The sequence below is a fragment of the Cyrtonyx montezumae genome, unplaced genomic scaffold, assembly GCF_038088225.1.
Source record: "Cyrtonyx montezumae isolate F1298 unplaced genomic scaffold, pur_monq_1.0 scaffold_2, whole genome shotgun sequence".
In the NCBI taxonomy this organism is placed as follows: Eukaryota; Metazoa; Chordata; class Aves; order Galliformes; family Odontophoridae; genus Cyrtonyx; species Cyrtonyx montezumae.
Window position 1 is genome coordinate 18962023 of NW_027071936.1, and position 138895 is coordinate 19100917.

General features: G+C 40.6%; 4 protein-coding genes and 2 long non-coding RNA genes across 9 annotated transcripts; 3 read left to right on the plus strand and 3 right to left on the minus strand.

Moving 5' to 3' along the window:
• Positions 1 to 25693: 25693 nt before the first annotated feature.
• LOC136048393 (storkhead-box protein 1-like) lies at positions 25694 to 26172 on the minus strand. Its single transcript, XM_065736044.1, has one exon. It carries the CDS (start codon positions 26165 to 26167, stop codon positions 25694 to 25696), a length of 474 nt encoding a protein of 157 aa, XP_065592116.1. The 5' UTR covers positions 26168 to 26172.
• Positions 26173 to 37823: 11651 nt separating this feature from the next.
• On the minus strand, positions 37824 to 60498 carry TRAPPC11 (trafficking protein particle complex subunit 11). Its single transcript, XM_065736537.1, has 29 exons — positions 60208 to 60498; positions 59383 to 59552; positions 58931 to 59001; positions 57620 to 57734; positions 55756 to 55855; positions 55152 to 55225; positions 54833 to 54929; positions 53966 to 54099; positions 53483 to 53630; positions 52940 to 53033; positions 51523 to 51602; positions 51363 to 51441; positions 51211 to 51265; positions 49697 to 49842; positions 48177 to 48238; positions 47942 to 48074; positions 47162 to 47292; positions 46499 to 46654; positions 45575 to 45762; positions 44853 to 45001; positions 43295 to 43416; positions 42543 to 42662; positions 42104 to 42169; positions 41852 to 42008; positions 41416 to 41524; positions 40676 to 40767; positions 39707 to 39840; positions 39168 to 39335; positions 37824 to 38145 (listed from the first exon to the last, which is right to left on the minus strand). The coding sequence occupies exons 1-29, from the start codon at positions 60409 to 60411 to the stop codon at positions 38110 to 38112; spliced, it is 3390 nt and encodes a 1129-aa protein (XP_065592609.1). The 5' UTR covers positions 60412 to 60498; the 3' UTR covers positions 37824 to 38109.
• A 210-nt stretch (positions 60499 to 60708) lies between these two features.
• RWDD4 (RWD domain containing 4) lies at positions 60709 to 65407 on the plus strand. Of its 2 annotated transcripts, none has more exons than XM_065736529.1 (7): positions 60709 to 60795; positions 60953 to 61033; positions 61546 to 61655; positions 61770 to 61914; positions 62704 to 62818; positions 63334 to 63386; positions 64131 to 64261. In XM_065736529.1, the coding sequence occupies exons 1-7, from the start codon at positions 60760 to 60762 to the stop codon at positions 64206 to 64208; spliced, it is 618 nt and encodes a 205-aa protein (XP_065592601.1). In that variant the 5' UTR covers positions 60709 to 60759; the 3' UTR covers positions 64209 to 64261. The 2 variants fall into 2 exon arrangements, with proteins under 2 accessions (XP_065592601.1, XP_065592603.1); XM_065736531.1 differs by lacking the exon at positions 64131 to 64261 and adding an exon at positions 64405 to 65407 and having other exon boundaries at positions 60710 to 60795.
• A 6756-nt stretch (positions 65408 to 72163) lies between these two features.
• Positions 72164 to 74108, plus strand: LOC136048420 (uncharacterized). The gene is made up of 3 exons (XR_010622171.1): positions 72164 to 72359; positions 72880 to 73132; positions 73735 to 74108. It is a non-coding gene; the product is annotated as an uncharacterized LOC136048420 (long non-coding RNA).
• A 9109-nt stretch (positions 74109 to 83217) lies between these two features.
• Positions 83218 to 90023, plus strand: LOC136048745 (uncharacterized). Its single transcript, XR_010622216.1, has 3 exons — positions 83218 to 83497; positions 84384 to 84489; positions 89958 to 90023. It is a non-coding gene; the product is annotated as an uncharacterized LOC136048745 (long non-coding RNA).
• A 5374-nt stretch (positions 90024 to 95397) lies between these two features.
• LOC136048746 (inhibitor of growth protein 2-like) lies at positions 95398 to 107681 on the minus strand. Of its 3 annotated transcripts, XM_065736534.1 has the most exons (4): positions 107410 to 107681; positions 107136 to 107266; positions 105629 to 106324; positions 95398 to 96515 (listed from the first exon to the last, which is right to left on the minus strand). In XM_065736534.1, exons 1-4 carry the CDS (start codon positions 107628 to 107630, stop codon positions 95848 to 95850), a joined length of 1716 nt encoding a protein of 571 aa, XP_065592606.1. In that variant the 5' UTR covers positions 107631 to 107681; the 3' UTR covers positions 95398 to 95847. The 3 variants fall into 3 exon arrangements, with proteins under 3 accessions (XP_065592606.1, XP_065592605.1, XP_065592604.1); XM_065736532.1 differs by lacking the exon at positions 95398 to 96515 and having other exon boundaries at positions 104718 to 106324; positions 107410 to 107666; XM_065736533.1 differs by lacking the exons at positions 105629 to 106324; positions 107136 to 107266; positions 107410 to 107681 and adding an exon at positions 99475 to 99807 and having other exon boundaries at positions 95398 to 96518.
• Positions 107682 to 138895: the final 31214 nt, after the last annotated feature.

A 138895-nucleotide genomic window follows, 5' to 3' on the forward strand; every position in this document is an offset into this window, starting at 1 on the left:
TAATACTAGCCTTAAATAAACTAATAAATAAAATAGCATCCTTAATTTAGTTCCATCCTGTCAATCCTAATTTTCTCTCTTGCTTTGATTTTACTGACTCATCAGACCATGCTTCCATGTCACACACCTCACTGCACAGAACTTCCAGTGTTCACGTATATAATAAAGGTGATGAATACAAAAAAACATCAGCTCTGCCAGCTTTGTGACAAAATCTGCTGAGTTGCTACATGGCAGCATACCATACCCTTGAATCTTGTACAATACCCACAGATATTGGCTTATCAAAAATAGGAGACTTTGCTGAGCAGCCAAAAGAAAGTCAGAGGTGAAGGGCAGTAGTGGATAATTGAGAGATTTAAAACAAATATGTAATAGTCCTATCTCCTTCCTGTTTCCAGAGTTAAAGGAATTTCCTGTTCCCAGAATCAACTATTTAAAGAAAATACTGACAACACAGAGCATTTTGTTTTGGTTTTTTTTCCCCCTTAATATTGCCAAATAAAACAAATTAATAGGCCCCTGTTCCTGAGCACATTTTTTGGAGAGGAGTGGCTGCTCGTTTGCACACTGCACAGATCACAGCACCACTGGTGCGTGAGCCACTGCCACACTGCCTGGCCACTGCACATGCTGACCACTTGGAGGAGAAGAGAAGGGCTCAATAAGGACAGCATTCCGCCATTCAGCCTCTTCTTTCTGCTTGTGACACCCTCATCTATAATAAATACTAGAGCAAATCCAGAATGAGCACTGCTAGTGGGAAATACTTCCAACAGCAAGGTGTGATGCCGGGTTGGAGGGACAAGGTCTACATAAGGGCCCCACCAAGTGAAAACATGAAAGCTTCAGTGATAGATGCATAGAAAACCAGGCTGTGTAAACACAACATGAAGGGACACAACATATTTAGTCTCAGGGGAGCGACTTTTTATGAGGGCATGTAGTGACAAGATGAAGGGAAATGGCTTTCAACTGGAGGAGGGTAAATTTAAACTAGATACCAGGAAGAAATTCTTTACTGTGAAGATGGTGAGACATTGGAACAGGTTGCCCAGTGAGGCTGTGGATGTCCCATCCCTGGAGGTGTTCAAGGCCAGGCTGGACAGGGCCGTGAGCAACCTGATCTAGTGGGAGGTGCCCTTGTATATAGCAGCAGGGTTGGAACTAGATTATCTTAGAGGTCCTTACTTTACAGGTCCCTACTTTAGAGGTCCCTTTCAATCCAAACCATTTTGTGGTTAATCTAATAGAATCACCTAATAGAATCCACAACATACTAAGTGTTAGCAAAAAGCAGAGTTCTACCAGCACCCTTCCCAAGCAGACCCCATCCACAATAGCAGTGCAAAGCAACAGAGTAAAGCAAGGACAAATGCATCAGGCAGCAGACATGTGGGCTCTCATAGTAAGCCATGTACACCACAAAATTCACACAAGAAAAATATGTCACTGAACAGGCATGAGCTACTTTTACTACTCAGTGTTGGATATTAGCACAAGTATATACATATTTTTTGAACAATCTACAATATGCTTTCACTGGAAGCATATTCTAGAAGATTCTAGAAGAAGGCAAAACAAAAAGCAGCAACAATTTCCACATTGCAAAGAAAAATCCCTGCAGTAACACTGCTGACCAGAGCACCAGAGGTAGCTGCTGCAGGAGGGAATCCTTTGAGTCCAGAGCAGCACCATTCCCGGGGCCAGTTGTGCCAAAACGAAGGAAGAACACTGCACACTTGGCAAGGGGCCCCACCACCCATTCCCACTCTCTGCTCCTGCAATTATTCAGCAGAATACCTGAAGACTTATTTTCTTCAAACACAACACCAGATGCCTTTCATTCCAGCTGTTTTTAGAGATTAGTTAGTCAAGGAGACACAAAAGAAATCCTAGATTGCTCACTCGTGTAGTATTACTGTCATGCTGTAATTTTAGTAGTTTCCATCTCCGCTTCAGGGCAGCTCAAATATATAAAAGAAAAAAAAGACGGCAATATCTACCATTTACAATGGTAGTTGGATATTTGTGAAGTCCTTTAATGTAGCATTAGAGAGAACTATTTGCTCATTTTTAAGTGGTTTAAGGGTGCATCCCTGCTGATAATTGCAAAAGGGTCTGCTTTGCTTTTCTGTAACTCCTCTGGGCTCACAGTCCTAGGCTTGATCTTGAATAACAAGTCTTCAAACATAAAGATGTCAGAGCTCTGCAATCATCCCGATTAAAAACAGAGACTGAGAAGTTGCACTGGTCTTCACAACCCTAGAGTTTCCTGACAGTCCTCTTATTCCTGCCTCCACAGGAATGCATGGGATTATCCACCTGCAGTTACGCAAAGCGCATTTAAACAAGCACAAATCCGGGAGAAAGAACAAGAAGGAGCTGGACAGGATTACCACTACCCTTGCATCACTCCTACAGTCAAAGGAACTGGAAATATTTGTTATGGGGAAACGCATGGGGGGTGCCCAAACCAAAATGGGGGAGCAGCAGGCAAAGACACCCATTTGGCAATGGTTGGTTTTGGTTTGAGCAATGCTAAAAAAAAAAATGTCATGTCAGATTTCTTGCAACATGGAAATTAAATGTTGTGTTGATGATACTGACATCTGGGGAACATTTGGGGTGTTTGAGTTAATGTGCTGACAAAGTGATCTCTTAATCCCATTTCCTGTCATTTTGCACCGAGAAACACAATGCCAAATGGAAACTTGACTGATTGGCCTAGTTGCCAAAACTACATAAAAATCTGTCCTCTTTTTCCTGGACACTTTTCCCACCTGTTTCCTGACAGGTAATGACAATCACTGGGGAAGAGCAGCGTTTAAGGTTCAAGGTAATAGCAGTCACACAAATCGATACAAACATATCTACCAACTCTAGTCCCACGGAGACTCTTTCACACATTGTGCTCCCTGTTTGTTTTTCCTCCCATTTCTCCTCTCAGACCCATCTCCTGCTTCACATACCAAGGGGAGCAAGCTACATTGTGCTCAGGTAGGTGAGCAGGTGCTGAAAGAAATTCCTGAGGCCAGCACCATGGTGGGTTTGCATAAAGATCTCCAGAACCACAGCATGGCACGACCAGCCTGCAGAGCCTACTCAGAGCTACCATGCTGATGGGACGGTCATTCTGGGCAGAATGACCGTCAACAAGGACTTCCCAACAAGGAAGGTTGATGTGACATCTTTTTATTTGCCCTCTACAGCCCAACATTTCTCCTGGGCTGCATCTCAGAGAGGGCCCAGCACAGTCAGGCTCAGGTAGGTCACAAAATTCCCCCAGAACATTTAAAAATGATAGAATCATTAAGGTTAGAAAGACTGCTAAGGTCATCCAGTCCAACCATCAACTCATGCCTGTGACCACTCTAAGAACCAACCTGACCCTCTACTGGTATAACTGAAGTTTATTACCTCTTGCCCTGTTGCTAACACTTCTCATTGTGATATCTGATTTTCCTTCCATGAATTAAGGGAACATCTTGTAGCCACATGAGCTTGGTCAGGATTGTACAGCTGTTGTATCCACCTGACCACAGAGGAACTGTGAATGTTCTTCCATGTGAAAAGCAGAGCCTGTTTGCTGTGACACTGTGGGATTCCCAGCTATTGCAGTTCCCAGGATCCCAGGGCATCAAAGCATGGTGAGCTTAGAATGTGTTCAAACAACTCCAAAAAGTGTTAGCCAATGCTAAAAGGCAAATTCTCACCACCTCACTCATGCTCTCCACTGAAGAGCACTGTGCTGGATGCGTCAGTGCTGCTCTTTGAGCCCCTGAAGCATTGCCAAGATCTATGGGATGCACTTCCTAATAGAAAATGACCAAAGGTGCCTCCAGACAAAGCTCAGAAGCAAAGCACACAGTGGGATGAGTCTCAGAATCATGCCCAGAAGCCAGCACTATACACCATAGGCAGTCATTCAGCAGTCTGAAGCACCAAACCTGGAGGGCCTGAAGTCATTCAGGAAGCCTGGAAGAAGGCAAAATAAGCTCCAATTTCAAAAGCAGCAGAACAAGTGGAAGCTTGACAGCAAGCATTCTGCAGCTCAGAATTCAGAAAATACTGGAAAAGGTGTTGAGGAGTGGGGAAAAAAATATATGAAATCCACCAGCACTTCCAGCTCCTCTCCACCAGGCTGCAACACCATGCTTTATACAGAAAAAAAAACGTATCCAGAGAAACTGAAGAGGATTATTTTTTTTCTTCCCAGCATTAAAATAATAGATGGGAGCAAGTTTGTCCACTGCCTCGGAATATGAACTGTGTCCCACACAATGCAAATGAGGCCAGCAATTGAGGGCTTGCTGAATGGCAGTCTTTGGTGAGTGATGCTGCAGGGTTTTTCCTCTCTCACCACACACAGCTAGTGGCCTGGATCCTGTACAGCTCTGGGATTCTGCACCATGATTTTATGCTACCACAGTTTCAGTCTGAAGTAGTAAGACTGCTTGCATACCAAGAAAACATTTAACTAATGTTTAGGAACAAGTTCTGGGATTGCAATTTTATTAAAAAAACTAAAAACCAACAACAAAAAAACAACCAACAATGTTTGAAAGGTGTTTGAAAAAAAGTACCACAAGACATTCTAACACCATTCCTACGAAAGCTTACCTGAATTACTTCACACACAAGTGATTATCCAAACCCAGATATCTGCAGACCATGTGCATCAGCAGAATCTAGACCAAAGTTACCTAGTACATTCAGATAAACAAGCAATTACTTATCACATCAAGATCAAGCACAGAGTCACCATCTCCTTATTCTCTTACAGCTAGTACAAATAATGGATTTGTATATAAAAATGTATCTTTTAGGTACTGTTGAGATACCATTTACATTTAATAACTTCCATTTCCCATTTTTCAGCTACTGGGGGTCTATCTACAAGAAATCTCAGGCAGTTTTACCACAATTCACTCCCAGTGTACTATCAAAAGGTGACACAACAGAAGCTCAGGCATTGTTGCACTTCAGTTTGTTTGTCCCAAAGGAAGAATGGGACCCCCTACTGCTGGCTTACACTTCTGGGAAAGTCTATCACAGGACTCCTGGAGAAGAAGAAAATACATTCAGCGCTGTTATAGGGAATGAGATTGGATATGTGAACAAATAACAGCAGAGATCCAGGGAAGGAGTGGGGAAGAAGAAAACTTTCACATGCAGAATGAAAAACATCATCTTCACTTCCATGCAAGCAAAACAGCAGTGGAACTGAAAAAGGAGAAAAATAGGGAAGAAAAGTAAGCAATATGTCAGGTACAGCATGAGATGCAGGAGGATGGTTGGATTGGAACAAGTCCACAGACAGCAGGTATGCTCTGAAACATCAGACTGAATCCAAGAATTTCTACTTTACATACAAAGAAGAGAAACAGGAATCTTCACGTTATCTGAAGGACATACCTTTGTTACTGAAAGATACCACTGTTTGCATAAACTGGATGAGCACAGTGAAATGAAAAAAACTCAAGAGGAGAAAACCTCGACAAACAGAATGAGGATTTCATGAGCTCCTAGATGGTAAAACACCTTAGGACTTGTAAAAGATAAAGCCACTTGGATCTAGTTTTATACTTCATATTTGCTTTACCTAACAGCATGCAATGAGAGCAATGTGAAACCTAGCAAAACACAGATACAGCAACACGCAAATGTAAATTTAAGAAATCAAAGTAGATGCTATAACTTTGGTCTGGTCTGTTGATGTCCACGCAAGCCTCTCAGACCACCATCAGCTCCCTAAACTTTTCATGGAGTAACATGCAACTGTAATCGGATTGCTTCTTGGAGACATAAGAAGTTACTAGGCTTTGAAGATCAGCTCTATTTATCTGCCATTTGTTAATGAAGGAGACTCACTGAATCATTAAGGCTAGAAAAACCAATAAGATCATCTAGTTCCCTCATCCACGCTGTTAGTAAACATATTAAACAGGGCTGGCCCCAGTACTGATCAACCCCTGAGGAACACCAGTTGTGACCATTAGCCAGTTGGAATTAACTCCATTCACCACCAGCATTTGCAGCCATGGGTGTTTCCATTTTAAGGTCAGACAAAATGGAGTACAAGCAGAAGACCCAGTAATTATACTGGCAAGCTCATATTTGGGGCTTTTCATCTGTACACTACAATGACACACCTCCTCTTGTAATGCACTTACTGTTGCGTGCAATACAGGGAAACTGAGGCACAGAGAGGTGAATCTCCTTACTAAGTTCACTCAGTGGGTTGATACAAAGCTTGGGAGGCGACCTGTTAGCACATGTTCGAACCTAAATAGCAAAGAAAATGAAGTTATTATCTACATTCCATCAAGTACTGCACCATATGGTTACAGGTGGGCAGGAGTCCAAGCTAAGCACCCAAACGGCTCCTTCAGCTCTAACGAAACAAACAAAACCCAAAACTCACATCCTCACATTAATCAGAGTGATCCTTTAAGCTTTACCCACGTTTCTGCTGACACTATAGTATGAGGATCTACGATGAAAGTTGAACGGAGAATAAATCCAGCAGATGGGAACAGGCTGTACCACGACTCATACCTGATCCTGTCTTCCAAATCTCTCTCAGTTTCTGAGAGGGTTCACTTATTTATTAATTTTAAATATGACTACAGGCTCTTTCCTTTTCTGGCAAGATAATATTTTAAAGTAAACTTCAACAAAGCTCATGCTAAGAGCACCCCAGCTCATGATTACATCTGCAGCACATATCCAGCAGATTCCGCAAACATTAATTATTCTTTAGGAAAATCAGAGATTGTGAGATTTAATAATTCAGTGCCTGTGATACAAGAACTAGCAAGTCTTCCATTATTTAATATCACACAGCTTACCAAATAGAAGAAAAAGCAAATGAAAACCAGATACAAACTGTCTTTTTTTTAAAAAACTGCTCTGTTCTGCCGCCCCACTGCTTCAAGCATATGAGCTCACCTCCACCACAGTTATGGGAGGTGGGGAAAGGCAGCCAGGGGACCTGAGTATGTATGGATTTCTGCACATTTAAAATAATGCTTTCTTGAGTTTCTGCTCTCAGATGTAGGATAAGCTCATCTTAGAACGAACACTTGTCTATCAGAGGGTATCCATGGAAGGAGGTGGGGAGAGAATGAAGGGTGATACCACAGTCACTGCAATTTCACTAAAATCAGAAGAGCACATCCAAGAAGGAGCAAACGTAGCAATGCTACTTTGCATCTCTCATTCAGAGGCTTTTCACTCTCTGTAATAAGCACAGGTGAGCCAGCCAGCTCAGACTACCAAAAAGCCTTTCAGCACCGAGGAGGAGAGGGAAGGCATTCCACTCCTTGTCCTTGCACGTTCCCTTTTCCAAAGTGTGTCTGAAAGAATCAGAGCCCAAATTCCTTTGAAAATGGCACTACTTCAGGAAAGAAGGGTTAACTCAAGGAAAGAAGGGTTAAGTTAAGCAGGGCCATATGCTCCTTTCTCTAAGAAAGGCTACTTTCTTTTTATATGCCCCATAAATTCACAGACACCCTTGCAAGAAATTTCTAGAGTGCTTTTTTTTTTTGTGGTGCACAAGAGGGAGCATAAGGACTTAGCCCCACTGACAGGGAATGTCATCATGGAACAAGATTAATAAATATTTCAATACCAAATAGAATGCTCTACACTTTCCAAAGCTCAAAATATGAAAGCACCTTTGTCTAGATGAGTGCCCACCTGCCTTAGACAACAGGAGAAGCAAAGCAACAACAAAAACAAAGCAGTAATTACAAAACTAGGCTTTGCAAGGGGACAGGAGACACTGAAGCAAAGGGATCTCCCCACAAAGATTAGGGCAACATTCCAAGGAGACAACATTCCAAAAGTATTTTAATACAGCAAAAGTAAAGTCTGGCCAGCCCAGAGAGACACTTCAGATGGATACAAGTCCTCCTCATGGACCAGATGGTGTCCCAGGGGTGATACCCCTACCCTCAGCAGATAGCAGGAAAATTGGGCAGAGCCCAAAGCAGCTTAACAAGGGGTGCACAGTGATCAATATTGCAGGGATAATTCAACAGCTGCCCTGGCTAACGAGACCCAAGGAAGTAGGGATGCTATCTGAGTGTATGTGTGCACACATGTGCCCATGTGAAACAAACCAACAGGAAAGAGGTCTCAGCGATGACAAGAGATGATTACAGCCTGTGAAGGTCTGAGCTCATAAAGACAGAAGATTTCCTTGGAAGTTTGCAGCTAAGGAATCACACATGTAGCGTGGATGCATGGGATGAAGGAGAGGCAGGAGTCCTGGCAGGAGTCCAGACCTAAGTCCTGTGTGCCCATGGGAAGGGACTGCAAAGGTGTGTAGGGGTTAGGAAAGGGTGTCTGGGGGGCAGCCACAGCCTGAAGGAAAAATATAGGGAAATGTGAAGAAAAAACAAACAAACAAAAAAAAGGCCTAACAAAAGCCACCTTATATATAAGTGATAAAACCAGAATTCCAAATTGAGGTAGCCCAGAGGTACAAGAAGTCAGGAGCTTATATAGATGTTTTGCCTCATGCAGGGCCATGAAGTACTGAGACTCATATGCATACATTTTGCAGGGCAAGCATAAAGCCTGCTCACCTCCCCGCATAGGAAAATAGAAGTCTGGTCAGATCCCTTTTACCTCATGGTTAGGTATCTCCTTGAACCATGAAGTCTGAAGCAGACCCAAAGGAACCATGTCCATTTCCATTCACAATGGGCTGTGCAGCCAGAACAATTGCGACAATTATTTCCGATAATTATTGCCACGTTTCACACCCTTTCCTCTGGGTTGCAAGGAGCAGCACCCCTTCCTTGACAACAGCTGCACCAGTTTCCTTCCTCCGGAGACCTGCACAGCCCCAGTGCTCTGCCTGTTTCTGGGTTTGTCCCAATATCCCAGCTTGCTCTCTCTCTAAAGAAAGAGGTTTTAGTTTTGTACCAGAATACATTGGTCCACAAACTTGCAGAAGAAAATCACAGAATCACAGAACCATTAAGGTTGGAAAAGACCTCTAAGATTATCTAGTCCTACTGTCCACCTACCACCAACATCGCCCACTAAATCATCTCCCTCAGTGTCACATCTACACATATCTCGAACACCTCCAGAGATGGTGGCTACACCTCCTCTCTGGGCAGCCTCCTTTCTGGGAGAAATCTGCATAGAGTGGCAAATAAACCTCTTCAAATAACAGTGCAGATTGGATGTTGAGGGGCCAGAAATCTCTCTTTTTTTCCAGTAAAAAGATAGGGTGCTATCTAGAAGACTTGCACTTACTATCTTTGCCAGTTACTTCCTGTCCGCAGGCCCAGACACATCCTGCCTGGGATCAGCATCACGCTCAGCTTCCTGACCCACCTCCTCTCACCGTTCCCAAGTAATGAGCATTTAATTACAACCAAGATAAAGCAGCTAAATGGCCACTAGCAGGCTAATAATGACAACACACCTACATGTATAATTTCAGGAGATTACATCAAGCATTCTTCACCTAGCTGGAACCGCGCACATAACTGCAGGGGGAGGAAAACATGAACTCAGCTCCTCACCAAACTTCATGGGTTTTCTAGGAGGAGGGAAAAGCAGGAGGAAGGCTGTGTATCACCTTAAATGAGGACACTAAAGCGAAACAGGGGTAAGCAAGGTACTCAAGCTGTGGGAGAACATTCAGTGGTCTGCTGTGCCCTCCCAAATGCCTGCCCCACTGACCAGGGCACCTTTGCCAGCAATGCAGCAGACACAAAAAACTGAAGACCCACAGTGTGACTGCTGGATGGTGCTTTGGCATTTGAAGCATCACGACTATTTCTTAGCCTTCTTTACCTGTCAATTATGTCTAAAAAGCAGCACAACTTGACAGCAGCACTTATCCATCCTTCATTCTTTATCGTGATAATTGTGCCCATAATAGCTGAACCTCTGCTATGTACTGCGTCAAAGGGTCTTACTCTTTGTAATATGAACTCAAGAAATGGCTTAGAGCAAAATGAACTTCATTCTACCCACCAGCCAGCAAGACACACATATCTTAGCTTCCGCAGGACAGACAATAAGCTGGACAAAAACAGAAACAAGAGAAAGGGTCAAAGCAGTTTCCTTACACAGTCCAGTGTGAGTGAAGGAGTGAAGGTGCTTTTTGCTTGACTGCTGCCCTGTAGTAAAAAGAAGCTTACAAAAAGTAAACATAAAGGCCCTGTTTTATAAAGTTCTGCCACTGTTTTAAAAGCTCAGGATGAGTAGCCATAATGTCAATGGAGCCAAGCAGGGATAAAACCTCAAAAACTCAGATGAGCACTCACCGGAGCAACCCTATGGGATGGCACGGAAAGCCACTGGATTCCATACTAATATAACAAACCTGATCTGAGCTCCTTAATGTGGAGGAATTTTTCAGAGGGCAAAGAGCTCACTGGTGGACTGGTGACATAATATTCAATATTATATTACTTTCATAAGGTATTTCTAGATTTTCAAAGCGGTGGGTCCTTTTGACACTGCTCAGAAGCGCAAAGCATTGAAACCACAGCCAAGACAGGCACAGCTGCAGCATAACATGCACACCTACATGTACAACTCCAGAGGCTTACTTGCACTGGCTTTCTAGTGGGTTTTCTCTTCATATGAATGCACATTCCAACCATTCTTTTCCGCTTCTACTATTTCTGTCCAGTTACTCAGCTTTCCTCTCCTAATTCCTACATACTGATGAAACCCCACATGGGATGGACCTTAAACCCAGTCTCCCTCCTTCCCCACTGCTCTGTGTATTTTACAGGGGCACAGTGAGGAGTTGGCAGAGAAAGTACAGACAAAACTGGGCTGGGTTTGTTTTCTTTAGGACTAGAAAAATCAAAGCAGCTCTCGGAGAGGCCCAGTGAGAGCTCATGTCAACACAAGTAGTAGGAGCAGTGGAGAAAGAGGGGATGTGGCAAGCTCTTAACTCAGTTGGATGCATCCTTTGGATCCATTCCTCAGTCAGATCTGTGCAGAGAAAGATGCCTAAGCCATTATCTGTCAAACCACTGCATAAGCTGTTGCAAGGGTCTCATGGGAGTACCTTGCCCCTTGGTATTCCCTAGAGTAGTTACAGGGAGCCCAGTTACTGCCCATCATCCTTATCAACCCCTCACATACAGTTCAGTACAATCAATGAAAATTGGCTAACTGTTCTCATTGCCTGACCCAGCTGAAAGACTGATTAATTTCCTCAAAAACAATAAAAAGGCACATTAAAACAAATAAATAGTAAAAAGGCAACCTAAGCAACAACTAGAAATTAAAAAATCTAAGTGAGACCCTTTGCCACAAAATAAGATCAGCAAGTATATTTTTACTTGCCAAACAGTTTCACAGTGTATAGGCAGTGATATTTTAATATTTGTTTCTTGGAGGAATTAAACTATGATCTTTGTTCTGCTTGCGCTACTTGGAAGATGTGGCAGAAACGATTCTCCTCACCTTCGTGATTACACATTACCCTGAATATTTGCACTTTATTTCACACTATGGAAAATATTCACATGAGTAATCACACTGAAGTTATTATAACTACTCCCATGAAGAAACACTTAATCTCCTCCTCAAGCATCTGCTGAGATCAGGACCTGAAAGTTGTTAACATGCTGAACTCTGCTGTATGCACAGCATCTGTAAGTTAAACAGTCCATTTTAAAACTAATTCTGCAGTAATTATCCCCTTTTGTAAAGGGTTTTAGACAACAGGAACCCTTGATTTCATGTAGGGTCTTGCAACTCTATAAGCTCTTGGGAGGTCTCCATGTTTTGTTTTTTTGTGACAGAAGCAAATGCTACAGACTCACTTTTCTGGTCCTTGAAGCTGATTATCAGATGAAGAAAATGATGTGTCTGTAAAGGGAAGACTGTACAGTGAGCAACATACCAGTGCACTGACTCCAATCATCCATGAAATAGGAAAATCAAGCTCAGCATTTCCAGGCTGGAATCTTCCACTCAGTACACTTGTGCTTGGTCTTTCAGCTCCCTATCCCCAATTCCCACTGCCCACCTTCTCAACAAAGACAAACTGTGGATGGTGAAGCGTAATTGTTTCTTTGGCCTTTTTGATTTGGAGGCCACTTGTGTTTCACAGGGCAGGGAGGGAACATCTCCTGTCAACTGGCGTTCTCAGTGGCTACAGAAACTGGCTCTGCATTTGGCATGGGCTGAATAAGGCAGGACATGGCAGTACAGAAAGAGGTTTTTTTGTACCATGGATGTTTGTATTTACTTTTGAACAGAAAAATATTGAGGTTTCTTTTTTAATTGTCATTATTTAGTAGGATAAATATTTCATAAAAACCATGGCATAGGCTAAACACTTAAAACATCATGTTCTCATTATTTAATTATATGTTGTGAAGCAGCTCTTTTCATTTCTTTCAAAATTACCTTCTAATAATTTATTTGCATGCTCCCAAATTCCTACATCAAAAAAGACAGAACGCCATCTCCCTACTCATTTTCTCCAGGATTCATAACTCATGAAGCTCCCACAATATTCCTCCCTCTGACATCTTTCTTCTGTGCTAGAGAGTTGAGACCTATTTCATATTTTCTTGTACTGAAGCTACTCTGTGCTTTGGAATATCCTCGTTACATTTCTTCATATTTTTTCCAGTTCTACTTTTTTGTTTGTTTTCTTTTGGTGGAATTTTTTTTTTCCAAGTTGAAGAAACACACTTCACAAAGTATTCAACATACCTATGCACCACAGTAGCTATGGACTGGCATAATGTCTTCAGTTTCATTTTCTATTTCTTATGCAATATCTTTACAAAAGGAAAAAAAAATTAAATCACGCATTTCTAAGTTTGAAACAAACTACTAAATACCACGAACTTCAAAAATCAAAAAATAAGCTTAAGTTCTCTTCTCAGTTTCTCCCATTTTCTACTATCAGCTTGAATATGCTTCTTTAATATTTTTCTGTCCTTTAGACTTAAGTACCTGAGTACATCGGAGGCTTCATAAAGAAGGGTGAGCAAAACCCATTGGACCAGTTGTTGTTTCCAGCCAGAATGAGTACAAGAAACATCCCCAATGGGAAAACTGTGACATAAGAAGAGAATTGTTTGTTTTTATCCCAGTGTATCTTCTACAATTCACCTGAAATACCTGCAGCACTACAAGAAAGACAGTTTATCCAGAAGGCAACAGGAAAGAAAGAAGTATTTACTTCTGCTAGCAATTACATAACATGAATAATCAATTTTACGAGTAGCCCTCAAATTTAGACTGGAATAACAGTAAAAAGTGCAACTTCCCCTTCCTAACAAATCCAGAGTGAGTTTGGCTCCATCACCTTCAGAAGAAGGTAACATTAATAAAATCAGTTGGGTAATCTTCACAACCAACAGGAAAGCTGAAAATTTTTTCTGAAAGAGCACTCATTTCTGAAGACTGAGAAAGTATCTCATGGCTGGACTCTCAGAAGCTGATCTGTTAATAAATTAACAGGAAAACATTTTTTTCTTGGGCAAGGAGGTAAAATAGATATTAGTAAGTAAAAAGTCAAAAGAAATCACATAGTCTAGGTTTTCATATATTCTCTCTCCTGTTTTCCCCTTGCTTGAGGCACGTTTCCCATTTCTCCGGTCTAACTTGTGCTATGACTGGAAAACCCCCACTGATACAAATAAAAGCTGAAACTTCTGTTTAAGAAGGTCCTCTCACAGCATCCCGGAAGGGCTTAGGTAATTCCTGCTAAATGCTCAACAGTTATCCATCTAGATGGCTTCTTCCTTCAGCTAGTCATTTCCCAACCCACTGCAGTGTAGTTTCATCACTGGTCAGCCACTGAACACAACCAGCCTAGCCCTGTGTTAGGAGCAGAAGGACTGACCTGTTCTGCTAGCAATAGTAGCAGGTGGGCCAGAAAGCTTGCAGAAGCCATACAATACCTGTATTTTCAGTGACATCCTGATCTATGCAAAAATACATAACCAGGGTTTGAGGTTGAATGGGAATTTTAATCATCTACTCAGAAGGCAAATGGAAATAAAGCCCTTATTTTCATAGCCCAGAGGGTATCAATCAGGCTGCAAGAAACAATGAAATTAAAGAATGAATGGTCAGTGTCTCATTCTTGTCTCCTTCTCCCCTCCTTCACTGAGACCAACTTCAAGGTCTGCAGCCTGTGTCAAGTGTTTTCTGCCCAAAGGCAGAGATAAGAATGAAAGGCAAGAGATAAGAAGGAAATGCTTACTAAGAGAGTAGTTAATAAGTCTAAAGCCATACTGAAAACGTGACTTTGTGAGCTGGGCAAAGGCTGTGCTTGCACAAGAAGCATGTCGACTGTAGAAAGAAAAGTTACAAAAGAAGGAGACAATGAAACTAAGAGTAGAAAACAATTTAAAGAAATAAAAAATTGCTTCATTGGTTTCCTGTAACGTCCCTTCACCATGTTGTTACAACTTCATTTCTCAGCATTTCAAATTAAGAAAAGTCCAGGCTCATTGGCCATTTCAAATGGTTTAATACAACTACTTACAGCAGTTATTTCTGGGGCTCAGGAAAACAAGCAAAAGAAGGCAAACTATGAAAGTGGACAACAAGAACAAGCAGTGCCATAAAGAGATCCTGCTATATAAAGCTGCTGGCAGCTATGGCACTGCTAGTCACCTTAAGAATCTGACAAACAGACAAACAGAACAGACAAACATGGATGAGGTAGCCTGACACTTCGTGGTGTTTTTTGCTGTGTTTTGTTTTTCTTTCAAGAAGGGGCTAGTTGCATTTGAAAGTAACAGCTGCCTTATCTTGCTACATATCACTGCAATGCAATAATTTGTTCCATTTGACACAAAAAAAAGGTGTCCAAGCAGGTAGAACAGCCAGATGTGCTTGGTGCTGCTGGGTCTCCCATTTATGAAGAGAAACACCTAGAAGGAGGACCAGGTGAACCTGTTCAACAGGAGCCAGTTACAAAAGGACCAATCCACAGCAAAACACACAGAAAACATGGAAACAATCCATCAGATCTGCAGATGGCTGTTACCACCATATGCCGTGGGTGGTGCAAGCTAGACGACCAGGCTTGATTCCACAGCTGGCCCTGCAGGAGGTTGGTTGGACCAGAGACCTCTGGAGGCCTCTTCCCACCTGAACTGCTTGTTTTTAGACTGTAATGCAGAGAATATAAGGATTCAGGCCTGCAAGAATTTGTTCAGACGTCCAGTCTAGGTTAGGTTCTGTCGTACTGTGGGCTCTTGTGTTGGCAGTGCAAACCACAGCAGTGGTGTAGAACAAGAGGGAGATCAGGTCCCTCCTAAAAACGTGAAGAAAGGGTAACACTCCTGCAATCAATCATCTGAAGGAAGACCTGCACATTCCTCAATGAAGAAGCAGCAAAGATCAAAAAAGGCAAGCTAGGGACAATGCCTGTAAAGATTTGGCTCTAGCACTTTCCCATAGCTACCCTACAAGCACCAAAGGAATCTCCATTCATCAGGCCCCAGCACACCATTTCTCAGCCCAAGTGCTCCCGTGGTTATACAGCACTATCCCACATTTTTAAGGGCCAAAACCACACTGTTTACAAAATACTAACAGTAAACCAACATGATATCCACTCCAAGAGCCAACTTCTGACAACTCAGTCCTGGCTAGCACCACCATTTCTGGAGCCACCAGGAACAACCTGACATCTCAGAGAAAGATGGTGGTTGTAAAAGTAGCTAGAGGAAAGCCACAGAGAAAAACAACGAGGAGGGCCAGGCTGCTATCCATGCTTCATCAAGCTGGTATGATCCTGGAACAAAGCCACCTGTGGACAGGGAGATGAAAACCTGCACGCCAGCAGAAGATTTAACTAGGGAGAGGGCACTGAGAAAAGGTCACTTATGGATAAAGTTAAAAGCCACACTTGCTAAGTCGACAGAAAAAGAAAACCAAGAGGCGGGAACTGGAAAGCCACAAGGAATTCACTGCAACAGCTCAGTCTGTAAAGGAGGTATGCAGTATCCCAGCAGTGCAGTATAGTCTAATAAGCCTGAGCTAGCTTTCATCCAGGGACTTAAGTCACTTAATCTAGCAGCTCATCACAGGCTGTTGGAGCAGCAGGATAAGTTAGCAACTGGTGAAATCCATAATTATGGCTGGAGCTGAGGAATGCAAACCATACCTGAGCTGGCTTAGTTCAAAACCACCTCAGATACACCTATGTTCAGCAGCAACATGACCAAGAAAAAAAACAAACAGCTTAATGACAAAGCAGAGCTTGGTCATCTTGCAAAAGCACCAAGATCTTACACTCATGTACAAGTCTCCCGTCTTGTTATATACATTAAAAAAAAATACTAAAGAACAAGCCTGTAAGAGAAGATACATGCTTAAAACCTAAAGGCAATATCATGCATCATTACCATGCTATTTAGTTACAGGCTTCAGTTCCCTTCTGCAGGACACTTCATGCATTTATGGCTCCAAAATCACAACAAACACGACTGTAAGTATCCGTGATGGCAAACTCACTGTAGTTCTACTAAAGATTTCATAAACTTCATGCATGCAACTCATTCATGAAGAAGACTAAGAAATTACTACAAAGTGGTGATAAATGGGTAAAGCAAATCCAGGCAAGTTTTGAGCATGAACTCTTTGCCCAGTTGCCGGTTTACAGATCTCTCATTCACAAGTAACCTCATGTGCGAGTATAATTACCTCATTGTTTGCACTGCAGGAGCACCTACTGCGCTCACACAGCATCAGTATGATAAAGCCATGAAAGCCCTCAGCCCCAGAAGGAACTGTGTTGTTAGCCAGAAGGCAAAGAGCAACATCTGGACACAACAAAACAGGTGGGAACAAACCAAGACCTAGGAACTCTGAGAAGGCATTAACAAAATCTGCACTGTGTGAGGAGCAGCAAACAAGCTTTGGTTATGCAGGTACTTGCACACACAGGTGTTAAGTGCTGGGCTTGGCAAGGTCACTGTTTTTCAGCTTGGTGTCTGCAGCTCTCCTTTCAAAGAGGTCTATATTAAGGTGATAACCAAAGCTTATATTGGCAATAGTTCTGCTGGAAATATAAATAAAAGAAAATTGAGGATCGCTACACCTTTTGGTTATTACTCAGTGAGACTAGAGGCAATGCAAAGGACCCAAAGCTGTGAAAAACAGCCAGGAATTGGAAATACGGATCCATAAGCCATTGATCAGAAGTGCTAATTAGCATAGAAATGAGAAAAAAATTGAGACAGTGTGGCCTAGTTGTTCAACAACTTCCTAGCTAGTGGGAAAAAAAAAATCCAGCAAACTTATCTCCTTTTTACCTCCATCACTTGTCACAAAAAAAAAAAAAAAAAAAATCAACCTTCTGAATTTTGTAGCTCACTTTTCTTCAATTTCACAAGATGGTAGGATAGAAAAGAATATGTTTTGCCCTCTCTACCAGCCCAAACATTGGAGACATTGGAAAGAGGGCTCTGGAATGAACTGAATTAGGCACTTAAACCAGAAGCCTAAAAATTGTCTAAGCAGAGGCATGAAAGAGACTTAAGCACTGGGCTATAGAAAAATTTGCTTTTCTTCTTTAAGATGAGATATGTTACTGAATTAGACTAACTATTGACACAGTAAAACAGTACAAGGATAGATGTAGTGATTCTGACACTAAAATATTTCACAGCCATACTGTGTTTGACAAGTAGCCAAGAAGCATGTCCCTGCAGACCTTCCAACAGCTATTTGGCATCAGCCTCACCAAGGAGCTCTGGCTGCTCACCTCTAAGAAAGACAAACTAACAACCAGGAAAAAAAAAAACAACTTGGAAACAAAGGCAAAGGACTCAAATTAATAAGAAACCCATAAACTAAAAGCTACAGGCTATCACGATAAATGAAAATGGTAGCTAGTAACTCCCGCTCAAGAGAAGAAACAACAACTGTAGGTTGAGCTGCCTGCTTTCTGTGACTTTATTGGGAATATATTAATTAAGATTTACTCTTGATACTTTAATTCACAAAGTATTAAGACTTCTACTTGATACTTTTCCTGAAGACACCTGGATGAACACTTCTGCTGTTGTATTTCAGAGTATTGAAAATACAAATGCAAAGAACACTATTCTGATTTTACAAGCTTAGCTTTCAAATAAGAAGCTTCTGGCTTAGACACAGACAAGCCACTCTGGAAGTAACCAGACAGATTAACTTCACAGGTGAACCTCTTAGTGACAGTTGGGCAAACACAAGAATATACAATGCACGTATATCTAAAACTGCAAGTCCTCTCACTGAAGCCAGACTTAACTAGAGGAGCTCACCTGGTGGCATCTGTGCCTTGCTGACTTGTGACTGCTCAAGGAAAAGTAATGAGAAACTTCACTTTGTACAGTGATTAAAACACTGTACACATCCTTGCACACACATCTGTATGAAGGTAGCAAGGACTCCAGATGAAAACTGCGCTAAGCTTCCCCTGTGAGACACTTCAGCACATAACATTTATCTGAGGAAAGCTGCAAAGCTGCAGAGCCTTCCACGCCTCGCAGGTTGGCTGAACAACAGGTGATGATAACACATAGTTGGACCCCTTAAGAAAAGGCATTAAATATTATCAAAGTCTTCACTTTCAATAAAGGCAAAACAGACCTGGCCTAGCTTCCCTAACACATTGTAGGGCAAGTACCCCAAAAGAATAGTACCCACACAAAATAATGAAGGTATATTTCTGTATGGCTTATCCATACAGAATGGTATAAAGACAACCAGCAATTTAGAAAAGGCTCACCTGTCACTGATGGTCAAGGCTTGCCCAGAACTCCACAGAGGAGGGATATCCAACAAAAGATCCATCCCCAGTGGTGGTCAGCCTTTAAATGGGGTCTAGGAGAGGTGGAGCCAGACTCCACCCCTTCCTGTCACACAGGTACATTGCCTTCACCTGTGCTCCTGTGGCTGACTCAGTACTCGCCTTAGGTGATCCATCAGTGGTTCAGGCTGTGATTCAGCAGTTCCCATACACACATGAAGCACTATGTTCAAGGTTATCCACCTATGTGACTGAAAACCTGGCTAGCCTCCCTCCTCTTTCAGTCTCCCACTCCTTCCAGGTGTTTGTATTCATCAATGAGGTCTCTCCACATGGGTGACATCTAAAGATACCCAGTTGAGGAATACTGCCCATATTTCTTGAGCATCTCAGATTGCAGAAACTGAAACTTATTTTCCAGCTCCCTTTTTAAGCACTGTTTTTCTGTTACCTCTTCACTTCTAATCTTTGCCACAGCTTCTTACAAAACTAGTGTTCTCCTCTTTTACTGCATAGGATTTTTCAGCCAGTAACAATGTATTTCTTTTCAATCAAAAGGAAAATTATGACATATTACCAATGTTAACAAGAAAGCTCAGTGTCCTCAAAGCTTTTTTTCAGCTCTGCTTTGGAAACAGTAGGCAAATGTGCTCCTTTAAATTATATATTTTTAATTATCCTAGAGGGGAAATTCATATGCTTTTAAAGAAAAAATGTAATAACCACTCGTGCTAATAATGCTTAGTATGCAAGGTAATCAAGAACTGCATAGATATGGCATGGTTTAGTGGGCTGCATTGGTGATAGGTGGATAGTTAGTCTAGAAGACCTTACTGGTCTTTTCCAATCTGAATGATTTTATGATAATGTCTTTGCCTTAAAACAGACTTTAAAGTCCTAATTTTGAACTGGTTAAACCACCTTGTGACAATGCAGCTAATTAGGACAACCTCACAGTGGAGGCCAGTTGCTGATTGGCTCATGAGTAGACTACAGCAACACAAAACACGACACCAAAGCTCCATTCAGTCTCATTCAGCTCTCCCCAGTCCACTCCTTCTTTGGCACAACCTCTTGTGATCAGCTCTGAAACCGTCTGTATGGGTGCTGGCCTACTTTCAGACACTAGAGCACCTCAGCTGCACCCTGGGATTAAGTAAGGCGTTTGGGCTTCCGAGTGGAGATGATGGAGAAAAAGGAGACCCTTCAGGGAAGCCCAAAGCAAACACCAGGCTTGTTCTCAGACCCAGCTATTATTGTGTCATCTGTGAGTGAAAAGGGAACATGTTAGGGCACCAACCCTGCTGTACGTGAGCGCAGGAGCAAGCACTGAACAGGGCCAGAGCATGAAGCAAAGCCCAGCTGCTTCCACATGAGCTGGGCAGCGGCTGGCAGCAACCAAAAATAACACACTGAGAACCCTTTTAAATAGAAATAAGCAATAAAAAATAACTCCAAACCCACAGAAGTTCTTAGTGATGTCACGTGGAACTAACAAGATTTGAGTTCTCTCTCTCTGCATAGTTTGAGCTCAGTAAGTTACCAAGCAGCAATAAATCATATTTACACTGGGTTAATCTCTTCAGTACGCAACACTGATAATGAATGCTATTTCCTATTTGCGCTGCTGCAGGCCTCTGTAAGCACATGGATCCAAGGATGCAGGTAAGACAAGACAGGCAGTTAGACTCAACAAATGCATTAGGCTATCAAGCCTTCCTCACAGTGACCTGGAGAGAGGCTCACACATCCAGTTTCTTCTACATCATTTGCAGATAGTCAAAGATATTCACGGATAGCATTACCAAAGTAGAAAATATAGCTGGAGTCTGAAAGAGTGAATAATAAATTGCCTATTTTTCATAAGCCATAACTTTGACATCGTGGGTTTTTTGTTGTTGTTGTTGTTGTTTTGTTTTGTTTTGTTTTTAAGGATCAAAAAAATTCCCTTATTTAACAAAATGCTCATTTTATTCTCACAATACCATGTTAGACACTGCTGCCAGGTTTCAAACACAATGGCCACAGCCAGCTTCCCCTAATGCTAATAATACATTAGGAGCTCTACAACCCCAGTGTTAAACACCAGCCTTGTAGTCTTCGTTAGCTTCTGAACACCCAGTGAGAACACACGTTGCAGCATGTGCAACCCCAGGGGAGCAGGAGTTCCCACAGCTGTGGGTACAGGCAACGATGGATGCAGTGATACTCTGCCCTGCTACCAACATGGGGACTGAGCCACTGCTGTGCCACAGCCCAGCCCCATCCAGGGCTTCCTCCAGAATACCTGCTGGGTCAGTGAGAAAGCCACCAAGACTTTTCATCATCCCTCTCCTCCCTTTACAGTGGGATTTCACATTCCAAGGATAGTGCTGTGCCCTTCAGCATCTTTGCCCTCCTCCAAAGACTGGCATGAACATCTATGAACAGCCTATGAACATCATGAAGCACTTAAGAACTGGCAAAAACTGCTTCAAAAATACACCTTTGTGAAGCTACTCAAACCAAGCTCCTCAAATAGATACATTTTTCGCTGCCCTAGTGTATGAATTCTGTAAATAAAGAAGTCCTGAGTTATTTCATAGCATTTAAGTGCTTTCCCTTTCTAAAGGACAACCACTGACAGCCATCCATGAACCAGCTGATAGCGGAATTTGAGGTCAAACTACTGTGTCTGACTGTTTCCAGACTTAGTTTTGGTCCCCCTGCCACAAGGAAGAACAACACAGTCTCACGTTGCATGGTCAGGAGCACACCCAGACGCAGAAAACACACTGCAGAAATTATTCTATAGTGCATATTTAAGTGCACTGTATACTAACTTTTTTCCATAAGAAAAATAAAATTGTAGAATCACAGAATTGTTAAGGTTGGAAAAGACTTCTCAGCCAATAATGCCCACTAAACCATGACCCTAAGTGCTTATCTACACATTCCTTGAAGACCTTCATGGATGGAGGCTTCACCACTTCCCTGCACAGACCATTCTAGCACCTGACCAATAAAGACTTGATAAGTGCTAACGGCAATATTACATCTTTTTTTTTCCCTCTATCAAAAAAGCAGTGAAAAAGCAAATAGAAGAACCTATTCTGACTGCATGCTCTACTGCTGCTGTCGCTCAGAACAGAAGCCCGATTTTAAAAAAAGAACACGAAGACCTGCTTAAATGTCCAAAAGAAAGCACCCAGTTGCATCAAAACATACATGTGTGTACATTCTTAGCATTCATACACTTCTCATTACAGGTCTCCAGTGAAATTTCAGGTCAAACCAAAGGGTCATGTACAACGGACGGAAGGAAGTATGTTTACATAGTAGGTGAGGGGACTTTATTCCAAGAACAGAATATCCTTAAAAACCTTTGCAGATCTGGCCCACCCAGGGAGCAGGTTCAGTAGTGGAAATTGGATATTGCAGTAACATTCCCAGTGGTCAGCATCATTAGAGAATAATAAAAACATTCATGTTCTCGTATTTATAGCAGAAATAGTTTGGAGAGACCTTGAAATTTCAGAAGCCCATTAAACTTCTGTTACCACAGGAATTGATTACTAAGATATCCTTTCCATTTTCACTTTTCACAGCCATAGTTTCTGCAATGGAAGCCACCATCTGGTTGCAGCTTTTATTTACTTTCCCTGAAAGCTTCTAGCTTTCCTTCACTACCACGTGAGAGAGAAGCATGGCAACACAAGTTGCTGGGGCTAACAGCAGGCACAGCAAAATGAAGGGGCAGGTGAAGAGAAAGATGGGCTCATTCAGCCTGCAGTGAAGGCAGCCTGGGAGCCGCTAAGAAGAGTTTACTGCTAAATACTAGCCATCAGGAAGGGCTGTCCTGCACAATGGCACACTTTGTGGGGGAGAGGAGCTTGAAAAGGGGAGAGACAGCATGGGCTGTCCATTAACCTCACACATCCTTGACTCGAGTTGCTCAATGAGCACAATGCATCACTGAATTTGACTGCTACTTCACAAGGAATGAAGAAGCAAATAAAAAGAAATTAAATGAATTAATTCATATCTTTCTTTCCTGTGTGTTTTTCATTTTCACAGTGCATTTTAGATCAAGGTGGTAACTCCAAGGTTTCACGACCAGAGTGTGTACACCAATCACATTCCCAGAAATCAGGCACAGTGCACACAGCCCATACTCATAGAATCACAGAATCATTTGAGTTGGAAGGCACCCTTAAATGCCACATGGTCCAACTCCTTGCAATGAACAGGGGCACCTGCAGCTCCATCAGGTGCTCAGAGCCCCTCCAGCCTGACCTTGGCTGTCTCCAGAGATGGGGCATCCACCGCCTGCCTGGGCAATCTGTGCCAGTGCCTCATTGCCTTTAGTGTAAAACACTTCTTCCTTACGTCCCCCCAAATCTCCCCATTTCCCTTTGTCCTATCACAGCAGACCATGCTGAAGGGTCTGCTCCCCTTTTTTCTTTTAGCCCCTCTTTAGATATAAACACAGCTCCTGCCTCTAACAGCCGCTCTTACAAAGTACACAGAATGCTCAACCCATAACTCCTGTTTCTTTGCTCACAGTTGGGAGCAAATTCCTGAGCATCTCAATCAAGCCACTAGCTTGATCCCCTGAAGTTCCCAGGGCAAGCCTATGAAGCATACAAAAGGTGTAGGTGAGCCTGCAGACAACTCTTCCTTGGAGATTTTATTACTACAAAACCTAACACTCCCTGGCTGAAATGTTCACCATTTAAAGGAGATAACTGGGAGGGAAAAAAACAACAACAACAACAAAAAAAAAACAACAGACAATTCATGTTTTATGATCAGCTATAGATGAATAACATTTTAACATGTAATACCCAATAGTTTGCACAGCAGACACCCACTAATGATGGGAGAACTCACTGTGAAAATTAGCACACCTCAATTGGTGGGAGGTGTTCACTTAATTTTTGGTGCCAGGAGAGAAGAGGGCAGGCAGAGAAAGAAAGAGAACACTTAGCTCTAGCTCGTGGAGCAGCAAAATCCCCGTCCCCCCCCCACGCCTGGCCGAGCACAAACAATGCACAGAGCCCAGCCCCACTGAAACCGCTGAATTGTAACTCGTGCTAGTTAGTTTAATTATTGCCCATACATTTCTTGAAAATGCCATTTGAAGCATCAGCTTCTAATTGGAGAAATGGCTCTGAGCGTGACTGCCGGGCTGTTATGAAGTTCAGTCACTTTCGTAGAAGGGCATGGCCCCTCCACAAAGCAGATGGCAACCTCTCAAAGACGCCCATTGTCCAAGAGGCAAAAATCGAGTGCAAGGAACGCAGAAGGAAGTCTCATCCATGAACACAAATGGAGACGGGAAATTGAGGTGGAGCACCCGCAAGCTTTGCTTGGGAGGCACCAAAGAGCTGAAAACAGGAAAAAAAAATCCAGCTTCCAGGATGACAAACACTACTGGGAGCAAATGGAAGGCGTGTCAAAGAAATGCTATTAAAATAATAACGCTCATTAAAGACTTAAGTTACAAAAGCCTTGCAAAGTTACAAGAAAGCGTCAAGTCACTCTTACCCAAGACAATGAATTTCATTCCAAGACCTATAGGATTATAGATGGGTTCCTCAGGCCTCTGAATCAGCAAACATAGTGAGTGCTGCCTTTGGGGCTTTGTTCATTCAAAGCCTGTGTGGGCTTCCAATCCAATTTGAAGCCGAGGTACACCCCCCAGTTTCCTAACAGCCTGATAACTCTGACCCCAGCAAAAACAGGCACCAGGCAGGCTGCTCTCATGTAACCCTTGGATTACACTGCCCCGGAGGAGTGTTACAGCCACGCACCGAGCACTTCACACCCCGTATCCTCAAATCCCAAACTGAAGGAGCTAAAGCTACTCTTCAACATACTCCACATACCTGCCCAAATCTACAGCAGGGCCTAATGTCACTGTTTGGATCTCTGGACATCAGACCTTCCCAGGGACTCGCCACAAGCAACAGAGCACCCAGGGGCTGCCACCAGTAAGAACCATCAGCGGTGTCTGTGGAAGACCAGAAGCCAGACCTAGCTTGAGCTCACCAAGCGCTTCAAGGCACTGGGCAGCACAGACCTGCCCAAACCTCCACATGCACACATATGAGAAGGAGGTGTTCCCCTCCAACACTGGCGGGAGGCATGGGAAGCACTCAGTAAGCACTGCCTTGCTTACTGAGTGCTTCCCAAGGGTCATTTTGGCTCCAGTGGGAAGAAGGCAGTGGAAAACCGTAGCTCAGTTGTTCCCATCTGCCTTAGTGAAGCTGAGGACACACACAACAGGCAGGGCTCCAGCTCTGCTTCCACAGCTTTAATCAAACACGGAGAGGCACTTTCTGTTTTTGAAGTCAAATGAAAACATTTGGCTCAAGTTTTCTGTAAATCCACAGCGAAGATAACATGTATTACCCACACACTAGGGAGTTTACTTATTAACACCAACTCCCAGCAGAAGTGCATTTCCGTATTTCAGAGTGGGCTCCAGAGCGATGTTTGCATTCCCCTCCCGGCAATGCCAAGGTCAGAGCGCAGCACTCCACGCCTGAGGAATGCTGCCGGCAGGCAGGGACGGGAAGGAGCACCCCAAAATCAACCCCCAAGCATCGCAGGCTGCAGGGCCCTCTTCTAAACAGCAGCAAAGCACACAAAAGCCTTCCTATCAATAGCAAGGGATCTACCTCCTATTCTCCAGTTATGTAACATGAGGGGGCGGCTGGACCCGAGCCTTGCCCTCGGCACAGGATATACGGCCACCGGAGGGAAACATGACAGCGAAAGGACTGAGCTGCACTGCAGCACGCCAGCATCCAGAAACAAGGCGCTGAGAAACGCAGACCATTTGAGTTCCACTCTCTGCACGAACTTTACCCGGTTAGCTTTGCACCGAAGCGTTTTTAAACGTCTGAAAACGCCAGTGGGGAGAGAGCACCCCTATATCCGTGTCCCACTCCAGCCGCCCACCGCACAGACACAGCGGGTGCGCGGGAACAGCGTCCGCAGCGGGGCTGCTCCGCGGTGGGGGTCCCGTCCCGTCCCGTCCCGTCCCGTCCCGTCGCGGCACGTACCCAGGCACTTGATGTGGAAGCCGCTGGGGGGTTTGAGGGAACGGCGAGCCCAGCCCTGCCGCAGCACCTCCAGATGCTCCTCCTTGCCCTGCACCAGCAGCACCTGCTCGTCGATCCAGCCCAGGAAGAAAGTCTCGGCCACCGCCGCCGTGGCCCGCTGGTCCCAGAAGTGCTGCATGTTCTCCCTCTTGAAGTCCGCGAAGATCTCGTAGCCGATACGGTGCCGGCCCAGCTCCGCCGCTCCCCCCGGCCCCGCCGGCCGCCCCCCGGCCTCGGCGCCCAGGACGATGGCGAGGGAGTGCGGGGCGATCTGCAGGCACCGCTCCACCCGGCGCGGCATGGCCGCCCGGCGTGCCCCGCCGCACCGTACCGCTCCGGGCTGCCCCAAGCGCGGCCCCGGCACGGCACGGCCCGGCCCGGCCGCTCCGCCCCGGCACACCTCCGGCCCGGCCTTCCCCCGCCTCCTCCCGGCCGGAAAGCCTTCCCCGTCCCTCGCGCGGTGCCGGCGCGCGACCTGTCCGCAGGACGGTGGACTCAGCTCGGCGGGAGGTTTCGGTTCTTCTGGGCGATGTCTGATGGTTTTGGGGGCATCTTCAGCAATGCTCTACTGTGTCCAAGCGCCCATCACCGCCCGTGATCATCCTGTGTCGCCTTGTGCTGTTTGCCAGCATCCCGAAGAGCGTTACAAGGAGACACGTTGCGTGAGCCCAGCTGCCTGCTAAAATAACTGGTCTTACTGTGTAGAACCTGCTGCCATGATCTGGTCACGCTCATGTTGTCACCAGTTCCCTGCAGTCTGCACCTTCCCAGTGGCCCTTTCTCTCCCACCACACCTCCATTCCAGCTCTCCCGTGCAAGGCTCACCTGTACGTGGAGCACATTGCACCAATATTCCACCAGCAGGTAACTTTAGGGCTTGACTGGACTTCCCTCTTGTTCCTACCTGCAAGTACCAAGGAGCCAAATTATAGCTTCGGACTTCTGCAATGTGCCAGGTGCTTACAAGAGGGGGCCTTGCACTTGCGTGTGCTTTCCATGCCCTTTGGTGCTGCTGGGCGATGCTGGCAGCTGAATGTGAGCGCAGGGCTGTGACAGACAGGACAGGACAGTGGCTGGAGCTGGTCCCAGCACATCGGGCAAGAAAAATTTGTAATAATGAGGTAGTGGAAAACGGTACACTGAAATTTGTCCAAAGCGTGCTGTATGGAGCACAGATTTACATGGATCCTGCGCTTGGGGTTGGAGTGGCAGTGGAGATTGTGAACAGCAACGGCAGCTTCTGAAAAGAGCAAGATGGTGGATGAGGCATCCTGATGGGTGTTTTGGAAACCTTTTCCCAAACTTGTGGCTGCCTTTGTAGGGGAATAGAGCATTGTTTTTTTTTAGCTTGTATCTCATGAAACCACCAATGTGCAACCAAGGGTTCACAAGGCAGCGCTTTGTTTAGCTTTACTCTTTGGTTCTGGTCACCGGTTTTTGTAACACAAGGGTGGTAATACTGCTCACATTTGTGAAATGCCTTGAGACCTGCTCTTACTAATCCCTGCCAGGAAATGTTTTTTGACAGTCTCTGCTCTGGTAGGTGCCAGGAGTTTCTGTGCTGGGCCCTGCTATGCCATCCTTCACTAACAGTCCTGCTCAGAAGCCCGTACTCAGGCAGTGAAATAGCTGGGAGTCTCCTGTGTGAGGAGTGATCCTCTTCCAGCCCAGACATTAAACCTATGGGCAAGCCCAGGAAACAGCTGACTGCTGAGCTCTTAAGCTCCACAGTTCTGCCTGACTCAGCCCTGCTGGCACTGTGAAGGATGCAGGGACAAGTGTGTGGTGGGATGCAAGGAAAAAGGAGTGGAGATTCCTGGCTGCGGCAGCAGTGCTACCTTCTTCAGAAAACCTTTGGCAACAGGATTGAGTTTTGGCAAGGAGGAGGATATCATCTGGGTAAGGCGGGTGGGTAGGGTCCAATTAGCTATTGTCTGCTTAACAATAGACCATGTGTAGTTGGGTTAGTAATCACCTCCCAGCAGACAGGGAGAACAGGTCCTCACTGCTCCCAGGGTGAGAACAGTGCAAGGGACGGGGCTGCTCCTCCAGCCCAGGTCAGTACCAGGCACCAAAACTCAGGGATTGGAAGGCCTTTTAATTTAATTTATTTATGAAGTTGCAAAGAGGGGTGTTGGACAGGGTTTTGTTTCAGACTATGCAGCTCCACAGCCATACAGGGTTTCAGATTTGCAGGTAACATGCCATTTGTTACCTGTTTGCCCCAAATACCTGCTCATTTTGGCATTTCCTGGCCCAGCAGAGGCATGGCTTCCCACTTTGCTGAGCATCTGTCTCCAATGCAGCAAGCACAGGGGAGCTCAGTGTCTCCCCACACCCAGGTGTTTTAACCTCAGGTCATTCTGCTTTGATTAGGTGCCTGAGGACATGGGAGTTCCATGGTCACTCACTTGGCATGCCTTTTTTTGCTTGACAAATTGGATTCTGTTGGACTGAGGAGAGGGAGCACCACCGGTGATGCTGGTTTTGGGTAAAAGTCCTTTGAGAATTTGCCTTGCCTCAAAGGCAAGCAGGTGGGCACTCATATGCAGAGAAACATATTAAATCAGGATATTTGTGCTGAGTCTTTCCTGATTTTCCTGCTGGCCCACAGGATCTAGCTTTAACCAGCAGGTGACATGTTCTACTTTCTGTGTGGTGACTATGACTCGGGTCAGAAAACATGAGCCCTGCTCACAGCCTTCCTCAGGGCTCCCCAAAACCAGAGCTGTCTTTCTCCACATCCCTGAGCTTTGCAGAAGGAGGATTTCTCCACTCAAGCACTGAAAAAATACCTGTGGTGAGGGGAACCAGCCATTCCTACCGCCTTTGATCTTAGATGAAGGCTGCATATAGTGAAGGATGTTGAACTCACAAAGTGGTAGCAGCAGCCAAGGTCTGTGTGAGATCCTACCTCAATCCCTATTCACTGCTCCCAGCCCAACTAGTGACACCCTACCAGCACGTGTTTAACAAAACTGCATCTTCTCTCGGTCAGATTACCTGATTACAATTCCTTTTTAAAGGAAAAGCTGTCATTTCAGTGCTCTTCACTTTTCATTTCAGGCCTTACCCTTGCTGCCCTCAGTGAGCTAGCACAGTCAAGGCCGTGCTCAGTTTAAAAATGGGAAAGTAACAGGTACCTTACAGCTTATAATTATTCCCTTTAAATTGGGCTGATGGGCCTTGAAAATGGGTTATAATACCACACAAGCCATCCCCTTCTGCTCTCAGAGCTGGTGAGGGGCACTGGAGAACCCAGTGAGCACTGGCTATGGGCCTTCCAGCACCATGGTCTGTGAGCAGCAGGATGCAACCTGCAGGTCACACCAAGACCTGCAGCTCTCTGCCTGCACTGGGCAATCACTGCCTCTCATGAGTATTTGCTGCAGCCATCTTGCTGCTCTGCTGGTTCCTCCCTTTGCCTCAGCTTGTCAGGATGAGACAGTTTAACCAATGACCCCGGCTGTCATCAGTCTCAATATTGAGTGCACCAAGGTAATGCAGACAACTCTCTGCTCTGTGGAGACAGGCGTTTATGAAGTATTTGTGAAACCATTTCAGCTAAAGAAGATGGACAGCTCTATTTTGTGCCTTGTATTGCCTGACAGGTGAGGGCACACCCTGGGATAACTCCTTGTCATCCCACTGCAAGGTCAAGAGCCTACATTTGACGGAGAAAAATGCCTTTGGCACTCCAACAGAAAAATGAACACACAGCAGCATTCAGGGAAAAAAAAAAAAAAAAAAAAAATCTTTGTAAACCAGGCATGCCAGATTTCAAATTTCTCAGAGCTTAATACCTTTTAAATTTTGCAGTTTCTCTTTGAAGATTATCCACAGACCCAGCACCATGCTAAACCAGAAAGTTCACCTTTTGTTCTTCCCGGAACAATAGCCATTATGGGCTTTTTTATTTTTTTCTAACACATCTCAGACATGGTGAGCAGCACCACAGCGTGAGCAACATTCATAACAACATCTCTCCCTACTGCTTGGCATGCTGATGGACATTCACCCCAATACTTAGTTTCTCCCTCCTGTTTTCTCCCCAGTGTGCTCCCCTTTTCTGCTCCCCTCCCTGCCCAGTATCAGCCAGAAATCCATCACCTTTCCCTCACCCTTTTCTGTGTGCCCTACCTAGCCCTGTTAGGATGCAGAGTTGGCTCAAGTGGAAATTTTGCCAAGAGCTCGTAGCTCTCCCACTGTAATCAGTACAGGGGAATTTCTGAGCTCCGCTGGGTTATACCATGAGTATATACAAGGCAGGAGTTGTGCCATGGCACATGGCAGATTTGGACTTTTTTTTTCCTGTAGGAAATCCTGCAAGTTACAGAGCCTACTAGGTAGCTTTTGTACTTTTTTTTTCTTCCTGGAGCTGAAAGGACACATTCAGAGACACTGAGATTGTTAATGATGTTAAAACCATGCTTGATGTAGTGACTCCTTTTTAAGACCATTCCACTGTTGCTTTCAAGAGGTGCTACAGCTTCAGCTTGTTCATACTGGCACAGGCTGGGAGGAAGCACGAGTTTATTGAAGTGCACCGGAAGGAGGAGACCTCCTCCCAGAAATAAAACAACAGAGGTAACTCAAGGGATCCAGTAGAGCCAACAGATAGAACTGATACTTTAGAAAATTTCTCTGATGCTTAATGACCTTGCTCAGAGCTGCAGAGGTGTGCCCCTGAAACCTCAGCCTGGAGTCAGGTGCCTACCTGCTACCCTTCAAGCCTTGGTGTGCAGTAGATATGTGATCAAAGGTAGCAAGTTACCTGCCATCATAGCCACAGAGCAGTGTACGAACTATTTGCTGATTTCCTCACGTGGAGAAATTATTAAAACATCAGCCTCATCGGTGACCTTGATGAGGGGACAGAGTCCACCCTCAGCAAGTTTACTGATGATACAAAGCTGGGAGGAATGGCTGACATGCCAGAATGCTGTGCTGCCATTCAGAGAGACCTGGACAGGCTACAGAGTTGGTATGAATGGAACCAGATGAGGTTTAACAAGAGCAAGTGCAGAGCCTTGCACCTAGGGAGGAATAACTGCGTGCACTGGTACAGGTTTGGGGATGACTTGCTGGAGAGGAGCTCTGAGGAGAGGGACATGGGTGTCCTGGTAGATGGCGGGCTGGCCATGAGCCAGCACTGTGCCCTGGAGGTCAAGAAGGCCTATAGGATCCTGGGGTGCATTATAAAGAACATGGTCAGCAGGTCGAGGAAGGTGATCTTCCTCCTCTACTCTGCCCTGGTGAGGCCTCACCTGGAATATTGTGTCTACTTCTGGGCTCTCTGGTAAAAAAAAAAAAAAAAAAAAAAAGACAGATCTCTGGGAAGAGTCCAGCAGAAGGCTTCTAAGATGATAAAGGGTGTGAAACATCTCCCTTATGAGGAGAGGCTGAGAGACCTGGGTCTGTTCAGCCTTGAAAGACCCGCCTGGACGCTTACCTGTGCAACCTGGTCTAAGGAGCCTGCTTTGGCAAGGGGTTGGACTAGATGATCTCCACAGGTCCCTTCCAACCCCTACAATTCTGTGATTGTCATTTATCTAGAAATAGAACAGCAGTTGCAAGTCAAAGCTCACCACTAATTTGCATTACAGTAACACACAGGTTAACCGTAGCTGTACATATCCATGTGGAAAACACGGTGCCTTCTCCTCAGCACAGATAGCTCATCACTGAGCCTGCAAGTCCTGCTGCATTCCCTGCAGCGATTAAGTGCCAGTGCCATCTGGTACCGGAAAATCCTGCAAGCTTCCCTCAGTGCAAGCAAGCACCATTCACCCTTCAAGGAGCATGGCCGCTAGGGACGTGTCACTGACGTGTTAGAAGAGGCATTTCTGTTACACCACTGTGTGCTAAGAAGTGCTAGGTTGAGGGGGACCATAGCATTCCTGCCTCACTACCTGAAAACTCCTTCACTGGGCTCATTAATCACCCTTATCAGCATCCCCTTCAGTTCTGGGCATAGGAATATCTGAACTAAAAGCCTCTCAGATCCAAATGCACTCCAAGTGATGAGCACATCCAAGGCCATAATCTAACATAAGCAATCACATTGCCCTTACATAAAAGCCTTTATGGAACAGAGACCTGGAGAAAGACGTTTTAAAAAGATGACCTGCTGACAACCTCATAGACAGAACAGCTTACAAGCAGGATACTTCACAGCAAATGCTTCAGTGACATTTTAGGGATGAAGCGGATGTTTTTAATAACCCCTCTGGGAGGAGCTGCCCTTATTTTGCTGATATACATATACGTATAAATAGGAGCTGCATAATGAGAAACATCTGAGTTCAGTGTATGGCACATAACTGATTACCACAGTCAGGGAAATGAATAATTTAAATACTGGGTAGTCAAGGTACTATTCAAGTATGAAAAAAAAATCTTTTTAAAAGTTCAATATTAAAAAAGGAAAACAAACATTTAAAAACACAGTAGTTGCTAAAAAGTGCAGATAGGACAAAAGCCAAATATTTGCATGTAAAATAATTTACAAGGAGAAAGTATGTGCATGCTCTTGAGTAAGAGAACAGTTGGATGATTAAGTTTTTACAAGGAATAACTGGAATCGCAGCTTGAAGGTCAGTTTTGAATGTCCCAATGGAATCAGATACAAATCAGATACTTTTCAGTGACCCCTAAATGCAGGAAAAAGAAGGACAGCTACACGTTTTTACTTACTTTCCAGTGAGAAGTGTTTGACTCCCAGGTTTCCAAGTGCCAATGACAAGTTCAGACAATGGTAACTGGCATACATAGTTAGCATAGTTTTGCATTGATACAATGCATCCTATGAGCATGGCTATACAAAACGGATTGCCTTTGCACAGTATCATGTTTTCTAGTAAAATACCTAGAGATTTGTTGAGGAAACCAGACAATTTTATTTCATAATACTACAATAACATATCTACATTCTGTTCAGGTGATGGAATTTATACCATCTTAAACAAACCCTTTGGGTATTTTAGCATTCTATTTAAATACACAAATGTCTGGTTTTAATTACCCGACACTTGATATACTTCTGGAAATAAGAAAAATTGCACCACTGGGAAACTGAGAGCTTTGCTTTCCTAACATCTGACCCATGCCCATTTATATTTGCCTATCTTATTTTCTCCTCCCAAAATTACAGCAGTTTCAGGACAGCACGTCTCCTTAAGGCTTGCAAAGAAAAAGGGGAGATAGTTGTTACTATTCTCCTTCATTTAGCTTATCATGCTCAATTCTACTTATTTCACATCCTGCAGTGGGAAATATTCTTTCATTTTATGAAATCTCACTGCTTGTGAGACAAAGCGCCCTACAGCAAAAAGGAAGGAAGGCTACTTAACCCTAACCTGAGAGACATCCAGATACACAGACAAATAAATATATTTACTGAGGTAGGTGGCTTTCTAAGCTCTACAGCACACCCTGTAGGGTGCAAAAGAAGAGGTGGTTCAGAAACTGTTAATAAAGGAGCTCAGCTCTTCAGCATATTGTTGACTTTGTACCTACCCAAGGCTAAGTCAAAACTCACTATGCTTTTTCCCCAGGGAGACTTTGAAATAGAGGAGAAAGAATGAGCAAGCATCTAGCAAGTGCCCATGCGAACACGCTTGAATAACACACCCTGGAGAAGTTGCAGCTAATTGGTAGGCAACCATCCTTTCTTCTGTATTTACTCCCTACTCAGTCACGCTCCAGGTGATACCAAGCTGTCTCCATGTCTCTACAGAGTAATTGAGAACAAATCCCAGAGCAGTTTTTTAAAACTGGAAGCTCCTCTGAGCCCTGCATCACACATAGATATTTCCAAACAAGGACAGCACAGGCATGCAAGACAACATCAAGCAGGACGTCTGAGTCCAGGAGCTGACCAATAGAGTCTTGTGGTAGAAGTCTGCATCCAGAAGTGGGCACAAGTCTCAGGGTAGATCCCATCATACACTGTTGTAGAAACTGTTTACCCAGGATTGCTTTGCTCTGAGCAAGAGGAAAGCTAAGGTATGCCTGACAACTAAGATGCAAAGGACATTTCAGCTAGAGAGCTCTGGAGTCCAGGAGAGGCCATAGCCAAGTTAATTTCCTGATTATTTCCTGATTAATGTCAAAAATCAAGGCTCATTCTAGAGGAAGCTTGCAGAAAAAAAAAGCAAAAGGAAAAGAAAAAAAAAGTAGACTAACCAAGTCACAACATCCCATCTTTCTCAGGGCAGAGAAGCATGGAGCAAAATGATCTTCTGTTGGTGGGTGAAGGGCAGAGACCTTGTCAGACCTACAGATATATTTAGCAAAATGGGTGAACAGAATGAGCACCATAGTACAGATACAGTGCATCAGGCAGCCACAATTGTTCAACAGATTTTAGTTTTTCTTCAAAGGAAGAAGTGCCCTAGCTGTCTTCAGCAAGACCTAAAACTGCTTACACTGCTTTTCCTTTAAGAGCTTAAGGCAACAAAAAACTGCAGAGGTAGATGTGACTATAGATACAGCAGCTATAAGGAGGACGTGGCTCTTACAGAAGTTGTAGTGCCTCTTTGTTCTGACAAACCATGACGGTTGTGTTCTCAGCAAACAACCTGGGAAAGCAGGCTGTGATGCACAGCAGGAATGCAGAGACTGAGAGTTCACTGCCTCAGTGAAACACAACCTTCTTGGGAACCCAGGGACCTCGCTCCCAGCAAAGAGAAGGGCCCTCACGTTCCACATGGATGGCACTCTGACTGGTGTGGAGAGATCTCTGATATTGGAGAAGCAGAGCACAACAGCTGAGATGAGTTTTGAGTTTGTACACATCAGGACCAGCCTGTATCTACATTATCTGCACTCACCTTTGTGCTTTCTGCAAGTGCATGGAGGTGTAGCTGAGCATAGTAGCCCTTAATTAAAACCAGATTAAATTTATTAATTTCACTGACTTTGTTCCTCATTCCTCACTTCAGGAAAAAAAAACCCTGAAGACCTAAAAATCCTATTGTTTACTTTTTTCTTTCTCCCCATCAACAGGGAAATAATCTCCGATGAAGCAATTTTATTTCATACATCATGCAAACTTCTGAGCTTTAAGGATAACAGTTATCTAGGGTGTATCTTAATTTCTACTGTCCACAAAACTCACTTTGATAGCTGTAAAGTGCTCCTTAAACAACCTTAATAACATGCTTTAATTTTTGATTAGCCCAAAAGTGGACAGATGATCAGTCTTGATAATTTTTCTAGTTCCCTCACAGCTGTTATAGTTTCTCCTTTCCACATTCTTAATGCAGCAAGCAACGTTACAAGTGAACTATATCATAAGCCAGCATGGCAAGGCAATGGGACAAGCATTAGAATCATAGAATGGCAATCCACACAGCTATCCTGATTTTGAGAAAGCTGAACACTCAAGATCTCCCTGCACAAGTGTCCATCCTTCATTTCAGCTCCTCAGGTAAAATGCCCAGTCCTCAAAACAGTAGAGATGACTAATTTTTATGGCCCTAGCACTCTTACCAAAAGCATCCCTGAGGGAGGAACAAGGAAAGTATGTTGGGATAAGACTGAACACACTGACCATCACTCTCAGTCTTACTTAATTTAAGTCAGTCATTTCTGCTTCTCAGAAAACAGAGCAGGTTAAGGAGTGAGTGGAAAAAGTACTAAGCTTTAACTTTAGACAATTTTTTTTCCTTCCTACTGCACATGTGGCAACTTCAAATCTGAAGGAGAGTCAAGGCAGTATTCTTGCCTAAGAACTCGCAGACTCCCAAGCAGAGGCCAAGAAAGCATAAAAAGAAACATGTTATTCATTACAACACGCAACTGGTAGCTCTCCAAAACCTTCTCTGCACACCTAAGATCTGAGAGGATTACGCAAGACTGTAAAAGTTAGAAACAGCAAAATAATCCTCATTTTAATCCTTTACTTTCCTAAACTTCTCACAGGTAGAGCTTAGTGGACAAAACAAATGAAGAAGGGCCAAGAGTGCCTTCTCTGGCCCAAGGAATCACTTGCAGGCCAAATCTGATGGGACATTTTCTCCCCCTATAATGCTCTTGGTAGCATACAAGGGGAAGAAACGATGCTGCCAATGCTGTTTCATGTTCAGTAGCAGCCTGAACATGTTGATCTCAATTGCTTCTCCTTATTTTTAAGTCAGCCTAAAAGTAGCTTCTCATTTCTTTGATACTTAATTAGTTCCAATTAAAATAAACTACATTTAAGTAGTACACATTTAAGTTTGAATAGTGCTCATCAAAATAGAGTAAGCAATAAAAAAACTGCACTTACACTTAGGTAAAGGCACCCTTTTATCTCCTCAAGACTTCCAAAGGGAATCGCAAACATCTCCCCCCAGCATTAGTCTTATGAGTCAGTAAGATAGCCATCATTAATCACTTCTCAAGCATTTTCAGCAAGGTGGTTCCTGCTTCGTGCATGTTTTCCACTCACATCAGTCATTTACATAGCATAAAAGGCGTGCCTAGTACTTTACGGACAGCTAAGATGAGAATCTTTGCTTTGTAGTGTTCACAGCTACAATAAGATCAAACAAAACAAGAAAATACTATCTTTGCAAATAGAATAGAAACTGCAGCAATGGTAAAACAGTAACCTTTCCTCCATGTCTGAAGTTCACATTTCCATATTATTTCTTTATACAGTGCCTATCTTTACTACTCACAATTTTAAACAAAAACCTATTAATGTAATCCATTCAAGACTTTAGTATCATTGTAACCACAAAAGCATTTACACCCTTCCCTTTCTCAAATGAATGCACGTTCCTGTTTTGTTGTTAGGCTATTTCAGAAAGTGGGGAAAAAAAAAGGCACCATGGCTCTCCACTGTACTTCCATCACTTGCACCAACATGTCTGTTAAGAAGCGGTAGCATAGGTGCCAAAGTTAGTGTAATCTGAGTGGTTCAGAAAGAAAAACATTTCTGGAAATGAAATATTTTTCCATTCCTGTCTTTTAAATGAGATAAGGTACCTAATTCTACGAATGCTACTTCAAAGAATAAGGAAAGTTTCATTTGTTCTGCCCAGCATGGTTAAGTCTGTCATCTTTTCCTTCTTTACACTACTGCTTAATCACCTCATAATACAGCTACACCTGTACTCTACAGAGAAGCTACATGTGTTCATTCATATTTTCTTGGGATTGCTGAAGAGCCTCCAATCTTTGACCTGGTAAGGAATATTTCACACTTCCCAAATGCCTTTGACTGAGTATTAAAGCTGTTATTTTAGACTACAATACCATGAAAGTGTAATGCCAGCCCACAAGACAGATTGCAAAGTCATGGAGCTATAGCTATGAAAACAGTGCAGTTAACAACACAATTTCAGAAGCATTCTGTTACAAGCTATTTATTAGAACTTCACTTTGACAATAAATAAGATATTCTCCAAGCAAAACGCAATTATTTAGAAAGTTAAACAACTGAAGTTTTCACAATGTTTGCTTTTTTATGTACAGGATTTACTGTATTTTAAACACCAGTTCATCTGCAGCTGTACAACAGTAGGATATCTTTTCAACTGACACAGCAGGGGGCTGCCAAGACATCTTCAATCTGGAAGCTGTGTGTGCAAAAAATAATCCAAAAGCACATCAAGCTGAGGTTAGATAGCCCACCTGTTACAAATGAATCTCTGTTCATTAGATCAGCCATTGCTGAACTCAAATTCAGATGTGTGGCTTGCCCAGAAGAAGCAGCACCTTGCAGATTTACCCTTTTAAGCAACTAGTAAGCCACTAGATCCCAACAGCACAAGTTAATCATTTGTAGCCTCCTATGCTACTGCACAACCTGTTTTGCCCTCAATACAAGTGGCACAGAACACATTTCTGTAAAGGATAATCATTTTCAGTGTTGTAGTAAGTGCAAACCTATCACTTCCACTTACTGTTAATTAGGAAATGTCTTTTGGCTTTGGTAAAACAAGTCTATATTTCACTTAAACACTCAAGACACGTAACATGTCTATAAAATAATACTTTTGAGAGTTTGACATTCAAAGTTAACTTCAAAATAATGTTACTGTTAAATAAGCACCAGATTTTTCCCTATGTTTCTTCCTTAAAAAAGGAGTCTACAAAAGACTTTTTAAACATTAGTTCTGTTAAGAGATGTAATTAAAGACATGATTCTTATGGTATGATCAAAGCCATGTTTTCAAAGCAAGCATTACATATTCTGTGCATCTTCCCATCTTCTTTAAGTGCAGAGGTGCAAGTCTTGAAGTTACGCAGCTACAATTGAGTTACATCTGCTTGACGACCCTGAGGCTTTAAGAAAATAAACATGGACAGTTTTAATAGCCTTGATCTTCAACATAGTTTATGAAACTAACTTTGCAATACGTCATGAGGTTCTGGTACACAAGTGTGGCACTAAGCCCTACCCTTATTTCTAACAATTTCCAGTAGTAGCACAACCATAGATGACAACCAACTGAAATTTGAGTTTGGCCTAGTGAACATTTTGTCAATTTTTTGCTCCTTATAACCACCCTGTTAACTGTCAAGAGCATCTCTGTGCACTTCCAAACAACTTTACCCAAGGCCTGGCTGACTAGAGCTTTGAATACTACCACAGTATAGAAAGTTAATAATCAAAGTATAAAACAGGAACAAAACTAACAGCTTTCTGGAAGAGTTTTAAGCAGATGCAGAGAAAAAAATAGTTTCAAATAAGAAGAAAAATGCATTCTTACAACTAGGTGCTTTGAGGCTCTGAGGACTCAGAAGCAAAAATACTCTGAACCTTAAAAGATTCAACAGGAGTGCTGAGAACACCACGCTTTTGAGGAAAAAAACCTTTTGTACTGTCTTAAGAGAACATCTTGACATTCAATCTAGAAGAGCCACTGATTGACAGCATACATAAAAACTAAATTCTGCCTCTTTTGGCTGAAGTAGAACTAAAAGTATGCCAGGCCTGTGTCCTGGAAAAACAGGATTACAGATGCCTGAACAAGTCCAGCTTAACTCATATAAACAAACTCAGGTTCCTTTTTTGCTCAGAGTCTGACTAATAAGTGAATACAGTATTCTGGAATCAGCAGCAAGAACACAATCAAGCCCTTTTTCTTTTAAGCACAAGATCTATTTCTCATTGTAGGATTGGGCTGTCCTCAGATCCACAAAACTTGAAGAAAATCTAGACAGAATGATTCACTGAGAGAATGTTTTTAGATGTTATTTAAGGAGGTGTGGAATATTGCAGTGTTTCTGAACCTCAAGTCATAGAGGTTGCCCAACCCCTATGACTTCAGCCTTTGAACACAAAACACTTCTCACAGTCTTACCTTGACAAAGATGTGTGTAGGTATGAACCGTCTGAGCAACTGATTAGTGAAGCTTGGGAATCGCAGTAAGTTAATATGAAGAGATGGAAACTGTTGATATCCAGCCATCAGAGGATAGAAGTTGTATAACAACTCCTGCTGCGTGTCAGGAAGGATTCTTAATCGGATCTTAGAAAAGAGAGAAAGCCACATAAGCTCTTTGGCAAACACCAATTTGCTGTTAATGCTTAATATATTATTTCCAACTTCTGAGTTGGAAAAAGTCAACTATGCAGCTACTTTCCTCTTTTGTTTAAGACAAACAACTTACACAGAAATAACATGTTACCTATGAACAATGTGACACATGTTCCTAACCAGGCTTCCATTTGACCCTTCTTATAAAGGAATCTTCATGCATGTGTCCTTTCAGACAGACCTTACCATACAACATTTGCAAAATGAGTTTGTCATCACTGAAAAATCAGTGCAAATCTGATTAGCATCTTTTTTCACTACTGGATAAACCAAACTGATTAGGAAATGTGACATTTTTATACCTGCTTAAGGCCAGAGAACATGAATGCATCGCTGGGTTCCATTGACACCTCCACATCCTGGACTAAATTGGTTTTATTTTGCAGGTGATATCTGACAGGGAGGGATTCCCGGACTCGACCAAATGATGGCAGATCTTTAGGAAGAAAGTAATCTCAAGTTAAAAAGCACATTTAAAAGTTTCATGCATAAAAAAGCAAGCCCAGAGAGTAGTGAAAAGTTTGAAAAGAGAAAGTAACTAGGCACCTACAGTATTTCAGGAGATCTTTCAGAAAAAAAGGGATTAAGGAACAGAATACACCTATTTAAGTTTTCCACTTACTTAATACCTAGTTATAAAGCCTCCTGACTGTTCACACTATGCAGGAATGCTAACTAAGAAGTCTCTTTGCTGCTGAGTATCTTCAGCTTGCCAAAACTATTAGATACTGTGATGTTCAAAATACATCAGGAAATAATGACAGAAGCATCTCAGTACAAGTAAAAGCAAACTGAAGAAATCAGAGGAATTGCATGCGTGCAATGAGCTCTGCAGTACTGCTCTGCTCTCATGTATGTCAAGTGCCAAAAGAGAAACAGTTCACCTGCCCGCAAGCAGTTCCAGTTCTCCAGGCTGCTACTTTCCTGGGAAGTGGCCAGGGTGTGGGTGGATAGAACAATTCTTGCCATAGGCATCTAGAGAAACCCTGCTGGGAAGGTTGTGTCAAGAAGTAATGTGGCCTCCGTGCTTACAACTTAGTCACTTTTGAGAGTGCACATTCACACACTCATCTTCCAATTCTTTCCTAGAACTGAGAAGTGAGAAGAGGGGCAAGGCATTTCAAATAAGGCAATTTCTGTCACTAACTTCCTGTCTTTTGCTACAGCAAATGCAAGGTACAAAACTTGATGTTGCAAAACATAACAGTCATTTACCTGTGAAGATTTAAAAACATTTAGGCAGAGCATGTATAGTGACAAATTAACATCACCTGCTTTAACATGGAGGGGAATGCTTTCTACAATCACATGTGGCAGAGTAATGACTGTACTAACAACAGGTACGCTTTCCACAGGTGAACTTCTGCAGAAGAAAAAGTCAAACAGAACACAATGAGAGTTATGCAATGTAAAGTTTTAAGTGAGCGTGCCATAAGAACACCACTTAACACACGACTAAACTAAAATGACAGTAATTTCAGTGGTGGGAAAAAAATCCCCTTATTCATTGTTGGAAGTGAGCACAAAAAGTGCCATTACATTGAGATAAAACAGAAAAAGGTAAGAGCACTAAACTGCTCTATATTACAAACAGAAGACAGATATACTTGAGTGTTTATCCTTGAAAACAGAGTGAAAACAAACTCTGAGTCTAAGGTGGGAAAATATTTACTTTTCCATTTTAAAATTCTGTTCATTTTACTATCTCCAAATTACTACTTTGACCTGGCTTCGGGCAAAATATTTCATGGTTAGTGAAAACAGAGTGGAAGGCTTTGTCATTGACCTAAGATCTTACAAAGAAGAAAGCTTCATGGAATGTTAAAACTGAGATCACGTGGCTTTTTTTTTTTTTTTTTAAGAAGTGAAATAGGTATTTACTCCAGAGCCTAACCAGGTTATCAGATAGCCCTTGCTACAGGATGACCCAATACATATAGCAGCCAAAAAACATTATTACGAAACCAGACCAGTTGATGGCCTCTCCCCAGCCAGGCCAAGAGCTGCCTACCTCTTCCAGGAAATGATATAGCATCCAGTTGCCACTCCACCACTATTAGTAACTGGAGGACATCGTAGGCAAAAGCATTCACTGGCACTCTCACCTGTCTGTAAAACAACTATCAGCAAGATTTTGTTTAAAATCAAAGCACAATCAATACTTCAGACACCACTAAGTCTAAACAGTCACTATTATACACAAATGTTCAGATAGAAAAGACTTGAAGTACTTTGCAAACTATATGTGCATCATACATTAATTCAATAAAGACTAAACTATCCATCAAATAGAAGGATGGGATATAAATTGTGTTCTGATAAGTGAAGAAGGCATTAAGCAGCCTACTTCTAGAGTCTGATAAGCAAATCCTGTTGAAAAGTCACCCACACTTACTTCCAACTTACATAAATAAAATATCCTCATGACAGAAAACAAGAAAGCTTACCATTTTCCACATAGGACTCCAGCTGATCAACTGAGGTCATAGAAGCTGACAGCTGTAGCTGGCTGGTTACAATAGTGAGGGGCCAGGGTGAGGCACTCAGGATGTCAGTCATCAGTAAAAATGGTATGTCTGCAAAAACTCTGTCCAGGTGCTCCAGCTGGCAAGATAAACACAAGACCAGGCTACTTCTCACTAAACAGGGCGTGACTGCAAAAAGTGGCATGATTCCATAATACTTTTCAGAACACATACCTTTGTGGAGACAAATTTAATGGCAACGTCAAAAGGAAATACTGTTTCTATAGTTACAGTCTCATCCTGTATAGGTAACAAAAGGAGAAAGAGGATGAGGGGGAAAAAAAGTTATATTCTGTTTCAAACTGGGCAACTGATGTCAAGGATTAATAATACAATTCTACTTTAATCACTTTAAGTTCTTCCAGACTACAATGCATCCATGTTTACTTTAGTACTTTTAAATTATGCTTTTTAAAGGGAATAGACAACAAAAGTTTATACCCTGGTTACACTTACAAAGCTGCTCATCCTAAAATTAGATTCCCATACCGATGATTTTGCCTTTTACCCCCTCCCAGTCTACTAAATGCTTTCAAGAGTATTGGCAAAAAACACAAGAAACATTCTCAATCTAAAGACAGTCTTCAGCAACTGGACCATCTTTATACCGTACCCGGTGGCATTTGCAGAGGATTTCCTTCCCTTCAACAGTAGTGTTGATCAAGTAAGAGACATAGACAAGAAACATCCTTGCACCAACTGTTCCACAACGAATGTATATTGGTTTTTCCAGCTGCAAAATAAAGGAAATAATATAAACCATGCTATACCTAAAATATATTAGTTAGGCCTAGAACTGTCCAAAGTTTTAGATCATCATCTCACCTAGACCAAGAGAACAATACTACAATGGATATCATTTTGATCATTAACAATCTACTAAACTGTATGATCTTAAACACAGAAGATTTTAGGAGTAATACAGCTCCAGCTGCTTCCCTAATGATCATCTGCTATTTAACAGTGCCAGAAAAGAACCTTGTAATATGATATACCCAACTTCTGACTAATTAGCCACAATCTCAATTTGGTATAGCATCTGCATATTTGACTCTGTCCAAGTTGAATCACACTGCTGATTATTATCCATTGCCCAGTAGCTAGTAAATTCAATTAATAGTTGAGACAAACCTCCTTATGTTTTCTCAGCTGTATCATCAATACTAGAATACGCCCTATTCCTAGATCAGTCAAAAAGGTGATCTAGTTGAAGGAATGCCAAACTACAAGTAAGCATTGTGGAAACCATGCCATGAGTATTTCATTTATTAGCTCAGAGAGTAGAAACTAAATATGGCATGAAAGTCTTGATCTTTGACCCCATTTCCTTAACTGTGATATAGAAGTAAGGCCATAAGCTTTCACCTTTTCCCCTGGTTGCAAATCTCCTATAGGGATATCAGTAAGCAACGCAGGAAAAGAATCATCACATGTGTCTGTTCCTCGAAGAGTCACTTGAGTTTTCTGAGTCAAGTTGGCATCTTGCCCTAGGATTAAAGACAGGGTTACACATCTGTACATATCCTCACAGACTTCCAATCATTGAAGCATATAAACCATGACTAAGAGCAAGACACTCAGCTCAGAAAGCAATACACTAGGAATCAAAATTGCTATTTGGTTGAGAGAAGCTTTCCAAAATACAGACAGAAGGGATCTGGCAGCACCTTAATTTTATTTTATTTTTTTTTTAGTGTAAGGTTCACATCCTGCAGCCTTTTCCCTGTTTTATCTGATTAGGCCAGAAGGAAAACAAAACTAGAAATCCCTGCCATATACAAAACAATACAACTATGCGATCCAAGCTTTTCTCAGATTTTTACTTCAGATAAAATACTAAGTTTCACAGCTCTGTGATTCTTATGTTTTTGAAAATACAATTTAATGGTTTTAAATACTTTTAAAACTATTCTCCCATACCTGCATGGAAAATAGGTGGTAAAAAATGCATTGATGTTAAATGACACTATTCTTCAGTCAAGAGTTGACTAGAATAATAACATTACAGCAATCACACTGGAAAACTTTCAAAGTGAAATAAGTCACATCTTGCCAAAAAAAATTGAACTGTGGAAAATATATTATCTTCACTATAAATGAAATGTCAAATTCCAAGTGTTTTACTGTAAAATTAGCAAGCTCATAATGACCTTGTGTATCACATGTTAGGATTCAAGATCAAGGGGGAGAGGAAAGGGGAAAAAAAACAACAAAAGACCACTGCTTTAGGAACCAAGCACAAACATCAACTAAGTTTAAAGAACACTCTATTGACTTCAAAGAGAACATGGTTCTATTTCCTATATGCTAGTAGCTTTAATTTTTTTTTTTTTTTGCCTTTCAAGATAAGGGCTACAAACAGGCATACTGATAAAACATACTTGGTCTTTGCATCTTGAAAACTGGCAGTAATAACTATCACAACTAACAGGAACATGAAGTATTTGTATAGTTCTGTAGTGCCCCTCTCACTCAAAGGAATACTGTCATCTTCACTACTCCACAGATTTTGGTGGAGGGAGGAAGAAGGGGAAGGGAAAAAGGAGAAAACCCACAAACATTCTTCGAACGTGTTTATCAAGATCTGTCTTATGCTTACCGCTCAGCAAGAAAAATAAAAAAATAAATGAAAAAATCTCATGAGAAAATAAGTTTAGATACTGAACAAATTAAATAAAGATTAAGAAAGAACACTAAAGGTTCTGTGCACTCTTTTGTGCGTGCAACACTATTGGCAAGCAGAGGTTGAAATAACCATAACTGAATAAGTCTGTTAGCTTTTTTTCTTATCATTATCTCATAATTCCTAGCCTTGGCTTGGCTCTTAATCACCACAGGAAAGCTGTTTACTATAGTTCTCATTGCATCAAAAACAAGGAACCTATTAGGATACCGCTGGATGAAAGAAAATAACCCCAAATACCTGGCTTTAAACCTGCAGTAAGCTTAACATCTTTGGCCACTGTCTCCTCATGTGACTCAATAGTCACAATCAAACAGTACATTTCATTAGTCAGGGCAGGAGGTTCATGACGAAGCTGAACAGAAATGTTTGGCACTCTAGAAATAATCCTTTAAGAGAAAAGATTCAGTTATTGGATGTTTCTTAAATAATGAGTTTAAGCCTAGTTTAAAAGAGATTAAAACAGCCCTATTGTTCAGGGAGTTCTGACAACTACTGAGCTATTCAGTCAGGAGACAATATTCCTGAGAAGCAGCATGACAGTTACAACTTTAAAAATACTGACTGAAAGCCCACTAGAAAGCATTAACAAGTTCAGGCTTCCTGACAAGAAATAAGGAAGTGCCCCCACCAACAGCAATCTGATTTAGTTCTTTTGAATAGATCTAGTTAGTGTTGACCTATTTATTAATGATTATTTTCTAATAAAAGATTCTTTGTGCATGAAATTTTGTGAGTATGATAGCACCTTGCATGCACAAAAATATAGAAAAATGTCTGCCAACAGGTGAGGGGAGGAACTACAGCATATCTAGAAGATCAGAAGTCAAATAAGATAGTATCTATCTTACTCTAGTTAAGCAAAGAAGTTCACACTAAAGTCCCAACAAGTCCACAGTCTTCTTTTAGACAGTGATAAGGACTTGACAAAAGACAATACTTTCTCTCAAGCTTTTACTTACATAGTGCTTGCCTGAATAGCCAAACTGTCCCAATGGACTTCATTATCTGGAAGCTTAGGTCTTCGCCTGAATGAACGCGCTGCCTGCAACGCTTCTTGAGATGAAGCAGCATCTCCACCTCCTCCACGCCAATTCAGAATCACACACCGGCCAGATTCACTACCCAAGATCAAATCCACAGAGGTGATCTGATAGATATAAATTTGAATACATACTGTTAACTTTACGATGGTTTTAAACTAAGACGGGAGGTTTAGGTTAGACGTTAGGAGGAAGTTTTTCCACTCAGAGGGTGGTGATGCGTTGGAACAGGTTGCCCAGAGAGGTTGTGGATGCCCCATCCCTGGAGGCATTCAAGACAAGGCTGGATGAGGCTCTGGGCAGCCTGCTCTAGTGGTTGGTGACCCTGCCCGTGGCTGGGGGGTGGAAACTAGAACTTTGAGGTCTCTTTCAACCCAGACCATTCTATGATTATAAGAACATAGACTCCTAACGTAAGCATCTTTATTGCACCTGTATAACACCAAAATGCTTCCAGTGGCTTCACAGACTAAAGCCACAACACATCAACCACCACAGAATTTTTATTTAATAAAAAACATAGTGGAAGAAGATCCAGGCTCATGTGTGTGCAATGTAATATTTTCCAGTTTTCTATTCTCCATAATTGTGTGTGCATATATACACACTTTTCTTATAGCAAGCAGGAATGATGTATTGAATATTTAGATTTTGAAGTGTGAAAGTTTGTTTTAATGTTTGTTTCGGCATTTTCAATGAAGATTTTACACTTGCTTTTGACGTATGGCTTCAAGAATTAAGTTCAATCACACCAGTTATGACTGGTGTGATATTGGAGACAGCTTTGTAGTTTTTAGTTCTTCATAAACATCAAAACGAAAGATATACAATAAATTGACAAACCTCAATCTTCTTTCCTACATCTTCAGTTTTTGCAACAAATTTGAATGTAAACTTCCTTGTTTTACCAGGGACTAAGCACATTGTTCCTTGTGATGAATGTTCTAGAATATCGCTTTTTTGATAGGCTTCTTCTACCACACAGTACTGGTTGTAATCCTGCAGTGGAAGCACAGGGTAAAGTGTTGGCAGTTGCAGACTTGAGACATTAGCAGAGAATAATGACAGCAGAGAAGATACTAATGCTCTGTGTTACTGGATAGAGCTCTAATGGTTCCTCGTGCCTTTCACACTACTGAAGTTAGGCTTAGCAGGTACATCACAATGCAATCTCTTGTGAAAAAGCATCCACTACATTCTCTAATGTAGCTTCATGCAAAAACATAAGAAATAAGACATTAAAGTTTCCAAAGGATAATTTTGAACAGGTTTCCATAGAAAAACAGAAACAGCTAATCAAAATGGATTTGGGAAGTTAACATAATATCAATATAGTAGTCAAAAGTGATAAATAATGCAAAAAGAAAAAACATCTTTCCATCTGAGCTTCTAACATGGGTTTTGGAAAGGCACTTTCGACTAATTTTTTGTCTGAAAAGGCTATTAAACAGTATTCTACTCTTACTGTAAGCTTCTGTCACTAAGTCAGAAATAAAACATGATTACCTGATTGTTGAAGCTGACACAGAGTTTAGAAAACCTGATAGGATGAGGACAATCAGCTCTTAAGTAAATATCAAACTGCACAGGGACATCAACGTGAAAACTTGGAGCAAGGAATTTTGCTTTGCATTGCACTAGAACAAGAAAAAAAAGTTGTTAAATTCCACCACTAAATTCCAGAAGCACTTTTTCCCCTAACAATTACAGAAAAGGACTGTTCTGTGTTTATGAAGGTGTGAGGCAGATATGGGTACTGGCACTGCCACAGAAAGTTACTTCTCAGCACTTGGTTAAAAACTCCACAGAGGGGAAAAGAAACAGATATTGAGCAGAAAAACAAAACCTGGACACTTAACTACCCTCCTGCACATAATGCACTCTCACACCCTCTTCCCATAAAAGGTAATACTCCAAACACATCATGCTCTTTCCTCAGTGCTATTTCAAAGCACACAAGAGCAGAAGTCTGTCAAAAACCGAAAGTTTTCTACTCCCATCATGTATAAAGGTACAGATGGCCACAGCTGGAAACCAAGAGGATTTCCCCCCCCCCACAAAGCACAAAACAATTCTTTCCCAGTAGTCAACATTGAAAGTAAGAGATCACCAGTCCTCTCATCATTTCTTAGTCAATTATACGAAGAACAGTAGGTGCTGACAAAGGTTACATTTTTGCTGACTTTAATATACAGTGTGTATTTTCTCCTAATTAGTTAGGAGAAAGATACAACTACGTTTACATTTCTAACATTCAGTAAATTTCCTGGAACACCTAGTACTTACCAAATGGTATGAAATCTTGGACTTCTATTGTAAAAACATTACTGCCTGCTAAAGAAACACGATCAGACCACAATTTTTGTGATGCTTTCACAGCAGCAGCATCACAGTCAGGTTCAGGTTCAGGGCTCTCATTCTGTATCCAGACAGAGGTTATAAACAAAAAGAAAAGAGGTTACCAAACTCTGATCCCTTCTTAAGAACACGTGAAAGTGTAATAGAGAGCTTTGCCACTTACCATTAGAACTTTTATCAGATTTTTTTCTATTCGAGATTTCTGATCGTCTTTAAGAGTAGATGCTAGGAAACAGAACAAAACCAAGGATTACAACACAGAAACATGTTATTTTACTACTTATTTTACACTTAAGAAAAAGCACTTCTTATTGCTTGAATTTTGGGAAAAATGAATTCTGAAAAATAAATCCTGCTCCCAGATTCAACATCCATCCATGAAGTACTACAGTTCTCATAAGTCTTCCTCCATTTCAATTGTTTCCTCTTATTTTCATTAAGGCAAAATAAAATATTGTTTGGTTAGACGAGCATTTCAGAACTTTTCTTGGGATTTTCCCCTGATATGAATATCTACAGCTTCTTGTTACTGTTACTTAAAAACTGATAAAATAGAAAATAAGTCTGAAAAGTGCAAAGAAGCTTTGATAAGATTAGAAACAGCAGCTCAAGGCAGTGAAAGGAAGAAAAATAGACCAATTAAAAATAAGTGGTCTTCCCTTGAAAAATGAATAAAGGTAGTTTTGTTTTGAGGATTATTCCTTAATATAAAGCAGGATAGGAAGTCTAGCTAACAGAAGATGAGAAACCATTTCTTCCACACCTAACCTAAAATTGGTATTAGTTAGCAAGTTAGAGTATGCAAGGGTTATCTCTGCAATGTCAAGTAGCAGCTATTTGAGAAACCAGCTACCACGCAGCTACCTTAAGTCACACTTTTAGGGAAAAAGATCCTATATGCATATTTTATCAGCAGAGTTCCAGTGAAAGATTTGATGAGCATATCTGTGATTTTGAAGTCCAGGAAGAAAAGCTCTAGCTTTGTTACTTAGTAGAAAACATTTTTCCTTTTAGCTATATTAGATTTCAAACCCTTACTCCCAAAACTTGAGGATTTGCTATTATTAATATTTTCAGCAATACAACTTCCAGTTTAAAGCAAAGCTCTATGGCTCAGATATCCTGATGGGGTCTATTTGAAGTCACTGAATTGTTTGGAAGGGACCTTATAGACAAGTTGGAATATCTAGTCCTAACACCATGCTGTGAGCAGCCACTCACTAGATCAGGATGCTCAGGGCCTCATCCAACCTGGCCTTGAACACCTCCAAACAGCCACAGCTACTTGAGCGGCCTATTCCTAGTGCCTTGCCACCCTCTGAGTAAAGAATTTCCTCCTGGTAACTAACAAGGGCTAGACTGAGATTAGTTTAAAACCTTTACACCTCCTGAAAAATGAGTACTTCATCTTCCCTGTAGGCCCCCCTTTACCCACTGGAAAGCTGCTATAAAAGAGCATGAAAATGCAGATTCCTGCATACAGGGAGATCAGAAATCAGCATGGGCATCTGTCTAAATACACATACACACACATTTGCAGTCTAATATGAGGTAACGTAAGCACTGTATCTGACAGTCTATTGTATCTGTCAGACTATACAGATTATATTTGTCAGACTTCCACACACATGCACTTTTACTTTTTCTATACAGGCAAACTGAGTATGGTTCTGAAGACAGTACCTCTACCCAGTAGTTCTAAAGAGTAGGTTATATAATCCTTTATCTGGGCCATCAGATATGAACACTTGAGAGCTGTTGTCAGTATGGAAGTGAGAAGAGTCCACCATCCTTCACTGCGATATTCACACATGACATAGTCTAACAGCCTGCAAAGTATTAAAATTGAGAGGAAAAACAAGTTATACACTCCAGTATTTTATGACACTTGTTTGTTATCATTAACAAAAATAGATTTAAACTACTGTTTTCAGTAAAGATATACATCAATTACTTGTATACAGGATATATTCCAATAAATACTAAATTACTGCAAAGAAATACACTGCATGTACCTATTTCAGAATAGAATAGTTTTCACAAGAAGACAGGAAGACTCATCTGTCCTTACACAAAGAACAAATAAAGTAACTGAACAGAAAAGTCAGACTAGCATTATATTAGAAACACACTTCAGTGCTGGGTACACTGCAAACTCCCAGGAAAAAACTAACCAATGACACAGAAAAGACCCTTTCCAAACTGAGTAATCTTAGCATTCCTCATGCTGAGATGTTTATTCTTCTCTGTCCTGCTCCCTTCAGGAGTTTCTAGGATCTACAGCCAACATACACAAATCTTTATCAGGCAAACCTGTACATCTTACTACAGCTTTAACACTAAGCAATTCTCACTTGAATACTCTCAATGCAGAAAATTGATTTTATTTAAAAACAGTTTCTACCCACCTAACCACAGAAAAAAGTGCTTGTTTGAAACTCATCCTTGTTCACACAAAAATCTGTCTTGATACAAATTGATCTGTTTATACTACCCTATTTTCTCCTTCTCATAGCTTCCACTTAGCTAATAAGAACACTAAGCATTTCTTCTAGCTCAAACATACTCTTTAGAATATGTGATCTTTGAAACTTAATTAAAAGAAACACTGAGGAACTCCAACCTAATATGTTCTTGGTTCTGTTTCCCCTTAAAAAACACAAACCTAAGAAACTGACAAGACATCTTCAGAAAAGGCAGTAGCCCTACAACTCAGTGCTAAGCTTTCTCAGCTCTGTAATCAGTAAAACAAAAACAAAAAAAAAATCCTTCTTGTAATTCTCTCGTTATATAAAAAAAAAATCAAGTCCAGCTATGTTTTTTTCATATATATATATTTAAGTTCTGTAACTTCGATGTCTTTACTCTGCATTAATTCAATTCAGAAATCATTCCTAGGGGAGTGAGACAGCAATCTGTCACTGAGCTAGAAGCAAAGCAATAAAAACCTGTCCAAGAATGCAATTTCCAACCACAATTTACATTATAAGCTGTCCTATTCTAGTAACTGACTTATCACATCTGCTTTGCTTTCTTCAGTAGAAATTGAGTTGAAACACTTCAAAGCTCACACCGTGATTAAATCCAGGTACTAGCAGCATCTCAGATAAGCTTCCAACATTATGCCACATCAGTAAAACATGAAATCTCAGTAAGAGAAGTAATATGTAAAAGTAGTAATCAGGGAAGGTACTCACTTCAAAGCTTTGGCGTAATCTTTAGCAAAGTAATATTCTTCACCCATTTGAACCACTGTTTAAAAAACAATTTAACAAGAAAGATGTATCAGATTAATGTTGAAAGTCTTTGCAGTGGGATTTAAGAGATGCATCTGATTACTTATACTCACTCAAATGACTTTTCATTCTTGGACATTTGTATTTCTTGAACTGCGCAACAGCATTACTCAACAGAGTAATTATTAGCTCCTGATAGATAAAATTGATATCATTATATATGTAACATTAAAGTTATTCTATTAAAAATGCCTTTTCTAACATAAGACTTACTGAGTGAAGGACATTACTCTCTTTCAGCTGGAGGGATAAAATCCCCATCTTCTCCTTTTCAGGATCAGAAAGATCAAAGCCTGCATAAGACAGTGAATAATCCATGACACTGGAGGTTTTTTTCAGGTTGAAAGGGAACTACATTTGTAGTGAGATGTATCTAATACAAGGTCCAGCACAAACACACTCAAACCCCTAAACATCCTGTTTCCTAGGAGATGGATACAACACTAAAGACTTCAGAACTCAACTGCCTTCCATGTTCTAGGAAGGCAAGTTCTGAACAAGAAACAAGATATTTCTCCCAGAAGTAGTGACCTGAAGCTACTCAAGACAGGAAAACACAGTAAGATGATCAAGTCTTTAGACTGCACTTAATATTAGTATTTATCACATATGTTAATAGAAATCTGTAGCCTCTTTCCTATATTATCTCAAGTAAGAATTCAACCTCACATTTCAAAAGGCAGCATACCCTTGCCTGAAGCCAGAATCAAAGATCTTAGCAGGTAAGGTTTCTCTTCATCTTAAACTGTTTAACCTTGGCAAGTAGATTTTAACATTAAACAGTAACACTTGAAGGTAAAACAGATCAGACTCAAGTACTTACAGAACATGAAAAAAAAATCTTTAGGACAGCGAAGAAGTTATAATATAACTTCTTATATATTATATATATTATATAAATTCATATATATATATATATATATATTAAAAATACCCAAGAGACAGAAGAATAAAGAATAGGAGAAAATACAAGTAGGGAGAACAGGAAGGCAGCTAAAGAAATTAGTCAACCATAATCATCTTAGATCTGTATAATATAAATAAATACAAATATAAGTTTGAACTTCAGATAAAACATTTTCCTTAGCAGGAAAAAACATGAATTCCCTTCTTAGAAGAAAACCTAGTCACGGTATCCTCTCAAATGAATAAAAAAGTTTTTCCAGAAAAAAAAAATATATCTACAGTTGACAAGAATAGATTAAATCATGAATTTACAACAACTCAACTCGGGAACACTGTTACTTTTGCTGTATCCAGTTCTCCAGTGTCTCTTTCCAGGAATGCATTCACTGCAGCACAGTGGCTACAGGTAGCTTAGGCAGTGAAAAAAAAACAAAGCAGCAGCAAAGTTTCAGTGTGGCTTAAGTAGTTTCACTGAATATCCGATTCTGCGTGAGCCTGACATTCCTTTTGCTATTTGTTAGAGATCAAACATCTCCTGAGATTCCAGTTGGTATCTGGTGATGATACTGAATGTCATATCACCAACTAACAACAGTGAGTTCTTAGCCCTACATCTTGCTCTGTGGAAAGAGGATGATGTGCTTATGTCTATTTTGTTAGTTGGTAGGGTCAGAGAGTCAAAATGTTTGCCAGAACTCAACAGATATAAGACACCAAAACATACTTAATGTTCCCTGCCGCCATGGTCTCTGTCCATAGAAGTCAAGCACTCCAGTCTGTGTTTCCAAGGGATCCGGATTGGGATATACCACAGAGGACTGTAAATTTAAGCAAATATGATCATTAAAAAATGGGTTTACACCTTATTTTAAAGCATTAAAAGTGATTTGGTGCTTCAGTACACTGAGGAGCTTGCTTTAAAACTTATAACCTGGCAGTTTACTTATATAAAAATACTACAGCTTAGGTATAGAGAAATACAGTAGAAAAATAAAACAGTAAGGTTTTAGATACCCAAGGGTATATTAACTGTTCTGTAAATATGTCAAGATAATTTGCAGCAAGATAAACAGTAGTTCATTCGTTCATGACTAATCTTTCCAGTATAAAAATGCTACAGGTAATTGTTAGTAAGCATCAGAAAACAATCTTTCCTTTTTTTTTTTTGTAAAAACATTACAGATTACTCTGCTGCAGTTTGAAAATACAACATTAGTTAATTCACTGCCTAGTTACTGACAAAGTAATTTCTCCACTCCCAACTTACATCATGGTTACAAAGCATACTTGCTAGTTGTTTCCGCTCCTGAGCATAGTAGGCAGCTTGCTGGTAGTAAAAACCTGGATTCTGAGTTTGAATTGCTGTCAATCCCAGCTTAATTGCTTCATCAAACAAGTCACCAAAAGCCTGAAACCTATAAAAAGATTTTCTCATAATTAAGTTTAGGTACAGAACCACAGTATGAACCAAAAGGGGCATTACAGCCAGAAGTTCTGGTTAATCTTGAGACAGACAACACTTCTCTGAATTTTTGCATTTAAGTTCTACAGCTGCACTTCTGTCACACCCTGTCCTTCTCCTGCAAAAAGGTGACAATAATCAACCCAAAACAAAATCTCAGCACACAGCTTTTAAGAAAAAGTGCACTTCTTTCTTATATAAATCCAAAGCTTTTCTTACCCAGACAAAACAGTGAGATTCAAAGTTGTACATAAGAGGTAAAACAAACATCACTAAGCAAAAACATACTGTTTAGACATCCAGGCAGCATGTTCAAAAGCCAGTTCTGCACTTCCTATTTTTTTCTTGCATAAGTCTATATGTTTCCTAAACTGAGCAATTGCATCCAATGGAGTATTGTGTTGAAAACAGAGGCGACAGATCTAGAAGAAATAAAAAAGAACACAAATTATACTAACTTAACACATTTCTGAGGAGTTCAAATAACTCAGGAAATAGAGGAAGCAAAACAGATGTAAAACAAAACCTGAAACCATGTGGTTCTCTGTTACATTTAATGTTACTTTTGTTCCCTTCTCCCTCAAATAATCAACGGAAGAAAATTCAGCCAATTCAGGATGGAGCTGTGGAGTCCCTCGAGAAAGAATGTTAACTCCAAAGCCTACAATCACTTCAAGAAGGATTGTGGATTTGATGGAGTCCAACTCCAGCATCATTTTAAATGGTGTAATAGTACTGCCTCACCTAAAATCTCCTATAATGACACTAAAGTATGATCTGGTTCTTAAGGATTACTTTTAAGTGTTATTTTCCTCCTCCAAATAAGGAGGAACTAAACTACCATTATCTAAGTTTATAACAAAGAAACTCATGAAACAAGTATTCCCTTGTACAGAGTTAAAGGTGTTTAGTCTTCAAGATGACTGTAAATCTTCCAGATACTTCTTATCTTCAAGAAAGAATCTTTGTGTGGAATTCAGTCTTTGCAAGTCTGAGTGCAATCGGTATCCCATTGATGGGAGTTTCTAAACTACCTCCTTAAAAAACAACAACAACAAAAAAAGCAGAACACTTTTACACATTAAAGATGTATTAGCTAATTAAATTATTTACTTATTTTAAGAACAGGCTGTCCAAGATAAGAACACTTGTTACCTTGTAGTTTATAAATCCTGCCATGGTCTTGATTTCCAGCATGTTTGTTTCATGAGCCCTTAATTCATGTACAAGATTATATGCAGTCCTGTAATTTCTAAGTATAAATACTTAAATCAGAGTTAGTTCATACAAGATAACAGAATTTACAAGCACCATTACTTATGGCAGAAAATAGTCTAATTGGAGCGTACTTTCCAATTAAGAAGGCATCCCAACTTGCATATTTGACTCATTTTGCATTTGAGAAAATATTTCAGTCTATAGCTTAACATTAATTTGAGGTTGAGAGGATGGAGGAAAATTACACAAGCCTTACTTGAGAGCATTCTGTGTATCCTGTTTCAGCTCACTGAAGAATGCTATTTTGAACTGGTGTCTAACGAACAGAAGCTGCAAAACACAAGCAATATACATCATTCACAATCATCTGAACATGCCTTTTAAGTACAAAGCAGATACAGTTGATAGCTTCAGAGGTCTACAGAATAGAATATCTGGCTTCAAAGACTGATTGTGCAATTATTTCCTAGTTCTCTGTGCCACCATGACACAGCAGTGACCAACCTTCCAACAAACTGAATCTACTCTCAGCTTCCCACCCTGGAACAGGGTAAGATACCGCATTCAAACTGCTTAAATCATATAATTTTTTTCTCTTCTGAAATTAGAAAGCTTCATTTTTGGGTAATGGTTCCTCCTTTATGATGTGAAGATGACAAGAACTAGAGCAAATCCAATCAAAATCGAAGTTTACCTTGCAGAAAACAAAAACAAACTTTCTACACTAAGACAAAGGGACTCAAGTCGGATGGGTGCAAGGAGTGGAATAAAAATAAAGTTTAAGCAACAAACAGACCTTGTTTTCCTGTTTCAACACGCAATTCAACTTGCATAATATTGCAAAAAAGGAGTAACATTACCTGGTGTGTGGTTTTGTTCAAGAATTCCTTATGAGATTTGACTCTTCGTATTTCTGTGTAATAGTAAGTCTGTGCATGCTCATAGAATGCATTCTCCAACCTGCAACAAAGTTGTCCATAAGTTTCTATCACATAGAAGAAATCACAGTAACTTCAGAATAAGTTACTTTAAATCATGCTTACCTTGTGGTTGGCAAAAATAGCTTTAAAAAAATCACTAAGATCTTCTGTATGTTTACCTATGTATATAACATATAATATATATGTTATATGTATATAAGCACACACTGTAAGTGCATGCAGATGAAAACTCTTCACACAAAACCTCATGGAGAGGTAGCACAAAATTAAGTAAAAAGCTTTGAGACCCTCCTCATGGATTGATTTCTAGTAGAACAACCTCTAATATTTAAGGTGAGAAAGTCCATCGAAAAGCTGTCAGGATCTTGCAAGGCAATAGAAAATGGAGATCCCTTAACCAAAGCAAGCAAACCTTGCAGAGGTTCCTGGGATAAGACTTAACAGGTCAAAAATTTTGTCCGGGCTAGACTGGGGAGGGAGGAATGGAAGGCAAAAGGCTGCAATAAGTAAGAAGATTACAAAGTCACAGACTAGGTTTCCTCATTCTGTCCAATCAACAACAGCTACCTGGATTATAAAAGTGATGGTCAAGCTTGCATCCACAAGATAAAGAGCTAATGACAAGTCACAGGGGAAGCAGAGACAAAAAGGTCAATAGAACTGAATACAGCACAAGGTGGAAGAAGATCTAGAAAGAATATGCTACATAATCAAGGCAGAGTAAAATCAATCACAGCAGGAGAACAGGAGGGAAATTCATTCAATAGCAGGGCCAGACACAGAAAAAAGGATGAAGTACCAGATTTGTGATTTAGCTGAGAAGGGATGACACTACAAGATAAAGGAGAATCACAACTCATGTTCTATTCACCACACAACAGAAAGAATGGGGATGGAAGCAAAGGAATGGAGCACTGAACAACTACGAGGTCAGAGCAAAAAAATATAAATATAAAAGGAAAGCATGATAAATTTAAAATGCCTAGCATACTTACGTTAGCTCTATATTGCAGCTGTGTAAGATAAACCACCACACAGGGAGTAGGAGAGTTTTTCAAAAATAGTTATTTTACTACTATAAAATGCCAATTTAAAAAGTCAAGACAAGTAGAATCAGAAATTCTGTTCATGAATATACTCAGCTTTTTTTAACGTGTAAAAAAAGCTGTTAACCTTTAATGATCTAGCCCTATCTTCACAAAGCTGGAGACGGCTATGAATTGCCTTGGTTTGAGCTTGTGTTTTTAGACTCTCTCCCCTGTTCTGTTTTTTGAAAAGTCTTGATAATTTATTTGAAGATGTACACTCTGTATACTTCAAAATATAAAGTGTGGTGAATGTAAAAAAAATTGCAAATATTTGCATCCAGAGAAATACTACTTAGTATAAATAGAAATAGCTATCTATACTACCAGGAAGAAGAGGTAGGGAAGAAAAAAGTGATCTATCTAATGTTTGTGGGGAAAAAAACATTTAGAATCATCATCGACAAAACCATGATAGAGGTAGAAAAGTCTACTTTGCCTCTATCTGACAGGAAGAAGGGAAGATCTTGGGATACTTCATGATAGTTCTTCGGAACCACAGAGCAACATCTCTGACAATCATATCTCAACCTCAACTAGAAAGGGGAGATCTATGGGATTCATCAGGTTGCAGAATAATAGGAGGAATTCCAGTGAGCAGGCAAAACATTCACTGCTGGTCTACAGTGAGAATCTCAACCTACCAACTCTCAATCACCATTGCTACACTAAGCAAAGCAGTGACTTGTAGTCCTTACCTTATAATATAGCCAACAAGATGATCAGTGTGTGGAAGCACAAAGAGGGATTTTCCAGAAAGGTCACAAGCATTACATAAAGCTGCCGCCCGCTCTGATGCAATAACATCTTCCCCTAGTGAAGGCAAGAAAACCACAGGTAAACACTATGTGGTGCTGCAATGTCAAGTGACCTCTAAAACCTTGACTAGTGCACGGTACAAGAAACCCTAACACAAATAGAACAAACAAGGAATTTGGCCTTTGTTTTTCCTCAATATTACATGCCTTATCCAGTGGACCACATCACTCAATTCTTCTAGGAGTGGTTTATCTAGCAACAAGACGTAAGTATGACTATTCCTTTCCTTAGATTTCTGATCTGTCTCACATACTTGAATATCCTGCACGTTAAGTAAAATAATGGCTTGCCAGACACTAAAATATTCACCTATAGCTGAAACAGTGGTTCCAGAAAAAGAAGGTTAAAATACTTCAAATTTCATAGCCCCACTTTGACTCGTGTTTTTCCTCCACATTCCCTACTTCATATCTTGCCATTAAAAGGCTTCTTCATTCCAACATAAAGAACATGAGCTTTTCTTCAAATACAGAGAAGAATCGCAGCCATGTGAGAAATATGACTTCCCCACCATATCCCAAATTGGTGTAGGAAAGCATCATTCAAGATTTGACTCCTGCAGCATTTACCTCTTCCAAAAAAGTTCTTGCTCAGAGAGGAAAAACATAGCAAGCAACATAGATGGTTGGAAGGAACATTCAATAATTTCCCTATTAATATGTAAAAGTAATTTGCATAGCCTCACTAAAAAATGGCACTCAAAGAATACTCAGCAACATACCAAGTACAAAAGCACATTGTACTACAAAAGTACAATGCTAGCTGAGAATGTATGCGTGAAAACCACAAGCTGCCTTTTTTTATGTTTCTAAGTTTTATTGATTAATACAAAGTTCAACTAAAGGTTTCTGCAATTACCCTCAGTTCTCAGTGCTTTTACTTTTTCTAGATCTCAAGTAAGCTTTAAAATACAACTTACTTTGAAAACATATTGTCATGGGTGTTAAACTAATGAACTACATTTGATACATATTATCGAGAGATGGACCAGACCTGAGAGTAAGTAATTAAGGATCAAAGTTTCACCTTTAGTCAATTGCACTCAGCACCACCTCCCACAGCTTCAGTGTATTTTGCACATGTAGATGACATTATATTAAGAACTGCAGTTAAATTCAACAGACTAGTCAACTCAGACAGGCGTTCTCAAAAATGAGAACATCACAATCACACACAAAGCTTTCTAGTACCTGGAGGCAATGGTGTTTTTTTCTGAATCAAGACCACAGCAACTTTTGTATTTCTTCCTTGCAAACTCTGCCTAGAATAAAAATAACACAGCTCATTAAGGCTTCACTTCATATTTGTGAATAAACAGATTAAATTATGCTACATAAGAAATCTAACCGAACACAGTATGGCACATCATGTACAGAACACAGTGTTCACCCTTCATTAAGATAGGAAAGAATAACTGCACTGAGTTCAGCAAACAACACTTCATAAGCTGTTTTTACCTAAACAACTTCTCCAAATAAGAGCGTCTTTTGCTTTTTAACATACAGCTGAAAGTAAACTCAAGAACCCCTCAATTTGCATCTAAGAAGATTATGTATTTAAATGCATTACAACACAGAAAAGACTCCACAATTTACACTTCACCAATAGCTTGCAGTACATTACAAAAGAGACAGAACACTACCTGACAATTTCAACCCGAGTGGCACATTCTGACTGCTTTTCTTTCCATTGCGGCTCATCCCAGTCCAGTTCATAGAACACCACCACGAGTGCAGGAACTAAATTCAAGTGTTTGTTCATCCAACCCGTCTTCAGGATCCCTTTTGGAATATACCACTCATAGGAGGTCCTCTGAAAATATTGAGGGAATTAGAAAGGGCTACTAATAAATTAATTCACAATCTTTTCTGGTACAGGGGAAGAAATGGCAGCACATTCTAGGTACTCAAGGCTACATTTGTTATTTTTCTTTTAAGATCCTTCCCCTCAAGCCTTTTCTTCCTATCAAGCAAGGCAAGCCACGGCCCTCAGCATCAGGGCCCAATGCATATCTGCATCAGATATAGCATGATGCAGATATCAGATACCTGCGTGAGATAGCATCAACAAATGACAATGGGTACCAGGCAGACTTGGCAGAAAGGTTAAGCACAGAATTGCAGAACTGTAGAATTGCTTGGGTTGGAGGGGAGAGGGGACCTTAAAGCCACTCCCAGTCTCACCCCCTGCCATGGGCTGGGTGCCCCCCACCAGCTCAGGCAGCCCACGGCTCATCCAACCTGGCCTTGGGCATCTCCAGGGATAAGGCAACCATAGCTCTGGGCAGCAGTACCAGCGAGAAACCTCCTCTTCACATCCAATCTAACCACCCCTCCCTTGTAGTTTGATGCCCCAGTGTTGTCACCGCGCTCCCCGATGAAGAACCCCCCGCTATGCCCCCACAGGCTCTCTTTAGGTACGGCGGGACAGGTGCTCAGCACTCAAAACAGCCCCGGCCGCTTGCTACCTTCGTCCGGCACTTGGGGTACTCGTGGTCGCCAGGCAGCACTTTGAAGGAGATGGGGACGCGGTCGGCCCTCCGGTTGGCGCAAAACGCGTCCCACACGGCCCGGTGCACGGCGTTGTACACTACGTCCAGGCCGGTGAGCGTGACGAAGGCCATGGGGCGGCAGCACAGCTCCACCGGCAAGTCCCACTGGCTCGGAGTCATCCTGCTCTCCACCTCCGCGGCCCCCGGCCGAAGCGGGAGGCCGGAGCTGCAGCGGGGAGCCGGGCAGCGCCGGCACCGGGGATGAAGGCGGAAGGCGAGGCGGGCCGCCGCCTCAGGAAGCAGGTGCCGGCCGGGAGACGGACGGAGAAAGCGACCAATCGGCGCTCCCACTGCTCCACCCGGCCAATCAGAGAGAGCCCGCCCCCACGCCGGAGCCAGTCAGCGAAAGAAGGAAGAGATGAGGAAGACGGGAAGGGAGCGCCACTAGTGGCGGGTCCCGCTTCGGCTTCTCGCGCATGCGCGGCAGCGGTGGGGTCGCGCAGCCCCGAGCGGGTGCGCGCGTTGTGCATGCCGCGCGCCATGGCGGCCAATGAGGACCAGGAGGTGAAGTGAGGGGTGGGCGGGCTCCCTCACGGCTGAGGGGAACCGGCCCGGGCGGGGTATGTGGTGGGGAGAAGGCGGGAAGAGCCTGTGGTACGGGGTCGGGAAGGCGTCCGGGAGGGACCGCGGTCGTTGATCGCGATCTGTACCCCTCCCTCAGATGGAACTGGAGGCTCTGCGCTCGATCTACGAGGGAGATGGGTGCTTCAGGGAGCTCAGCCCGGTGTCCTTCCAGTACAGGGTAAGGCAGCGTCATTTAAAGTGTGGCTTACCCAGTTTTCAGATGTGTTGCCTAGGGGGAGCGTGGTCCTGCAGCTTTCTCAGGCTGTGAGACCTGGGTCTGTTCAGCTTTGAAAAAAGAAGACTCAGAGGGGTTCTGATCCATGTCTATAAATATCTGAAGAACAGGAGGCAAAGGGACAAGGCCAGACTCTTCTCAGCCGTGTGTGGTGATAGAACGAGGGGAAATGGCCACAAACTGAAGCATAGGAAGTTCTACACAAATGTGCATGGAAACTTCACAAGTGCAGTGACGGAGCAGTGGAACAGCTGCACAGAGAGGTGGTGGAGTCTCCTTCTCTGAGACGTTCAAGACCCACCTGGACAGCTACCTGTACAACCTGGGCTAGGGAGCTGCTATCTTAAGTGGTTTGATTAGTCTTAGAGAAGAGAAAGGCTTGTGTATTGACAGTGTAATCTTTGATAAGAGACTGGAAATTGGTTTCTGATTTGCTTTTTTCTCTTTCCATTCAGATAGGTGAAAATGGAGATCCCAAAGCCTTTCTCATAGAAGTTTCTTGGCCAGAAACATATCCACAGACAGCACCAGTCATATCAATGGATGCTTTCTTCAACAACACAATGTAAGTATATATGATAGCTTCACTCCCTATCTTTACACGTGGGAGCTTTTTTTTAGACAAGCTTTTTTTCTTCTGTCTAGATTACAGATGAGTTTTATGATTTTTTTTTTTCAGTTCTTCAGCTATTAAACGAAGTATATTGGATAAATTAATGGTAGAAGTTGAAGCTAATCTTGGAACTGCAATGACATACACACTTTTTGAATATGCCAAAGATAATAAAGAGCTGTTCATGGAAAATCAACCTGTTAACACTGTGGTAAGTAGATACATTCACATTTTAATCCCTCACTTTTGAAACTGCAGAAGTAGTTACTGCAACTCAGAGTACTTAATTGCTCTACCTGTAAGGTTCATATCCATTATACAGACTAATACATGTCTGTGGCTAAACAGTGGCCCCATAGATTATGGGGCTGCAATACTCTGTGATAAAAATTGTCATGTTTGATTGTCATTTTGCTGTCATAGTGAAAAGTGTATGGGCTGCACTTTTGTCCTACAAAATGACATAAAAATAGAGACTTGGAATAGAAACAAAGCTAAAGAGAGCTGGAATAGATAAAAGGTGTCTGCTTGGGTGCCAGTTACTGAAAGCTTCCTGGGATGGTGTGAATTGCATAAACGTACCTTCAGGATCTTCAGAGAGTTTCGCAGCTTCTGTGTTTGCCTTCTTGTAATGCTTCCTCTTTATTAGCTGTTGTCATGCTGCAGAACTTACTTTGTGGAAAAAGGAATGATTTTTTGTATTTTAGAAGTCTGAATCCCTTCAGACTAAATCATAATTCACAGTCAAATTTTGACATTGTAAGAAGTGCCCCTGCTACTCTGAAAGGGAATAATTCCAATCACCTCTTTATGGTTCTTAAAGCTGCTACTGTCATCGCTGCATGCTGATTAAAAGCTGCAGACTGCTGATTGCTTTTCTTCTTTTTCACAGTAATCACACACAGGAATTTGTGTTTTCATTCTGTATTTGTACCAGATTCTGGAGTATGATAGATGATCTAGCATGCAAAACTTTAACAACAATTTTCCCCTTTCTCAGACTTCAGTAAGCAATAGTATTGCTATTGGAACTCCTGATGTACCAGCAAACAAGAAAAAAGACAAAAAGGAACAGTTATCCAAAACCCAGAAAAGAAAGCTTGCTGACAAAACAGGTTTGTCCACTGTAGTATTGTTATGTTTGTGCTGTACAAGAGTCGAAATTTGATAGCTGTGTCACTTTGTGCTTTCAGTGTTCAGTAGTTTGACATAACTCTGTGTTTAGACTCAGTTTTTAATAATGATTTAAGTAATGTGTTATCATTACAGCAAAAATTGTACCCCGTTACAGCAATTTCTATGTATAATTTACCTAATTTAAATCCATAACTGGCATTCTAAATGTGGCTCAGATAGGAAGGTTCCTCAGATAGGAAAATCTCATTTTTGTTGGAAAAATGCATCACTAGTGGTTGACTCATTTTGAGTTGTCTGTTAATTCAGATAGACTGTCTGAGGTGTTTCTGTCAGAATTTCTTTGAAGAACAGGATGCGTTCAGGACATAAATACATTTTATGTCTTCAGTGCTTTGCAATGGACAAATTAAGATTTATGGCTCTTTAGAATTTTGTGTGTTAGTTCTAATTCATTTTGTTTGTGCGTTGAAAATGAAACCACCTTATTCTGCAGATCACAAAGGGGAGCTTCCTCGAGGATGGAACTGGGTGGATGTAATTAAGGTAGTACAACTACTTGATATGCAGTGTTGATACTGCCTCTGTGCTTTAGAAATAATTTGTACATCTGAAGAAAACTAATCTGATTTTTTTTTCCCAACTTTGTTTGGCTCTGACTGTGGCATCTGATTTGTATCTGTATACATCCAGCATGTAAGTATTTTCAAGTTATCTTTTAATATTAAAAAGCTTTGCAAGCGTTAGTAAGACTATTGCTCATTTTTTATTCTAATTTATGTAGTTCTCTAATGCTTTCTTAGCTTTGCTTGTTCAGTGGAAGTCAGTGTAGCTACATGACAGTTTTGATAGCAAACTATCTTATTTTGCATGACTATAATTACACAGTGCAAGGCCCAGCAATAGTTCCAGTTGTTAAATAATGATGCTGGTTGTAGGCAGTTTTCCTGAGTTGAAGGTAGCTATTTCTAGTGGATGTCTTGGATTCCAGGTACTTTTCCCAATAGGTGCACAGTGTTTAATAATTATAAAATTAGCTTGTGAAAGAAAAAAAAGAAAAATATTAGGTTAATGTTTGATTTTGTATTGTGTAAACCTCTACATGGGAACTCTTCTAGAAACATGTGGAAATACTTTCATAATTGCTACATCTGTTTTATTTTGGAGAGCAGGTGACCAGGTCTTCAAATTAAATAGATCTAGTACCTTATGGTTTTTTGTGGTTTGTTTTGTTGGTTGGTTAGTTTGGGTTTGTTTTGTTTGTTTGTTTTGTTTGCTTTCCCTTAAAGTCAGTTATATTTTGTATTTCTGGAAGTAGTTCACGAAATACACGAAGATAGAACTTCAGGTTCAGGAAATAACCTTATTTAGTGCTTAAGGTTAAGAAATGACCTCAGGTGCATTTCAGTCTCTTGATACAGTAGCACATTCAATCTTTAATTACACATTTCAGTCATTAATTAAATGTACATGTGGTCTATGTAAGATGGAGATAATGTTTTTGTTTCCTAATAAATGGAATGGCAGTCTGAACTTTGAACACCTTCTTTTTGTGTCTCTTCCATAGTTAAGCAAAACTGGTTCTAAAGATGATGAATAAAGGACTTTGGTACATGGAAACTCAACCTCTAAATACTGTGCAATTTTGGGTCACCGTCTTTCTCTTAATAGCTTTCTTATTTCTTGAAGTAAAAATTTTATAAAGCTCAATTTCCTAACTTGTAAATCTAGTCACACAAGTTTGTCTTGAGACTATGTGGTCTTCTTCAAAAACTAAACTTGCCTTAAATGGAGATAAAAATGTGACAAAGGATATAGAGAGTGAATGTGGTGAAGTGAATAGTGCTGTATGCAGTGTTTATTAATTTATATCTTACTCTGTAGTAAAATCCTTTTATAGTGAATCCAGTGATACTGTAAACACTTCCTGATATTGTTATTCCAATGGAAGAAAAAAACACTATAACAGTGATCAGTCACTTGACAGCAAAGTTCATCAAAATAAATTATTCCATGGAAACAAAACTTTTGTCAATTGTTTATCTAATACAAATGTGGAAGAGGATAAAAACTGTTGCATCACAAGGCAGAACTTGTTCTCTTTTCACTAGTTTTTGGCTGAAATAGCAAATACTAGTGAAAGCAAGGACAAATGCTCCAGTTACTCAAAAAAAAAAAAAAAAAAGTGGTTCTAGCATGAGTCTGCGTCCTTTATTCTCTGGAGTACGTACCTGTTAAGTTTTTCTCCAGTGTGCATCTTTACAGAAGGTCATGTGTTTGAGGCAGAAGAAGAGTGCTGTCTAGCTTGTGTCTCAGTGACTGTTAGATTTTGTAGCTCTTTCATTGGAGACATGGGGATTGTTTGAAAGGCTTTGCTGGGCTGGATGGTGGAACAGCATGACAAGTTGGCATTGCCAGATGTGTTGGGAAAACTTTTTTTTCTAGTCTGCTCTTGTTATCAGAAAGAGAAGACATCTCTACCATGTGAATGGTTATTGAATACAAGATGCCTTAATGTCCTTTGTTATTTTTTTGATGAACCTCAATAAATACCTATTTATCTGCTGTCATATGTGTTTGTTTTTGTTTTTTGGATTCATATATTGCCTGCTGTACTTCTAGGGCTCCGCTTGAATTTGCAAAGGATTTTCTCTTACTGAGAGAGCGTTCCTAATGATTGACAGAAAGATGCTTTCTCTCTCTCAGTTATATTTGCATTTCAGTGTAGCTGTGTTAGGAGGACTAGTCATTCCAGAGAGAAACAGGAAAATAGCCATCATAGCATGTCCAGCATCTCTTAGAGTCTTAGAACATATTCTGCTGTACGTGCTGTGTAAAGCACTTAGTGAACATCAGAGGCACAGGCTGCTACATCAGTAGAGCTTATAAGCAAACTGTTACTACAGTTCTCATATTCTCTTAAATTATTACATATATTGCAAAATTACTCCTTATCTGTATACAATGTATGTATTATATTTATCATCTTTGTATATATAAAGTATAAAAAAATACATACATGAAGAAAAAAGCTTGAAGTGTTGTGACTGCAGGTGGAGGGAAAAAATAGAAATTCAATGTTTTCACACTTCAGAAGAGGCTGTGAAGAGATCTGAAAGAAATATGGTCTGTACTGCTGTCATGCAGCAAGAAATAGTTGTTTTCTGCTGAAACTGTAGGGTTACAATGAATAAGTGTATGTGTTCTCTTAAGGAAAATACTATTAATTCTTATGTAACACTTAACTTTGGAAAGGCTAATTTCTTTCTGAACTCAAATAACATTTAGTGAGAGTTAGTAAAGTACCCAAGATAAGATTTCTTCCAGGTGATCCATTCTCATGTTCGATCTACGCCGGAGGCTTATGGCTGCAACCTGAGCAAGAGTGTCTGGGAGCAACGCCTCAGCAAGAAGTCAGTATGGTCTGTGATCATGTAACAGGGAAGGGCTCTAGTCTCTTAGCATCAGAATGGATTGAGCTTTTGCTATTCTAAATCTCTCCAAGGAGAATTGACTTGCTTTTGCTACTACCCTTGTGTCTAAGTCAAGTTGCCATGACAATTTATATGAATAGTTTAGTGAGGGGGTATGTGGGAAAGACAAATAAGAACCACATCTCTTGCTTTTACGAAGCTGCTGCGCATAACAGCAAACTTGTTGACCTTGTGAAATGCCTAGATTTTCAGCTTCTTGTTTGCTTATATATCATGTGCTTGTAGGGAGATGTCCTGTCAGTCTCTTCTGATTCTTTTAGCAGGGATTTAGAACATGCGTTTTGAAGTCTGCTTGAACAGGAAATATTTTGCACTGGGATTATGTACATCAGTTCTTCATTTCTGTGCCATTTTTGAAAGGTAATTAATTTAGTTTAACTGCTTGATGTTATAGCATAATATTTGGGAAATAGTCATTTATAAGTTTAAGTTCTTAACATAATGGAGAGGCCTGAGCTGGGAAAGTAATGATTTTTATCAAGAAATGCAGATCTACATGTCCTTCTATACATAAATCTATACATAGAGAATATGACTGAGTAAACTATAGAATAATACCTCCTCCACATTTTGTTGGAAGTAAACTCGTAAGAGCATTGCCAGTGAAAAAATAGTGACTTATGCTTTGTTTCTATTGGGCTACACCATCTGTTTAACTTCAGTAGTTTTAGTAGTAGAGCTTTGATTCGAGTGGGAAGATATGTCAGTATGAGTAGCAGGAAAGTAGAAGTAGCAGTGTCCAAGACAGATGATGATGAAAAAGGAATTTGTCAGTTTAGAAAATTCTCCATAACAAATGTAAATCAGCTGCCTTGCTGAAGCACTGGTTTGAAGAGGCTTTAATAGTACTTGTTGTGCATAGTGGTACTGTAATAACCACTTGCCAAATATTTCCTGCTTAAGCAAATAAAAAAAACCCCAAAACTATTTTTCTCTTTTTCACATCGTCTCTGATGTCTTTCTTAGAGATAGATGTGGTGCAGAAGACTGAGATGGCAGTTCTTAAATGAAGTTTAATCTTTTTAACCGAAATTTAACTTAAAATATCATTTTCTCTCTTCAATCTTCCAGTGCATGTTTGAATCAGCTAATATTCCAGGCACCTTGGAAAGCTGTTGTTCTGTGGTTGATCCATTGCCTGTGAAGCAAGGATTATGCTTTAAGAATGTACTGATTATTGTTCTGTTTACTGATATTTTTCTTTAAATCACGTAGGTGTTGAGAAACAAATTTACTGAATTCTCCACCTATGAAAAGCAGAGCAATTATGTAAATTTCTTCTTCCAAATGTTTTTTGCCACTCAGCAAGAGTGGGATGAGCCCCACCATTTATGGCTTGTTTGCTCCTTGCTAAGAGGGAGGAATGTCTCTACTCCATCTCCTCCTTTTGTGTTTGTTTTCTCCATCCTTACGGTGCCCTGGTGCACATCACTTGGCAGTGCCCTTCCCAGCCTCAGGTGACAGGAGCTCTTAGTGGAGTGTGTATGCATTTTTTTGTTAATCAATTTGGTGCCTCAAACACAGCAGCTTCCAAAATCTGTCCATCTCTATTTGCTTATGATTATGGACATTTGAAAAACTAGAAGTGCATGGTAGAAGCGCAAGGGCTGTCGCTATCACGTTGGAATTCTATTTTTCTCTCTTTGGATGAGACAAAAAGGTGATCTCTAATCATATTTGCATGATATTAAGTGCAAGTTTGTTCAATGCTTTTAGTACCAAACCAGGAGCTCTGCTGCACTGCAGTGCATCAGATCCCTGGTAATGATGCAACCGGCCCTTAAGAAGGTTGGGTGGAGTGCTTGACAGCTGTGATTAATCATCAGTATGTACTTGGCATCTGCTGCTCACCCCTGTAGGCTTACAGAGCTGATGCTGAAATAAGTCTGTCTGCAGTGCCACTGCAACTGGTGGTATATGGGGTGGGCATTTAAAGCACATGTGGCTGGCGAGTAATTGGATTTTGGTGACTTGAAAGATAGGCAAAATGCCAATATTTCATGAAAAGGATAGGACCTATGGTAGAAGTGCAGAGGGAGGCTATGCTCCTTTTAGCCAGGACAACACAAGTGATTTCAGACTTTACTGTGATCTTCGTACAGTGAAAATCATTTGAGCTGGTCTGCACCAAGAATAGTTCCCCTGTGGAAACTGTTTCCTGCAGCTGTGTTGTGTGTATTGTGGTATGGCTCCCTCAGCACTTGTATCTAGCATCAAAATGTGGGGGAAGGAAATGTTCATTCAACAGATAAAATACCAGAGGTGTAAGAATTCTGGATGGATTAGAGGATTAAACAGAGGAGGAAGGAAGCACACAGGAGATAAATCTTAATTGCTGAGGCAATAAAATGCAACAAAAGCAAAGCTTACAGTTGCAGAGCTATAAATTTCTGAACGAGGTTGGGATATGGCAAAAGACAAGAGGATCATAGATTTTCTTTCTGTCATCATCACTTTATTTCACCAACATAGCTTTGGCTTTGTTTCAGAATGGGACTACTCAATGACTGTGAGAAGAATTTCTTCCTCTGACTGCTATGCTTCATGTCATTTTTTCGAAGCACATTGAAGAGCCTCTGAAAGAAAGTCTATTGTACTCTTAGCAGTGTCTTATACAAAAACATGACTAGTGCTGAAAAAAGATGCTAGAACATTTTCAGAGGTGAAAGAATTGTTTATTTTCTCTCGTTTTCATTCAAATGAGCAGTGACTTCACATAGCTGAATTATGCAAGACACGTGAGGATCTAAATCCAGATACCAGTGTCTTAGGTAGACTCAAAAATGTATTTGTTTTAAAGTTTTACTTAGCTATCTTCTGCCACTGTGTTTGACCATTCATATTTATTATTGTTGATACAGTAGCATGCATTTTATGTATTAATCTTTACAATATGACATAAATTTGACAAGTTATTATGATTGCATACTGCAAGTCACTTATTTTGTGGAATCTGATAATGTCACAGCAATGACAGATACAGCCAGACTCTATCTGCAGTCTTAGTAGAGAGTAATGAGGTTGCACAGCTAACTCTGAGGGCATAATTTCATTTGCAGTGTGTTTATTGCTGGTAATGATCAGTGACAGGGAAAAGTCATTCCAGTATGAGTTTGGAAGATAGTCAAGAATAGACAATATTTTCTTTCTACAGCAAGTATCTGTTATAGCATCACTGAGAAGCAATAAACACAGTCTTGTATGGAGTCACTGTTCAGAGCAGGATCTTACTTTCTATCAAGTGTCTTTGTCAGTAATGTATTTTATGATTTCCTGCAGGAAAAATAAATGCAGTGAAAGCATTATAACCTAAAAAGCTTTTGTCTGTAGGGGATCCGTTTGATTACTACTTCTAGAAAAGCTATGTTCAGTTGACCTTGAAGAGAGAGTTTTTATAACTGTGTGGGGAAAACATAGCATCCCATTGATTAATGTCTAGTGGAAAGTACATAGCCTCTGTAGATAATTAATAAGTTTTTACAACATTATCAGTTTTACATTCTTCTCTGAAGATCAACACTAGAATATTACCAAGTTTCAGTTAACAGGCATACAGCATGATTATGATTTTTTCCCTTCGTTCCATATATCATTAGATGATAAAAGTGCAAGATGTGCTATAGAAATACATTTGCTACATGAAAATAGTGCTGAAGTTAAAAATCCATGCAAATCAGGAAATCCGTCTCAGAGATAAGGACATCCAAAATTAAAGCTTCCTTTGTGATACTTATGTGAAAAAGAATGGATAGAAAGCTTTCCTTTTGTGACTGCATGCTTCTCACCACCAGTAGTATCCAAGCAGATACTTAGTGTTTTGCTTCCTGGCATTCCTGCTAGTAGGAAAGGGGTACAAAGGCCTGAGTTTCTGTATGCTCATAATTCTGAGAGGGATAGTAAGTTTTCACTTTGCAGAAAGTAAAATTAAAGAACTGTCCCTAGGAGAAAGTGGGCATTGGAAACAGGACAACAACATGCAGAGGCAAATTAGTTTGGTTTAATAAAACTGACTGGATCTCAGTAGGTTCAGTACCTGCTTCAGCTTGTCTCTATTCAGTGTGTCTGTGGCATATAAATGTTCATGGGTAATTTTAGGTTGACTAGCTACAATCCATGTGATTAAGCATTACTTTCAGCAGATTTGTTTTACAGCAGTCAGTGCAGATTCTGATGTACTGTTAATAAGCTCTAGTGACATCCTTTAGTTTTTGTTGGATGGAATGACAGGAAATGCACTGCTTACTTCTATGTGTGGCATGAAATGTATGTTTATGCTGTCCACAGAGGCTACCTGAACTTGGTTAGCAGACATTATAATGAGTACAAGAGAGTTCAGATGGTGAAGTTTCACAAGATAATTCTAGCAGCTTATATGATTGTTGATCCAGTATTTTTGTATATTCTTTTGTTTGTTAACTTGCCTATTGTGATGTTTAAAATACTCTTGGTAGAGGAACTGGCCAGGTACATAAATCTTAACTGTTATATCATTATAAATTGCTCATGTTGGAATTAGATTTGGGTTGAAATCCAGATGTGTCTTTAAGTGCCGTTACCTTTTTCAGCCTAATTCTGTGGCATGATGAGAGCTCTCCAGCTCCTTTTGCAGTATGTACTTCTAGAGAGAGAATAACCCTTCCTTCCTTCTCTTCCCAGTGTGTGCAAGAATGGTACTTAGCATCACTGCATGCTTCCCTCATAGCTTTTAAATAGAAGGGTATGTTGATTGGAAGAAGAAGAAAAAAATTAATATTACATTAACTATGGAGTGGTACTGATTACTCACACCTGGAAATAACATAGCCTGTGTCACACTGTATATAACATAATATGGCACCCAGTTACCTGTGAGAAAACGTGTCTTTATGATAGGGAATTTGGCCCTCCTCTGTTGCTACTTTGATGTGTGATGTAATTAGGTTACTTACGTGAGCGTTTTATTTGTCTGGAATGAAAAGGAAATGCAGCAAGCTTGGACAGAGGTCCAAACGTTCTTTCAGGCAACTTTAAGAATAGGGATATGCTCAGTCTACTGTCTGAAGGGAAGCATTCCTCCAAAGGTGCTTACCAGAGAAACTGAAAAAGTTCCATGTAAATAGAGAGGGTCTGCCAATACTGAAAACCATGGAAATGCTTTCCTTGGCAACTTTTTGTACTCAACAAAAAATGTGAGTGCTGACACACTTGTGGAAAAATACAGCAGCAAAAACCTGTGGTTGTCAGAATGAACACATGGCCCGGGATAACATTAAAGATAAGTTTATCACCAAGCTATTCTTAATTTCAGAGAGTGGCTCAAAAGAAACCCAGCCTACACACAGATCTGAAAAAACAACAACATTAAAACAAATGAAAAACAGTTCTGGTAGTGTCATATTGCCATGCAGCTCAGATATGTTTACTGTTCTTGGAAGAAAGTGAACAACAGAAATCCAGACAGTGATCCACACAGAGCAATATTTAGGGGACACACCAATGTACCATGCTGATCCAAAGAGAAAATTTTTCTATGTTTTCAGAGGATGTAAAGTTATGTCATTATGAAACTGTTTCCAGATCCTATGGCAATACACTTCCTGGGCTGCCTGTTAATTGTCATTGCTACAAATGTTCCTAGGAAATAGACAAAAAAAAAAAACTCAACTGGGAAAGTTGGGGGTTCTCACTGTTTTTGGATTGGAACTTCAGATGAATTGACTTCTTTTGTTGTCTGCTTCCCATCCAGGAAACTGGAAGAGAAAGAAGAGGGAAAAAGAAAAGTCTACCCTGAAAACTTGCTATCATAGTCTCACTTACATAATCAGAAATGTCCGAGTCGGGGGAAAAAAGTGATCCAGCATCCTTACATCTAAACTTGAGGAATGGCAGGAAACTAATGTCTCATTACTGAATAAGTTTGGCCATTTCAGTACATAATATAAAATGTTTATGTGATGCCATCACTGAATTATTTCTAGCTGAGAAACTCATGTGCTGCTGTGGTGTTCTTTCAGAAGGCTGGTTATGTGTCTTTCATTGTACTAATGGAGTAAATGCTCTAATAGTTTGGGGTTGTATGTATATGCAAATTCAGAGTAGAGATGCTTTCATCTTTGATCAAGAAAACGATGCTTATTTATACTAGATTCAAAGGCAGGTAGAAATTTGTTAATGGAAGAATTGTATACCCAGGTATACAACTGCTGTTAAGAAGTCCTGACTTTGAGCTGATCGACATGAGGGGAGAGCTTCTAGATGGTAGCAGAAATGATGACCTCATAGTTTTACAACATCAGGAAACTTTGAAGAAGTGTTGGAGGTGAGACTTTCAACATTGTTGTAAAGTTTTGGAGATTGTTTATATTTAATTTGGGGATTTTTTTTTCTTTTTGTGAGAGTATAATAAGTAGTGGTTTTACTTTGTAAAGAAAGTGCACACTGTAAACCGAGAAAGTGAAGGAAGAGATGATGAAGTAAATTCTTAACACTGTAAGAAATCTGTTGGTTCAGCTTTTATGCTGTCTGTAAATCAGGATCTCCTTTATGTTCTTTTTCTTCAGTGCTCTCAGGCTTGGTTGGGCAAAAGCCCAATGATCATGTCTTCACAGGAATATTACAAAAGGAAAATTGAAGGCATAACTGCTAGAATAAAATTATCTGAAATAAAGATAAGAAAATGCTAAGTGTTGCATCTCATGGAGAATCAAAAGATGGAGGGCCAGGCAGGAAGATGTTACTCAACACTTTTTGTAAACTGGCAAATAATCAAAAGAAAATATAACTGGAGTGCAGTCCAGCAAAGAGTCTTCTTGAATGTTTCAGGTGAGCAGGATCTGTTTAATGTGTTGTCTTCATTTCTCATGGCAAAAAGCTGCAGCTCAACCAGTGGAACAGAGTGGATGAAATTTTGTTTCAGGTATTTTTGAACAGTAGCCTATCAGGTGAGTGCTTAGATACTTCAGTTCTGAAGTTGGTTAAGGAAATAGTGTTTTTCCTTCCAATCCATTAAGGAGATTAATTTATTCTTCATTAGTCTGAAATTGGTTTGCTCCTTTAATCATTGGAAGCTTTATTGCTAAGCACTTACATGAAAAGTTACTTTCAACATTACTACCTGCAAATTAGTGGTATCTTTATTTAAATGAGAAGCAGTGCTTCTTTCTTTATGTTATGAAGAGCACTACTTAAGACGTATGATTTGAAAATTTCTCTTGAATCTTTACTAATAATGCTCCTATCAGGGTCATCAAATAGGAATATGAAACTTTACCCCTCATCTTAGAGATGATTTAACTGACATACACACTTAATAGACAGCAGGACTCCAAACTGTATCTGCCTGTGTACCAAATTGTGCAGCACCTTCTTGAAGTAATTGCGTCCTTTAATTATGTTTTACGATCAACAAATTCTTAACTTTCCAGAGTGTTCTCACTGTGTTTCCTGGTCTTCGTGGCACATTTTGGAGGAACGTTTTCTGCCAGGATCCTGCATACAGGCAGCAAGCTTAAAGCAAATGGCTGAGCTCTTTCCCAAAGCTACATAAGGTATTGCAGGAGTATGCCCCACTTGCTCTCAGAAAGGAAGTGTCCACTGAGATTCTTAAGACACGTGAGAACTAGAAACCCAAAATGTCACAGCTGAAATGACTAATGATACGTTATTTCTTAACAGGAAAAGCCTCAATTTTGATGATGAAATGAGTTAGACATGGCTGCTTTTGGCACTTCTCAGGATCTTGGGATAGGATAAGCAGTACTTAAGTGTGTGTTATTGCTGTAATAAATATATAAAATGGATCTTCAGAGAGATTAATTCTCAGGATCACTAAGTGAATTTTCCTATTCAATGTACTCCTTGGTCCATTAAGCATATGCAACTCCTACAATCTGCAGGCTTCTGTTTAGGTTCTCCTGGGGGAGCAAAGAGCGTGGGTTTTGCCAAACAAAATAAAATACGTGCTGAGGAATTCTGTTTAACTGCAGAGAATGAAATTACTACCACACACTACAGAATAAGCTTAATAATGCATCAGAAAAAAAAACTTAGGGGAGAGGCCATGTCTTTTTAAATCCTTGAGGAGGCGTGATGGGTTGGAGCAATGTAGAAGGCTCAGATCACTTCATCCTGGGTGTCCTACTTCACCAGTGACCCCATCAGAAACAGTGGCACTAACGTGAAATTAAGGCAATGCAAATCAAGAATCAAAATATTATGAGCAGTTGTTTAATTAAAATCTGCATCTGCTCATTTATTGCTACTTGTTCTTTGTATAAGCAAAAAGCTGTGTCTCACACACCTGAAGAAGCCAAGGAAAGTATTAGGTATTTTGATATTTCTTTGACTCCATGTGATACCTTATACAAGAAAACTTTTTTTGGTTTGCATTCAGATGAGTCTATCTTTGAAAATATGTAGTCTTAAATAATGCACTTGAAGATTATGGCATATTTTTTCTTTGTGTCTACAAGGGGCTGTCACTGCAATATTATGAAAAAGTTGCACATAAAACATCTGGTTTAAGAACATAGTTTGCATATTAGATAACTTCTATATGTATTTCCTATGTCATTATGAAATAATAGCATTTGATTTGCTGTTCATGGGTGAGCAAGTGTTATTTGTTTAATTGTAAGACTACTGGTAATTTTGCTTTCTCTGTTTATCCAGAAAGATAGTTTCCAAGGTTTCTTCCTGGGAAGAGAAGGGAAGTGTTTACAACTGGGACGAGGAAATTCTGGCATATGTTTGGCAGTGTTGAACTCTGTGAGTTCAGCAGCAAGCTGCTGTTCATTTTGTCAGCACTAAGCTCATAGAACATGGCACAGTAAAGAAAACTTGGAATATTTCACCTGTCTGTAAGAACTGCTGCGTCTTTTTCCTTTCAAGTGATAGTTTCCTGTAATGTTTTAGAACAAGTGCAAATTCCCTTCCCCATCCAGCTTCTACTGTCGTTGTAACTGGTTTTCTGGATCAGACAGGGTTATACCAGTGTGCTCTTAATCAAAAATGATCTGTTCAGTCAAACTCCGGGGCCATGTGACATCTGAGCCTGAATGAGGCTTCAACTTTTACCACAGATGTTTGTTTACCTTCACTGTCCTCAGCTTCACTAATTCCACTTCCTTTCCATGCACCAAGCTGAAATGCAGTTGTCATTCCAGGCACAAAAATGTGTAAATTAGGTGTCCTATTAAACTGATATTGTCAAATATGTTGTGAGCAAATGAGCTGCACTTCTCTTATCGGACAGTGATACTGATCACTATGCTAGCACTGTTCCCAAGGCAAGGAAGGAGCAGGCATTGCTTCCTGTAGCTTTTCATATTTTCTTACCTGCTAGACAGGACTCCAAACTACGCTTCTGGGAATAAGGGAAATCAATATTTGTATTATTTCGGCTTTTTCAGATATCATATCTGAATACCATTCTTCATGTCAGAGCTCTGGTTCCCATAAACTGTGTGCTGTGCCTGAGAAAGCCAGATAAATATAATGAGCAAAATATGGCAGACAACATTGCATATATAGCCATCAGTCTTACAAAAAAGAAAGCAGTCTTACATCAGGAGTGTAGGAATTGTCAGAAAGCATTATTTTTCTGTCAGTTGAGTAAGAGCTTTTTGTGGAAAGCAAATTAAACCACAGTACTTTTTAAATTTGTGAGCATCCTTCTTGCAGAGTTGATCCATGTGGCTAAACTGAAGGAAGCAAGTCATTGCTTCAGATCCCATGAGAGGGAAATGGGTGAAAGTTGCAAAAGTAACGTGCTGCACTTATCCACCATGAAAATGTATCCAGGAAAACTTAGAGACTCGAAATGTGAAGAGCTGCAATTTCCTAGCTGTTCTCTATAATCAAAATCCTCACTCCTGTGATAAATCTAAACCCAGCAAGAATTAGCCAAAATCCTTAGGGTAGAAAGGTAATTACATGAACCCACAGCTAACTAGCCTTCTGCAAGAATTTCTAGGCTAGCTTAGAAAAATGTTCATTCCACTTGGCATGGACTTTCATGGGGGAACAACCCCCCATTACATACAAAATAAGAGGAAGAAAGGATATAAAGGGGATATATGAAGAAGCCTTGTTTCAGTGCACATGGAGTTCTTTTTCTAATTACTCCCCTTATTACTTCTGCTCTGTTGTCTTAGAGCTAGTTCATCTCTGTGTGATTGCAGATTAACCTTCATAGGTTTAATTTATTGTAGGATTATTGTTGGTTTTTTGTTTTAGGTCAGAGAGGAATAGTGTTTCTCACAATGGGAGAAAAAAGTTGCTTGGATTTCTTTTCAACTTCAAGCTTCAGAGTTTCAAAGGACTTCCCTCAAAGATTTGTAACAGTCAGTCCTGGGCACATCAGATTTCTCTCATGTGCATTTCCTTTTCTGGGTAGTTAACAAGTACCACAAGATGGATCAGATTGAATGACCTTCTGTTTATCATGGGACACTGCATTCACATGAAAATACCATGTTAAGTTTAGTAAGATAAGATCATTTTCATCCTTGTAAGAGTGAGCTGTGCGCTGCAGACTGGGAACAGGGGATAATCCAGTGTTCCCAGTAGCACTGGTCTTATGGCCAAGACATCCAGAAAAAATCCTGACCTGATAACAGCTATCAGCCCAGTTTTCAACAGGAGGACAACTAAAGACTTCCTGCAGTCCTTTCCAACCTGAAGTCAACTATGATCCTAAGAAGGGATACTGTTTTCAGTGCTACTGTAACAAAGAAAAAAAACAAAATAATAGCCAGTTTGACATAGGAGAATGATTAGCAGGTCTGATAATCTGACCATACATGTGGTCTCAAGATTGGGATTTAAAAATTAAAGGTTTTCTATGCCACCTCAGTGTGGCAGTTATCTCACATTTCTCACCTCTCCCAAATGTTCCTGGTTTCAAATATATCATCTTATATCTGTGTAGACAAATACTGTCTAATAAAAATGTATGGTAGGGTCAGTTCTGTACATGAAGGAAGAGCAGCCTTTCTCTTGCCCTCTGTAGATAAATGCCAAGAGGGCGGGTTTTGCTTACATATACCTTATCACAGTACTGCGGATGTTACAAGCAGGTTGATAACTCCAGTCCGTCTCCAGTCTACCCACGTAAATTCACAGATTAATTAGCCAGCAGAGACCACAAGGAGGATAGAGTTCCACATGCTTATAAACAAGCCAGTCTGCACTGAATACTACTCACTCCATAAAAACCTTATTTAACATAAGAGGCAAATATGAAGAGCATAAGGGAGAAAGGAAGTAATTACATTAATTCTAGAGAGATGTCTAGGGTATTCTATCTGTTGCTTTGAATTCCAATTAAAACTACATATCCAGTGAAGAGCTTCTGAGTTCACGTTCTTTATTTGGACTTGAAACTTGGTAGGTTTCCTTTTTTAAAATTGAGAGCATGTCAAAAATAACTATCTTTTATAAATTTTATAGGTTTTGTTATTTTTTTAATGTATGAAAATATGATGCTTCATATCACAAATGAAGTAATTTAATGAACAGACTATACTCTTGATTCAATAGGTCATATCCCTTAACAGTCTGGACTTGTTCAATTGAAGAACTTCAAAACATTGACTGTCATGACTCCATATGATCATTCTTACTCCAAATGCTTGCACACTGATCACTGTTTTCTGATGGGAACATTGTTTTTCTTCGAGCAAAGCAACTGTAAATAGATGTTTCATATCAACAAGTAAGCATCTGAAAATATATACATACTTTTTTAAATAGGGATGCAGGAGTTATAATTTGATTTAGCGATGCCATTGGTGTAATAACTGCTGATGTCTGCTAAACTGCATGCATTTTTCTGAAGTAACCAAAAGTTCAATACTCTTCTGTAGCACATAGACTACTCATACTTATTCTAGTATTACAATTATGACAGATTATCATAACCCTTTTAATTTTCAATTATTGAAATATTATCCCTCATAATTTTCAATTATGACAGATTATCATAACCCCTTTGGCAAAAGGTGGAATTTGTGACACTGCAATGCAGCACATGCATCAGCCTTGTCAAACTGTTGAGCACTTAGGTACGTGCTCAACAATATCAGTGATCACATTGACTTTTATTCTCCACTTGATTCAACTTGTAAATGTGTAGACATGTGTAGTTCCTAGTAAGGTATCACAGATTTAAAAGCATTTTAAGTTTTTTAAACAAAGTTTTCCTTTTCTTGATCTAAGCCATTAGTGTCAAATGAAGGATCTTTGTGGTATGAAATTTGTGAGATAATATTTTCTGAATCCTGTGAACAAAGTGTTTTTGAGAAAAGACATCAAGTTTCAGGTTTCAGAGTATCAGTCAAGAATGCAAATCCTGGAAAATATTCTTGCCAAAAAAGCAGCATTTAACTACTTCCTTAATTTAATAGTTAGGTGCCAAAAATAGATTTACAAATTAGATTGGCCAAACCCTTTATCTGTTTTTTCCCCTTGAACTGGAAGACTTCACCAAGAAATTCCTCTTTTCGGTATAAGTGTGTTGAGTTATTGCTTAAAGCTTTGAACTCAATTACAGTCGTGCCTATATTGTGTATTTTAAGAGAACTGTAGCAATCTGAAGGCTGTTTGTGGCTGTTACCTGTACCAGTACTATTCTGTTGCTCTCTGCAGCGTGCATTACCCACCAGAGGGAGCTGAAACCAAGAACTGACGGATTTTGCTTTGCCTTCTAACTTTCAAAGGATTCCCTACTGCAAGTCACCTCCTCCTCTTCACAGTTCTTTAGATTCAGGTTAGTAATTTCTTAATTGTATCAAGGTCTGTTTTCATTATCACTTGTAAAGACCTTAATCTTCTAAAAATTATTTAAGTTAAGTCTCAGTGCTATGGTTAGGAGTCCCACAATAAAGTTTTATTCCAATTTTTCAGTTTTCTGGAGAACACTGATGCAGCTAATTTATTCACAGTAAATCTGAAAGATTACCAGATACACCTCCTATTATAATGCCTTCTATAAGAGTTAGCATGTTTTCACATATATTATTTTCTTCTAAGTTCACTATTTAGCATTATTCATTCCGTTAGCCATACATTCTGTTTCATAGCTGAGATGTTTTACAGTTGGTATAGTTAGAAAGATTATTGTAATGGAAAAGAGACAATTGAAATAAAGGAAAATGCTCACCCATGACCTAGGCTTGCAATAGGAAACTCCAAAGGAGCAACCTCCAACAAGAGACCCTTCCCCAGTGGTGGTCAGCCCTTAAATGGGGTCTGGGAGAGGTGGAGCCAGACTCCACCCCTTCCTGTCACACAGTGCATTGCCTTCACCTGTGCTCCTGTGGCTGACTCAGTGCTCACCTCAGGTGATCCATCCGTGGTTCAGGCCATGATTCAACAGTTCCCATACACAGACACATTGTTAATTCTGCTAGTCATGGGACACTGAGGTGATGCATTTACTCCTTCTAGTGTAGGGGTTGAATAAATGGAAGCTGAAAATAGCAATCTTTTTAAAAACAAATCTGTTGTATCCACAAATAACCATATTATGGATATAATGGAGCTGATGGATTTTCTTGTGTTTTTAGGTAATAATTGACTGGGATTAGTAATTGATTATATTTGTGTCAGGTGTACAAGTAAACTTGCCTGCTATGCAAACATACATTTTTTTTAATAGGAAGCAGAGCTGGGCTTTGAACTTGGTTCCTTGTCTTTCACAAAGTGACATAGGCACTGAAAACAGGTCTGATGTAAAAGATACCTGAAATGGTGACTTCCACCTGCTTCCTCCATTCACCCGCTACCTGATATTTTAGGTATTTCAGTTTCTTCCAGTAATGCTCAGAAACAGTTCCATCTTGACAGAGTTGAGCAATTCAGTATTTGTAAACCTATTTCTTTACATTTGCAAAACACTTCTTAAAGCATTTCCTAGCTGCAGCTGGCGGTATGAACATAAATAGTCTTTGGCAAAAGGTGGAATTGACTTATTTGTACTACAGGAGGCAGGAAAGCTTACAGTTGAGCAATCATATATGAAGCTGGTTCTTAGCACCTCTGAGCTGCTTGCTACTTGCTCAAGTCATTTGTCATTCTAAATGCCATGGCATAATTTACCTTCTCCAAAACCATTAGTACATCAGTCACAGGAATTACAGAAATCTGATGGGAGCCCTTGAAACTTCCTTAGCTAACAGACCTGCACGTTTTCTAGACCACAAATTGTGGGTAATCAGCCTGTTAGACCTCCTCTGAGATTATTTTTCAAATTCAAAATCTTGTCATAGAAAAAAGGTAACACACGAATAACCCCAGTTTTGGCTCAGATTTCTGTTCCTTGATAGCAACTTTACATGAGGAAGGTATGAGAAAGTGTATATCCAGTTGCTGTCTAATAGAGTTTGCTTTACTGCTTTCTCAATTAGAAACTGTACAAGATCATAATAGTTTTTTTGAACATCTGTGTAATTCTGTCTGTATACTATCCAACTTACAAAGAGCTCATTATCCCTACTTCAGTATAACAGGGTGGGTGACTAATGTGTGTTTGTTTTGTCATCAATTTAGTTAAAGAATGGCACAGCATGTTGGGGCTTTCCACAATTCAGTGGGAATTAATCTGTCAAATGTAGTAAACAAAAGGCAAAATGTGAACATTTCAAAAAGTTCAGCAGGAGACTCCTGAGTTTGAAAAACAAAGAAAATCTTCAGTTGTGCAGTTTCCAGTGGTGCCTCCTCACTCGTGGCCATTGAATAACAGTGCTACAAGACACTATGAATGTACATTTTTTCTTAATTACAATAAGAGAAAATCCTACAACTCATCTCCTCTTCCAAAAATGTTTTTATTATAATGTCTTTCAGATGCAGTTACCTAGCTATAAAGTGACCTGATTTCTCCTTTTAGTTCTCTTGGATTGCTTTTTACTTTACTCCCAATTATTTTTGACAGCTTTTTTCCTTTGTTTCTGTGCTTTATTCCAACTGTCATTTCAAGTCTTTCTCTTACTTGGATTTATTTTTCTCTCTTGCTTTTTTTGTGAGATGGTGCTTTCATATACTTTGTTTTCACATTTGACTTTCTATCACCTCAGAACTGTATTGCCTCATATTTTATTTTGAGGTCAGGGAAGGGAAAGTTAAAAATGGCAGCTGCAGATGCAGGAAATACACTCAGCTCTGTATTTGAAACCGTACTTTATTGTGATTTCAGGTTTTTGATCAGACTGACTCATGGCAGTAGCTGCATGAAATACACATTTCCTTATTGGATGCTCCTAAACACAGGGATTATTCCATGCTTATATCAAGGAATGTAGTGAAATCATATATACTGTGTGCATACAGGTTAGTAGGAAGTGTATTCTGCCCCACTGAGAATTTTGGACTAAAAAATAGTTTTTGAGATTTCAACTAAATACGAGTCTTCCATCATCACATTTTTGTTAGATATGTTCATAATTTCTTTATACTTACTCCACTGGCCTTTATTTCTGTATTGTCGTTATATGATCCCAATCCAAATGTTGGAAGGGAATGATCACAAAGGAGCGTTTTGTAGGTAGGAGTTCCCTCATCTCCTCATATCATCCCTCAACAGTCCGCTAACATCTCCCACAAATAAGCTGCTAATACAGGTACTTCTTCCAAACATAAGCTGAAGAGCATTCTTTCCTTGTTTGGTGAGACGGTCTAGTATGCAGCTTTATGCGGTGTTTTTTGAGACTGTCAAACTGAAATTTCTGAAAACAAGATTTGTGCTAATGCACCACAGGAGGTGTTCTCTCTGTTGATGTCCTACCATGATTCATCTTTGCTTGGGGTAAGTATTGCAGCCACTGAAAAAAATACAAGTTTTCTAAGTATGACTAGTCCACTTTTCCAATGTACAGCATAGAAAAAGGCAGTCATAATTCCTTATGCAGTGTGTTTGACAGGATTATAGTGAAAAGTGCCACTCCTAGTCTGATTTTCCAGTTGCACTGGCAACATTCTGTATTAAGGACAGAAATAGTTTTCAAAGACAAATCCAGTTGCAGAGAAGTAAGCTAAAGTATTAGAAAAAGTTCATGTAGGAGAATGGAAGCAATAAAAGATGGCCATATATACAAGAGATTAAAAAGGGAATAATCTGAAGTGCATGTTGAAGTCCTTATTAAGTCCCGTAATTTGTCACTAGTACATCTGAAGAATTTAAAAGCTAGATTTGCAGGTAGTAATTATATCAGAGCACAGCCAATCATAGTGTATACTGCATGAAGATTCAGTGCTGGAAGAGACAGGAAGAATATTTCAAGAGGTAGAAACAAACCACAGTAACCCCAACTACTTTTCAACGCTATCTTTTATGGTATTAAAATGTATGTTGAATTAGCATATTTGGCAATCATTTTTTATTAATGAACTGTCACTGCCAGAGTATTGAGATTGCCCCAGCACCCAGTTAAGTTATACGTGGTGAGAAAAGCCCAGTCAGGCTGCATCAGAGCTTCTGGGTTTCATTCTTTAATGTACTCATATAGTTGCTTCTGTCAGGATAGACCTGATACTGTCACATGTCTCTTGCAGTGCATTCCACGTACATAACCTGGAAGCAGAAATCAGTCTTCCTTGTGTATGCAGTTAGACTTCAGATTTTATTTGGTGCTGTGACAGAATAAGGGTACAGATAACTTTTCTCTATATTAATTCTTTTTTATACCAAAATGAAGAAGAAGAAATTGTGATTGCTCAGTGCTAGCAAAAGCAATATACCTGCTAAGCTGGTACGCCAAGATTCGGTGGGCAGTGTTCAAGCAAGCAGCTGGGAACTAATGGGTCTCCAGGTAATGAAGGTTTAGAAGCTGTATTTTTCTTCTCCAGAAAAGGAATGTTTTTAAAAATATTGAGTGGCCTGTGTTGTCTTCAAAAACATCTAACTTCTTTAGGAGTATTTTGAAAATCACACTGGCAGCCTTCCAGCAACTTTAGGTGCCTAATTCTTTATACAATTCTCACTTTTAGCGCAGACTTTTCTACCCAGCCATGTTCTGTCTGATGTCAGCAGATTTCACCAATGATCTTATTTGGGCCTTCTTCCTAAATCTTCTGAGTTCTCATCTGATTGTATTCAGCTGTATTCCAAATACTAGTACTACTGAGATAATATTTGGGAATCTGAAGAGCATGGGCACATGACCAAATTACATTCTGTTCCTTTTGGAGGTGAGCAGTTTCATTTCTGTTGCTACTTGTTAAATAAATGAGAATTGTTTCTGTGAATCAATTCATTTCTGAAAGGATCACACAAATGGAAATCTCAAATTATCAATTCCTTATTCTTTAGTTACTGCATGTTCTGTGTTAGTGTATTTCAGCAAATTCTTCTATGAGAAATGTTTCGATAAGATCTCTTGGTGCTGTTCCCAGAACATGGTTCATGTGGTGTCAAAGAATCCTATTGTTTTGCTAGGGACCCCTTTGTCATTGGGAGTTTGGACACTTGGTTTGCAAAGGGTCAGCCAAGGCCAGAATACGTAGACAAAGCTTCTGGATCGTCTGTTCTGGCAGGCCATCTTCTGTCAAAGGCCACTGTATTTCTTCATCTACAAAAATTAGTGGCCCTTGCTTCTGAGGAGTGAGGAGTTCTGTCTATACTCACTGTAGTATTAAGTAACATCATTGTCTCCCTAACCATCACACAGTACCAATGGACTCCACCTTTTCATTCAGCTGTAACCATAAATTTTCTCCATTGGCCAGACAGTCCTGGGTGAACTGAGGGTATGCACACTGATAGTTTTTCCTGACAGCTTTTTTACAGACTTCTTAAAGTCTGCAGCTGTAGACTGTCTATTTTGACTTCTGACTAAAAGCAGCAAGCCTACCATTGCTGTTCACTGTAATTATTGATGGTGCAAGCTTTCATCACCAGCTTGTAATATACAGAAGATGAGAAACAAGCAGGTTTTCTAGAGGCCTTCCAATTGTGAGCAGCTAGTATGTGTTTTGTGCATCTTTCCTTCCAGGAAATTCTGTTTCAATTAATATAATCAAAAGGTTGTATCAGCTGACAAGTGTCAATATTCATAACGTTCAGTACTTTTTTCAGAACTTTAGAGACTGGAGAAAAAGGTAAAATGAGATGGAAGAACTGCAGCTTGCTTGTGAAAAAATGTAATGCCACTGATCAGTGATTGCTTAGTGGAGATGAGAAGGTGAGAACATCCTAATACGTCATATTTTGCTTTTATTAAAATATATATTGGCATTTTCTTGCAAGTGTGCTAGATTTATATCAGATAAGTGGGATTATTCTCTGTCTTCTGTTATTTCCTCATATTCATAATTACATTTATTCAAAAATGCTGCCTTGTAGGTGCTACAATTTAAATATCTAAAAAAAACAACTCTGTTGTTAAGACGAAATGCTAAAAAGCTGTATCACATAATGAAACAAACTGCTTTAGCACTTGGTATGATGTAGATGGTTTTTTATAACAAGACATAGAATTCACAGCATAACGGTTTCTCTCAAATCCCAAGATATTGCTCTGCTTCCTGATAGGTAGGTTATGCAACACCTGTTAGAATGCTGAGACACTGTTTGGTCCTACTTGGTATTCTTTTTCTTCTGTTTTTGATGTCACATTTTCTATTTCTATTCAGTTTCTCACTCCGTCGTTTCCATGACGATCTGGTATCAGGAAGTTCTTGATTAGGCAAGTGTTTTAGGGCCACAGTCATAATTAAGTCCATATCTTTATTTCCTAAGTGGAAGTTCTATTTTTTTATTTTAATTAAAGATCAAATTTTACTGTGTATTGAAGACTTTTCAGTTTAATTGTGTTGAAACTAGAATGTCTTTTTTCAAAAGGTTGCAAAGTTATTATTTATCTTTGCCATTTGCTCTCATCTGTATGTATAACAAACAAGTGGTGGACTGTGATCGCTTTGCAACAGTTTCCCATCTAACTATAAAGTTTCAGCCCTGTGTTCATTTAACATTATTTACCCTCACATTCTTAGTTGTTACTGCAGTGGATCAACAGATCAGCTGGAGAAGTTATTCGTATTTACATATGTGTACATGTACAGTAATTCATATGTACATATGTGGATATGTATGGAAGGGCTTATGTGTAGAGCTCCTTATGTAACAGGTTCATTGACCAATACCAGCCATCTAACTATTCACATAAATAGATACACCAAGCATTGGAAAAGATAAAGACTTTGAATTAGATATAAAATAAAAAGCACTGATGCACTTCTGCAGAAAAGGTCTTGAGTTTGTGGCTGACTTGTCAGAGGTCTCCTACCACATATGCTGTCTCACTGCTCAGTTTGCAAGCCCACGTTCTTTAATGTAGTACATCCATCCTCTTTCAATGCAATTCTGTCATGACTTACATTGGCCAGTACCCAACTACAGTGAAGAAGGAAAAATTGACTGTATCACACTGTTCAACTTAGAAACCGGAACAATAGGCGTTAAGTTTTGTAAGCTTAAATGCACTGTTCATGTTGAAAAGTGACTGCTAGGTGATTCATAAAATATCCAAGAGTTTGGATTGCAGATATCTGCATGAAACTACTCAGAAACGATCAGCAAAGTAAGAATTACATACTGAACATGTTCTCTTGTTGCTAAAAATTCACGTACTCATTTTGCCACTCATTTTCTCTCCTACCAAGAATTAGCAGTTATCTAAGAAAATATTGTGAAACATTCTTGCTGTGAGTCTTGAATAAGTAGAAACCAAAGCATAGTATTCAGGTCTGCTGCTGAAAATACCTGAACATCTATTGTATTTTCTGTGAGTGTGAAAAATATTAATATTTTGTGATTCATTAAAAACCTACAGCACAAGAAGAAAGCAGAGCTGGAAGTCCCTTTGAAAGGTCATTTATTTCAGCAGCTCCCAATTTTATTATATTATTATTTCCCTGGGAAGAGGAAGGTCAGCCTTCCACATGGACTTCGTTCCACTATGGTAGCATAATCTTCAACAGTTCAGTTCACTCTCAGCTAAGGAATGTGAGAAACGTGCAACAAATGTCCAATCAGTTGGCCATTGGTGATGGTCAAAATATGCTCTTATGCAGAACGCATGTGGTAGTTGCATTCCCTTTCTATCCTGACTGAGAGTAAATGTATGCTTCAAACAGCTTTCAGAGGGAAATTTCAGGGAAGAAGGCAGGAAAAAGGGAAAAATCAAATTACGTTCTGCTGGAGCTTTGTATAGGTCTCCAAGCATATGTCAGTGCCCTCCCATAGCTTGCTCAAGAACTGCTGATCCAGTCCAGGAACAGCAGGTTCCCTTAGAATTAAACCAGCCCTGACACATTTGTCTACCTATGTTATAGCATCTTTGTCACCAGAGATCGGTGCTACACATGAAGGGTGTGAATTCTTGTACTTTTCAAGTAAATTGTCCTTTTCCTCTCTCACAAGTAAACTTTCTTATAACTGAGGACTGTTGTTCAGTCCTCTTGTTTCTAGACCTTGTTCTATATTTCATTAGAATTTAGTATCGTATAAGTTTTGTGGCATTAAATGTGGTTTACAAAACTAAATAGATTAGAAGGTCTTAAATGTGTCTTAAAACAGTGTTCCTTGTTTTGTCTTTTTGGCAATATCATAAATTTAATGACATCTTATCTTCTTCAAATACTTTTTTAAAAATTGTAACTATTTAATACAGTATTCTAATAAACCATTAAAGAGTATTTCTTAGACTAATGTCAAATTGAGAATGGTGTTTTATCTGACACTATTTTTTTCTTAGTTTTAGTTTAAAAATGGTAGAAAAACTAACCAAATTTGTACCTGTTGGCATTTACTGATAATTCCAGTAGAGTTATTTTGGAATCATGATGGAAAACAGGGAAACTCCTGAATATATTTGTGCAATTATTATACGTATGGCACGCTATAATCATTAATTCAAAATCCTCTATAGAGTGACTTGCTCAGACAGGAAAAAAGTGAGGAAGCTGGCTAATGCTGATAAAGTTACTTCACTTGGCACGTATATTAGTTTATATTTACACGATTGGATCTTCAAACTGTTGTGTTCTTCTGTACTGAAAATGAGCAGAAACACTCTGTGCTGAAGAAGGTACAATTTAGAAGTCCAAGCATCAACCAAAATAAAGATATCCAGGGAAAAAAAGGTGGTTAAATTGGCAGCAGCCATTTCCTACATCCCCAACTCCCAGTGAGATTCCAGTATAAGGCAATGGGATTCCTATGTCTATGTTCATATCAAATGATTCATATCATATGATTTGGAAGAAACTTACCATTTCTTAAGGCTTGCACAGTAGAAGTGAGAGACGTGTGAGTGAAACTGTTGAGCTCTTGGAAGTTTGGTCAGCCTAAATAGTTGTGGTGTTTAGTGATTTAAGTATAACAGCATGTGTCGATCTCTGATGGTTTTTAAGGTTTAAACAGAAATAATGAACTGAAAACTATGTCAAAGCAATTATTCAGTCAATATTTTAACAGTTCGTTATATCAGTATCATGCTCTACTGAAATTCATAATACCCTGTTAAATATTTTATCTTCCTCTGTTGTTTAAAAGCATGGCAAAAATTGCAGTACCATTGTATTCAATTACTTCCCATTGAGCTTAAAAATCCTTACCCTGTTGGCCCTGTTTTAGAACCTGGCAGCAGATGATTTTCACCAAAGCACGTTAGTTAAATAATTTCAGTTGATGCATTTAAACCTTCAGTAAAAGCCTGGTCTCTTTGCTGAAAGCACAAAGAGTATCTTACAGGAATGAGCTTAGTGCCATGTCATTAATCAGTGTTTGCATTACTGGCTTTTGTTCAAGAGCTCGCACACACAGTTTCTCATTTTTGCTATGCAAGGCAAAAAAATAAGTTTCAAGATCATTGTGTGTTCATCTTTTTGTTTTTTATATATTGAGCCAGTTTATGAACAGAATCTACTTTGTGCACCTCAGTCAGTTATTCAGATGGTTGGATTGGGGCACAGGCTGCTGGAAGTGTGTTTGTGCACAACACTTCTGGGACAGGGGCTGAGGGAAACGTGCAAGCAGCTAGAAAATATCAGTAGTTTATGTCAGAAAAGGTAGTTGAAAGCAGCCAGCCTGGCAGAACTTGCTTCGATGATAAAGACTTGAATGAAAGCATGCCTGTCATTTTTGTGCTCATCAGATAATTGCATTTGGAAGCTGTGCTTAATTTAGTGAGAAGGGAAAATGGGACTAGAATCTGGGCACACTGTGCATATCTCTGTGTGGATTTACTATGGCCATAAGGCTTGAGAAAGAGCCTTACCAAAAGATCTGTTGTTTTGGCAAGTACACAAACACAATCTTAAAATTAATAACTTCTCTCGTATTTAGTTTTTCAAGTAAGCTTCTGCCTAAAGGCTGTATTCCAAAATATCAGGACTTTTTTTTTAATCCTTCAGATAGAGATGGAATAGATAAAGGAATATTTCTGGTTACAGCCATCAAGTTCCTCCTGCATGCATTTCCAGAGTTGGAAATGCTAGGAGAAGTTTTAAGATAATTTTAGGTTCAACTTAATTCTGTTAAGTTTTAGTAGCCTTTTACAGTTGGCAGTTACTGAAGCTACAGCTCATTTTCTCTAGCTCACTCCACAAAATCAACCTTTCAAATCTGTGGGTGTTTTCTTTGCTGCTGCTGCACCTCCTGCCAGGAAGTGCAGGTGACAAGTCATTAAATATAAGAGAGTTGTTAGCAAAAAGAAATTATTAAATAAGAGACTTACGTCTGACCTGCTTCCCCCAAACCAATTATGTCTCCCTGGCAACAGCCACAAGCGTGTGATAAAACAGTCAAGATTTCTCTACAGAAAAATTAAAATACTTAGAATGTCACTTTTCGAGGAAACATCCTATTTTACACTCAACCAGTTTTCAAAAGTGCATAGCACGCTTATATGAAGACATGCCTTTTGGCTCAGGAAGATGTCATCAGCTAATGCATCCAAGTACGCTCCCCACAACAAACAGGGCCTGCTGCCACGCAGCCATGAGAATTAACACGAGCTCATTGGTACGTATTTCTTCTGAAGTCAACTTTAGAGTAGTGGTAATCACGATGGCTTAGGCTACAGTTTCATCGTAATGTTTTTGTTTGTTGTTTTTATAAAATCACCCTGAAGTACCTTCACAGTTGACCATAAAATATTTTAATAATACATAATACTAAATAAAATCATAATAGAGATGAATTTGCCCCTCTGGTGCATACTGTCGTTAGATTACAGCACCAAAAATCATAGTCAAGAAAGTAGGCATTCTTATGTAGAAAAATTTCAGTAGTCTTTTTCTGTATGATTTCAATTATCACTATTCAACACTTCCAAGTTCTGTGAGTTAATACCAATGGCTCTTCACAGATGCAGAAATTCTGGTGATCTAAATGTTACTTAGAAATCCTAGTCACTATTTCTAAACTTCGTAAAGTCTCCCAAAAGCCACTTGATAACAAGACTGTCAGCAGCCACTGTCTCAGCTCTGCTGGATGATTGGACAACTCACCGTGTTCAGCTGACATTACAGTTCTTAGCATCTCACTACTTCATCCTAGGGGGAAAACCCCATAACTTCAGTTTTTTGTTTGCTTTTCTGATAGAATTTACCATCTATGTATATTTGAATATTTTTTTGCTCCTAGGATTAAAGTTTTGGATTCATTTGAGTGCTGCGACAAAATTATTCTGGGTTACAAAAGCTGTGACCAGTCAGCTGTAACTATTGGAAGGAGGAGCAAAAGCATCCCTGTCTGCAGGTCTGTAATACTGACTGTTGTTAACACTTCTACAACTCTATTTCTCACCCCCATACAGAATGGGGAAATAGATATAACGGCCTGTTAGTGTTAAACATGTACAACAATCTTTGAGAAGGCAATAATATAATTATACAGTGGGATGCAGCTTTAGTATGGTTTTATTACCTTTGTTTTGGTTTTGAAAAACAATGGGTATTTTCTCATTTTAAATGGGATGCTGGGGACTTAAAACCATGCTTATCCAATGAGGCCAAAAGAAGCCTTCGAATGAGAAAGTGCAGCAGGTGGTAATGCAGCTACTGGTCTACAGACAAGAATTACAGGGACTCTTCAAGGCCTGAAAAGCACATAGTGTAGAAAGGACGGGGTCTCAAGTAGTCAAAGAGCAAGAAAGTCAGGCTTAAGAAATAATAGTACCAGGTAATCTCCACATGAAGAGCAGAAAATTGGTTTTGCTGTTGTTTACCATAAATACCCTCTATTCTAGACTCTAAATGCCCTCTTTCCACCAAACTAATAACCTATTTGTATTTATAAAAATCTCAAGCAGCAAATAAATGGCATTTTCATACAGTCTGTCCATATCCCTCCCCTCTCCGTATCAACAATAACAAAGCAATACTGTTCCCCACCACCAGCAAATGTAGTTACTGTGGTAACCTCACGTAGTACCCCTCTGAGCTGCTGCCTCCCAAACGAACCTTGCTGCATCCTTCACTGGAAAACTGCAGTAGCAAGTAAATTCCTGTCTTTTCCTTAAGAGTACACAACAAATAAATGCACTTAAAATTTGTCAGTTTAAATTAATTGGCAGATAGTTACACAGCACCTTGTTTGCCTCCCATGAAAATCTTTGCCTTGCTGAGACCCTCCAGGGGCAGAATGAAATTTAGGGTGGTGTCTGTAATCCTTACCATTTCTTTGCTTGACTGGTGACCTAAATAAAACTTTCAGTATTAGGTTTTTCCAAGATGTAATTTATACTATGGCTGTCAGGAGTTAAGATAGCAGTTGCCATGGAGCTTTAATCTTTTTTTAGGCTTTAGTCAAAGAGAGCTGGAAGTCTGCATGGTGAGTAGAACCCTCCTCAACAGAATTTTATTTAAATTGAGAGAGGATTTTACTCTAATTTTTCTAGTGGAAGTTATTCTCAAAAGTTCTCAAATTCATTTTAGTCTATTCTTTTTCTCAGCAGGAGATGAGAGGTTCCTTTTAGGCTTCTTAAATCATGTTACATTCAAACACAGAAGGACCCTGTTGCTTCCCCTCTCCTCCAACAATAAGCTGTAACTTTCTACTAGCTTTATACATGTGGCTAATCACTGGAGTGAATTCACTTACTGGTTTTTATCATTTTCAGTGGAGATGCTCTATAACAATAAAGCATTTGGGAGAAATCTATTTTCTATGTGCCCAAGAAGCCCTATGCTGCAGAATAGGCCATTAGTAAAGGAGAAGTAAATTACATTTGAATCTGTATATGTGCTATTTATAACTTCCTTGATGTATATTTAAGAAAAACAGAAGTCTGCAATGGGTGAAGTACCTCTCTGAGAAATATGAAATTGCCCATGCTACAGTCACTGATGTTCTGCTACAGTGCAGTGCTGCCTTATTCCTTGCTGTTTGCAGCAGTACAGAGATGCAGTTCAGTCTAGTGTCTGCAGTGAAAACTTCAAACATCCCCTACTTAATAAACCAAAAGAATGCAAGAAGATGAAGATCTAGGTATTCTATTTCTAAGCTATAACAGACAAGTTGCTTTTTCTTTGCACATACTTCTTTTCTTTCCCTGAGAGCCAGTGACTAGATAGGGTGCCTTTTGGGACTAATACATCTGTCACTTGAGTTGAAAACAGGATTCAGCACAAGCTACCAAGATAGTATTAGCTTTGACATATGCAACAGAAGAATTTCAGACATACTGCCTGACATGATAAAGTGTCTTCAGGATCTGGAGGAGCTTTTATCATTGCTCTGGTAGATCCATGTATGCCAGATAGCACAGAGGGGGGAAAAAGTCTACGTTAAATGGCAGCATTTTAAGCAGGATGAGCTTTTATATGAAATCTATGGAATTTTCTTCAACCCGAGGTGCCAGTATCAAAAAGTTACTGAGCTACTAGAAGTAAAAGGCAAGTATGCAGATGAGAGGGAGAAAGAAAGAACTCGAGGCCCTTAACTTTGCTACTGTGGCAGTCACTGTATTTTTGTCCCAAAAAGTCTATCTGAACTTTAGGGGAAACTGAACAGGGTACAATTCAGTCCAATTGAGTCTAAAGAACAAAATCCCAGATAATGACTTTAAAAATCCGATGTTACCATCAGCAGCGGTACAAGTTATGGTAGTGCCAAACTGCTCATTTTTATGAATTCAGGTAAACTGCAATATCTCCTTTCAAGCTGAAACTAGTGATCTTTAAATGGAGACATCTTCAAAATTAGTAAATGCCATCTTCTTTACAAAGGCTTCCTTCTTACATAAATTGGTGGGAAAATTGGGCTTTTCACTTGCCAACCTTCCATACAGACATCAAGACTTGGCAGTAGCACATTTACCATTTTGCAATATGTAGGTAACTTGTTTAGCAAGGAAATGGTTAAAAGTATCTTAAATAGAGGAAATATTGTTCTTTTTAGCAATTCATAGATATGAACACAATGGCATGCAGAAGACTACATCTGAGGAGTTTGTACCTACTGTAATCAATAATCAACCATATTTGAATTTAGGTACCTTACACAACAGATTAAAATATGACAGCAACTGGAAGAATCATCTACAGATCTTGCAGTGTTCTCAACCAGCCCAGAAGAATGCAGTTAGTGCCAGAAATACCAAAATGACCTCACTATGTAGGTAATAAATACTATTAAATGGCTCATCTTGCTTTCAAAATGCTAAGCTTCCTATTAATTTTATTTTTGTTTGGCTTAAAGTTTGATTAAATGACTATTTTGTCAGGATTAAACTGATTCACGGGAAAGTGATCAAGAAACACTCTTGATCTGGTGCCATTCTTTATAAATAGTTCATGAGGGCCTTTTTGCTGCTGCTGAATTTGTGCTACTTCAAAACCAAAAGGCAAAAATCAAGGACATACAAGTGCACCATATTTTCAGAATCCCAAAACAAAAGCTATGTTTGACATCTGATCCACGCTGAATTAAGATGAAGTATTAATTTTCACACAGGAAGCAAGCTTCCTTTTCTATCCTTATACACTTCCATCAAGCCCCAGTTTGTTGCCCAGACTTTTACATAAGAAGCTTGTTTTGCTTCACGATTCCCAGTACACATTTTCAAGCTTACCTGATTTAACAGCATTTATTTCAACTTCACTAGTGAGATTCATGCTTTCCAGAAAAGGAGTGCAATATTGAGAAGCAACATGCGAGTTCTCCACTTACCTTTGGTTATGTAGTAGCATCTCATGTGTCTTCAGTAATTACCATTGAACTTGCACAAAAACAGATGTAAAACCACAAAATGCAGACTTGGGTGGAATAGTCAGTGAAATGCCAAGTGCCAGATAGCATCAGGTCTTCTCTTATGAAGGTTTTAGTAATGACTTAGGAGTATTTAAAAGTGGAAATTTTAGATGCACCTACGTATATTTGAGGTACCTTGCTAACCTGCTTATGAGCTAGTAGTGGATTACTGCTGCTTTTGAGTAATCTCAGGTATTAGGAAAGCAAATGCTGTTTCCCCAACATATCTTCACTGGGAACCTTAAAAATTCATATGCCCTAGCAGAAAGGCCGTTAGAGTAAAACACCTCTAATGCAAGGATGCTTTCTGTATTTGAACCACTTTGAAACAATCCAAACTTTTCTTTCTGTAAAACTACAGCACACACTGCTGTTCATACCTCACCAATTACTTCAGGCAATTAAATAAGAATCCTGAATCTCTTCTGTCTTCAAGTATTCTTGCTGTAGTAGAAATTCAAGCATGGTTTTCAAGATTAATTATTAATGTTGGTAATTACAATCTCACTGTAACTTAGCTACTGTAATTTCAGCTAGCTAATGCTAAGTCCTGATAAGGAATCAGATTCTAACCGTGGAAATATGCTCAGTATTCTACGTAGCTTATAGAACTTAAAGACCTGCACATCAATCGATACCATGTGGCTGAGTAGCACTAAGTGCAGCACACCTAGCCCTTCAGCCCCGGCCGGCACAGCCCTCTAGTGGAGATGCAGGACGAGTTCTGCTGAGATTCCGCTGTGGTTTGCTCCTGGTCCTCCTCCTTTCACGCTGCTGTCAACTCAGTGTAACTGCTTTCCAGTCAGGCTTGGCCAGAGGTGATCTCTCTTCTTGCTCTTGCCCTCATAGATGACTGTAGCAGCAAAGAACAGATACCTGTGCAAACTTAAGAGCACCTGCAGCCCACCTGGAGCAGGTATGCCAGTGATCTAATTGCCTCACCAATACTACCTGGGCACAGGAAGTCTCTCAAGGAAGAACACTACTGAGCAGTAACTCTGAGTGCAAGCTTCAGTACACCTTTTATTTCCTCTTTTTCTCCTCTATTAGTGTCTCCTACCACAAAGGAACAGAAGCAGCTGCTTCCATCATTTTTATTTTTCCAGCTCTGTTATGGGGTAGAGATGAAAAAAGAAATACATTTTTTACTATCAGCCAAGTTTAGACACTACCATTGTACTTCTGGACAATACTGTTACTTAGCCTGTCAGAAACCTGCTGGGATTTGTTTACTGGCCCTATTCCCATCGTGCTTATATTTGTTCTTTTAATTATCATTTCTTGGTTTGCAGGCTTTTTATAGTTGCTCAGGTCCAAGAACTGCGGTGCTGTGCCTAAACCTGAGTGTGTCCACACACACATCAAGAAATACTGCTGATGGAAAGGCAAAGTTAATGTCCTAGAGAAAAATCAAACATTTCAGCTCTTTATGATGAAAATTTCATCACAATTGTAATCACTGTTCCCTGAGATGTCTGCATCCCCTCTCAAGGGATCTTTCTATCACTTCAAGACTTATATAGGCAGTGGCAAAATTAAAAAACAGTTTTATGAAGACCACATCAAGATACTTGGCAAAACTCAAAAAAAAAAACCCAGACCTACGACGAACATCCGATACTGCTTATACACCACAAGTCTGGCAAATTCAAAAATTGACTCCCAAGTTTAAAGTCACAAAGACAATAGTTTAATATTGACCAAAAAAAAAAAAGCTTAAGTTAACGGTATTTTCTTCCTCGAAATAACATACTGGTCATATGAGAGTCATTGAGGAGTTCTGCTTTTAGCCCGGAAGACTTTTACAGTTACAGCTGAATTAAAAAAAAAACTATTTCTAAATGCGGGATGTTAACACAGAAACTGGAAACTTAAAACCTGGGATGAAGAACAAATTCAGTTGTTAAGATGACAGCAGTTAGGTGAGGCATTTTGCTGCCTTCTCCCTAACATGGAGAAAGTTCTCCAGGGTCTTCCCCACCACCATTATTTCAGGATTCACAAGTTACTGTTTTTAAAACACTAATGGGGTTAACTTGAAATCAAACGCCGTATGCTTCTAACGTCTTCTGTGAAGGTCTGAAGCCACCCTGTTTCAACTATTTGGTTATTCAGTGCAGAAAGTTAAAGATCACAGAAGGCATAACAGCTTTTAATACTCCATTAATATTATAGATTAAAAATTATTGCATAGTCTTATGCATCTCCTAGAACAGCGTCCTCTGCAAATTAAACATTTCAGTATAAAAGGAGCAACTCTTTAAAACACGAATTGCGTTCACTACCTCGACCTTCTGTCCTTTTTTGATTTGTCAGTACATTTGTCCATAGTTTTCTCGTTATCTCCTCTGCACTTGGGGCAGTACCATTTCCCCTTTGGTTTATAGGTGAGTCCAACACAGGAAAAGTGGAACCACTCAATAGGACACTGTTCGTTATCGCATCCTATCATTTCGCCGTAAGACACCTGGTTACATAAGCAGTAAGTTGGTTCGTTGGGATCAATGGCAAATTCCACAGGTGAAACCTCTCTCTCTTGTTTGGCTTTGGAGCGTTTCTTCTTCTTGGAAGATTTTGATCTCTTCTCCTTAGGTGGCTGATCGTCGCAGTCGTCGATCCCATTTGCTATATGGCACAGGTCACGGCTTTCACTGGTCCGCTGCCGACGAGGTCTACGTGAAGATCTCTCTGGCTGACAGGACTCCATCTTCACCTTTTCTAGAGGCTTCTCATTTTCAGACAGATCGTGACAACACTGAGAGTGTGCTTCCATCTGCCGGGCTCTATTCTCTACCAGTTCTTGCATCTGAGTAACTATTTGAATTTTTTCATCTCCGAGTTCTTGATTGTTGATTAAAGCACGCTGGAGATGCTGCTGCAAGCGTTTCTTCTGAGCAGGATCATTTTCTGACTTGTATTTTTCATAGACATCGTCTATTTCTTTTAAAGCTTCTACAAAATGAAGATAATAGGAATAATTACACAGGATAGAAGATACATTTCAGTATTTTCTTCAGCACATTCAAAACGATGAGAAATAGTAGGAGCTTTAATTATAGTATACCCTAGTGGGCTCAATCAGGTATTTAACTCAAGCTACATGTGAGCATCAGATCTGTGTTTAAGATGGTAATCTGTTGCGTGAAAAGCTCAAGTTCTGAGAAGCAGCAAGGTAATTTTGACCACTGGAAAAGGAAAGGATAAGGCAAGAAAGGTGACCACTGCTGCCAAAGTGAGGTTAGTCCAAATACTAACTCAGCATCTGACACAGCAGGAATTTTAGTTGAGATTCTTCATTAGTGACAAAGCCCTGGCCTACATACAAAGCAGGAGCTTGTCACAGCGCAGAAAGAAACTTAGAATTCACTATAATCACATGTAATTCATGTAACCATCACACAACACTCCAGAATTAGGATATGCAGGTCCTCTCCCTCCTTTTTATACACAGAGGTTTAGCGTTACATTTTCAACTACGCTTTGTTGTAACTAAGTATGACAGTGGAAGTTACACATTAGCAGATGTACAATCGTGATTTGAGATAACTGAAACCACCGAGAGTCGTGTTCGTTGTACCAAGAAGTTACAGCAAGTTGTGCCTCAGTGTAAAACACAATTTTTCAGAATAGGAGACCTGTGGCTGAATGCATCACAGGATGTTTTCAAGCAGCTAGTAGCGAGTGGTTTAGTTTCACTCCTATGCTTTATGCTTCTTCTTGCATGTCATGCAAAATAACTGTCTTAAGTTGCTGCAAATCACAAAACTTAAACCTTCAAAGCGTGTTTAACAAACCCAAGCACGAGGCTAACAAATACCTTACGGGACTGCCTTTGTCTGTTCTCTACATTTTCCATTTTGATGGATCTTAAAATAATATTTTCCAGACCAAAAGCGACACTAGATTCTTGCAAAAAAGACAGAGGAACTGCTGAAGCAGAAGGAACTAAATCAGTAGAGCTGACAGCGAGATCTGACAGGCTGCTAGATACAGTACCAATTCCTGCAGAAATAACTTACAGATTTTTAGCAGGTAAGTGAATTTATGAATGATACCCAACTACTTCCACGACCAGAAGGAACGCGGAACAATTGCTCTTTCTGCAGACCTCTGTTTTACAAACTGCCTTTCATGTTTAAATTATTGTCTGCTTTGTACAGTTGTGGAATGATTCAAGCTCACACTAAATGGAAGCCATAGCTATTATCTCAATGTTGTTCACAGTGATTTCTTTTCCTGCTGACATCTTGAAACGGCAGCATAAGAGGGAACAGCCACTTTTTACTATAAATTCTAAAACCTGTACAGAAACAGAAACTGAGAGCACTCTGCTCTACTCCAGACCTTCACCAGAGGAAGATAAAGTCAGTGCTCTGCCCATCTAATAACTCACACAGCCTATTTTTCCTCAATGCCAGTACTCCAGCTGTCATTGAAAACACAGGCTTTGTTTTCCTACAGCCTCAGCTGCATCTGTTGCCTTGACAGGGAAAAAATTTTGCTCCTGAAAAGTGCAGAGTAAGGAACTCTGTAGTCTAAAGAACTAGAAAGACATTATCAGAGGACAATATTCTGTTGCTACATTATCTCCTATCCAGCCTCCTGCAAGGCAAAAAAACAGTACTGTGAGTGTAGCTGCGGATGTCCCACACAGGGAATGCCCTGCCTGGGAGAGCCCACAGGCACTAACTGCTTTTCCATAGTGACAGAGAAAAATCCCCTCTGCATTACTGACACCTTTTGAATCAATCACTACCTGGGTGCAGCTGGTGGATATACACCAAACACCATAAATGCATCACATCAGAACAAATGCCCTCCCATTCTCCAGAGGGTAGCCAAGTTTCTAACTAGCAGAGGGAGGAAAAAAATCCATAGTGACAGAGACAGAAGTTCACTTAAGTACTTCCTTATTAATCCCTATGACTGAAGGAGATCTCCCTCCTAGACAGCTTTAAAACCTCTGCTTAAAGAAAGGGATAAAAATAATAATCAAGGACCAAGTGTCCATTACATTAATCTGCTTAAGTCTGGTGAGGCTGAGAAAAAAAGGAAAGGGTCCCAGCTTTCTCAGCAGGGGAGCAGCTTTGCTTCTCCCGCAAGCACCAGCGCTACCTCTTACACTAGCCCAGACTACACCGGGGTACCTGGACACTGCAACCCATGCTCCTATCTCACGGGGACAGGCTCCCACCCGTGCCGTCAGTGGGTCTGTGCCGCTCTACTGCATGTTTTGATGATGGACACTTGCACGGAGTAGCGTGGCAGTAACTGGAAATGCAAACCCTACAGCAGAGCAGTCCAACAGCACGAGGCGCAGGGAGCGCAGCCCCTATCATCGCACACGCGTTTCAGAAGCGGCCGGGCCGACTCCTGCTGACGGCTCCGCGTTTCCCCGCCGGGCAGGGTACCCAGGGCTCCCAATACGGGGCAGAGGAGCGAGGCTCGTAGCGACCAAGCACGCGTCAGCAGGGAGCAGAGGCCGCGCTAACGCCGAGCGCTGCGGACAGGGCATTTCAAGCAGCGCAGCCCCACACCTCGTGCTCGCAAGCTGCCCCCCTACCTCCGCGGGGCTGCGTTCAACGCTTCCCCTTCCACTCCCCGCCTGATCTTAAGCTGAGAACGGGGGCCACGGCCTAACGCCGGGCGCAGAGGCTCCGCGGCTCCCGTTGCCCGGCCCGCCAGGGGCGGGGCCCCTCCCCAACGGACACCGAGTGCGGCGTCCCCAGCACCGCCGCCGCTCCCCGTACGGGCCCGGCGAGTGGCCGCAGCCCGGAGCCCCCGCTCCCCGAGCCGGGCGCATGTGCGGCGGGCGGCCGCCATCCCCCTCCACCCCGCGCCGCCCTCCCCTCCGGTCCCTCCCGCCCCTCCCGCTGCCCCGCGACGGAGGCCGCGTCCCGGAGCCCACCTTGGCACCGGGTGTCCACCTCCCGCAGCAGCGACACGTTGCGCTGGATGTCCAGGGGCAACGACTCCACGCACTCCAGGTAGTCGTGCACGTAGAGCGAGAGCAGCCGGGCCCGCTCCCCGCCCGGCGCCGCCGGCCCCGCCACCAGCTGCGGCCCCGCCAGCATCATCCCCCCGCTCCAGCCGCACATCCACCGCCGGCACCGGCTCACGGGGCAGCCCCCGCCCGGCCCGCTCCGCTCCGCCGGCCCCGCTCCGCCGCCGTCGCCTTCCGCAGCCGCCCCTCTGCCCGAGAGCGGCCGGGCCGATCCGCGCCGCGTGCACTTCCGGGCGGGGCGGGGCGGGACGGAACGGGGCCGGCCCGACCCGCGGCGGGACCCGCGCCCCTCTGCAGCCCCCGCGGAACGGCCGCCGCCGAAGCAAAACCCACTTGGAGCCCCCACCCCTGGTCTCCTAGCAAGGCGCATGCGCGACGCCCTGCCCTTATAAGGCGCGGCTACAGGCTCTGCGAGGGGTTCGCATTCTCCCGCCTTCCTCTCCCTCGCTCTTCTATTGGCCCGGCGGGCGGGAGGGGGCGGGACACGGGGGAGAGGCGGGGCTTCGCTTAAAGGCGCGGGATCCTCAACGGCCGCGGCAGAGCTGTGAGGACGGGGTCCGCGCCACAGGGTGACCCGAGAATAAAAAACACCTCAGTGTTCCCTATGCCGAGAGCTGTCAGACTGACAATGGCATCGGAGATGTTAATGGGTTACACTGCATAAAGCCTGGTTAAGCTGAGACTACTCAAAATAATACCGCATTCAGTTCATTATGTCTACAAACTATCCGCACTTGTCATGGCGAAAATAACAACCTCATTCCTTTGTAATTTCCCAGTCTGTTTGTAAGAGTCCTCGTCTGAGTGTTTCTCCTGTGAAGGATTACTTCATCACATTACACATTTACTCTGATAAAATATTTTCGTGTATTTAACCTAAGCATTATTTTCTCCATTTGCAGTTTTGCCTCTACTCCATCATTTTTTAATGTCCTCAAATCACAGTTGGTTCCTGTCATTTAATAGTGCACAAGTTACGCTTTTTCAGCTTCCCACTGAAAAGTCTGGGAAGCATTTCAGCCTATGAAAAAAAAAAAAAAAAAAAACAAGAAAAAGCAGCATTATTGAAAAAAAAAAGTCTGATATGGGATTGCAGTTATGAAGGACACACCTCGCCGTTAGTGGAAAAGCTCAAAGGGTGACAGAAGGGTGCTGCCTCTAAGCAGATGGATCTGGCTTGATTTTTGATAAGGAATGCTTATGTGGTATCCACAGGATGAAGAATTGTCCAAGATACAGAGGAAAGAAACACAAAGAAAAGAAAGAATGAGTACAAGCCAGGTGGTGTTTGTGAAAAATCAGCTGCAAAAAGCAATAAGCCATAGAAAGGTCATATGGAAAGGCCGTGGGTGGCTGTTGTATAACAGATATTTGAGGAAGAGATGCCTCTTTCCAGGGCTACTAGCTACTAGATAGCGTGTTTGTCCAGGTAACTTATTCATGCTAGTGCTCACTCTGTTTTGCTGCCACACAGCACAGGTCATGTGGGAAGCACATTCTTATGTCTTGTGAGGACCAAACATGCACAAGTCACACCTCTGTAATCAAGTTTGTGAAATGAGAGCACGCAGTGCACCGACAGGAAGTGTCAGCAGTTAGTCAGGTAGTTTCATTTAGACTGTAGACTATTAATCAAGGCTGTTAAGAGTTAACGAACAGGTTGCATTCAAGAATTTCTCAACATACAAAGTCCCTCTATTCTCATGTTGATGTATCTCTTAGTACTATAGTTAATTAATACCATGCTATGAAAAACATTTTAACAGATAGTGAAAAAAAAAAACGTAAAATCACTGAGTTTGTGCATTTGAAACAACACCAGTCATCTGCTGAAAGCCTGGCCTAGAGCATTCATAATACTGTCATGTATGTGGGTGCTTTCCTTTCCACACTGGGAAATAAAGGTGGGAGTTATATGCTGTAAACATGTCTTGCCCTACAAACGTCTCCACTGACTGATAGGGGGGTGCACCTGTGCACATCTGTGTCTATTGTCATAGATGTCAGCACAATGAATTCTGAACTGTACGCCAAGATGGGGGTAATGAGATGCCTATAATTACCAGAATTCCCCTGAAAAACTGTAGGGAGTTCTGGCATACTTCATTAAACCTTGTGGCTGGCATGGAGTAAGGAAGTCTTATTTCATTTCCTTCCCATTGTGGATTTTTTTTTCTCTTTAATTTCTGTTTATGCACAAACGATTTATCTCTCATGCACCTGGCAGGTCACTGCCAATAAGTAGCACGGAGGAGTAATGTCATATATTCAGAGTAACTTTGTTGCACCCAGTCACAAGTGCTGTGTGCTTCTTGAGGTGCTGCTGCTATGCGGATTTCTTAGTGCCACGATTTCCTACAAATGACTGAAAATGGGTATTGTTCCATGCAAGTACTGTGTGACTCGTATGCACAACGCACAGAATTAAGATGGGGGCAGGTCGGGTCCAGGAGCAATGGGGATCACAGAATCACAGAATTGCAGGGATTGGAAGGGACCTCCAGAGATCACGGAGTCCAACCCCCTGCCACAGCAGCTCCCTAGCCCAGGTTGCACAGGTAGGCGTCCAGGTGGGTCTTGAACGTCCCCAGAGAAGGAGACTCCACCACCTCTGTGTGCAGCTGTGCCAGTGCTCCGTCACTGCACTGGGAAGAAGTTCCCACACACATTTGTGTGGAACTTCCTGTGCTTCAGTCTGTGTCCATTTCCCCTCGTCCTATCACCACGCACTGCTAGGTGTCTGTCCTCACCCCTTTGCCTCCTGCTCCTTAGATATGAGTTGCTAACAGCACAGCCTCCCGAGCAGAGGTGGCAGCAGAGCCACGTGGAAGGTACACAAACACAAGTTAACTGTGGTGAAGCGGACCAAGAGTGGCATGTTGTTCAGTGCAAAACACTGGAAAAGTGCACATTTAAGCAGAAAAGAGAAAAAAAAATAATGCATTCTGCAGAGCATTATGTAAGAGCAGAGCTGCAGCTGCCAGTAAAGGGCTGAACTAAAAGGGACGGATGGCCTGAGAGTGAGCCCCGTTGTGTTGGTGCTGCGGCCCCGGCTGCGGGGCTCCGCTCTGCGCACTACCTGCGTGTCTGTGGCCGTGACGAGGGCCCGCCCCGCGCTCACCCGCTCGGCCCGTGGGCGTCTCGGCGGCGTAGCGTGGGCTGCGGGGCGGGGCGTGCGCCGGCGGCGCGCGGCACTCTCTGCCGGCGGTCCGGGGACTTTCCCCTAGGCGGGCGCGCGGCCCTCGAGGAACGGGCGTCCTCCGTATGTGGCCTAGAGAGCAGGTCTTCAGAACATCCCCCTACCGCCACTCCCCCGCGCTAATTTATCACTCTGAACATAGCGTTCTCGGAAGGTCACGGTGAGCGATGTCACCGCCCGGCTTGCACTGCTTGCCAGCCTCGGGAAACCATACACTGCCGGGGAAGCCATACAGCTGCCACTTGAGGCAATATCTCGCTGCCCGCCGTACCGATCCCGGCGGGATAACGCGGCCTGACGCAACTCGCGGTGCCACGCGGGTGCGTTATGCAAATCAGTGAGCCGCGGCCACGCCCCCAAACGGAGAGCACATGCGCAGCCTGCTACAGCCATTAGCCGAGCGGTGGCGCCTCGGGCGCTTCTGTTCGCCCGAGTTCCCAGCGCCAGGAGCACTCACCGGGTGCATCCCGCACCACGTAGGGAGCAGCGTAACAGGCTGCGAGCCACACTGCGGGGCACGCCGAAGAAGTACGTGTGGGGAGCTCTGGAGAAACCCACCTCAATAAGGCCGGCCAAAGGGCCAGCAGCACAGGGCCCAGCTGGAAGCAGGGCTGAACGGCACACCCAGAAGTGTGACATCTGGTTCTGCAGCTGCTGCTGCTCAGCATCACATCCAGCACAGCTCTGCGGTGCCCCTGCGGTTTAGCCCCAGCATCACAAACGAGCTCAGAGGATTTCAGTGGGCACATTCACTGCTGAGATCCCAGGAATCCCTACTAGCTCACACAGCACTCCCATCAGCGGATCTGTCAATCAAGTGCCAGGTCACCATTAAATGGTACTCACTACTGTAATTAGACAAGATGGATGCAAAACAACACTGGAGAGACGATGCTTTTACAATTACATGGCATTAACCAATAAATTAGAACGTGCAATTTGTGCAGCTGTTTCCAGAACACTGAAAATCAAGTACATCTCCTGTTTTGCTTCAAACCATTGTGAACAGCACATAAGAAGTGAGGGGCTCAGTGCAAACATTTGACAGTGCTGCCTCTAGAAGACAAAGACAGCTTGTTTTTGCTCATCTACCTCTCAGTACATCTTAGAAAAGCACAATCAATTCCTCTACAGGCCCACTCAATCTCACAGTATTGAAATCCCACATTCCAAGGAAACAACCTAGCAGGATTACGCCACATCCCTGCTCAAAGTAAAGGTGCCACACAGTTAATTAAAATGGCCAGAATAATTAACAGCTATAAGAAAGTACTAAAATCTTTGGGATGTGCATTTATATTGCTTTAGTAGCAGTCAAATAATGTTTAGTATAGAAATCCATGTTTATTTGAAAAAACAGCAAAGAATTTTTCACAATATAAATTAGATCTACTTACAGAGTTTTAGTGGCGGAAGCAGCTGTGACTTGACTGTTAATTGGTTATTTGCCAGTGTAACAATGGGATCTAAACTGCCAGTGTAACGTTAAATTAGATCAGGGTGTCATTTATATTGTGAATTTTACAAGGTCTGAAAGAAATAGTCAACCAACTCTTTTCTAATAACAGCAACAGTGAACACTATGAACAATACAACTGAAATGAACGACTCAACTTCTTGACTAAAGTTTCTAAACAACTTTCAAGTATTATGGTCCCTACATACATACTCCTATGTGGCTAAAAAAGACATGGCAGACAACTGAGCACACTGCCACCATATTGTAGTCATTACAAAATTGTCAGGTTTTCAACAGCAAATTGTACCTTAACCAATTAATTAAAAATAGAATTAGGTAGACTATTTTGCAAATAAAACAGCACACTAGTGTGCCATGTATTAAGGCATACCTTTAAATTCACACTTGTCATCTCTAACAAGTTTCATACAATTGCTACCAAGTGAAAGACATAGGGATGTCTTGCAAAACTGAGAAAGAAATACAAAATATCTGGAAGCCTACGTTTTTAAAGTACAAAATTAACCTTCAGTCCTTGTGTTGAAATACTATACACGGTACAAAGAGTGATTCTCCCCCCTATATGATCTCCCGAGGATTTAATAAAGCTGGAGGTAAATTTGAGGGTTTTGATTCTTCATCCAGAAGTACCAAATCTTCAATTTCACTACCTTTGTACTTCCTTTTACATATTTTTACGATAACTTTCTTCTTGAGGAATAATTTCAAAGCTTCTCTTGAAGCAACTGCTTTGGCGTTTTCCATACTTTTACCACAGCCAGTACCCAAATACACAGACTTGCACCTCAGTTCACAAACTATATTTTCTAGAGAGCTCTTATTTTGAGGCAAGTCTGCAAGTTCCTTCAGGGGAACGAAAGCAACATCTAATGTAGCTTTTACAGACTGGATGGATGAGTTAAGAAGTTCAGTGTGATTTACATTAGGACTGAAGCCTCCCACGGCAACCAGTTTCCAGGCTACAGCCTTATACAGTCTGTTGAAAAAAGGCTGCCTTTCCTTTGCATCTTCACTGGTTAACGGTTTGCACAAAGCCTTAGCAGGGCCTTCGCTGGCCTTTGAACCACTCTTGGAAGCAAGCTGTGATGAACTCTTGGCAGCATGAGCCGCACTGCGGGAGGTACCTTGCTGTGCACCACTCCGAGCAGCCAGCAGCGATGCCGCCGCCTGAGCGCTGCTCTTGGAGGTCAGCAGCGAGGCACTCTGCTGCGCGCCGCTCCGTGCGGCCAGCAACGTGGCAGCCACCTCTGCACTGCTCTTGGAGGCCAGGAGCGAGGAGCCCACTTTGGCACTGCCCTTAGAGGCCAGCAGCAGCGAGGCGCCCACCTGGGCACCGCTCTTGGGTGCCAGCAGCAGCGATGTGCCTGCCTGAGTGGTGCCTTTGGGGGCCAGCAGCAGGGAGGGGCCCGCCTGGGCACCGCTCTTGGACATGGATGGTAGACCACTCGCTTGAGTTTTGGAAGACAGCAGCACAGCACTTGTTTGTGTTGTGCTCTTGGCAGCGGTCACCGGCACCGCTGCTGCCTGCAGGGCACTCTTGGCAGCAGCTGGTAGCACTGATGCCACCTGTGGGGTGCTCTTGGTAGGGGTCACTGCCACCGCTGCTGCCTGTGGGATGCTGTTGGTGGCAGCTAGTGGCACCTCTGCCACCTGTGGGGTGCTGCTGGTGGCAGCTGGTGGCATCACTGCCACCTGCGGGGCAGCAGCTGGTGGCCCTGAACTTAATGTAGGTTTTTCAGGTGATGGCACATTTTCACACTTGCCTTCCTTAACTGGATTTTCTTCTGCCTCCTTTTCAGATGAAGATGGAGCTGAGCTTTGCTCAACAGTACGTTCAGCATTAGTAGGCTTCTCTTCTATTTCTGTGATTGATGTGGTAAATGCTTCTTGGTTTGAACTGGAAGTTGACAGGGAGCTTTCTGAATCTTTGCTAGTATCTTTTTCCTGCTTTTTGGGCAACATGCTCTCTCCTTCCATAGGGGCTTCTGCCTCGGCTGTTTTCACATCTTGTTTAGTGTCCTTAGAATCTCTGCATTTCTCAACAGCTCGCTTCTTGGCGGGCTCCTCTATCCCTTCTGCAAAACAAAGTAGGTACATTATCCCTCTTTGGGTTTCTGCACTTTGAAGCAATTTATCTTATTTTCTAAAAACCCCAGCAGTTATCCCACTGAATATTAAAGTACATATTAGGAACACACCTTGAACTGCAATTTCAATTAATCTGTTATTTCGTAGTATTTTTGTCTTTTTTGACACAAAAATCTGGAAATGCAACCTATCATTTCAAAACATTTTCATGTTTGTTTGACAAAAATAGTAATAATAATAATAAAAATGCCCGGACACTAGACTTTGGGTTTTTGCTTGCAATCTGAAGGCCCGTATGTTCTTGTACCTTGAAGGCCAAAGCAAAAATGGTCAAAGTAGATTTAACAGATTATCAGACCTTAAATACAAGTGTACTCTGTCTAGTAATGTGAGTGTGTATTTAAAATACCACTTCAGGATTTCTTTTAAGAAACAATGGACTGAGTTTCTCACAAAGCCACAGCATTACTTTGCTTTTAGCACCAGGCAGACAAGAACGCATTTAAAGCTACAGCACAACCACCTATATCACATTAAGAGTTGGCAACAGCTGTAGAAGTTCAAGAACATTACCGCCATCAAATGAGCTCAATATCGCCAGCAGAATATGTACACGTTACATCTGTTTTAAAGGCATCAACAAGCAAAAAATAATTAACAAAAAAATAGGGGAAAAAAACAAGGAAGAGTTTTAAAAGTCAGTTGTTCCGTTACTTTATAGACCCGAGGCAAAGCTAGCACATTCAACACAAGCATATTCTAGTCTCCTATGTATTGTCACAGCTATGATCTGCTAACCATTGCTACTTGATATGCCTCTTTTCTTCACCTTGGCAACCAGTTCATCTCTCGTGGTGTGGACGGGCGCGCCGGTCACCTGGATGCCTTCGGCCATTTCCAGCGCCTTTTCCATGACCTGAGGCGGGTACCTGCAGGGGCGAGAGCGGGACGGGAGAGGGACGGAGGGGAGAGGGATGGAGAGGATGGAGAGGAGGGGGAGGAGCGCTGTCAGCCACCAACCAACCAGGCAGGCAGGCAGGCAAGCAGCCGCCCTCCCCATCCGCACACTCACCGGCAGCCCAGGAAGACGTGGTTGGCCCACACCATGGAGAGGGAGACGAGGCGCCGCAGCTCGGCGCTGCCCGCCGCCGGCGGCTCGCCCACATTGCGCAGCAGGAACTCTCGCCGGTACCGCCAGTGGTGCTCGGGCTCGCAGGCCCCCCGCAGCGCCTCTACCCACGCCACTTCTTCCGCCGTCCGCTCCAGGGGCTCGGCCGGCCTCTTGCCCACCATGACCGCTTTTTCCGCTCCGCGGGGGCCGGCCCGCCCGCCTCGCCTCGCCAGGCCCCGCAGCGGAACAACGGCTCCGCTGCCGCTAGCCGCTTCCGGCCGCGCGCGATGACGTCACAGTCGGCTCGCGCCCCCGCCCCAGGTCACGTGACGGCGCGAGAGGCGGCCCCGCCCCAACGGCTCCAACGGCTCCAACGGCTCCTACTCCCTCCGCCCTCTTGAGGGCGCTGTTGCTGCGATTTTCCCGTTAGTTTCGCTCGCTTCGTCGCGCTGAAATGTGGGATGTGTAACGGAGAGGGCGCGGGCTGTTCAAGCACGTTCCCGCTTCCAGGAGCTTCTGGGGAGCTCTTAGTCCAGAAACAGCTCTTTATCCAGAAACTAAAAGGCCTGACACATTATCTGGTACTAAAGTGACTCAAGCACTGATTAGAACAATATTTTCTTGCCCAACTTGACAGAGGTACTTCTTTGTCCTCTAACCATGTGGGTGAACACAACCACAGATGACAGCTGGGGAAGTCAGAATCCTTTTTGCCACACAAAAAGTTTTTGTGAGCATCTTCTGCGGTCTGGTGCCTTTCTGTCACGTTGTGCTCTTAATTTGTAGTTAAGTAGCACTCCTTCTGAATCAGCATAGCCTTTTTCTTGGGACAGAGGCAACCGAGTACTGGTGTCAAGCTGGAAACAGGCCAGATCCCAACCCCAGAGTGTGGAATGTCGTGCATGTGCCCACACAGACACGTAGCTGTCTGCCTGCAGTGCTCTCTGAGAACTAGACACATACCGTGTCGCGGGTTGATTAAAAAAGTGCCTTTAGTAGAAAAGAGAGAAAAACACTGCTGTTAATTTTAAAAAAGGAAACAAGTAGTGTTTTCGTTCTCACCAGGAAAGGCAATTTTGAAGTTAAACACCTCATTGATGGTGCTAATACTGTGCATTTAATTTTAAGATTGGAAGAAAAGAGATGTTTTTGTTCCCACCAGGGAAGGATCTTCTAAATACCACATTGATAGTAGTGTTGCTAGAGTCATTTGGGGCTTGATAATAGCTTCTTTTGGCAAGATACAACTAAAATCTCAAGGTGAATCGTACCAGCATCTATAATCACAGTACTGCACCTGCACTTGCTGTATAATAAAGTTTATTTCTGCCTTTGTAAACTAGTGAATTATTATTTTTCCAGAGTCAAGTCCTGCTGAAACACAGAGGGCAGCAGCCCCAGTGAGTTCAATTATGTTCTGTGCAGTTAAGGTTAATATATAGTGACACTCGTTACTCAGCTTACTATGAGAAGTGTACCCTTAACATCACAGCAATACCAAAGATAAAACTCAGAGTAGAAGGGTAATATCAGTGGGACCTTACTGGCTAGTCCAGTAAATCCTCTGAAGACCATCTGTAGGTTGGTCCTTGAAATAAGGAAGCACTTGCACAGCCTGGCTTGTGTTCATTAGGAATGCAGTTTGCTTTGCTGGAGCAGAGCATTGAAGGTCTCATAGACTGGCTGAGGACTGCACTTGCAGAGGGACATATCTGCATGTGCCAAGATAACCTGTCATTACTGTTCAGTGAGCCAGGGGATATAGCAGTGCACATCTGCCTTCTGATCTAATTACCTGAGTGAATGGGAACTGTTGAATCACAGCCTGAACCACGGATGGATCACCTGAGGTGAGCACTGAGTCAGCCACAGGAGCACAGGTGAAGGCAATGTACCTGTGTGACAGAAAGGGGTGGAGTCTGGCTCCACCTCTCCCAGACCCCATTTAAGGGCTGACCACCACAGGAGACAGGTCTCTTTTTGGAGGTTCCTTTGAGTTTCCTACTGTGTGCCTGGGGCCTGGGTGAGCATTTTCCTTTATTTCACTTGTCTCTTTTCTATCACGGTAATCTTTCTAACTCTACCTCTACCACTTGTTAAGTATCTCACCTACGATGCTATTTTCTTTTATTTGTTCTGTTCACCATACTCTGAGGTTGTGGAAGCATGTTAGTTATGACTGTTCAGGGTTGCCCTTAGAATGGCAGAAAACATTTACTATAATATTGTTAATGACTATGTAAGTTTGCAAATGGGAGGACAGGTAGAGTAAATCTGTGTCTTTGTTTCTCCACAGTTATGTTGCCATAAACAATTCCGGTTTATGAAGCCACGTGGTCTCCTGAGTCTTCTCTGCTGAGGGAAACTTGCTGAAGTTGCAGTAGATGAAACTAAAGGTAAAAATGAAGAGTTAAACTGATAATTTTCATTTACACCTGTACTTTTATTGCTAGCTTGAAGTACTATTTTTGCATTAGTAGTATGTTATACATGAAATATATAGTGATGCCTACAATAGGGTTGTCAGTTATTTCCCATTATGTAAGTATGTTAAATTAAAGCGGCTATTATTATAAATGTGTCTTACTACAATATAATGTGCCTTACTAAACATCCATTGCTTGCTGTGAAACCTTCCACGCTATGGGTGGAAGCTTAGGATGGCCTTCCAGATTGTTCTTAGGTCATGTTCTCTAAGGCAGAGGAAAAATAGAATAGCTTTATCTTGGTTAAAATATTGTGGTTAAATTTGAAGAACTTAAATGTCTTAATGCTCTGCAACAGATCTGGATTTGTCATGATAGCCTGAGTTGGAAGGAGTTGATATGGAAGGTGTCTGGTCTTCTGAATACACTTGGCAAAATTTATAGGCCTTTTGGGAAATGAGTTTTCTGCATTTCTGACTTAACAAGAGTGGTGAGGGTGCATTCTACTGCAGTTGAGCCTACTCCCCTTAGGAGCTTGCAGGAGCACAAAAAAGTTCTGTTTATCATGCTGACTGGGATGTATCTGGAGACTGGAAGTGAGGCTGCAGAGAAAATTCCCTGTGCCTCTAAAAAGCTGGGAAGAAACAGGAAGAAAATGCTCTCCCTTTCTAATGTTGTATAAGGTGTGTTGGTGTTTTATTCTCTTTTCTGTATGCTGTAGAGAACCAAAAGAAATATAACTGTTTGTCTGCAGAAATCCATCTTGTGAACCCACCTTTAAAGAGTTTTTGGATAGGCAGCCTTAGGCTTTGGCTGATGGCTTTGCCTTAGAGTTGGGAAAAGACAAAACTATTAAGAGTCATAATGCAAATATTGGTGGGGATTTATTGTTCTTCAAGAAGAATCTAAATGCACAAGAAGAATTTATCTGGAAAATATATATAATGAGCTGGTAACATTTCTGCTAAACTTCTATTTGTATGCATCTACATATCCTTGTATACATATATGCATGTTCATACAAGCAACCACACCCACACATCCACCCCTAACACAATATAGTTACATGTAATTATGCTTTAAAAATACCTGCATTATTGAGACTGTAAGCACCTGTAAATCCAGTTCCTTCAGTTGAACTATTCGTGCCTTGGAGAAAAAGGAAAAAATACGACTGGTATTTTATTGGCTTGGGCAGTGGATAGCTGCATTACACAAATGGATGCTATTAAATCTTTATACCATGCTGTACCGGTATAAATTTGCTATGTACTACATATTTTGCAGCCACAAATAACTATTTTAGAAATGATATAGGGAGCTTTCCTGAAACTTCAGGCAACAATGTCAAATCTAATTTGAATTATTGCTATTGAAAATCATGGCTCTGTTTTTCATTATTGTTATAGCAATATCCCTGACAACCTGCAATTTACCTGGTATGAACAGCACCTCCGGAAAATACAGAGCTGTTTAGTGAGCTGTGGTACTTTTCTAAATCTCCTTTCTGCGCATAGAATATGATATTTCACGTTAATTCCACTAGATGGCACTAAAGGAGGCAAGATTGCACGGGTATACCTCTAGAAGTTCACTAGGACTTCGGAAAGTGAGAATGACTTTTTCATTTCGTTACTGAAATAGACAAATGCCATCTCGTTTTACAACCTGATGTTACTTTCATATAAAATCATCTCTTAAGCACACTTAGCTGTAGTTCTAGTTTTTGGCAGTGGCAAAATTACAGTGGAAGCGTTTAGTTTTCTGAATTTAAATACCTCTTCTACCGTCAAAATGGTAAAAGCTAAAGCATGCAGCTTTCATGTATTCTGCATTCTTATAAGAAAACTTGAAAAACACCTGAAGAGTTTTTGGTCCTTTTCCTCCATGGCAGCACTGTCAGTACTTGGCACTTCTATAATTATGGACAGGTACACTTTTAAGTATGTTAGGTTTTAAGCTTATTTTTAAAACAGTGTAGGAATTAATTCAGCGTTATAAGCTTTCACCTGTTGAGGAATTGTTGTATAGTGTTTCAGAGACCATCTCAATTGAAACTCCATCTGTAGTTCCTGTACAAGAACCCCTGTTTTTTCCTGGGTAGGGACTTTGATCCTGGTGGGAAGGTGCACAACCACCCACTTTCATTCAGATCTATAACCATCTTTGGCTCTGCTTTTTTTTAACCTGTTTATCTTAATGCATATGAATTTGCTTTTCTTTTGCTCTACAGAGTCCTGCCTTATCTCATAGATACACTGCAGATCACAGGATTTTTTTTTTAGGCTTCTGTTAGCTCTCATCCTGCTTGTGACTGTTTGTTTTTTTTCTACACCTGATCTGCCAAAAATGTTCCTTTTGAAATGGTGCTGTTACATTTATCTTTCTGGCTAATTTATGTGGCTCCCTTCTGTATTTCCTTCTCTAGCATACCTCCATGGATTTTCCTGACTCTGCAAAGCCCTTTAGCACTTTGAGAGCATAGTTTGACAAGTCTGGGGCAGATATTTTGTTTCTGGCTGAAGACAGTCTCTGCTCCCAGCTGTTCACTTCTGCCTCTTTGATATCCTTACTAGTGTGCTAGCACAATTTTTTTTTTTTGCTCAGCTGTGTGGTAAACCAGATTAGGAACTTGATTTGGCTGAAGAGCAATAGTGGGGATGGAAGAGAGACACCTTTTTCAGCTGCTTATTTCTCCAGTCTGGCATTACCAAACAGGGCTTTTGCTGGTGCCACTGAAGGGGGTAGGTCAGGAGCAGATAAAAGTGTTGGTGTGCTTGCAGGACAAAAATGGTTTATTCTGATTCAGGTAGTACTGTTGCTAGTTGCTGAGCCATGACCTAATCTCAACAATAGAGATGAGCCAAGCTAATAGCTAGCTTCTGCTGAAGGGAAGAAGGACACAGAATTACCCCCTGTCCTGGGTTCCTGTGACTTTCCTGGTGCTGACACTGATGTTTATCTCACTCTGCAGTGAGCCAGATGTGGGAGCCAAGCTACAAGTGAAGTATGTGTTTGAAAGAACATTACAGTTATATCTTAATCACTTGTTGCCTTGGTGCCTATGGAGCTTCCTCTCAGCAGCAGCTGTCTGCTCTGTCAGATCAACTGTGTTCTCAGTTGCACCAAAACACTTCACAACCTTGGTCTTTTCCTGTCATCTGCTATCCCCTCCATCTCCTTATCTAGTCCATCTGCTTTTCTTGTAATTGTGTTAATGAAGTCCTTTTGGTCACCCTCAACATATGGAATACCATCCCTGAAACAATCTCTGCATCCTTCAATTCTCACAAGATTTCTTCTACTGTGACACAATAAACTGCAAGTGGATAACACACAGTTTAATTGCTCATAGGAATTATGGATTTCATTACAGCAGTGAATGTGTCCATGTATTTAGTTTGAAGTGGGCATACAGTTTATTAAGGAAGCTAAAAATCTTTTTTGGAAAACAAATTCTCAAAGCTATACCCTGAAGCAGATGTACTTCCCTAAGGTCATTTATAAATAGTGGAGGCTGATTTGCTGTTGCTTCACAACTTGGATCATCACTCATGCTTGTGCAAATGGACATAGCATTGCTACTAAGCAGTTTACAGTAACATCTTACAGAATTGTAAATTGCTGCCCCAGAGACAAGACAGCAGAGAGTCAGCACTTACATGGGCAGCTGAGCATGGAGACTTAGGGATTTCTTTTCACCTACCCATTCTTCTTGTTCGGGTTCTCTTTAGAAATGTTATAAGCACATTCTACACTTATTTTATCCTAGTGTTTTGGTATGCTAAGAATGTTTTTTCTATTCATCTCCATAGAAAATATAAGGGAAAATAGTGAGTAAAATTTATCACTGCTTTGGAAACAATAAAATGACCTGTGTTTAGTATGGGGAAGAAAGACACATGTGACAAAGGGCACCTCTACACCATGCAGCGGAGCTCAGTACTTAGGAGCACATAGGAAGCAGCAGCTGTAGACCTGCATAGAAGTGTTGGTGCACCCAAAGCACTTAACCCTGTTGGTAGGTGGTACTCATTAGGCTGGACACTGTGCTAATTAGGTTGGACACATCACTGCAAACATGCAGTGCCTGTGACCCAGACTCAGACCTGTCTGGAGGATTCTGCATATACAACTGCATCAAACATACTGCGTGTACTGAGGGAGAGAAGTTGTTGGCCTATGGCCTTTCTTTTGTTACCCCTGTAGGGTTTAGCTGCAGTAACAGATGCATTTTCACATACAGGTGTCAGATGCAGCTTTGTGCCAAGGTTTACCTCCCTCTTGGTAAAAACAGAAGATACCCTCTTAAATGTGTATTTCAGGCTGTGAGCTGTTGCTGTGAAATAATGGACATCCAACCAAGCTGCTTCCTGAAACAGATCTGTTTTACAACTTAATTAGGGCAATAAGTACTGATGGAGAAGCAGGGAAGACACCAGGTTGATGGAAATTTTTTTCAGCTGCCATAATTTCATAGAAATTATGATTCTACTGCAAGGTCACAGAAGTGTACAGCAGAGTGGCAAAGAGCAAAGCACAGTCTCCTGCAGTACATTTATCAGGAGACCTACCTTTCACCTTCAGTGAGACAAAGCAATATTTCAGGTTAGAGATACAATCATGACTAAAGCATAAATTCAGTGTTTATGTAACTGGGTGGTAGGTATGTTCCCAAGGTATTGCCTGCAGAATTTGCGTTGTCAAATGACTGATATTTACATCTGTAAATGTAAGAGTCTTTCAAAATACTTTTAGGATTTGAATTGTTTGTTTGAAGGCTCTTGTGAAGGCTTTTGCTTATGAGTAAGAAAAAAATTAAACTGAGGAAGCAAACAAAAGCATTATTCAGGAGGCAGCATTCAGAATGACCTGTGGGACAGAGGAAATAGGGCATCTTTCTCTCATTTTTAAATGGCTTCAAGTAGACATTTTGGCAACTTCTCTCTGTTATTTCATTTCCATTTGAGGGATGGATGAAATAGAGGTTTTATTAGAATGTAGTGAACCATCAGTAATTAGTCCATGGCAAGTCAGCAAGGAACTGTGCCACATAATATATTTGGGCATAATGGATTAAGATTTGACACCTGTGAAATTATGAAAATGATGGAAATTAATAGCTTCTTGCCATTTGAATGGTTGCTCCTGGTGCTTTGTAAATTGTTTAATGTCACAGGAAGGGATCTGGTTCCCTGAAGATCTGAGCAATCATTGCAAGCTTTATAATGCCATCCACCTATTTTTTTTATCCAAGGTATTACAGTTATAGTGAACATGCAGTAGCAGGAACATGGAATTTTAAGAAATCTTTCTGAAAGAAAGGCAGGCATGGAATAAGTAGTCATGAAAATGAAGTTATTTAATTTTTTATGCTACCTCCAATTAGTTGTTTTGTTATTTGTTGTTTTCCACTCTGTCTGCTAGGAAAATTTATGCATGCACAGCTAGATTTCTGACTTTTAAAGTCATGGCACTTAGCAAAATGCTATTAAAGAGAGACATACAAAAGCCAACATTAACTGTGAATGTTTTGTAAATATTTATAGGCAGTGTATGCTTAATTTCTGTTATTTTCTTTTCTTAACTTTAAAAATCCATCTGCTGCTATCAGATGATAAACATTTAGATCAAATTTGTGCCTGGGATATGGAGGCCCTATTTTTTTTCAAGAAGGGACATTATAAATTTGATAGCAGAGGTCTATCACCAGTTCCCCAACTCAAACTGGATAGCTGGCACTCTTCTGGGGTGTTTTCATAGGTCTCTTTGAAAAGGCTTCCTGCTTGGAAAGCATCAGCAACCCTAGTAATAATTTTGCTAGATCTTCAGAAGTAATGGTGACTCTCCCGCTACTCCCCTGGTAAGCTGTTTCAGTGTTTAATTACTCCCACTGCTACAAAATTTCATCTTACTTCAATCCTGAATTTGTTTAATTCCAGTTTCCAGTCATTAGATCTTGGTATGTTTTTGTTTGCGAAGCTGAATAAAAACCAAACTAGTATCATCTATCTTTTCCATAAGTACATATTTATGCATAGCGATAGTCACCACTCTGACAGGTTTAATACATGTCTTTAAACTTTATACCCTATACATTTGTCTTTAAACCTCTGGATTGTTCTGCTGCTCTGTCTGAATGTTCTCCAGGGTTTACATATCCTTCTTAAATAATGGCATTGGCTTCTCTGATGCTGTTTGTCAAGCAAGGTCACATCCTAATAGTTACTTCCTTTTTTCATACTGCCAATAAACAGTAATTATGTAATGCAGCTGTCATTTGATGGATGTGTTGCCTTTATTGGTAGATTAGTGCATATAATTCCTAGAACTGAGGATGTGTGCCATGTGCACTCCAAATGCATGTTCATGTTACTCCTGACTTGTGCTGTGAATTAAAGGAATGACACTGTATCTTTTGCCATGCTATGCCCCTTTTGTTACTCAGATCTATGAATTCTACAAATTAAACTGCAATCCCAAATTCTAAGTATAGAGGAAAAGGCTAGGCTGCAGGGGGTAAATTCTGTCCTTCCTGTATGAAGGGTCCTGTATTAGTGAGAGAAGCAAAGGACCCTAATCAGGGAACACCCTGGCTAAAAAACCATACTTTTTTCTTCAGATGTCTTCAGTTTGATTGGATCCTTGACCCTGTCCATCACAAAGCTATATGACACATGGGCTGGTACACAATTTGTATTTTTGTAATTGTAATTACTATAATATTATGAGCATTTAAAGAGTACTGCTCGTGCAGTGTAGCTTTGCAGTAAAGCCTCACAACTCTGGCAGCTTGCCAGTTCAAATTTCTTTTCCTACTCCTTGGCCATGCACTCCTACTGTAGTTACAATGCTGAGCTGAAATAGAAGAAAACATTCCACCATAAGTGAATATTTTTGAATGGCTTAGTGATCAGCACTTGCCAGTTGGGGCAGAATTGCATGGAAATGCTCCTTTCAGCAGCAGCTGGCCATTTGGTCAGCTTCACTGCTAAGAGTAATTTCCTCTCCAGAGTACAGTTCCAGAGCAGTTTATCCTTATCTAAGTCAGAGCTACCATGAGCCCTCTTGGTATTTGCGCAGTTGGGCAGTGCAGCTGAGCAGTGGGTTGGTCCAGGGAGCTTAACAGACAAGAATTAAGCTTGCAAAAAAAAGAAACAACAAAAAAAACCTGCTTGTTCCCGACTGGTTTCAGGGAATAGATGTGTCTGAAAATGAATCCTTGTTTTATACTGGAAGTCTTCAGCTAAACCTGTGACCTGATCAGCTGCAGTATTCTGCTACACGTGGTGAGAAGAGGGGAGAAAGGCTGCATGATGAATCCATGTCCTTGGGCACTGACAGTGTCCATGATTTCAGCAGTTTGCTTCCTGAAGCATACTATTAATGTGTATTAATGTGACGTTTTGTTTTCACAGTAGGTCCTAAGATTCTTGTAAGATGTTGAAAGAGGGCTGTTGTGTGTGGAAGCACGTGGAGTCAGTATTTTGTGGATCATTCTGGGCTCAATGATTATTGAATGGCAGCTTGTGTTTGTGGGGACTGACTTGGTGACACAGCTGGTGTCTTTCAGTTCTGTTTCCAGTGCAGCCCTTCCTAAAAGCACCTTATTGCTGAAGCTGTTGAAATATAATTACCTACCCTGTATTTTACTTTAGCCAACTTCTAATTTGTAGCATTTGCTACCATTGTTATATATTTTTTTCACAGCAGAGTGAGAGAACAAACTTTTAGTTATGCAAAAGATTTTTCTCAAATGTAAGCCATTAGAGACCAGCTGCAAACAAAACTGCACAGACATTTGATGTTTTCAACCGTGTTATATTTCGGGCTCCTGTCTGTGGTAATTAATTAGTATCATTGTTGAGCTGACTCCCTGCAGGACTGTATGATCTTTACTGCCAGTGCCAGGAAGGGAACAAGAATTCTTAAACCCCCGAGTAGACTGCTGAAGCAATGTTGGCATCTATAGAGCATTTCAAGAACATTAAGTGACACTGGTGGAAAAAGTTCACTTTCTTATCTGTATGAGAGGCTTGCCCAGATTCAGTTAGGCCACTGGCTGAGGTAACATTTCAAGTGACACTGGTGGATAAGTTCGCTTCCTTATCTGTGTGAGAGGTTCAGTTAGGCTGCTGGCTGAGATCAGGCAAATCCACTTTCTGGGCAAGGTTTTGTCAAAGGCTATCTCAAACCTGAAGGGTTGCTATCAGCTGGTTCATCTTTGTTTTGCTGATGTGCACTGAGAAGACTTGAGAGACACCAGAATACAAATCAATGAAGATGTGCAGTACTGGGATTGCAGTGTCAGAAGCTAGCCCAGAACCAAAAATCTGTCAGCTAAAAATCAAACTTGAGACCAGTAGAGATGCAGCTGAATCCAAGGAAGGTCTTGGCACAAATTAAACAACTTCCTTCAGGTGTGGGAAAACAGCAGACACTGAGAGTATTTTACAAGCTGCCTTTATGAAATATTTTGTGCAGTCTTGGGATGCAGTGTAATATAGTTTAATCTCTTCTTTCATCCCTTGTGCCTGTTTCAGAAGAGAACAAGAAATTTAATCCAAACAAAGGATTAGGAAATTTCAATAACTGGATTGCTGCCATTATCCATACAATGGGTCAGCTCTTTAAATGCTTGTTCTTGATTGAACTGAAGTCAGTGACTACATCAGAGGGAGCAGAATTGGAATGCAGGAAAGAGGAAATGAAAAATCTAGAAGAGCTACATAATTCTCTTACTTATTATGCCCTTCCAGCAATGCATCCTGTAAACAAAGCTGCTCTGAGGAAGGATCTCTCCTCACTGGAGAATAAGGTTAGAGGTAACTTTTTTGAGATGGATAGAGGAAAGTGAAATGAGATTTAATATAGATAAATGTAAGCTAATACACCTGGGAAGAAATAATAATCATTACATATACAAAATCAGGTGCTGCTGTTTAGAAAACAGTGACAGAGATGACAGTCTGGGAGCAGTGTTTTTTAATTACTGCAGACAAGAACTCAAAATGCAACTCTGGGGCGGAAGTCAAATACATTCTTATTCCATGTTAGAGGTTTGTTTCAGCAGTTTTGCACAGATCATTTACACAAGCAAGAGGACTGGCAACAGCATAACAAAATATTGAACTTACAGCTACCATTGTCCCTCATCTTATTTAAAGGCTAGAGCCTTTGCTGCTGATGCCATAGGTGTGAGCTTGTGGTTTTCTATTTGCTGAATGCACTAAAACAATAAATCATCTTTGAGATGCAAACTTCTGATGAGTTGTAGAAGGATACTTTTTCTTCCCCTCATGCTTAAATGCAGAACGACGGCTTAAAAGTGGTCAGATTTCATCTTGCCAAGGTTGAGGAAACAAAGCCCCTTTCTTAAAGAGAAACACTATGGCTGAAAACAGTGTAGAGAGAATTGAGGCAATATAGCCATTCTGCAATTGAATAAAAGGGAACATATTGGTAAGAAATGAATATATAGTGCTATACTTTCAATTTAGGTAAGAAGTGTTGTTCAAATGTGCTTAGTAGGTAACATATAAAGACATAAAAACCGTCAGTGTTCCCTCGAAGAGCAGATGAAACATTACTATGCTGAGAAGACAGTGTCATGTGAAAGCCTGCCAGACAACCCAGACGGTCTGCCATAAAGAACTGTCTAATTGCAAGACCTGATGGCTGTATATTTAGAAGTTCACAGACTTTAGATCAGAACAAAACAAATTGTTTCCAGTTGTAGGAGAGGAAAGGGGAAAAGCCCTAACAAGGCACGAGGTGGAGAATATTAATGAGAATAATAACAGGACTATTTCATCTTGCTAATTCTGTTAGCTACTACCACAGAGAAATCATGCCTTTGATTCCTTGCAGGTCATGCTGTAAAGGTGCACATTTCCCGACTGTAAAGCAACCTTTGGGTGGTGCAGTTTCTCCCTGGGCTGCATGCAGCTTGGGCTCAAACCACCAGGCTGTAAGCAAGCACAGAAAGAAACAATGATTTATATCGTCAGCTTTTCCTCTCCCTAGGAAAAAGGAGGCATATATACCAAACAGCATTAGTTTAGATAAGTCCAAAATTGGATAACTATTTTTCTAAAGCTGCAGAAAGTACAAGTCTATATAACAGCCTTCAAAACTGAAATACACTTCACTTTTCTCCCAGAAGTATCTGTCTGAGAAGGCTTTGTAATTAGTCAGGGAAGGGTCACTCCCCTTTTCCTCACAGCCTCTGGAGGATAAGCTTTTCAGAGACTGCAGAGCTTAAACTGCTGAGGGTTTTAGCCTGTGAAAAAGAGGTTTGGAGCACCTGATAATTAGCAGCTCACAGTGGAAATTGCCTACCTGTCAGAATGTTCCTTGCTATCAAGGCATGAAAGTATTCCTTTAGACTTTCCTGTGTCTTAAGTGGGTGTTGTAGTCTGATTTGACAACATGGAACTTTGTAATAAAAAATTGGTCAGTGTATTACTCTGAAAGGCTTATAGTAAATCAAGTTTTCCTGGTCAGAACAAGGAAAGTTTATTGGACAAAGCTGGAATGTCATGTGTTTATACTATACCCAGACCATTATCCAGGGGAATTCAGTGTTCTGGGAGAATCCACAGGTAGCATGCTAATCCAAAAATACTTTGTGTCCCCAGATCAGCTCTCAAGAGTTCTTGCAGGAGATAGATGTCTTCAAGTTGTCTTTGTCTGCTCATAGTTTTTGGGTTCCACTGAGGAAACTACAGAGAAACTATGAGAAAAGTAGTAACTATAATGGAATTCCTTTAACCTTAATTTGGATCTACATCTGTTTTAAGAAAGCCAGCACCACAAACTGTCCAGCTAAGTGTTTCAGGACTGTTTCTGAGTAACAATCTCTTACTGCTACTTTCCAGACCGCAGTCTCAGATTTCTTTTAATTTCTTACTAAGTAATTCTGACCTTTTAATGATGGAAAACTTTTTACATAGTCTGATAGTGACAGGACAAGGAGGATTGCCTTTAAACTAAAAGAGGGGAGACTTAGGTCAGATGTTAGGAAGAAATTTTTCTTTCAGAGGTAAAGATAATAAAGATAAAGCACTGGAATTCCCAAGGTTGCCTGGAGAGGCTGTGGGTCCCCAGTCTATGGAGGCACTTGAGGCCAAGTTGAATGGAATCCTGGGCAGCCTGATATAGAGGTTAGGATCCCTGCCTATGGCAGAGGGCTTGAAACTAAATAATCTTTAAAGTCCCTTTCAATCTAAGCCAGCCTAGGACTCCATGAATTTGTAAATTATGTGCGTAATTGCACTTAACAACACTGTCATTGTCTTTCAGTGCATTTGCAAGTCATTTACTTGGCTCATTGTCCCAGTCCTGCCACTCTTTTGTTTGCACAAACACTTTTTGTTGCAAGAGCTCTTGGCTCTTTTCTTCACTGTATGATATACAGATGATTTCTCTTTACTTTTCAAGCTGACTCTTCTACAATATCAAGAAATAGTCCATCACTGCCATTATGTAAATCATGTCAGGCTTTAAAAGACTATGTATGTTGTACATAACAGCTTTAAGCTTTCACTCATGCATAGCACAAAATCTCTGAATTCCTGTAAGCCCACCTTCCTCTGCTTTGTCAGGCATCTCTGCCTCTAAGTTTGTCAGTATGAAGCTACACAGTGGTTTTGCTACATACAAATCAGTAGCACATTCTCGCTCATCTTCTCCCTGTGATCCAAATATTACATAAGCACTTCCAAGTCAGAACAGTCTTTGTTTCTGTGCAGTGCAAGCTACAATGTAGGCAGGTTTTAGGTGCAGAAATTTAAAGAGCAGTATTAGTAATAAAAGTGAAGCAAACCAAATTATTTTTCTTCTTTGTAAGTTCAGAACTATCTTCCAGAAATAGGTAAGGATGTCCAGTTCTCCAAAGTGGAGTGTCTTAACATCTGATTTTAGGAACTTTTCTTTAGAGAGTGAAAGTGACTTAGAACTGTATCTTTCATGGCAGGTGGATGCTGGCTTAGCAGTATTACCAGATTGCACACTGAGGACTTGCAGTCACCCTGCTTGTCTCACTCATTGAGGACCGTGTTCAGGATGGTGTGATGGGAACACATTGGATTTTTGTTTACAGGTTCCCCATCAGCATCTCAGTCATGCTCACCCACAGTGCTGACTGGACAAACAGTGGCCACATCTATTTGTTTGTTTTTAATTTGCATTTGAAATGAAGTTGCACGTGTTTCTGTATAATTTAGTTTTATTTTATGAGGAACTAATATGAACTCATTGTTCATTGTGCAAATGTTGTGATTTTTCACTCACATGTATGTAAAGTGAGCATTCTGCTGTAAGTTATACCTTCAGAAAAACAGCTGGAAGTGATGAGACTGGAGCAAGCTAATATGCAGAGTATGCAATTAAGATTTCTAGAGACTTACAACATTACTGAGAGGTGGACAGAGCTAGAAAATTGGGATATCTACATGCTTTCAATATTTAGCAGCCAGAATACCACATTTTCATTCATGACCATGAAGTGCCTGTTTTATTCAGGAAAAGCAGGTCTTGTCAAACAGCTTTGAAAATTTTCCTTGGCAAGATTATGAGTACAGTTGATAAAGATGGTTCCATTAATGTAATACGCTAGAGTTTATGTAGGGCATTTGTTTTATTCTGTGTGGCAGCCTACAATAAGAGAGGTGTTGTGTGGGAAGCAAGCAAATGTAATCTGGTTTTCTTTATAGTTGTTCACTATGACACAGCTCCTTGCGGTAAGCTTGTCTCATTTCCATGTTTTCTGTGACTTTAAACTAAAGGCTTGAGGAGGGAATAAAGATATCCAACTCATTGAGACATTCATAACACCAAATAATGGGTATGTGAACCAAAGCAGTTGGTCGAGGATCTATTCTATTTACTCCCTGTAATTGTAACTTAAACCTGACTTTTATCTATTTTATAAAATAAGCATTGTCACATTCCTACTTGAATAACACGCATGGATCAGTGAAGCTACCATATGGATAAGCTCATGAACTTTTGAGAGTGAACTCAGTGCAGAGCATGACTCAGTCTAGTTCGCAGTGAACAAGTGAGTCTGTAAAAATACACTGCATCATTTGCATTGCTGTTGGACTAATCTCAAGATAGCCTATGAAATGCATGGAGAAATAGACAAAACTACTCTCAAAGACCTTCAACGAGAATAGCTGGAGCCCAGCAGTGAATGTAAATCCCAATTCAGAAGTGGAGGCTTTCAGTCCCTCTGTTATGATGATCAATCCCTAGTGCTATTCACTATTACTAAGATATACTTCTTTCCAAATCCTTGTGTAACTTCAGTTAAAAAGGCATAAAAATGCTGCTAAATAAAGATTCTCTCTCCAGTTGTTCTATATCTTTCTTGTGTTGGGGAGCTTGGAGCTGGACCCAGCACTCTAAGTGCACTCTAAGTGTAGCCTTGCAGGTGCTGAGTTGAAGGCCAAGATCACCACACTCAAACCAAGGGCAGCACTCCTCTTAACTCAGACAAGGATATTATTGTCCTTCTTTGTGGCAAGTGCACGTTGCTGGCTCATGTTCAGTCATGTCCACTGAGACTCCCAGATCCTTTTTTCTAGAAGCTGATTTCCTGGCAGTCTTTACCTAGCATACATTGGTGCCTGGAGTAGTTCTTCCCCAGGTGCAGGATGCTGCATTTCTCCTTGTGGATCTCTATGAAGTTCCTGTCGTCCCAGTTCTCCAAGTCCCTCTAGATAGCATCAAGACCCTATTAGCCCCTTGTACCAGAACTGCATCATCTGCAAACTTAGTCAGGGTATGATCTGTCCCATCAGCCTATTGTTAACTAGTATGTTAAACATGAGTGGAGCATGCTGCTATCTAGACTACACAGTGCTGATCACCATTCCTTGGTCCCATCCATTCAGCCAGTTTTCAGTGTACTTCACTGCTCATCTAGCCCATATATCATCAATTTCTCTATGAGGATGTTATGGGATACAGTGTTGAAAGCCTTAGTGAAGCCAAGGTGATTCTCAGTAATTTCAGCACAAAGCACACCACAATTCTCAGTACAATTCTAAACAGTATCTCTATGCATGAAGGTACACAGAAGCACTGATAATAAAATGTCTCTTTAAATGTCAAAAAAATTAGCTTAATTATTATGGCAGGCCATGAAGTTTTGAGATATTTATGCTTCTAAATGGTGGCTTATACACCCAATGAATACTGTTATATATTTGGTCTTCAATATTCAGAATGACTTGATTTGCTACCTGCAAATCCTTTTAATAATCTGAATTTTAGATATTGATTCTATCAGGTACATAGTGAAGGTGCTTTAAACTTAAATCATTCAATTAACATACACAGTGCATGAATAAACAATACACAGGCAAAACATCTCTGACTAAACATAAGAAAGGTTTCTTCCTTCTTCATGTGAAAAAGATTCAAAGTCGTGACTGAACTGAGGCCCTGAATAACTGTTTTGTGTAGGAAACAAGGCAGTACAGGAATTATTTTGTATAAAATAAGTTCACTTCTCAGCAGTCAAAACATCTTGTATTCTTCAAAAGTGTATTTTAACTGAGGCAGTGCAGTAAGGAGATACTGATTCTTTATTTGGTTGAATTATTGTAAATTCCTATGAAAGAGGGAATTTTTTTTTTAAAGTGTTGCTTCTAGTCATCTGATCTCTCAAAGTAACAAAATCCAACTTGTTCTGAGAACATTTATTGGGATTACATGTATAGCTATAATGACTAGTGTTACAATGGGCTCTACTGTGACAGACTTTCATGACTTGGATAACAAATTCTTTAGTATCTCGGTCCATACATCTTGACGAGAAATCTGTTGTCATAAGTCACTGAAAAACTAGAAGAGAATCTTTACAGAGTTAACATGGGACAAGTTAACCATTTCACTATGTTATTTGCATTCTAAGGCCTATCAGTTAAGCTATTTAAATGTATTCTACGCGGATCACACAGTTTTGTGCAATATTATTTTACTTAGCTTTATATTCTTGGTCTGTGAATCTGTTCATAACACTCTTCAAATCTGTGGACGAATTTCAGCCAACCTTGAGAGAAAAAATATTTTTAAATATTGCAGGCATAATAAATGCTGCAAATTTTGTGAATATTGTTAGGTGTATAGAGAGAAATTCACGTGCTCCTACGGTGAAAAGGTTTTTAAAACAAACTCTGCTGTTACCATTTCTGTAAGGTAAATGCTATATTTCCAATTGATATGTGCCTAACAGAGAAGTTGCACATCACATGCCACCTCTTTTCAAGCTCACAGGTGAGGGGCAAGGTGGACTAAAGAGTACATGCAAATGATAATTGTGTATTTTTACAGGTACACTTATCTACTGTGAACTGGATTGAGTCATATCTTGCATTGGGCTTATTCTCAAATAAGAGATGAGCATCATCTTATGGCTGCATCACCAATTTGTGTGTAGGTTTTTTGTTTTTTAATACAATCAGGCATCTAATAAACTTCCTTCACAGAATAGAGAAACGAGACAGGTCTAACTTACACTTTTTTGTATATATGTACCAAGGGACAGATCCCTGACAAACTGCTTTAGTTCCTGTGCCTATTATTTTGGTATTCTGAATACATCGATGCATTTGTGATTACACAAAGACTGGACTTTTAAAAATAAGAGTTCATTGAGCGCGCTTGCCAATGTTTGTAAAGGACTCTGGCATCCAGTTGGAGTGCTGACATTGGTTTCAATTAGTGTGTGATGAATCCCTTTGTTGTTGAAAGCATCGTGTTTAATAGTATAAATAGAGCAACTGGCTAATAAAAAGTAAGATGAAATAAAATCAGCTTTAATATGTTTGTAGGAGCTGGGTCACAACTTTTTTCAGCACAACAGTTGGAATCACAGCTTGGAGAAACTTGAGAACATCTGTTATTTTTGTTGAAAAATTCAAGTACATTCAGTAGCTCACACCTTTGAAATTCCTTTGTGAGGGAGAAAGACAACTTGTCTCAACACAAAGCTGATTGACTCAGGATTTGGAGAACATTTGACTAGTAGAAGTCAAAAAGTAAAACATCACACCTCTTGTCTGTCATTGAGACATGAATGTTCTTTGGAGGGAAACTCCAGAAAGATTTTTGTTGTTAACTTATCAATGAAGTTAGTTGATTCCAGAAGGAAAGGATAAAGTGTCTTATAAATTTGCAAAACCTAGCAATTAATTAGGCAAGTAAGCTTATTTACTGTGTAAAATGTATAAAGTTGCTGCCTTTAAAAAAGCCTTCCCTTTCCCTTCCCCTTCTTCCCCTTCCCCTTCTTCCCCTTCCCCTTCCCCTTCCTTCTTCCCCTTCCCCTTGTGGAGTTTGTTTTGTGACATATAAATATGCATTGTTTGTGCCAGCACACACCAAGAGCTGTATGTTTTACAAGCACACTCACATTCTCAACTGACCCCTTAACTAGCAGTGGCTAGGAGGCTTGTTTTCTGGGCATGTGGAAAGGGTCTGAGTGACAGCCATCTGAGAGTGAAGATTCCTGGACAGGTATATGTGCCCAAAATAACAAGGAGAGCATATTACCTTTCACAGTAGACATACTGTTCCTCATAGCAGATGAAGTGTCTAGTAAATAAAGATGAGCAAGGGAGAAAAAGGAGGGAGTAATGCTAAAAGAAATGCAGAAATATTGATAACACAGAGCATGGAGTTCAGAAGTGTCTTTGGGTGTGAGTGAAGGTGAGGTCTGGAAATACAAAAACATGAGGATGCAAACTAGAACAAATAATGAATACAAGTGGGAAGAGAGCTCTACACAAGAAACAATTCTGTGCCTTATTCCCATTTTTACCTGAGCCTGTTTAGGCCTCATCTCCAGTGACATAGTGTTTTTCTTGCAAGTAGAGTATAACGTATCACTTTTGGCAGATGGGTGACTGCAATCCTGTTTGGGAAGGTTAATCCATTGAAAAGAATGTGGTAGTTGAACAATAACTTCCCAGAAACCCTACAACAATTCACAAAGGAAAAGTTTAGTTATAGATTAACTCAAAAAAAAATTTTTTTTCCCTGTGGTTGTTGTTGTTTTGGTTTTTTGATTGGTTAGGCAAACTTAACACCAAATTCAGTTTATCTTGGAGTAGCACATTTTGTTCTACTTTTCCTAACAGAATAGGGACATTTCAGGAGAATGATTATTTGGACACTTATTTTCCAGGGAAAGAAAATATTTTGAAGAGTTTTCCTAACTTCCTGTAAATAAAATGGAAACATTGCTATTTAAATTAGCTTTGGTACAAATGAAAAAACAACAGCCTGTTTTGTGGTTTTGTTTTGTTTTCTTAGTAGAGCTTAGTGAATATTTTGTGGTAATTTTTACTACTTCTGCATCTGCCACATTAGTACTCATCTATTCATCATGTATTTCTCTCTCTTCCTCATGCTTTTCTCTTACTGTCTTCATTTGCTTGCCTTTGATGTTTGGCCACTCACCCTCATTTCTATACTCCTATTTCTTGTCTTCATTTTACTACATTTTATCCATTCATCCTTCACCAAATTCACCAACAGCACTCCCTCCATGCTTTTTTGAAGTAATTTTAAACTCCAGTTCTCCTCTGCCATTAACTTATCTTCCTCATAATTGCATACTGAGTTATGTGTTCTCTGAAAGCATGTCCTTGCTTTTCCTTCCCTCTTCACTCCACTCAGCAGAGCCATGAGATTGTTTTTCTAGATCAAGACTTCCTCTTTTTTGTGTGTGTTTTTTGTTTTGTTTTGTCCTGTTACTTTTCTTCCAACTTCAACTTTGCCCATGGGAGAAAGAATAAGATAGTAATTGGATAGCATTCCTCTCTGAATGATGAAGGTTACTTCTGTTCCTGTTGGTGTTTAGTCATTAATAAAAAGAGTTTACTCTGCAAATATTTGTCAGTAGTTTAGTTAAATAGTAACAAAAGGTATTTGGATTACAAATCCAAAAATTCCTTCTCCTGTGGTGGTTCAGGTGTTTTAGGTTGTATGTGAAAGGGAAGGTCAGGATATAGAGTAAAAGATATAAAACTGGTTTTTTTTAGTATAAACAAGTGTATATGCTACAAGAACAATTACAAAAATATTCCTATTAAAAAGTACATGTAGAGACTAGAAAATAAAAGTTAGAAATTACCTTATTAATACTTCAAAATATATTAAAACTAACTGAAAGAACTCACACATTAAACTTAACACAACACAAAGCTTATTTTTCCCCAGAGGAACAGAAATCATGGCCAGAGTACAAAAGCAGAGATAATTAGAGATTTGTTTCTTCTCTGCTTCCCAAGGTAAGGCTTAATTCTACAGTAATCTCTTTATTAACAACCAAATGTTAGTCAAGGATCCACACAGATTTGAAACAAGTATTTAGCACACATTTTCAGTGTCTGAGAAGGAGCTATGCTATACATGGTATATATAGCTATGCTATATATATGCTATATAGCTATGCTATATATCGTTTACATTGTTTTAAAGATGTTTCTTGGTATGTTTTTTATTTTGTCTTACACTGTAATGCAATGGTATGACTTTATGGTACATTTGCTAGCTTACGTTGTGACACAGTGCAAGACTTCTCTTTCATGACCAGTAAATCTCCAGAGCCCTTCTGTCTTCTAGTTAAGAAAGGGGGTTTGTATTGGGAATACCATGAATGACACACTGTGTGCTTGTGCATAAACTGATTATTTCAGAACAGTTTTGCCTTAGAGCATTTCAGCATTCTTTTGCCCCATTGTCTACTGTACTTCAAGGATAAATTTCCAACAGACTTGGGGTTCATTTGATTAGGATGGATGATGAGCAAATTCACTTTGTCTTTTTTATTTCCAAACTGGTTTGTGGCCTTGCTGCAAGCTTATTGGCTCTTTTAATTCCCAGGTTGGTGGGAAAGAAAAAGTTAGCCAAACTTAGGTTCTGTTGTAAATTCTATTTTAAAAAGGACAAAAAGTTAGCGTCAACATTTTTGGTTGGATTTTATTGTGTTTGTAAAGTTCGAATTTACACTCTGCTCCATTTTTACCTGAAAGGATCCATAACCAAAGGGTTCCCAGATGGTGTGTGGCTTGCCCAGGAGAATCTTAGATTTGATGGTGATGGAAAGCTCATTTTAAATTGGATACCAGCCCTGGAAGAAAACTGAGTAGTCTAAAGCTGAGGATCTCTGTAAAGGATAATTCTTCAGTGGATGCTGATGTCCAGGGACCCTGCATGGCAGTCACAGAATCCTAGAATGGCTTAGCTTGGAAAGGACCTTCAAGATTGCTTAGTTCCAACCCCAACAGTGTCCCATTCCACAGTCTGGCCTAAGGGGAGAAAATGTTTTGCTGCTTGCTGGGTTGGCATGCTACGAATGCTTTTTGTTTATATTTAAAACAAAACAGAAATAGAGAACTTTCATTTATCTTAGGCTTCTCTTGCCTTTTTACCAGTCTATACTGTCCCCTCATTTATCTGAGAGCTTCATGATTTAAACATTCATTCAGGCACTAGATGCACAAGTCCATCTATTCACTGCTTGCAGGAATTGAAAGGAAATGCCCTGATTGCCAGCCTATATGTTCCAGTTTTCTGCTCACTGAGTTTCCTGTAGTGAAGTTTTGCATAGAATAATTAAATATGCTTTGGATCAAGGAGCATGTCACTTTCTAGTGAGAGCAATTCCAAAGAAAAGACAAGATATTAGTTCTTATGAAAAATTAGTATAGGATAGTTGCCAAGTGAGGGACTGAATTCCATGTGTCCTCCTTTGTACATACCTAAGCACCTGCGTGTAGAGGTTACTTTCTTTATATGAAAATTGGACCATTCAATTGAGTATTTTCACATTGGGTTAAGTAGCAGCTCCTCACTTCTGTTCATGAATCTGCTGAAGGGTGGTGGTGAGAGCACTTCCTGTCCAGTTTTTGCTGCAATGAAGGCAAGAAACCTGCAAGTTTAGTGGGGAGGGGAACTCAGCAGCTTCTGCAAGAATGTGCCTGTTCACTGAAAACTTCTCCAATGTGAATGGAGTTCCTACTCAAAACCAAGAACATGTGTCTGAATGTACCCAGGTGACTAAGATAGGGGTCATAGTTTTAATTTGAATAGGGTCTCTTTGATCTCAACAAAACAACTGATTTGCTCTTCTGGAACAAGAAGATCTATTTCAGTATATCCTTGAAGGTTTTTAAAGCATATGGATGCTGCTTAAAGCAAAACAAAATGTTTTTCTTAAGCCGCTGCAAATCTTCGCAGTGGCAGAAAGCAGTCTGTCTTCTGCCTTGTTCCAAGTGAAAAACAACACGAAAGCTCCTGAATGTCTTCAGTATGCAACAGGGATTTAAATCTGCCCTCCTTTTCCTACAGGGATAGAGAGTTGTGGTGGGATTGATGCTGTGAATTTCTGAATTAGCAGGAAAGAGCCCAAGTACCTAATTAGCCCTCAGCTACACCTGGGGATGAAGAGTGATCGCAGATGAGTGCTGTGGCAGGAGAGCTAGGAGAAAATCTTACTGTGGGGATAGCTAGTGTTTGGCTGTACGAAAGTAACAGGATGTTTGCAAACGATGTTCTGAGAAGTGGGGAAGCTGAAATAACCCAGGTGAGAGCTGAAACTGATGTTTCCAGTCTGTGGTTTGAAAGGATGAAAGCTGAGGTTAAGCAGCTCAGCAGAGAATTGTTCTGTGTGAAGGAAAGACCTATTTACTCTGCAGTGGACTTTAGCAGGGCTGGAAGAGCTGAGGGGGTTGTGGTCCACAGTGAGAAGTGCTGCAGCAAAGCCCTGAAGGAGGCTGTGTTTTCTGTGGGGCTTGTGCTCACTCCAAACAGAAGCTCCAGGTTGCACAGTCCAGCAGGGTTTGTATGGCAGTACTGGTGTGGAAAGCTGCTGTTAGCAGATAGAGATTAGCCTGAACAAAGGCAAGTGTTGAGTGGTTCCTTGGCTGTTACTTCTACTGGCTTTCCCCACAAATTAACTATTTCCTTCCCTAAAGGAAGATGTAACAAGGTGTTACATCTTACATGCCTGAGGCTGGGCAGTTGGTGCTGTATAGCTTTGGAATTTATATCTGTGAGACAGTGCTTTTCTAGTAATTTCCTGACTTTCATAAGTAGTGTCCTGCCCTTCCCCTTCATGTGAATGAATGACAATACCCAGGTGTATTGAATGAATGCTTATGGATTACTTTCTTCTTTCTAAAGGCTGCGGTGAAGGCTCTCAAAACTGTTTTCCAGAAGGGTTACAGGTAGCACTGCATTTGAGAAACTGATTGTTACTGCTGGGAGTGCTTGACTAGAACTTACTTCTCTGTAGGCCTTCCTGAGTCTGGAATGCAGGACATTAAAGGGTTACACAATCATTACATGTATGCAAAGGAGAATTTTTTTGCTTGCATGGCTCCAGCTGGCTTCACTCCTCAAGAAGAGGTCCAAATTATGCAATATTTTTTCTCAATCCAATTAGTTGTATCTCCACTGGAATTGTGAGGAAATCTATAGTTTACCAGAGGCCTTTCAGTGTCCGTGACATTTTCTGATAATGACACAGAATGTGTATTGCAGGCTCATGTTTTGTCGGTGTGGTGGTAAGAGTTGAATCTTATTGCCGAGCACTTGAACAGGACACATCTAAATTCAGGAAACCTACTGAGGTCATTTCAGGGGCTACTGTTTTGAACTTGTATGTGACCCTGCAGAGCTTTACTAGATTTCCTGTTTCCATTTAGAAGTTGTTTTGCTTAAAGGAAAAGCGTTTAATTGATTTAGGGAAGATCTATCCTAAGCTTGTCTTGAGTGATGGTTTCTGACAAAGCCAGAATAGTCTTTATGTTGTTATGATAACATATCTTGTCTCAACATAAAAATGTTCTTAGCTGCTCTTCCTCCTAGTAATCCGTAAATGTTTTCTCTTTTGTCATCCTGCTCACTTTTTAAGTGGCACATATTTAGAAAGTGTATTGTGTTTCTATCACAAAACAGGCTGAAGGAAGAAGCAGTGTTAGTTATCTTCTACAGTGATAGTGTGTAACATTAAAACATTAGCTTCTGCTAATTAGCAAAACAGATATTCTAACAAGAAATCCTACTAAAACTCTTTCATTACATCTATTGCTGTTAAATGTTAACTTTCAGTTTGAATTACGTGCTGGAAACAGTTGCACTGGAAACATTTCTGTGATTAAGAAGTTATTAAAAAAGTCACTAAAATCCTCCTTATGCATACTTATGTCATCTTATGCTATTGTCTGTGTATCTTAAGGCTCTAATGGCACTAGAAATAATACCTTACAATGTATGTCTCTGTAATTCCCATTGGTGTGCTGAAAGGTAGTATTAAGATCATTAAGAACATGGTCTCTTTATGCTCCCATAAGCTTTCCATTTATTTGCATTTAGAGCTCTAAAATGCAGCAAAGTTAATATTTACAGTAAGATAATACATTACTAATAGAAATATGATGCACAGTTACTCTTCCTGGTTATTAATATTACTGTCTAGGCACACACTGTGTTCATAAGGATTATTTGCTTGCTAGACATGTGCAAATGTCAGACATACTTAGAATCTTTGCTGGAAGTGTTGAAATTCAAAAGACTACACTGTTCTAAAAACTTCATTATGTACTAAACATTGAGGCCCTCCCTGTGTTTCCAGATGTTCTCTCAGAGTGCTTCTAGAAGCAATAGCAAGTAAGCTTTATGGTAGATAAGCATGATATATAGACTGTATAGCAACAATTTTGGCTGGGCCTGTTGTCTATGTACAGCTCGGATTTGGGAGGCATGCATGTTGTATGAATCTAGCAGTGAATCAGGAGGTTACAACTCCCGTGCAGTCAAGAAGGGATTTATGTATGCCAGAGCAGCTGGCATATCAGTTGTGGATTGATGTCTGTGATGGTAGAAAAACAAAACCTTAGATTTGGATTCAATTCCAGGACTTCAGAAGCCGGTACATGGCCGTGAGTTTAATCTACCTGTTCTACCAGGTTTTTTCCTTTATTTGTAGATATGGAAAGGGGCAATGCTGTTTTCTTTCCAGATGTTGCACTAGAACATATTTTCACGTATTTCCTATAGTCTGAAGAGACGCGTCAGCTTCCATCAGAGGAGGAGGTAGTCAATTTCATTGACAACTTGTTTCTCACTGCTGGCAGTCTTCTGTTCCTAACTCACAGATCAGTTTTCACTAAGGCCATTTCTAGTGTTCCAAAATTGAAAGAGGTTTTAAAGAGCTGTTTGTTTTAAAAGCTGTCATAAAGCTGAGGAGAATAAATGCTTTTTTTTAACTAGCCCCAGGCTGCCCATCTGGTTATTGGCTGTGCTCCTGGACAGGATAGGGACCCAACTTAGGAGCAGAGAGAGTAAGTTGAAGCAAGTGTTGTTACTTAACACCACATCTAGTTTTATTGTGCTTTGGTTGGAGTCTCAGTGGACTTTTTCAAAAGTAAACTCAGCTATTTTGTCAGGCCTGCGGGGTAACTATTACTGAAGATTTAATCCATTTGTTTATTTATTTGGAGGTGGGGATGATGACGACCTCAACTGAAAGTCCTCCAGGACCACCAGACACTAGCTTTTGTTCACTGTCATAGTGTATCTCCCAGTAATCCTCCATTTGTGTCGAGGATCACTGAGTAGCTGTATAATGGAGAGAAAAACAAATGGCGAATGACTCTCAATTGCTTTTGTGTTGTGCTAACTGCACTAAGGTATTTGTTCAAATGAAAGCTTTTAGCATAAATAGCTATGCATACAGAAACCAATTAAGGTTTTGAGAGGTCTACCTAAAATTTCTATTTGCTTCCACAACAGCTGTAAGAATGAAATAAACAGAATAGTCTGACAGGAGCCATATGCCATTTCTTATGTAGGAGCAATAACAATCAAATTGTAGTACATTATTGCACCAGTATTAAAGTGTTTGGAAGCTGTGTAATAAGGATGCTTAGTGGTAAGTCTCTTGGAGGGTGAGGAACTCGAGCTGCATTTAATTGAAGGCTTAATCTTTGAAAACACAGTCAGACCAGGTCATAACACTAGGTAATTGTAATAGTAGAGTTAAGTGTAATGTTAATCAATAGTTTGTGTGACTTTCTCTGAGGTATGTAACCCATCAGTTTAGTTTATGAATATACCTAAGTGGTCCAAAATAACACCCCAATTGTCTCACATTTAAGTGGAAAGGAAACGTGTCCACAGGGAAACTGGAACTGCTGTTCATCACTTTATGCAAAACTGTGATTAAGAAGAAATAAATTTTTACATCTTGCTTGTTTAAAAATGGTATGCATATTAAAGGATATTACTATACATAGCAGAAAAGATTGTATTGTAATTTCTTATGTGGTCTGTTTAAAAGAACAAAGTCTTAGATAAGTAGAGGTAACTGTCAAGTCAGGGCTAGTTTACGTTACAGAAAATTATTCTAGCCTTCTAGAAATTATTTGGAGAAAATAGCAGCTTAAGCACAAAGAAACAACAACCTTTTGTTGTACAGATAAGTAAGTTTCAAAGTGCCACCACAACCCTATTCAATGTGTGTTTCATTACTGAGCTCCTAATGTAATCTTATGACTGTCAGGTCTGACTTTTAAAAACGTAAATAATATAGCAAGGGAAATTAGAGTTTGCTACACTTGCCATATGCAAACCCACGCCTCAGGTTGAAAACTTGTTAGAATCGGAGAGATTTTACATTTGAATGCCATAAAGGAACAGCTCCACTACAGCTTTCCAAACTTGAGGAAGAGAAATAGAATTAGAGGCTTAGGGGAGTAGGTTTAGTTCTGCTTCACTTCCATTTAGCTCTTCAGGCTTATGTTTCCCATTTCTTCTGGCTTTTCAGTTATGCCTGACATGAGAGCATAAGGAAGGCTTACATAATTCTCAGATCTTGCTCCTAAGTAATCTCTTAGAGATCATGGATTTGCTTAAGTTGATTTTTTCACAATCCTGTTAAAATAATATAATTAAAGATGCTATTCTTCACCTGAAGGCATATCAGCCTAGTGGCATTTACCTTCACATTAGGAATACAAAGCAGCGGGAGATTGATTAAAGCAAGATCTTGTTTCCTTGCAAATGTTGCCACTGTTATGTCCTGCTAAGTTCTGGCATGATTTGATATTGACTTTGAGTGCCAAGTCAAGAAGAAATGTGGCAATCTATTTTTTTTTTCTTTTTTTTAGTCAATTCCTGCCGAGGAGCATTTTGGGCAAATTGTAGTGTATTCTGAGAGCACTGTTAGGACCATTGATAATAATAATAGAGGTGGGACAGGATGAGCAAGAGGTGGAAGTATTACTTCCTGGAAAGGAATAAAACACAAGGTACTTGGCTTTCCACGTCTGGTTATATCATTGCTGCTGTAGTAACAGCTCCTGAAGCTATTTATTTTTATTTTGTTATCCTCTATCTGGATGTTTTATTTAGAGAAAATGGTGATAAATGACTGAGTTATAGCTGAAGTTGATAAAAGGTATCACTCAGTTTAGAATTGCTGATTTTTTTTTGTTGGAAAATAACATTAAAAACTGGCTAATGCAATTAAATATATATATTTTTTGAATTCAAAGATGGGAGATAGGTAGTCCTGACTGTGATTATAGGATCTGAGATTTATAGCCCACTTGTTATTCACTCTCTAGGATGCTAATGGGATCCCAGAGCTATGTATTATTGGAATTTATGGGCAAATGGCGATGTAGCAACATGCTGAGTTGTTGGAAATTTCCATATTTGCTGTGTTTGATGGAAGACTCTTTGTGGAAATGTTTCCTAATTTGGTTTGGCTTCCTTGCTGCCAGCAGATGCCTTGTGAGTTTATCTAAAATAATTTGTACTTCTCACTAGGAAATACAGAATGATAGTTGTGGAAGCCTGAGAAATTAGTGTTTCCAACCTTTTATAGCTGAGTGTAAATAAAGGCAGCTTGAAGGGGAAGCGAGGCGTCCGTTAAGCCGTGTCCACCATAAATTGTGAAAATCTACTCCTCTTGTTCCATGCATGCTTTCTAACGCTTTGGAGTGCTGAGCAATGCATCTTTCTCTGAAGAAAAGGTAAACTCTGTTTTTAGGATGAAGTTCTTTTGGATTTGTGCACAGAGTTTTGGACGAATAAAAGTCATTGGGGTATCTAACTGATCTGACAGTACTTGTTCAGGGATGACAGGGAAAGATCTAAGAAACAAAACACATACCATCTATCTTACTTTTTTTCTTTTTATGTTTGCCTCACCTGGAATTCTGAGAAAAATCTGGCATCAATAGGTGATCAAAAAGCTAGAGCACTGCATGTCTGTTTGTAAAAACACTGGAGCAGCTATGTAATTTTCATCCACTCACCCTTGCAGGATGGAAGGTTATAATGGGGTTGCTATTTAGATCCAAGACTCCATGCTGATTTACACCCCAGGTAACTTAATTTGATGGAGTTAAATAGTGAATTGTCTGCTTCCTAGATTACAAATACTTGCTATCCTTGTGTTTGTTTTTTATTCATTACTGAGTTGTACTCATGGCACGTTTGTACTCTTTCCTGATTTATAATGGATCTCTTTATTGAATTATTGAGCAAAACTTTTAAATAAAACATCAAAGAATTCTCTTCTGCTATCAATTCTCCTACAGTCATAAGATGCATCAACCCTTAGGACCGCTTTCCTCATCAGAATACTAACATTGCTAGACTTACTCCTAAGTGTGTTGTGCTGTAAAATGTTCATCCAATGCAGTGTTTTTTTCTCTTTTGCCTTGTAAAGATGCAAAGATAGATTGCTTTGTAAACAAATATCTATTTGTCCATCTGAGGTGGTCAGTAAGAACCAACATTTTTTTCTGCTCTCAATGCTATTTTACAGGTGAGACAAAACAAACTACTTATAGAAAATTTATGTAAATTGATTCTTAAAAGTAAAGCCCATAGTAACAATTCAGGAAATGAGTAGAAACTGACATCCAGCCTGTGGTCCTCTTCCTTGTTTCACATGTTACATATTGCTTTGGGTACTGCTTTGCTTGAACTGCAGAGCCACAGTGAATCCAGACTATATTATGAAACTGAATTGTAGTTGTTTGTTAGCAATACAGTATGCATGGAAATCAAAATTTGAGTTCAGATTTTCTTCTTGTGGCCACTCATGTAAGTCCTACTTGTTAATGCTTTATTGGGGTTGGACTGCTGGAGTCAGTGGTGTAACAATAACTTTATGCTACCTTTGAGGCTTGTCGCTTCCATAGAGCCAGTAAGTCTGGTTTGTGCCTGGAAGGGATTAATGTTTAGTTTGGAAGGTGAAAAAACAAAGAGAGGAAATACAGCACTGTTCAATTTCCCCAAAACCCCAAGAAGTAGTTTGCTCTAGAAGTATTATACTTTAAGGATGGATGAGATGAGGCTTCTGGGAACAACGTTGAATTTTTGAAAGTAAAGCATAAGCTTTGATTCACAAAAAATGAGGCTTGGAACAGCTTGGCATCATTTTTTTTAATTATTATTTTATTTTTAATGAAAGGAATACATTATTGATTTATGTTTATATTTAAATGTTTCATTTGCGTAGGCACTACTGAATAGATATTTCTGACATCTGGATATTTTTTAAAGGCTAAAAATGGCTAGCTAAGATACCTGAACTGGAAAACCTTTCTGTTTTAACTTGTATTCTATTGTATTGTACTCCACCAAAATGGAATAGGCTGTACAAAGAAAATAGCTTACTTTGGTACTGATTTGAATTAAGGAGGTAAAGGAACAAAGCTAACATGGCTTCACTGGCAAGAGTACACATACAAATGTAGCCTTAGCCCAAGATCAGTTTTGTCTTTTTGTGGCTGAGCAAGATTCTGGTCAGTGCTTAAGCAAAGTGATGAAAGAACAGCCAGTGTAGGGCTCTGAATGCAAGGGCAGCACCCCTAGGCTCAGGAAGTTTCTGACCTGTGCTTAAGTGGACCCTGGGAAACACACTGAGGAAAAAGCACTATCATCCTGTTGTTCTACAGGTCTTTGGCTTTTATTACCAGACACTGACAGAAATATGGACTGAGCAGCACTTAGATATGTGCCACACAATATTGATGTAATATGCTCTTGCTCTCATGAATTTGGCATGATCTGTGCAAGTCTGGGCAACAGAAGATTTTTCATATTGTTTGGGACCATTAGTATGTCTTCAGTAGGAGTTCTTTGAGACTGATTCCTGCCCCAATTTAAAAACAAAGCAAAGCAAGGTAGTCATAGATGGTTCAATATGTATTTAGATATAAAATTGCCTTTTGAATCCTATGACAACCCTTCTCCTTGGCAGCTTCTTGTATCAAATCCTAACAATGGATTCCCTTTGCTTTATAATCTGAAGTATTTTCCTTTTTCCTTCAGGGCCATATCATTGTCTAAATTAGTTATATATATATATATATGTGTGTGTGTGTGTGTATATGTATATCAGATGTATATATATCAGATCTTTGTGTGTACACACACAGATGCACCCATGAGGGCTTCTCCAGAAGCAATGCCTTCAATTTTATGTTGGCCCACAGTGTCAGAGGCGGATGTTGGTGGTATGGCAGTAGAGGCTGAACCTTCCCATCAGTATTCCATTACACATTATTGCTGTGTAACAGATGGCAGCAGAGGGGCACTCTGACAAAATGGTGTCTGATGTGGAAGTGAACCAAATATGAACCAAAGTGATTTCATTTAATTCCTCCATGTGGAAAAAACAGCGCCTATTGATGTTCCCTGGCACTTGCCAAACGTTTCTGGAGACCAAACAGTGGGTGTGAGCACAGTGAGGTGATGGGTGGTGCAATTCAGCAGTGGTGACAGTGGATCGCCCCCGATGGTACAGATTGCTTCAAGCATGGCATGCAGGCTCTTGTTCTTTGCCGGCAAAAATGACAGCTGATGGCAGTGGCTACACTGAAAAGCAGTGGTTTGTAGCTGAGAATTTGCTCTATCAAATTGTGCTATTGCGCTCTTAGTAGCTGCTGTAGTTTCCATGGAAATAAAGAAGAGGTATT

Excerpts from the sequence above, each read along its gene's own strand:
- LOC136048746 (XM_065736532.1), bottom strand. The coding sequence starts at position 107,630 with ATGGTGGGCAAGAGGCCGGCCGAGCCCCTGGAGCGGACGGCGGAAGAA. Across the intron at positions 107,267-107,409 it reads CACGTCTTCCTGGGCTGCCG|GTACCCGCCTCAGGTCATGG; the intron begins GTGAGTGTGCGG and ends TCGCCCCTGCAG. Across the intron at positions 106,325-107,135 it reads AGGCATATCAAGTAGCAATG|AAGGGATAGAGGAGCCCGCC; the intron begins GTTAGCAGATCA and ends TTTGTTTTGCAG.
- RWDD4 (XM_065736529.1), top strand. The coding sequence starts at position 60,760 with ATGCCGCGCGCCATGGCGGCCAATGAGGACCAGGAG. Across the intron at positions 60,796-60,952 it reads CGGCCAATGAGGACCAGGAG|ATGGAACTGGAGGCTCTGCG; the intron begins GTGAAGTGAGGG and ends CCCCTCCCTCAG. Across the intron at positions 61,034-61,545 it reads CGGTGTCCTTCCAGTACAGG|ATAGGTGAAAATGGAGATCC; the intron begins GTAAGGCAGCGT and ends CTTTCCATTCAG.
- LOC136048393 (XM_065736044.1), bottom strand. The coding sequence starts at position 26,167 with ATGCCGCGCCGGGTGGAGCGGTGCCTGCAGATCGCCCCGCACTCCCTC.
- TRAPPC11 (XM_065736537.1), bottom strand. The coding sequence starts at position 60,411 with ATGACTCCGAGCCAGTGGGACTTGCCGGTGGAGCTGTGCTGCCGCCCC. Across the intron at positions 54,930-55,151 it reads GATACACAGAATGCTCTCAA|AAATTACAGGACTGCATATA; the intron begins GTAAGGCTTGTG and ends ATTTATACTTAG. Across the intron at positions 45,763-46,498 it reads ATGTAGGAAAGAAGATTGAG|ATCACCTCTGTGGATTTGAT; the intron begins GTTTGTCAATTT and ends TATATCTATCAG.